This window comes from Poecile atricapillus, chromosome Z (assembly GCF_030490865.1).
Source record: "Poecile atricapillus isolate bPoeAtr1 chromosome Z, bPoeAtr1.hap1, whole genome shotgun sequence".
In the NCBI taxonomy this organism is placed as follows: Eukaryota; Metazoa; Chordata; class Aves; order Passeriformes; family Paridae; genus Poecile; species Poecile atricapillus.
This window is the reverse complement of record NC_081289.1, coordinates 25,314,220-25,451,739: the sequence shown is the minus strand read 5'-3', so window position 1 is coordinate 25,451,739 and position 137,520 is coordinate 25,314,220. Positions and strand designations below refer to the sequence as shown.

The 137,520-nt window shown below is 48.5% G+C and overlaps 10 protein-coding genes and 1 long non-coding RNA gene across 19 annotated transcripts in view; 8 read left to right on the top strand and 3 right to left on the bottom strand.

Annotated features, from left to right (window-relative positions):
• Positions 1–11,022, bottom strand: part of LOC131572772 (cytohesin-4-like) — a 16,620-nt gene extending 5,598 nt beyond the window's left edge. The window contains exons 1-5 of the mRNA XM_058826100.1: positions 10,908–11,022; positions 5,437–5,519; positions 3,029–3,133; positions 2,707–2,769; positions 206–324 (exon numbers count right to left, since the gene is read on the bottom strand). Coding sequence (XP_058682083.1) covers positions 206–324; positions 2,707–2,769; positions 3,029–3,133; positions 5,437–5,519; positions 10,908–10,926 — 389 coding nt within the window. The 5' untranslated portion in view covers positions 10,927–11,022. The remainder of the gene's footprint in view (positions 1–205; positions 325–2,706; positions 2,770–3,028; positions 3,134–5,436; positions 5,520–10,907) is intronic.
• An 11,972-nt stretch (positions 11,023–22,994) lies between these two features.
• On the top strand, positions 22,995–32,080 carry LOC131573686 (ras-related C3 botulinum toxin substrate 2). The gene is made up of 7 exons (XM_058827884.1): positions 22,995–23,296; positions 26,243–26,314; positions 27,494–27,611; positions 29,163–29,225; positions 29,909–30,068; positions 30,945–31,079; positions 31,824–32,080. The coding sequence occupies exons 1-6, from the start codon at positions 23,262–23,264 to the stop codon at positions 31,073–31,075; spliced, it is 579 nt and encodes a 192-aa protein (XP_058683867.1). The 5' UTR covers positions 22,995–23,261; the 3' UTR covers positions 31,076–31,079; positions 31,824–32,080.
• Positions 32,081–34,407: 2,327 nt separating this feature from the next.
• Positions 34,408–38,885, top strand: LOC131572805 (somatostatin receptor type 3-like). Its single transcript, XM_058826172.1, has 2 exons — positions 34,408–34,643; positions 37,320–38,885. The coding sequence occupies exon 2, from the start codon at positions 37,380–37,382 to the stop codon at positions 38,583–38,585; it is 1,206 nt and encodes a 401-aa protein (XP_058682155.1). The 5' UTR covers positions 34,408–34,643; positions 37,320–37,379; the 3' UTR covers positions 38,586–38,885.
• Positions 38,886–47,146: 8,261 nt separating this feature from the next.
• Positions 47,147–53,965, top strand: LOC131572881 (complement C1q tumor necrosis factor-related protein 6-like). Of its 2 annotated transcripts, none has more exons than XM_058826302.1 (3): positions 47,147–47,319; positions 51,191–51,428; positions 52,956–53,965. In XM_058826302.1, the coding sequence occupies exons 2-3, from the start codon at positions 51,197–51,199 to the stop codon at positions 53,501–53,503; spliced, it is 780 nt and encodes a 259-aa protein (XP_058682285.1). In that variant the 5' UTR covers positions 47,147–47,319; positions 51,191–51,196; the 3' UTR covers positions 53,504–53,965. The 2 variants fall into 2 exon arrangements, with proteins under 2 accessions (XP_058682285.1, XP_058682286.1); XM_058826303.1 differs by lacking the exon at positions 47,147–47,319 and adding an exon at positions 50,205–50,305.
• A 15,672-nt stretch (positions 53,966–69,637) lies between these two features.
• LOC131573825 (interleukin-2 receptor subunit beta-like) lies at positions 69,638–80,409 on the top strand. Its single transcript, XM_058828101.1, has 9 exons — positions 69,638–69,719; positions 70,047–70,177; positions 71,656–71,760; positions 72,937–73,048; positions 73,585–73,733; positions 74,160–74,337; positions 76,144–76,240; positions 78,075–78,159; positions 79,499–80,409. Exons 1-9 carry the CDS (start codon positions 69,638–69,640, stop codon positions 80,324–80,326), a joined length of 1,767 nt encoding a protein of 588 aa, XP_058684084.1. The 3' UTR covers positions 80,327–80,409.
• Positions 80,410–86,218: 5,809 nt separating this feature from the next.
• Positions 86,219–104,744, top strand: LOC131573548 (transmembrane protease serine 6-like). 5 transcript variants are annotated; one of them, XM_058827612.1, is made up of 18 exons: positions 86,219–86,314; positions 88,513–88,667; positions 88,823–88,965; positions 89,145–89,212; positions 90,428–90,612; positions 93,419–93,460; positions 94,292–94,496; positions 94,819–94,955; positions 95,165–95,277; positions 95,750–95,859; positions 96,918–97,060; positions 97,986–98,084; positions 100,025–100,138; positions 100,441–100,557; positions 101,261–101,429; positions 101,823–102,094; positions 102,777–102,913; positions 103,603–104,744. In XM_058827612.1, exons 2-18 carry the CDS (start codon positions 88,520–88,522, stop codon positions 103,759–103,761), a joined length of 2,361 nt encoding a protein of 786 aa, XP_058683595.1. In that variant the 5' UTR covers positions 86,219–86,314; positions 88,513–88,519; the 3' UTR covers positions 103,762–104,744. The 5 variants fall into 5 exon arrangements, with proteins under 5 accessions (XP_058683595.1, XP_058683593.1, XP_058683594.1 ...); XM_058827610.1 differs by having other exon boundaries at positions 86,238–86,383; XM_058827611.1 differs by having other exon boundaries at positions 86,261–86,402.
• Positions 104,745–105,755: 1,011 nt separating this feature from the next.
• On the bottom strand, positions 105,756–112,380 carry LOC131592865 (BTB/POZ domain-containing protein KCTD17-like). 2 transcript variants are annotated; one of them, XM_058864708.1, is made up of 7 exons: positions 112,174–112,380; positions 111,439–111,547; positions 109,620–109,711; positions 108,613–108,708; positions 108,113–108,238; positions 107,258–107,399; positions 105,756–105,876 (listed from the first exon to the last, which is right to left on the bottom strand). In XM_058864708.1, the coding sequence occupies exons 1-6, from the start codon at positions 112,378–112,380 to the stop codon at positions 107,307–107,309; spliced, it is 723 nt and encodes a 240-aa protein (XP_058720691.1). In that variant the 3' UTR covers positions 105,756–105,876; positions 107,258–107,306. The 2 variants fall into 2 exon arrangements, with proteins under 2 accessions (XP_058720691.1, XP_058720690.1); XM_058864707.1 differs by lacking the exon at positions 105,756–105,876 and adding an exon at positions 106,945–107,081.
• A 6,116-nt stretch (positions 112,381–118,496) lies between these two features.
• On the bottom strand, positions 118,497–123,192 carry LOC131592863 (3-mercaptopyruvate sulfurtransferase-like). 3 transcript variants are annotated; one of them, XM_058864704.1, is made up of 5 exons: positions 123,086–123,192; positions 122,589–122,667; positions 122,110–122,183; positions 120,108–120,760; positions 118,497–119,506 (listed from the first exon to the last, which is right to left on the bottom strand). In XM_058864704.1, the coding sequence occupies exons 3-5, from the start codon at positions 122,148–122,150 to the stop codon at positions 119,208–119,210; spliced, it is 993 nt and encodes a 330-aa protein (XP_058720687.1). In that variant the 5' UTR covers positions 122,151–122,183; positions 122,589–122,667; positions 123,086–123,192; the 3' UTR covers positions 118,497–119,207. The 3 variants fall into 3 exon arrangements, with proteins under 3 accessions (XP_058720687.1, XP_058720688.1, XP_058720685.1); XM_058864705.1 differs by having other exon boundaries at positions 122,938–123,140; XM_058864702.1 differs by lacking the exons at positions 122,110–122,183; positions 122,589–122,667; positions 123,086–123,192 and adding an exon at positions 121,198–121,281.
• On the top strand, positions 121,331–130,047 carry LOC131592864 (thiosulfate sulfurtransferase-like). The gene is made up of 2 exons (XM_058864706.1): positions 121,331–121,980; positions 129,563–130,047. The coding sequence occupies exons 1-2, from the start codon at positions 121,395–121,397 to the stop codon at positions 129,859–129,861; spliced, it is 885 nt and encodes a 294-aa protein (XP_058720689.1). The 5' UTR covers positions 121,331–121,394; the 3' UTR covers positions 129,862–130,047.
• On the top strand, positions 123,350–129,555 carry LOC131592867 (uncharacterized). The gene is made up of 3 exons (XR_009280721.1): positions 123,350–124,852; positions 125,137–125,204; positions 127,458–129,555. It is a non-coding gene; the product is annotated as an uncharacterized LOC131592867 (long non-coding RNA).
• A 133-nt stretch (positions 130,048–130,180) lies between the features above and the next one.
• Positions 130,181–137,163, top strand: LOC131592866 (testis-expressed protein 33-like). Its single transcript, XM_058864709.1, has 4 exons — positions 130,181–130,854; positions 132,507–132,654; positions 133,894–134,004; positions 134,214–137,163. Exons 1-4 carry the CDS (start codon positions 130,723–130,725, stop codon positions 134,303–134,305), a joined length of 483 nt encoding a protein of 160 aa, XP_058720692.1. The 5' UTR covers positions 130,181–130,722; the 3' UTR covers positions 134,306–137,163.
• The last annotated feature ends 357 nt before the right edge of the window (positions 137,164–137,520 follow it).

Sequence of the window (137,520 nt, the reverse complement as noted above, 5' to 3'; positions counted from 1 at the left end):
GTATATGTATGATCCCATACAGCCAGCCTTAGTCACACTCCAAAGACCCTCCCAGGGCTGTCGTGCCCACTCAGCCCGCTGTGGTTGGAGATATGTTCAGTCTTGGCACCTGGATGAGGTCTGCCACAGGTCATGCAAAATGGATAGTTCAGAGGGGCCAGGCAGGACAGGGCACCAAGGGGTCTCCTCCTGCTGGGTTACTCACCTCCCACCCAGGTAATCCCCAATGGCTGTCTTGTTCAGGCCTTCACCCTTGTGGAGGAAGCTGGCGATCTCCTGCAGGTCTGAGGACAATACCTGTTGCTCGATCAGGTACTGGATCCCCTGGGAAGGAGAAGCAAGACAGGGAAGTAGAACAGCCCTGTGGTCTAATGAGAAAGTAGAATCCCAACACTCTGATATCAGCCTTCCTTAGCTTTGATGGACTTGCTCCTTTGTTGTTCCCCAGCCCCTTTACGGGAGACCACAGCCATGGTCTCATCTTTATTCAATCCCTCTCCATCCACTATGGGTTGTCAGTCCCATTCTCATTTCATTCCTAGATTTGGATAAATGTTTCACTTGGATGGAAACTCAAACAAACAAAATAGGGCAATGTAGATTTAGAGTCCAAAAAGGAAAAGTCAAAATAATAAATTTTAATATTTTCAATCAAAATGTCTTGGTGTTCTGTTCCTAAATGTCTTTTTTATTTTTCCTAAATTAACTTAACTTAAAAGAAAAATTGTTTGTTTAAAAGGAGGCATAATAAAAAAAATGTACTCAGACAAAAATATGGGCTTGAGAGAACTTGAAGCAATTTTTTTCTAGATTTTTCTTCTATGCCACAGGACAGAGAAGTCTGCAATCTTTTCAGCTCCATCCCCCCTACACAATAAGGATGGAATATGCTTTTAAAGGAATATAGAGGTTGTGAGTTGGGTTGTGCAAAGAGTCAATATCCTATTTTAGAGAGAATTTAATGATTTTTAAAGCCAGAGAAAAAGCTGAGGCTTTTTTCAAAAGATTCTTGACAATATCTAACGATGCTGCAGTTCTCCAGACCATATGCAATTCTCCCTGCAATATCCAATAACGGAATGAAAATTGTTTTAGATCCATCAAAATGTTCGACTTCAATATAATTATTTCATTTTCCCTTGTAATATATATGAAACTATTTTTAAAATGCCCCAAAGAAAAAGCAGTCTTAAAAGAAGAAATCAAAATTTTGGTGAGATTTTTTCCACTCTATTTTACCTTCTTTTTCCCCAGATGGATTTTCAGTGAGATCAATTTAATTTTGAAAAGCATTGCAGTGATGATGGGGCCATATTTTCCAGAAGAAAATATTTCTCCCCAAAGGTTTTTATCAGCCAGATTCCTAACGCTTACTTCCCCTAGCCTCAGGAGCTTTCCATGGGATCTTGGAGATAGAACTCATTTATAAGTATCAGCATTGCATGGATGGAGTGCAACCTTAGAAAGGTGAGGCAGCAAAAATAAGAGGGTGCAAGAAGTTTCCTTGCATTGCAGTGCCTCCTACTCTATGGCATGCAGCAGGAGGGAGGCAATAATCAGAGATCTGCATTATATGGGCACACAGTATATAACATTTTGACCAGTCTGATTGGCACTGAACTCCTAAAGCTAAACTGCTTTAGGGTTTTCCTAAAGGGTTCGGTATTCCTGCACAGCATGGCAGAGAGAGATGCCTCAGGGGCTTCAAAGCAAGGTCAGACAGAAAGGCAAAATAAAACCACCTCTCACACAGGCTGTAAGTACTGATATCACTGCTCTGAGACAGCTCCCACTGGCAGAGGGATATCCAGGGGACTGGCAAACACTCCAGCTGGGGTGTGGACACTGGGGAGGGCATCTTGATGCTCTCAGTGGGGCACAGAGGAGGCATGAAAAGCTGTCATGTAGAGCTGCAGCCACCTGATGATATGTTAGCTGTGGTGGAGAGCTGATGATCAGCTATCGTTTGATCACAGCTTTGTGGTTTTCCTTGAAGAGCTCGAAAAAGTGTTCTGCCAGAGAGGAGGAAGGAAGAGGGAACTGTCTCTCTCACATCTTCTCTACTTCATCGCAATGGTTTTAGAGCTTTCTGCAGAAAGAGATGGTTTAAACCATCAAAATGGTTTAGAGCTTTCTGCTTTCTGCAGAGGGCTCAAGGCTATGGAATCTTGACACCACTGGTCAGAGCCCCAGAAATTGGGAAAGCTGTGTTTACTCCACAGTTCAACCAAAAATGTTTCCAAAATGACAGAGGTATTTTGTTCTTTTCTGTTCAGAATGAGCCAAGGAACCTGACACACTCTCAAAACTTCTCACCTTCCTTTTAGTTCATCCTCCTCTATCACACTATAGCAAGCTCCCAGCCTCTCACAGTCAAGAAGGGCTGTGCTGAAGGAAATTTGGCTCTCATGGCATGCTGGCAGTGTTAAACCATCCTCGTTTTACTTCTCTTAGGTTTGGGTTGAACTGTATGGCATGACCTCTAAGCCCATGATGGGGGGAAGCAACACAGCTTGATCATATCAGAAGACCTCAGTCAGGGGCAGGCTGGAGGCTGCTCCCAACAGGGGCCTCAGCGAGGCAGGAACCCATCCCCACAGTCCCCTGCCATGGTTCTTTTGACATCAGTGGCTGCAACTGGAACAGCAGCCAGCAGAGGCTCTTCCTCCCACCTTTATCCTCATAGGTGAAATGAACAGATCCTACCTTTTCAGGATCCATGTTGAATTTCTTCCGGCCCAGGGACAGAACTTTATCCCTCTGTGACAGCTTGCTGCAAACACAAAAAAGAAGGAAAAGTCAAACTTAGAATAAAGGACCACATCATTTCACTCACAAGGTGAGCTATCTCAAGGACAGGTGCCTGACTATCAAGAAATAATGAGAAATAAGAGGATAGAAGGGCATTTCCCTGCCCATTTCCCTCCTGGCCTCATTTCCCTGTCCTTGTTGTGAACAGAGTGCCATCAGTGCTTGTTTCCTCAACTTAAAAAGAGAGACTTTGTAAGCAAAGGAATATTCATTCCACTTGCCTGGTCTGCTCTCCGGGATTGTTGTCTGCCTCTTGCTTCTCCTCTGCTTGTTGGAAACACTCAATCTCTGCAAACACCTCTGCAATCTCCTCCTTCAGCTTCTGCAAAAGAAGTATCAGGAAGATGATGGCAAATGGAGGGAAAACCAGCAGACACTGTAAGGAAGCATAAGAGCATGTCTTACTTCTTCCCTCAGTCATAGGAAAAGGACAGGTCAGGTGGTCATGCCACCAAGGATGCCTGTGAAATGGGCACTGCTCTGGAATGACCCTGCTGGAGTCCAGATGAAAACAACTGGAAAGAGGGAAAGAAGGATGTTCTCATGCCTATTGTCAATCAGTGTGGCGAGTGTCAGAGACCTCACCCCACTGTTGATTTCAGTTCCTCAAACAATGTCAGATGCAAGAATCCTTCCATTGTGCCCATTCCTCTTGAGCTTTTATTTTGCATAGCCCTGCTACACATCCAGGAAAGGAGAAGTGGAACTGGTAACTGTGACATCAATATGAGCCCACAATGTGGCTGTATTGTGAAACACAAAAATTTTACTGTACCTGCCATTTAAATACCATAACTCTTCAGGTAGAGAAAAAAAAAAAAAAAAAAAAAAAGAGAGGAGGAGTAAAGGTAAAGTAGTTACTGCCAGATTTTAAAAAATCAATTGTGGAATTCACTTTCCTTTAGTCCCATGACAGACCATGGCTGCCTTGGCTGGATGTTCTGTGTTACCATGGAAATGAAGGTATCTGTATCTCCTTGCTTCCATCCTGCAGTTATGTTCCACCTCAAAGCCAAAGTGCATCACAACTGTCTTCCAGGAATCACCCAAATTCTTCCCCATACCAACCAGAACAGGCAGAAGGCTTATTTTATGACACATCCTTTTTCATCAAGGAATGAGGATGTGGATGGAGCATGTAATCAGATAGAGAAATTGAATTTCTGCAATACTCCATAATTTAAAAGAGTTTCTGGGTTTCAGTTTTACTCTGGCCACCTTCTGTTGTGCTTCATTGGTCCCCAGAGCTGTGAGTGCTCTTACTAAGTTTTAGGTGTTGCACAAATGTAACAGAGCCACGATCTCAGCTCATTACTTTCAAATTATTATCAATTTTGTTATTTTATTTACTGCTCTCTTTTAACAGTGTTTCTTGCAAGCCAAGACTCATCCTCTCTTCTCCCTGCCCCCCCTTTCCCCAGATACATCCCCAAGTGTGTTTAAGGTACTGATAGATACGTTCTGAAAAAAATCCCCTGGGTAAAATGTCTCTTGTTCCATGGCACTCTTTTCACCTAAACTCACTCCACTGGACACTGTATACCCCATTGCTTAATGGCTTTAGGTCTTAAAACATGGGGTTGTGCAGTCTAGCAACCTTTCTCTGTCCATAGTGGGCAAAAAATTGTAGTATTCCTGTTCAAGTACCCTGCTCCTACAGTGCCCATCGCCTGTTCTGGAAACTGAAGAGAGACAAACCGCGCACAAGCAAATCCCAGGCACACACATTCATAATCTGTTTTGCAAGGGGGGACAAGAGACCATTCTGGTTTGCAGCAGAGAGAGGAGGTCTGGAAGCCTAAGAAGTAATTTGTAGATTGGCTTAATCCTTTACTCTATGCCAGGAAATATTGCAGCTATTCCCTAGGCATCTGGACAGCTTCATGTTGTGGAAAAATCAGTCCAAGCCCAATGATTCAGTGCTATAAGCTCTCTCAAATGGGAAACCACATTTCATGGTGGAGGCAGAACGGAATAAAAGGGCACTGCACCATGCAGGACTGTGACGCAGTCTTAGTGACTGATTTTGAATCTGTTATTTTCAGACATTTTAGGAGCTACTGGAGAAATGGTTGAGTCTGCTAAAAGGAAAGAAGAAAAGCAAGTTCAGCCACAGAAACTTGTGTGGAAGGTTCTGCCATGAGACCTCTTAGAAGAGACAGGATCCTTCATGCATGTTAGAGGTCCACACAGCAAACAAAAGTTTGATAAACACAGAGGGGTGCTGCAGGTAACTAGGACTGATAATGCCATTAGCAGGTAATCAGTAATTATAAAGAATCATAAATGCTGAGCCAGATGCCTGCCAGCACAACTTAGTGAAGGCATTTCTTTAATCCTAAATATATGCAATCCCAGCTCAACATTGCTCATAATCTGACCAGCCTTTTTCAAATATCCCATTAGGGCAGCTGATGGCTCCTGCAGCTGAGAGTACCACAGGCTGGATGTACCCTGGTAGCAAACAGGCCAGGGCAGCCTGAAGTTTAAAACTGAAGTTGGATCATGACAGAGAAGATGTCTCCAGTGCAAGAGCACTTCTGCATGGCCTGGACTGTTATGCGAAGATGCTCCTTGGTGAATCAGATTTGAGAAGGCAGGCACAAGGGTCAGGATGCTCCTTACCTTAATGTCATCCAAAAGCTCCTGCTTGTGCTTCCTGATTGTCTCTATTTCAGCCTCTTCAGCCCCACTCAAGCCAGTTGATTCTGAAAGAATAAAGATTCCTGTGAAAACTCTACCGCAGCCAACATATAATGGAAAAAGCTGCCCAACCTCTCAGCACTTAACTTCTCCTAGGGTCATGCCACAACAACTCTGATTTCTGTGTTTCAGCATCTCTGCTCCCTGCTGTTGCAACCACTGCACCTCACCTTTGCCTTGCAAATGGTTCTCAGTCCAGAGTGCGCAGCACAGACCATACCCCCTCTCCTTGCAGCCAGAGGCTCTGCACAGCCCTCTCAGCTGACCCTGCAGACACCCACTGCCTATTCAGCCAATTCTGCTCACCCTGAGCACGGTGAAGAGGTCTCATTAAATGCTCTCTGGTGGTTGGTATGTCAGTCATCCTTAGGTACTGAAAATCTATGACCTAAATACTTCATCTACATGCAAACCTTCCAATAAAACCACTGGCTTCATGAATTGATCGGCCACAGCTAGAGTCAGAAATGGCTTCAGAGAGAAAGCCGAGATTTTTCAAGTAGGAGGGCAGGATCTGGGGGATGAAAGCCTTGCTGAAAAATGTCTTTGGGCGGCTGTTGTTCTGTGAACAGCAGAAAACGCAGAAATTATGAGTAAGCTTCCTTGTAATGTACAGGAACTTAAACAAATAGCAGCAAAGCCAAGGCAACCACAATATGATTCATAAAAGACAAAAAAAAAATTGGGGTGACAGTGCTGCTGCTAAATATAATCCAGGAGAAACATAGCCTCTTCAGGAAGGAGAAGGAAAAGGCTGCAGCCCTAGAGAGGAGACAAAGCAGAAGGTGAGGCCCCAAGAAAAAAAGCAGAGCTTGCAGAAGGCTGAGAGCACTGGTGAACTTGCAGGCAGGGTCCTTGCTGCACCTAAACACTGCAAGATAAATCTTCCCAGGAAGCCAGGTCAATTCACTGGATGCCCTGCTCCACTGTTTCATAAGACAAAATTTCCTGGGCCTCCTGTCTTCCCAGAAAAAGGGGAAGTAGCACCAGTTGCGTTGGAAATTCTCTTGGTGTGGATCTCACATGAAAAACAACTGCTATAAATATGAGTGGAAGAAAAAAAGGGAAGGAAGCAGCCGTGACAGACAGAAGGAAAAGCGACAAGGGCAATCATCTTAGTATGCTTCTTTCCTGTCATGGCCACAACAGCTCAGAAAGACCTGCCTTCCCCCCATCCTCCTGGCTGGTTGGGTTTCCATCTGCTAAGTATTCTCCTGTTACTTTTCTCAGGCTGCAGCCTCTCTCCTGCCACTCTTCCTGATGGTTTCAAGCACTGCATTCCCTGGGGAGAGGCTGCTGAGTCTGTGGGAGTAAAGCACGAGGAGCCAGCATGAAGCCAGGCTGGGAAGGACCCACGTGCCCTCCCAGCCTCACAAGCAGCCCTTGTGAAGAGCACCAAGAAGCTGACTGATGGATGAAGCCAGTCAAGAGGGAAGGAAAAAGGCATCCAAAAGCTTGCAACAGCCAGATCTGTAGGTGAGGGGAAAACCAAAGCAGGCAGGAAGGCTAGCAAACAAAAACACAAACAAATGAAAAGTAACCACAAAGAAAACCAATCGAAAACATGCAGTGGCTCTGGTACTTGTTAGGTGTGTTGCTGACTTCCCTTTGAATGTCAGCCCTGTGTCTCTGAGCAGTGCCCGTGCCCTTTAGCTTAATTTATGTATCCTGCAGTTGTGGTGTCTGCAGGAGATCAGGCTGGCCTCTCAGTCTCTCCAGCTGTATCTCTCTCACTCCTGTCGGGGCTTGTAATTGTGGAATCACTGAGGTGACTCCTTGACAAATTACAACTAAGACCTTCTGCCCTGTATTTCTTTCCACAAAAGAGGACAACCCTGAGGAGCCTTGCCTTCCCCTGCCCCATCAGCAAACTCTGTGGTGTGGCTGGTTGCTTTGCTTCAGTTGTTCTGTGTCTACTAAAGCATCTCAAAAAGTCATGAGGCTCCCAGAGGACACCATCTCACCCACACGACCCCCAACAAGGCTGTAAACAACACAGTCCCCCTTCCTCCTGAACATCTGAATACCCCAACTCCCAACTCCCACCTGCCCAGTTTGTCAGAATAAGAAAAGTGTGGGAAGGATTGTGTGTGTGGGGAGGGCAGGGGAGAAGAAGAATGAGTCATGGAGAAGGGGAAGGAATCAAGGGTTAAAAAAGTAGGAAAGGGTGACACAGTTTGGAAAAAAATGGATGGATCAAACTTTTAGAGCAATTTAGACTGAGCTGCAGAGAGGGTCTTTGTCAGGTTTCCTATACAGCTTAAGTATTTGGTAGCTTTAGAAAATGGTCCATGCCTTGTCAAAGTCCTCAGTACCACCTGAGTTCTACTTCCCTCCAGGACTAGGTCAGCACACAGATGAAGCATAGCCCTGGTCAGGGTTCTCTGCACAGGGGAAATTTCACCCTGAAGAAGAACACACCACAAAACCACCTGCAGGCTTCAGAAGGATGCTGTCAGCCCAACCAACACTGAAGTTTTCCCATTCAGACACATAAAAAACAGCTTGTATCCTCTACAGAGAGGGCACTGGGCTGTTGTTTGGAATTTATTTTCTGGGAACAAATGTTGAAAAGAAAGTGCATCAGCATCACATCTGTGGGTCTTACACCTGCTCCTGAGGTTGTTTCCCCCTCTCAGTGCAGACCCAGATAAAAAGACTTGCCAGTTCCTCATGAACTGACCAGGATTGTATTTTCAGTGCTGTCACTCAAAAAAGGACACAGACTTCAATTCCAGTTGTGGTGGCTTATGCCTTCAGCCTCTCCATCCAGAGGGCAGGTTGGAATTGCCCAAACATCTGGGTACTTGTGTGGCCAGCAGAGAGTTCTGTGTTTTCTGATTTCACTTCCCATTGCAAAGGCTGCGCTGAACCACCCAGGTGTAAGGCTTTCAGTCCCATGGAAAATTATAGGAATAGGGAGGTGGCTTTTGAAGCACACAGGTAAGTGGGAAGTGACCACCCAGGAGAGCTGGAAGGATGAACTGCAGAAGCAGCAGGGGAGGGTTATGAAGAATGATTGCATCTGTGCCATTGCTGCAGAGCGGTGTGTTACACACCCACGGCAGGACAGCAAAGGTTCATCAGGCCCATCTGCAAGGCAATGGAGGGCTTTCAGTGTCACTGCTAACGGGTTGGGGCACCTCCACCCACGGCAGCACAAAGGCAGAGCAGCCTGATGGGCAGCTTCTCTGGTAGAAAAAATTCACCCGAGATTCCTTTTCTTTTTTAATATGGCTGTTGTGTCATCTCCAGTACAGACCACACCTCCACAGCCAGGTACCAGTCTAGCAGCAGGGAGATGACAGAAAGCCTGCCAGTCCTCAATTCCCTCCAGTCATGTGTGTTTCCCTCCTGCAGCCACTCCACAGTTCTCTGCCAGCTGGTGTCAGAAGAAATTCAACATAAATCCCAACAGGTTTGATTTGCATGTTTCAGCTAAGAGGGGGTGGGAAAGCTGGGAAGAAGAATTTATGTTGTCCCACGTGGGAACACCCATCCTTCAGGATAGCTTCCCGTGGCTTTTGACTACAGCTCCTACCCCACACACCCCGGCACAGAATACCACAGTGTGCTCTCCCGTGTTTCATACATCCATCTCAAGGGCTTGGCACACCAGCTCTGTGGCCTCACTCAGACAATCCTGAGAGGGTTCTGAAGGAAGCTGGAAGAGGACACACACTGCAGGGAGAGCAGCCTCCCCAAGGCATCAAGCCTTACTTGCAAACAGATGTGTACAAAGCGGGACCATCATGTCACCAGGTTGGAGGGGCACCATAGAAGGTGTACACGCCTCACCTCTGACCTTCAGGACAATCGTGCCACAACTGAGCAATTCCAAATGCATTCAGTACTCTGCAGCTCACTGGAAAACTGTTTCTGGTGGCAACTCTCCAGGGAGTTCAGCACCAAACTAACCCACTTTCTCACCCAGCTGTGAAATGACAGGATGGGATTGAGCAAAATCATGGGTCAGAGCCAGCACATCTCTCCAGGCATTGCCTGTCTCCAGGTTCTGCCTCTACCAGAATGGTGCCTGAATAGGATCTCACTGTGCTACTGCAGTGTGTATACTTCCTTGAAAGTATGTTTGCTTGAATGTGTAACTTTCAAGACATAATTAACTCAGTAACACATAACTTGAGTGAATGACTGTGTCAGACCTCCAGTTAGGAGACCCTCAGTTTCTGTCGAAGGTACACCCCAAAATTAATAGCAAAATACGATGTATTCCTCCTCCTGCCCAGTCTGTCCTGCAGAAGCTTTGTCCACAGTTGCTTTCAGGTAGTGAGGGGTGGGTGATCAAAAGAGACCCATTTTCACCAACATTCAACACCAGTCAGCTGCTGGCAAGAACTCAGCTCCTACAGGTACCACCAATTTCCCTGGCCAGCGAGGCTGCTATGTGATTTGAGCACGCCTTTTCCTTGGCTACACACCTCAGAGCTAAAAAGTGCACAACAGTTGTTGAAACTGGGCTTTTTGCTTTCACTCTGTGCTCCATATCCTATACATAAAACTCTGAGGGGACAGAGGCAGAATGAGAAGAGACATTGCAAGGTGATCCTCTTCCTTCCTTTGTTCAGCCTGTTCCCACTCAGCTCTCCCTCTTTGCTGGCTATGCACACACACTCAGAGCTTCCTCAGCCAGAAGCTGGAAATGATCAGTCTGGTGGTGTGCCTTTCCATGCTGAATCCCAACCACTTTATCCAACACCTGCTAAAGCGGGAAATAAAACCTAAGATCTCTCTCTCAGTTCCTCAGATGTGGTTTATTTCCCCTCACCCACATCTGTCCACTGAGATTATGTCAGAGCCAGGCAGGCCCACCTGTAGATCACCTGGAGCTTCTAGAACCCTAACACAGCAGTTCACCTCTAACAGGGCCATAAGCAAGGGAGGCCCCAGCACCAAAAGCCGTGCAAGGGCGTCACAATGGGATACCCAACCGCACGAGAGGCTCCGCAAAACCAGCTCCTGGGATCTGTAGGGAAACACCACGGAGCAGCTGGCCAGAGCTGCAGGAAGAGCAGCCAACGCCTACGAGTGCTCACCGCAGGTGTCACACACACCATGGATGCTGAGGAGTCAGCTCCCAGCTCAGCCCAGCACCGCTGGAATCAGAGCGGACACACTCTCAGCACAGAGGCCATTCAAACCCCCGGGGAAATTTCTCCCGGTGGGAAAGGAGAGCAAGTAAAAAGAAACCCATGCCTAATGCTGAACACTGACAAGCAATTAACTGGACCATCAGGGATCTTCCAACATGTCATTCCTCCAGCCAGCAGCAGCAGCACCCGCTCTGGCTGCTGGGACTTCATGGTGTGCTCTGCTCCATCAAACTGAGTGCACGGCCCTCACCCCAAAAAAGGCACACGGTGGTTGAGGCTTACCAGCAGGACAAAGGTCCATCCTGAAGAGCACGATATATTTTCAACACCAGTGGTTTTCCTCCTTGTATTCGGCTCGTTCAGATGCTTCACAGAACTGAAACAATTTGGAGCCGGCTAACAAGACCGCAGCAGCTTTTTGGGGCGGGTTTCCCTGCGACTCCTCCTTCCTCTCATCATCCTCTGCCCACCCCGATCGCATGTCACAAGCTTGCAGCAGTGCAGGAAACTCTGCATGTTTCGATGACTTAACAGGGGCTCATTGGCTACTTCTGAAATGCAAATGCACAAATGCATTTCCATTCCCAGCAGCTCTTTGGGAATCTCTATTTGAGGAAACTAAAATTAGTGGTGAGAGGCTTTTGTCTGAGATACTCAGAGGAGAGAGGAGGGGGAAAAGGAAGTTCTTGATTCAGAAAACCCATCTGATTGGGGAAGTGGTTTCATGTTAAAGGGAAGATTCTTAAGTGTTAAATCTGCAGCAGGTTGGGGTGGGGGCAGGGCATGAACACTCCAGAATTGGAGGATGGTCGATGGAGGGGAGAATAAAGTCATCAGACTCTTCTGCCTCGCTGGCTGCTCAGTGTCACTTTAAGTCTTGCTCCTCCTCCGACCCCCACAAACTTTTTCTTCTGGAACCTTGTAAGGATAGAGTGAACTAGGAAGAAATGCAGTCCTCTCTCAGGTTTAGCAATATTTCTGTTGGTGAGAGAGCTGGCATTAGCAGGGCTTTTGAAGGCACTTGTGCTGCTCTGTTCTCCTGTAAGGCACAAAGGTGCTGTTTCTCCTCCCAGCCCTCCACACAGCTCCAGGAGGCCGTACACATCCCCTTAAGTTGTTTTTTGGTTGCTGTGTGATTTATGTGGTAGAACTGTGTTGTAGGCAATGTGGGAAAAAAATCCCCATGCAGGAGAGGTCCATGTTAGAGACATAAGAAGTGATGATTGAATAAATAGCTCGAGGTGAAATTCAGAACAGGTGTAATGCCCAAGTGCTCTTGTCTCCTCTGGCAGGATTGAAGCAGTAGAGGGTTGGCCCCTTTCCATCCATGAACACTTTCCTCTGAAGCCCTCTCCATCCTCAGCTCCCCAGCCTGCTGCTGTACTGAGGGCAGGCCTTGAGCAGCACAGCAAAACAGGGCCAGACTTCTGTTTACCATCTCTCCCTGAGACAGCAAGGTAGAGTTTCCAGGAGCATTGTTCACATAGAAAAATAAGAAAAGACCTTGTGGCTTGTTATGCAGTCGGAGCTTGCATCTGTGTAGCCTCACCACCACATAGAAGAGGGTCCTGTGAGACTGAAGGTCCTTGACTCACTAGGAAGGGATGAGCTATTACCTTCCCATGTTCCCATTAACTGAGTCTGGTCTGAAATCCTCTGGAGAGAATAACTGGTCCTTTAGAAGGCTTGATGTGAAAGGTAGGACCTGCCTGAACACTCTGGCTAGGGTCCCTTGCTCTAGGGCCATTCAGCCTCACCAGCAGAGACACAGATTGCCCTCCCTTCCCCCCAGTCTCTTGTGTTTGCTCCAACCTGTGGTTATGCTGTAAGTTCAGTGCTGTTATTGGAGAGGGCAAGAGCTCAGATGAACCTCAGGGAAGAGAAGGAAGGAAGGGAAGGAAGGGAAAGAAGGGAAGGAAGGGAAGGAAGGGAAGGAAGGGAAGGAAGGGAAGGAAGGGAAGGAAGGGAAGGAAGGGAAGGAAGGGAAGGAAGGGAAGGAAGGGAAGGAAGGGAAGGAAGGGAAGGAAGGGAAGGAAGGGAAGGAAGGGAAGGAAGGGAAGGAAGGGAAGGAAGGGAAGGAAGGGAAGGAAGGAAGGAAGGAAGGAAGGAAGGAAGGAAGGAAGGAAGGAAGGAAGGAAGGAAGGAAGGAAGGAAGGAAGGAAGGAAGGAAGGAAGGAAGGAAGGAAGGAAGGAAGGAAGGAAGGAAGGAAGGAAGGAAGGAAGGAAGGAAGGAAGGAAGGGATTTGTAGGGTGGGAAAGGCCTGGATCGGCTCCCGCTGTGACTTTTGAGGTTTTAGTGAATTAAAGCAACAAATTGTCCATTTGAGTGAAACCCAGCCTGCAAATCCCAGTCCCGGGGGATCCCGAGCCAAAATCCCAGCGGCAGAAAAATCAATTTTTCTTCGAGCAAATCCAACGAATTCTGGAGCTTTTCCCCTCCCCTTGGCAAAACCCTTTTCTCCCTGCTTTTATTTGGTTTCTTTTTTTGTGGCTCAGCTGTTCCCAATCTCTTTTCTGAGGGGTTGGGATGAGGAGATTGGGCCGGGATTTAGGGAGAGAGGGACGTGCTCCCTGCCAGGTTTTTTCTGGGAAAAAAAACCTGGAATTCAAAGGTAAAATCTGGTATTTTGATAATGAAAGCGCAGCCCTTTTCCAGAGAATTCCTCCGGCCTAATTGGATCTGCTTTCCCTGTTGCCGTGCGCTCTTTGTTTGGTTATTTATGGAAAACATCTGTCCGAGGCCTGGTGGCTCCCTGAGCTGGGAATTCAGGGAAAATCTTGGGAATTTTCTTGGGGAAAAACATCCAAATCCCGGGCACCCTCTGGGGGGGACAGGAGCCCCCAGCAGGGCAGGGAAAAACCCCAATTCTGTGGGAAAAAGATGGAATTTTCTGGGCTGGAAAAGAAATTTTCCTCCCCCCCGAGCGGTGCTGGGATAAAGGCAGGGATGGATTTTCCAGGTGAAAAACGGGATCGGTCCCAGCACTGCCTCAGCTGTGATTAATCTGGGTAATTAATCCAATTAATGAATTAGTTCATCCCGGGGGTGGGACACGGGGGAGGCTGAGCTCTTCCAGGCCGGTGGCGTCATGGCTTTGGAGGTTTCCATCCTCTCCCGCAGATTTCATGGATCTGGGGAAGTTTTTCCTCCCTTTTCCCACTCCCGGGCTGGAGCTGAGGGAATTGGAGCCGAATTCCAGAGGGAATCTCCCGATTCCTGGGATCCGGCCCCAGCTGCGGGCACAGCCCAGCTGCAAATCCTGGGATTTGCGGGCTGGGAAAGGGCCGGGATCCCTGGAATTCCCAGGATTTGGGGTTCAGCGGTGGCAGCTGGAAATCAGCTGGATCCTACCTGGAGCAATCCCGGGAATTCCTCCTCCCTGCGCCTGGCACAGCCCGAGATCCCAAACCCCGCTGGCTTTTCGGGGAATTTTTGGAAGTCCAAAGAAGCCATGTCCAAATGCTGGGAGGAATTTCAATGGATTTTCCCCATTTCACTGGGAATTTCTCTGGATTTCCCGTTTCACTGGGAATTTCACTGATTTCCCCCATTTCAGAGGGAATTTCAATGGATTTCTCCCCGGTTGCAGCAGGAATCTCTTCCCCTCCCCTATCCCGTTCCATCCTCCCTTTCCCTCTGTCCCAGGGTCCCCAATTCCCTTTTCCTATCTCCTCTCCCCATTTTCCCGGGATCCTGATGGCATTCCCGGGGCTGTATCCATGCCTTTGTGCTCAGGCCGAGCTTCCCGAGCTGGCGCCGCTGGGAACAGCAGCTCCAAGGGCTTTGGCAGCATCCAATTTGGGATGAGAACCCCAAATTCTGGGACTGGAACCCCAAAAATTTGGGCCGAGAACCCCAAAAATTTGGGATGAGAAGGGTTAGGTTAGGAACCCCAAAAATTTGGGCCTGGAACCCCAAAAATTTGGCTCAAACCCCCCCAAAAAACTACAGAGTCTAGGACCCCGAAACCCCGAATCTAGAACCCCAACTTCTGAGCCCAGAACCCCGAAACCCGAGTCGAGAAACCCGAAACCTGAGTCTGGAACCTCAAAATGCTGTGTCTGGAACCCCAGAACTCCGAGTCTAGAAGCAAAAAACCTGAGTTTGTAACCTCGAAAATTCTGTGTCTAAAAGCCCAAAAATATGGGATGAGGAGGGTGAGGGTAGGAACCCAAAACTTTGGGCCTGGAACCCCCCAAAATTGGGATGAGAACCCCAAAAATTTGCAATGAGAAGGGTTCGGGTAGGATGCCCAAAAATTTGGGATGAGAAACCCAAAAATTTGGGATGAGAAGGGTGAGGGTAGGAACCCCAAAAATTTGGGCCTAGAACTCCAAAGAATTGGGCCTGGAACCACAAAAAATTAAGATAAAAACCCCAAAAATTTGGGCTTGGAACCCCAAAAAATTTGGGATGAGAAGGGTTAGGGTAGGAACCCTAAAATTTAGGCCTGGAACCCCAAAAATTTGGGCCGAGAAAACCAAAAATTTGGGCCGAGAACCCCAAAAATTTGGGCCGAGAACCCTAAAAATTTGGGATGAGAACCCCAAAAATTTGGGCCTGGAACCCCAAGAAATTGGGATGAGAAACCCAAAAATTTGGGATGCCTGGAACCAACAAAATTTAAGATAAAAACACCAAAAATTTAAGTTAGGAACCCCAAAAAATTTGGCCTGGACTCCCCCCCCCAAAACTACAGAGTCTAGAACCCAAACACCGAGTCTGGAACCCGAACCTAGAACCCCGAAACCTGAACCTAGAACCCCAAGTTCCGAGTCTAGAACCCCAAAGTTCTGAACCTAGAACCCCAAGTCCCGAGTCTAGAACCCGAACCTAGAACCCCAAAACCCGAGTCTAGAACACTAGAACCCGAACCTAGAACCCCAAGTTCCGAGTCTAGAACCCGAACCTAGAACCCCAAAACCCGAGTCTAGAACCATAGAACCCTAGAACCTAGAACCCCAAGTTCCGAGTCTAGAACCCGAACCTAGAACCCCAAAACCCGAGTCTAGAACCCTAGAACCCGAACCTAGAACCCCAAGTTCCGAGTCTAGAACCCGAACCTAGAACCCCAAAACCCGAGTCTAGAACCCGAACCTAGAACCCCAAAACCCGAGTCTAGAACCCTAGAACCCGAACCTAGAACCCCAAGTTCCGAGTCTAGAACCCGAACCTAGAACCCCAAAACCCGAGTCTAGAACCCTAGAACCCGAACCTAGAACCCCAAGTTCCGAGTCTAGAACCCGAACCTAGAACCCCAAAACCCGAGTCTAGAACCCGAACCTAGAACCCCAAAACCCGAGTCTAGAACCCTAGAACCCGAACCTAGAACCCCAAGTTCCGAGTCTAGAACCCGAACCTAGAACCCCAAGTTCCGAGTCTAGAACCCGAACCTAGAACCCCAAACCCCGAGTCTAGAACCCTAGAACCCGAACCTAGAACCCAAAACCCGAGTCTAGAACCCTAGAACCCTAGAACCTAGAACCCCAAGTTCCGAGTCTAGAACCCGAACCTAGAACCCCAAAACCCGAGTCTAGAACCCTAGAACCCGAACCTAGAACCCCAGGTTCCGAGTCTAGAACCCGAACCTAGAACCCCAAAACCCGAGTCTAGAACCCGAACCTAGAACCCCAAGTTCCGAGTCTAGAACCCGAACCTAGAACCCCAAAACCCGAGTCTAGAACCCTAGAACCCGAACCTAGAACCCCAGGTTCCGAGTCTAGAACCCGAACCTAGAACCCCAAAACCCGAGTCTAGAACCCTAGAACCCCAAAACCCCAAGTTCCGAGTCTAGAACCAGAACCTAGAACCCCAAAACCCGAGTCTAGAACCCTAGAACCCGAACCTAGAACCCCAAAACCCGAGTCTAGAACCCTCGACCCCGAACCTAGAACCCTAAGTTCTGAGTCTAGAACCCGAACCTAGAACCCAAAACCCGAGTCTAGAACCCCAAGTCCCGAGTCTAGAAACCCGAACCTAGAACCCCAAGTTCCTAGTCTAGAACCCCAAAATCCGAGTCTAGAACCCTAGAACCCGAACCTAGAACCCCAAGTTCCGAGTCTAGAACCCTAGACCCCGAACCTAGAACCCTAAGTTCTGATTCTAGAACTCGAACCTAGAACCCCAAGTTCCGAGTCTAGAACCCCAAGTCCCGAGTCTAGTAACCCGAACCTAGAACCCAAAGTTCTGAGTCTAGAACCCTAAAGTTCTGAGTCTAGAACCCCAAAGTTCTGAGTTTGGAACCCCAAAACCCGAGTCTAGAACACGAACCTAGAACCCTAAGTTCTGAGTCTAGAACCCCAAAACCCAAGTCTAGAACCCCGAGTTCTGTGTCTAGAACCCCGGAACCCCCGAGTCTGAAACCCCAAAACCTGAGAATGGAACCTCGAAAATTCTGAGTCTGGAACCTCAAAATGCTGTGTCTGGAACCTCAGAACTCTGAGTCTAGAACCAAAAAACTGTGAATGTAACCTCGAAAATTCTGCATGTAAAAGCCCAAAAATTTGGGATGAGGAGGGTGAGGGTAGGAACCCAAAAAATTGGACCTGGAACCCCAAAAAATTGGGATGAGAACCCCAAAAAATTTGGGATGAGAAGGGTTAGGGTAAGAACCCCAAAAATTTTTGATGCAAACCCCAAAAAATTGGACCTGTCAAAAAATTGGGATGAGAACCCCATAAAATTTGGGATGAGAAACCCAAAAATTTGGGTCTGGAACCCAAAAAATTGGGATGAGAACACCAAAAATTTGGGATGAGGAGGGTTAGGGTAGGAACTGAAAACTTTGGGCCTGGAACACCAAACATTTGGGATGAGAAGGGTTAGGGTAGGAATCCCAAAAATTTGGGCCTGGAACCCCAAAAAATCTGGGATGAGAACAGCAAAAATTTGGGCCGGGCTGAGAACCCCAAAAATTTGGATGAGAACAGCAAAAATGTGGGCCTGGAACCCCAAAAATCTGGGATGAGAACACCAAAAATTTGGACCTAGAACCCCCAAAATTTGGGCCTGGAACCCCAAAAATTTGGATGAGAACACCAAAAATTTGGGCCTTGAACCCCAAAAATTTGGGATGAGAACCCCAAAAAATTTGGGATGAGAACCCCAAAAATTTGGATGCGAACTCCAAAAATTTGGGCCTGGAACCCAAAAATTTGGGATGAGAAGGGTTAGGGTAGGAACCCCAAAAATTTTGGGCCTGGAACCTCTAAACAGAGTCTAGAACCCCAAAAAGCAGGGAAGGAAGGAAGGAAGGGAAGGAAGGAAGGAAGGGAAGGAAGGGAAGGAAGGGAAGGAAGGGAGGGAGGAAGGGAGGAAGGGAGGAAGGGAGGAAGGGAGGAAGGGAGGAAGGGAGGAAGGGAGGAAGGGAGGAAGGAAGGAAGGAAGGAAGGAAGGAAGGAAGGAAGGAAGGAAGGAAGGAAGGAAGGAAGGAAGGAAGGAAGGAAGGAAGGAAGGAAGGAAGGAAGGAAGGAAGGAAGGAAGGAAGGAAGGAAGGAAGGAAGGAAGGAAGGAAGGAAGGAAGGAAGGAAGGAAGGAAGGAAGGAAGGAAGGAAGGAAGGAAGGAAGGAAGGAAGGAAGGAAGGAAGGGAGGGAGGGAGGAGGGAGGAGGGAGGGAGGGAGGGAGGGAGGGAGGGAGGGAGGGAGGGAGGGAGGAAGGAAGGAAGGAAGGAAGGGAGGGAGGGAGGGAGGGAAGGGAGGAAGGACAAGAACAAATGAAAATTAATTACACCCTTGGAATATTGGAACATCAAATGTATCCTAGGGGAAATAAGGTTTAAATGCTGTTTTTACAGCACAGTGTGGTCAGGGTTGCCCATAGCACATGGTTCACAGCATGTGGGTTCTCCCACAGGTGCTGTCAGGAAGGCCAGTGTGTGCAATGAGGGCATCCAGGCTGGTCCGCTCTTCTCACCTCATCAAGCATGAGCAGATTAGGCAGATCCATCCATACTCCAGGCATTACTCCCTGTGCCTCCTGTGCCAGGGGCCAGTTTTTCTCCCCAGATGCTCCCTGACTGCACACAAAAACTTAAATTTGAGCTGGAAATATCCGTTGTTCTGGAGGTCATGATGGAAAAATATCAAACCAACAACATGTGTGCACTTTTCTGCTGCTTGGTACGGGCTTAAAATAATTGCGTAAATAAAAAGGACATATAAATATTTTCTACTGCTTTCAAGGGGATAAAGGCAGGGACAAAGTGTCATGTATTTCTCTGTACTGAACATATCAACTGTATTCCCACAAGTCTCCACAGAGCGACAAAGTACAGGTCTGTTCAAATTCAATAGCCCTTCAGGAGCTTAGGCTGCCATTCAGTTTGGGCTTAGGGACTGGAGTCTATTTTAAAGGTGAAAGACAGTGATTATAAAAGGCAATAGGCAAGAATGAAACCCTCTTATAAAGATTACAGAAGGGTCACTTGGAGTCTGATAAACTTGAATGAAGAGCCAGAGGGATATTTTTTGTTAGACTTGAAAGTGCAGCAAGACTGAAGCTTTATGCCTCTGAAATAAAATGGCAGAAGGGAAGCACCAGATTTTACTTTGGTAGTTCAGGAAACATTAGTCTTGTAAAACAGAGTAGCTATAGATTTTCTTAGTACTCTAAACAGCTTTTTTCACTTCCCTGGTGCAGCCTTCCTAGAAGACATCATCGCTTATGAGTAAAGATATGTATTAGATCTGTATTTACGAAACACAGTGTATCTAACATCTGATAATGTATCAAGAGTGCTAGCAGGGAGGGGAATCAAGTCATGCAGCTGGCACTCAAGCTTGAATTTACACATATAATCTCTAGTCCATTTTACCTTTCTTCTACAACAGGCAGGTGAGAAATGTTGTTCAACTGTCTAAGCACCTTGTGGGAAAGAATGCACAGTCAGATATTGATCTGTATTTATTGCCATTAAAGTGGCACACTGGTATCAGCAAGATGTGGGTTGTCACTGGCTGAGAGTAAAATGTCTCTGGGAATGGAAACCCACATCAGCATCACTGGGGACCTGCAGAAGTACAGAGACACAGATAAGGCCAAGCCACAAAAACCCGGTATGATTTAGTGTCTGTGAAGAATTTCTTGACTGAGGGAAGTGCAAGTATGAAACAACCATCACAGAGAACTTGAAGCCCAAAGTTCCATCCTCTTCTGTTTACCCAGATCCATAAGGAAAAAGATGAGGAGGAGGAGTAGGTGAACATCTTTCAGTGCTCCAGGTAGGAAGATGGCAGCGGCCCTGCTGTTTTAGCCCAAAGTGGAAAGGCTGAGAGCAGTCACACTCTGAAGACAGAGAAGCCCCCATGACATGAAGTCAGGAATGGACCACGTGCCCCTGATTTCAGTAGGGCTGGTCTCCAGAACAGCCTATGAGTAAGACAGGTGCAAGACTAAGTAGGCATCTTTTGCAAGATGAGTTGCTTATGATGGATGTAAATTCAGGTAGCTTGTCTTCAGTGAGGCTGGATTGGAAACTTCACTTTTTCTAAGCTTTTGTTTGATAGACCAGATTTAGGCTGGAGAAGAGAGCCCCATCAGAAAACAGACCCTGAATGAAACAACTCCACAGCCTCTCTAAGAAGGACTGCAGAACATCATTGCCCACTTCAGCTATGAGCTGAGCTCTTGAGTCAGGACAGGCTTTTCAAGCACCTGTGGCAGTCTGAGAAACTGCAGCAGTGGAGGGGGGAGGGGAACAGCAACGGGGAGGAGTGGGAATTTTGGAAAAGAGAAGCAGCAAAGCAAGAACTAAAAGCAGGAGACAGATGGTATGAAGCTGTGTCAAAGGGAAGTGGGAAGGTGCAAAAGGGGAATATAGGAAGTGGGGACAGTTTGCAGCCCAGTCAGGCTGAAGCAAATTAATGTTTACCCTGGTAGGCACCCAATTCACAGAGAAAAGTTCTCGTGGCCACTTAGGACTGCCTGAGAGAGAGGCCACATCAAAAAATCCAGGGTGATGAGAAGGCATGCTGTGACCATGTCCTGTGTGTGCCAAGAAATGAGCCCTGTGCTGCCTCCATGAAAGAATTCTCCCTGCTATTCTGTCTGTGCTGAAGGATAAGCCTCCTGCTCAGCTCCTGCCCTCCTGTACAGGGCTGTGATGTGCAAGCATCACTTCTGAAAGAGTCCACTGACTTTCATTATACTTGAGGGGGCAGAACACCACAGAAAGAGAGGGAGGGATAGGTGGTCCTCACTGCTTTGGATCCTGGTGGGGGAAATGCAGTATCATGCATTTCATCCCTGCTCTGCAGTCTCACATGGGTGCCATGCAAACCTGGGTGGCTCTGAGGTGACCCAGCTCAGGACCCTGAAAGCCTCCCAGAACAAAAGTGTCTCACTGAGTGATTAATTCCCATTAGCATCTCCCTCAAACTCAGCAATGGGAACAAGAAACCCCAGATGTGTGCCCTGCTGCACATGCTGAAGGAAACTCATGTCAAGAGCACCTCTTGGTGGTGTGAGAGGACATCAGAGCAGCAGCAACACATTTGTATATGCTCAGTCCAGGGTTATGGGCCTATTTCCTGCAGGTTCCTTCCTTTTCCTGCAGCATGTACAAATGAAAGGTTTTAATGCAGCAGGTGCCAGCTGTTCTTAGAGTGATTATTGTATGTATTATTTGAGTGTAATGTCCCATTATTAAATAATCCCATTTAATCCCATTTAAATGTGATGGAAGGAAACATTCTGAAAGCTTTTATGTAGATCCCTGTTTTCCCTGCACAGAGGCACTGGTGAAGGAAATGTTTATAGATTCACAGCACAGACTTCTGACTGGACAAGAACTGACTGTCCATTGCAGTTGCAGGGAATTATCTTCCAAGAGTAATTTGCCCAGAAATGGGCTCTTGCCAGGACTTCATAGCTCATTGCTGGACATGTAGATTTACAGTGTCTTTGACATGGGAGCCACCTCTATGTGGGTTCTCCACAACAATCCCTCTTCCCTGACCAATTAAACTGGTCTTCTCCGGTCCCTTCCACACTGCCAGTCCCACAGGCCCATATGCCAGACTACCAGGACAAAAGCAAACACTGGTGTTCAGGTGTTCAGCAGGTCGGTGTCCCTTGTTCATCCTTGCCACGAGGTCCTAGAATGGTTTTTGTCTTTCCACCAGTAGCATTCTCTAGAGCCTGATACACCTACTTCTGAGTTCATATATTCTGTGTCTGCCTGTCCTTTCCAGCTCCCCTCTGTAAAAGCCTTTGTCCCTCTCTCATGTCCCTCTCTGACCTGTATTCCTGTGCCCATTCCTGCTCTCACTTGCAGAGGTCTCAGTGGGTTTCCTTCCTCCCCTTTCCCTACCACCCACAGAGGGAACACCTCGTACAGCTGGTCACTTTGTGCTTCTGAAATAGCGGCAAGACTTGGAAACATTCCATAGTTGAAGGTTTCTGGGCTGTAGCTTGTGCTGAGTGACAGCTGGGAGCGCTCTCCTCCAGAGCAGGTCAGTCCCAACAGCCTCCTGTGGCTGCAGCAGCACAAAGGTCATCAGCCTTTGGAGAAACACTTTACTCAGAGTTCCCTCCTTCAGGAACATCCCAGCTGCAAACCTGCTGTTCTTGCTCCAATTGGCCTGCTGGCAAAGCCTGGAAATTTTTAATTAATTCTGTGCCACCATATCCCATCTTCTGTAAAAACCGTCTCCTGCCCATCCACTCATGAGTTCAGGCTGGAGCACACAGATGTGCACACATGCACTCTTTTCAAGGCTTAACATTGCATGGGAGGAGAAGGAAGGAAGAGGCAGATCCTCATTTCAATAATGGAAAGAAAGGAATAGAGCTTCCCGGGATCATTCTGCTCGTGTATCTTCTTTCTTAGGGTAATTGCTTTCTTCTTCTTGACGCTTAGCTCTAAAAGTCTTCTTTTCTGAGGACAATGAGGACTGCCTGAGAGAGTTGGAGTCGTTCATTTTGAAGAAGAGAATGATGTACCAGTAGTCTGGGCAGGTGAGGAAGTGCAGCAACACATTATCCACACAGGAGAGGAGGAACAGAGCAGCCATTGGGTCGCAGCTGCTCCCTGGAGGCTGCATGAACTCCCTTGTTCAGCCTTCGCTGAATTGAAGTATTGAAGAGAAGAAGAAGCTCCTTGTGATACTTCATCCTTGAGACTTAGGGGCACTGGGAAGACCTGAAAAACCTTCATTACCCCTCATCACCCCAGTACTCCCACTTCAGATGACCTTCCCAACACCTCCGCAAAGCTTCGATGATAAAGGAGCGTGGAGAAAACCCACCCTTCCGAAACATTCTCACCCCCTTCTAACCCGTGTTCAGCTTCCCTGGAAAAGCAGTTTGGCGCCCCCCGCCGTTCGTTGGGATGAGGTGGGAAGGGAGTGGGTGAGACACGAAGGGAGAACAAGAAATATTACAGCAGTCATCACCCCGACCGAGAAGTCACGCCTGCTCCGCCTTCAGCCAGCGGCCTCTGCCACGGAGCTGCGGCTGCGGTGGAGGGGCGGAGGGACCCGAGGGTGATCGCCGGGTGAAGAAGTTCCTTCTTCCACTTCCTCCCTCCTTGCAACCTGCTGTTCTGATACTCACATTTGCCCATCCTTCCCTGCTGTTCGCCTTGGCCTGACTTCCCTTTGCCTCGGGCACCGTCGTCCGCCACGGGTCCAGAGCCATGCAAGCCATCAAGTGTGTGGTGGTGGGAGATGGGTACGTACCCTACGGGATTGCTGCGGGTGTGGGGCAGGACAGGCTGTGGCCAGGGCCACGGGAAAGGTGGGTGCTTGGTGAAACCTCCCCTGCTTTCCTGCTGATCTCCTGCAGGCTTGCTGCTGCTGCAGACCTGCTCGCTCCTCTCTCCCTGGGACAAGGGACGTTCCTCTGGGGGAGCGTCAAGAAGTGGGCATTTCGCAGGGCATCTGCATGGAAATGGTGATCGTGCATCTGCATTCCCATCTGCATCCATGGGAAACAGAGCAGCTCTGTCCCATGCGCAGGAGATGACAGTGTTCCTGCCAGATTCAGCCTGGAGGCAGGAGTTAGATTTAAAACCCATGAGGTGCAAGTGCTCTCCTGCAGGTGAATGGCTCCTTGAAAGCCGTGTGCTCACTGGGAAGGACTGGGAGAGGGCATGGCACTGGCAAGGTGTCTGTCAGGATCTCTGTGTTCAGCTTTTCTCAGCTGGTCAGCTTTGTACTGGGGTGTGGTGGGGACTGCTGGCAAGGGGCCTCTGTGGCACACGGAGAAGAAGCTCTTTCCACTGGGATAGGCACAAGTATAGGACACTTTGGGAGTGGGAGCTAACCAAACCTTACCTTCACAACATGGTGGCTTCTCTGCCGATGTCCCCTGATGCCTGGAAATGGCCTGATTCAAGCCATCAATGGGTTAAGCAGTCATCACTGCCTGGGGCAGGAAGGATACAGTGGACAGAGTCTTCTTGCCCTGTGTGATGAGTAAATGCAAGGGAGGGAAGGAGGAGAGTCTGTGCTTGGAACGGAATAGCTTAATTCCTTTCCACCTAGAAGCTGGCCAGACTTATCTGGGGTAGCTCTAAGGTAGCAGATGAAGAGACATTTAGAGCAGTGCTGCTCCCCACAGTCACTTCCTCCTTTAGACCTCGCCTGGGAAAGAAGATGTCTGCACACATAACCGTACATGTCAGACATGTTCTCAGGGGCCAGGGGAGCAGGGAAGAGGAAAAACAGAGCCCCAAATAAAAACTGTAACCTCTAAGAAAGGTCCCCTGAAGGCTTTAAGCTGTAGCTGTATGAACAACTCCACTGGGCATTTATCTGTTACCCAGTTCCCCACCCCCCAGTTTGCCCTTCACACACAGCACCAACTCTGTAGCCTTCCCTCAAGGCAGCAGCCCCCTCACACCATGGTAAACCCCACATGTCCTGTGTTACTGACAGGTAAGGCTTTATAAAGCCTTGCCTGTTGCTGACAGTCCTGCTCTCAGCCCCTAGGACCTCAATTCCTTTTAAATGTATTCAGTCTCATCACTTTGCTTCTCTGTGCACTGCACACTCTGTACACCTCTCACCATCTTGCAACACAGCCCCCATTGCTCTGAGCTCTTGGTTCACCAGCCCTCACCTCCCTCCCAGCCATGCCAACGATGTCACCCTCTTGGCTCAACCCTAACAACCACAGGACCTTCTCCTATCACTCAGCTCACGTGTTGTCCCACTGCTGTTCGCCCCCCATATGCCCTCCAGCACACATCACTGACCTCTTAACATGCCCTGGCTTCAGTCACAGGAGCCTGCAAGTGCCTAACTAACCTCATTTCTGTGCTGTAACCTTCACCACTTCTCTGACCCTTTTGCACAGCTCTCTGTTCAACCACACCAATTCAGAACCTCCCCCTTTTCCATGATCGATCCACTCGCTGGCCCAAGGATCTCCTGAGGCATTTCCTGCAGAGCTTCACCTCCCTCAGTAACTCCGTGATAAGAAGGAAAGAAGGCACCTGGGGAAAGAGCAGGGATTGAGAGAGGAGGATCTAAGAGTGGGGGCTGACAGGAGGAAGAAACAAATGTCAGAGCATGCTGAAAAGCTCAGTTTCCTCCTCAGCTGCCCCACAGTCCAGCGACAGAGGCAAGTGCCTTGAGACCAGGGTGTCTGTGAAGGGCACACAAAAAGGCAGAGCTGCAGCCCTGTGGCAGGGTTCTTTGCAGGTACAGCTGAGATGGTCTGATAATCCCCAGTATCAGAATTCCAGCCTTTGCCCAGGAAACCTCTCGCTCCTCCTGGGCTGTGCTAGTTGAAGCAGGTTGCTGTCACCACCTCCATTTCCTCTGTTCTGTAACTGAAACATCGCCAAGCTTTCCCAGGCCACACAAACCTGAGAAACTGCATCCCAGCAGGGGAAAGATTTTTCTCTCCAACACCTGTCCTGGCTGTTTTATTTTCTTCCAATTTCTCTGCTCTTCTTTCCCTCACCACAGACTTCAGCCTGCCCACACCACCTCCTTCCCCCACATGATAGCCTTATTGCTGTTTATCCCACCAATGCTCCAGCCCAGTCTGGACTGTGCTGCTACCTTGCATTCCTGCTGCTACAGGCTATGGGGGAGGCTGAGGAAAAAGGAAGCACAAGCTTCTAGCTCAGAAACACCACCAGCAGCCTCCATTTGCCATGGATCTTTCTGGCTCTTTACAGCTCTCCATGCAAGTGTTGCTGCAGCTTACTGTAGATGGGAAAGACTGAGTAAATCAAGAGAAGTTGCTACCAGTCTCTGGCCACAGGTCCTGAAGAGCAGGCAGGAGTGGCTGTACTTGAGTGCTGAAGCTGTCATGGCAGCTTTGTCATAGCTGTGAGCCCACAGCACTCTGCATCATGCACTGCAAAATGGGTTCCCACCTCCACCTCAGAGTGGATGTGTTTTAGCTGAGTGATCTCTGTACTAGACCGTAAAAACAAGCCTTTGCGCTCAAAGACAACAAACGTTTCTGGGCAACATCCTGTCTTTCTTCCTGCCATGTTTCTTACCCATGGTTGTGCAGTCTGGTCCTGTGGATGTGTTTCTGCTTCCAGGGGTCTCCAGATAGGGCTGGGTTAGAGGTGTGGAAGGATTGCCCCATCTCACCCTAACAAGCCTGCCTGCACTGCCATGAATTCCTTCTATTGTTTTCTTCCTCTTCCAGGGCTGTGGGAAAAACCTGTCTCCTTATCAGCTATACCACCAATGCCTTCCCAGGAGAATACATCCCCACTGTGTGAGTAATGCATGAACAGGTCCTGGAGTGGGTGGGAGGCATGAAAAGCAGGATGTGAGGGGGCACAGTGACCCCTTGTTGTGCACTCCATGGGTCACAATCTCCATGCCAAGCAGAGGAAAACCAATGAAGGTGTCTCTAACTTTGGATCTGTCACCTTCCACATGAAGCAACCTTATAAAACCCTGGTATAAATGGGATATTTGGGAGAGTCCAGCCGACTCAAAGTCTATCTGCTGGCTAAATGTACAAGTAGCAGAGGGGATCCTGCTGGCCAAAACAAACAAGCACTAGGCTACAACAACTGGGTCACACCCCAGAGAAGGCAGGTGGGTGGACGTGGGACCCCACTTCCTTCCCTGTCCAAAGCACTTGCTGTCATTGGAGCAGTCATGGATTCTGCATGGAGCAGAGTCATAGAATTGGTTGGAAAAGACCTCTGAGATCCATCCACTACCTAGCACTGCCAAGCCCACTGTTAAATCATATCCCTTCTAATGTGCAGATGCCATTAACACATTCAAAAGGCCTTTGTGTTGGCTCCTTCCTATCAATGGTCTCCCTTAACCTGGGAAAAAAAGCACCAAAAGGGAAAGGAAATAAAATTTTCTAGGGTGAGGGTGGGAACTTTTCTGTTGCCTTATTATCCTTTTTCTTCTACCAAGACTTTACTCCTAAGCATGCAATCCTGACAGTTGTTCTAAAATATTTCAAGCTGGGTTGTCAAAGAGTAACGGGACACATTGTTCCCAGTTCCAGCAGGGCTGTTGAGGAGTGCAGCAAACTACAGAGACATAGATTCTTCTTCACTGCTAAGAATAAAACTAGGTTTTGGAACATAGGAGAAAGGCAGGGGCTTGGCTCTAGAGCAGATACAGCTGTGGGAAGGATACTGGGGAGAAAAATGGGAAAAGAAAACGGTTTGTGAGCCTGCGTGCAAGGTATCAAAGGTGTAGCTGCAGCCAGGCACCTGTCCAGGACAGCTTGGTGATGGGGAGGAGGTTGATGAGTGAGAATTCCATGAGGTGGAGGTTCACAGGAAACCAGCATCACCCAGGTGAGCTGAGAAGAGGAATCATCACCCTTTGCTCCTGGGTGCACCTAGTGAGCCTCACCTACACCACAGGAAGGGCTCCCTCTTCTCCTGTTTGAGCCATGGCCTATGTCTCTGAATTTCAGGTTTGATAACTATTCTGCCAACGTGATGGTTGACAGCAAGCCTGTAAATCTGGGGCTGTGGGATACTGCTGGACAAGAGGATTACGACAGGCTGAGGCCGCTCTCTTACCCGCAGACGGTGGGTCACACTCCATATCCTCCCTCCCTCCCTCCCTCCCTCCCTCCCTCCCTCCCTCCCTCCCTCCCTCCCTCCCTCCCTCCCTCCCTCCCTCCCTCCCTCCCTCCCTCCCTCCCTCCCTCCCTCCCTCCCTCCCTCCCTCCCTCCCTCCCTCCCTCCCTCCCCTACATCTCCATCCCTCACTGCAAAACTCAGCATGTGCCATGAAACAGTGACTCTGCCCTTTTCTGAGACTATCTCTGTTGATATTCAACTGACTTGAAACCCAAAAGTTGAAAGATATCTTCAGGTATTTTTGAGCCTTTATCTAAACTCCCATAACTGGTATAACTGAGCTAGAAAATGAGACATTCAAAGACACTCTTGAGCCCAGATGACACTGACTTTGTGTGGGGCAGATGCCTTACACAGTCCTGTAAAAAACCTTCCCTTTGTAAAGTTAAGGTGGTTAATGGAATTTAAGAGCTGAGGCAGGAGTTTGTCACATTTCTGTGACCCCACTCTTCTGACTTCTGCCTTTTAAAAGAGATGTGATTTGTGGGCATGTGTTTGATCTGCTGGTGCCTCTAGCAGAAAAAATGGGTGCCTCAGATACTGTGTTCACCAGCTTTTCACCACACTGACTGAGTGATTTCAGGGTTTAAGTATCACCTTCTCTGGAGAATGTTGTTTCAAGCAGTCTTTTGGCAAGCTCAGAAAGACCTTGCTGCATCAGACATTAGTCTGAAGGTTGCCATTGCAATCAAAGGAATTGATTAGAAATTGTTTGGGCTGGGTTCAGCCACCTAAAAATCAGACACCTGGTATAAGGTGTTTTTGCCTGCAGTCAGTGCAAAGAGGTCTCTTTCTCAACAACATGCTTGCATCCACTCTGGGACATATCTCAATAGGTGGAGGAATGTTTCTCCAAGGTTTTTGTCTCTGATGGTTACAGAAATATGGAAATGGATAGGCTGGGTGTGGTACCACTGCTCCAACTAGGTGAAGCTGGATGAAATAAATATAACCTTAATGAGCTTGTATGGTTTTGGTTTTGTTTGGTTTGCTCTGGTTTTAAAGGAAGTCTGAATTCTACCATGCCCAGGAGAGTCGCTTACCTGGAGAGCCAAAAAACTGCCTCCTCTGAGTCCTGTGTGTATACTTCTTAGGCTGAAACTAAGTCTGTCTCAACTGTAGGCAGAATTGCTTTGGCCTGAAAGCTCTCTGGTGTTCCATGAGAAATGAGCAGGAAGCTGCCAGGCCGTTTCCCATGAGGATGAGTGTGCCAACCACAAAAACCCCATCCTCAGAGCTGACCGTTTGGCTCCTCTGATAACGGTGGCTATGGTTACAGTGACTCAGGGGAGCAGACATCCTTCTCTCCACTAGAGGAAAGAAGCAGCAGTCAGGACTTTTATATTGTAGAGAGAGCTTTCCCAAGCACAACTCTGCTGCAGAGGGAGGGTGCTGCCCACACAGACCTTCTTTCCCCTCCCTTCCCCTCCCCTTCCTGCTTCATCATGCCATCCCATGCTCCCATCCTAACTCTGCACCATGGTTGTATGCCTACAGGATGTCTTCCTGATCTGCTTCTCCCTTGTCAGCCCAGCATCTTACGAGAATGTCCGTGCTAAGGTGAGGCCGTATCCTGGTCCACCAGGGGAGGAGGGGTGGTGTTGGTGGTGGTCTTGCAAGAACAGTGGCTGTGGGTGGAGACTACCTCTGGGACATCTAGTTTCAAGATGTCATATCTCTTTTCTGTTAGTCAGAAACCTCCTTCAGACGCCTTTTCTCGTTCATTTCAAAGGGGGCCAACTCTACTGATGGGCTAGTGTTCATCCTGCTGGGCTGTTGTGCTGTCAGGTCACAGACATGTATCCTGATGGCATCTTTAAGCCAAGACTGTCAAAGCACAGACACACAGACACAGACTGGTCCATTGGGTATAAGAAGCAGGTACCCACAGCTTTTAGATGGGACGTGAGGGAAGAAGGGAGAGATTGGTGAACAGGAGAACAAGAGTATGTCTCTCCTGCCATGTTAAGGTTCTTCCCTGGGTGTGAGGAGGGTCAAAGGAAGAGAGCAGCTTGTGTTTTTTTGTGTAACAAAATTTGAGCTCCCTGTCAGGGATTTTGCCTGAGGACCCAGCAACAGGAGCTAGCCTGGGCCAAGCTGTAGTGCCCAACAATGGATGTGAGAAAAGACAGGTTGTTAGCTACTTTGCTGACATTTTTTCAGGAGTGCCTCTTTGTTTCGTCATGTGCATGCCCACACGTGTGACCTCTTCTCACATCTTTGGCATTTTTCTCCATTGTTAGTGGTTCCCTGAGGTGAGGCACCACTGCCCAAGCACTCCCATCATCCTCGTGGGCACAAAGCTGGATCTCCGTGATGACAAGGACACCATTGAGAAGCTGAAGGAGAAGAAGCTATCCCCCATAACGTATCCTCAGGGTCTTGCTCTGGCCAAGGAAATAGGTATGTGCTTGGGAATCATCTTGGACCTACTGAAAGGAGAAAGGCAGAAGAAAAGGGCTTCACTTCAATTTAAAGAGGTTTTTATAGTGGTATCTCACAGTGGTATCTCTGAGGGACACAAGGAGACACATCCATGGGACAAAATGCACTACAGGAGACTCAGGAAGGAGATCTGCTTCTTGAGGAAGACTCAACGCCTCAGCCGTCAGTTTTCTGACTCTCTCTGGCCACCATCTTCCACATACACACACAGCTACACACTTTTACACTCTCCCCCCCTTTACTCTGCTTATCCTGTCTGGGACAATATTTTTTCTGTGCAAGCCACAGCCGCACTGTGGGCAGAGGCCACTCCTCCATATCCGGAGAGAGGCAAAGGAGAGGCTTTTAACCTCTCTCAGAAAGAGTTGCAACTGCAGTTTCCTGTCCCTGCCTGTGTCTGCTGGGGCTTATACGTGCAATCCCAGGTATGGGTGTCTCAACCCACCATCCAGCTCTTCTCGGATGTGGCACACAGAACGAGAGAGAGTGAGAAACTTGAGGGAGTTTTCAAGGAGTTCAGCAGAGAGAGAGAGTGTCTGGCCAGGATGACATGGTCAGACACGCAACGGCTCTGTTCTGGCTACATGGGTAGCCAATAGACAAACCCAGGTCTAGTGCATCTAGCAAGCTTTGCCCTGAAGTCAAGACTGTCTGAGTGAGTGAAATGTGTCCTGACAACATGTAATGTCTTTGATCACCTGAGATGTGTTTATTCAGCTTGGGCAAGAGCCAGGTGCTGTGCTTTCTAGCATAAGGAGCAGAAACCTGGGTATCCCCACTGCCTGCCCCCACCTCCCTTCCTCCCCATTGCAACACCTGCTTTCCTCCCCACAGACTCTGTGAAATACCTCGAGTGCTCGGCTTTGACACAGCGCGGCCTCAAGACGGTGTTTGACGAGGCCATCCGAGCAGTGCTGTGCCCACAGCCCACCCGGACCAAGAAACGGGCATGCAGCCTCCTCTAAGCAAGTAAGTCTGACAGGGATCCCCAGGAGTGGCATCAGTGGTGCTTTCCTGGCCCAGAGTGGGCCACTCTGTTCCTGGTGAGGCTATGGAATGCTGTCACCTTCAAAGAGAGAGAGGGAGACAGCCAATCCTGCTTGGGGAAAGGACAGGACGTGGGATGATGCACCCAGGATCAACTTTCCCCTCCTTTCTGCTTCACTGTGGGCAAGTTTGTTCCCATCTCTTGATGTAGGGCAGCCTAGGATTTTCCACATGTGCCCTCACAGAGAAGAACTGTCAGCTTCTGTCACAGAGGGAACTACATCCAGGCTGCTCTGGGGATGACCTGCTCTGAAACCTATGAAGCCACAGCCTTTGCCTATAGAAAAAAAAAAAAATAGGAAAAGAAAACCCTGTTCCTTATTCATGGCAATTGCCAGTGACCCTACCTCTTACCAAGCTCACCTGAAGGGTTTTTTTGTGTTGTTCCTTGGCCAGTGGCAGCTTCTCCTGTCAGACTCCTTTACTCCTCATATTGTCTCTACCTGCCTCCACTTCTGTACAAGGCAGCAGAGGGAGGAGAGAGGCTTCCGGACAAGAGTCAAAGCTGGTCAGAGCTAAACCCACCACAATGATGAAAGAGAAAAGTGAGAGCCTGCTAGTTTGGACCCTCTGTTTTCATACACCCACCTTCACCAGAGCAGAGGGAGGGAGAATAGGAAAATAGCTGAGCTGGTATTATGAGGTCTGTCGTGTTTTTGGCTATAGATCCCGGACTCATCCTGATGCCAGGAGCTCCCCAGCACACAGGAGAGTGACGGCTCCAGCAGCCTGGAGCTCATTGGGGCGGTCATTGCTTTTTACTTCTGCGAATTTGAAAGACTGCTGTGGGTCTGTAGCGCCGGTTTGTCTGTTCACACAACGTCCCTGCTCTCGCCTCACCCGCCCACCTGCCCCTTCCCTTCCTTGCGGGCCCCTGGGGTTACAATGTAGAGAATGAGACCAAATAAACTGTACAGTCTTGTCGTGTCCGTGATGTGTTGCACCTCAGGGGGACACAGCCCTACAGCCGTGAGCAATGGGACAGCTGGGCTGGAGTCCCCTCCCTGCTGCGCCACTCCTTCAGCAGCGACAACCCAGGCAGCGCCACACGAAGCCTGGTGAGCCCCAGTTGCTGTAGTTTGATGAGACCAGGCCTGGTTCATCCTCCAAGCTGCTAAGTTCTCAGCTGAGCCCTAAGTTCTCAGCTGAAAAATTGTCTCCCCTCTGTGCCACACAGAGGATGGGATGCAGGTTTTGGGAGGGGACACCTGAACGCAGACCTCTTTCTGTAGGGACTGCCCTTGCAGGTTGCTGGGAACATCTTTTCACCAAAACATTGCTGCATTAATCCTTCTAAGCTCTGGCACTCTCACATTGCCAGACACAGGCAGAGTGAGAATAAGAAGGGGGAGGGCAGGGAAAAAAATTAAAGAGGGAGGAATGAGTCACCAGCCCAGACAAATTGCCTCCAAGACACTAAAATTAAGCTGAGGAGAGTGGTCCCAGTGGTACTATGGATCTGGCAGCTGTGAGCACCTGCTTTCCTGATGCATTGCAGGGACTTGAGCGTAAGTGTTACAGGGTGGCTGCTATTGCCACTACTTGCAGGAGAGAGGAGGGCTCAGGGTGTGATGATTGACACTGCAAAATCCTGCAGTCCTAGGAGGGCACAGAGAAACTATGGAGTTGAGCCAGATTACTGCTCCCTGATGCAGCAACACTTCTGAGCTTCAAAGGCTGCTTCCTGCACTGAGGAGGTGCATTGGTGATGCCAAGTACAACCAGACACAGTGAAGCTCCCGAGGTACCCTGCTGCCAGGGAAATTTCTGCAATTTCAATTCATGGTCAGGTATGAATAAGGCAGTTAATTCAGTGATGTGGCACATTACCTACTGAAAAAGTTCACAGCAACCCTGGCAGGCACCCTGTGGCAGGGTGTTCTGCAAATATCTGCACTGCACGTGGGCTGCTGGATGAATTGCCTAGGCCCATCCAAAGGTAATGTAAATGATGTCAATGTAACTCTAGAAGAGTAAAAATGAAGCCTCTGGTATGGGCATATCCCTGTGAAAGGGCAAGGGACACAAAGTACTTGAAAATGGGGTCTGACCTCTCTTAAGCATCTTAAGCATGACTCAATGCAATATATTCCCAGTGGTTGATTACTTCTCTCCAGTTTTCAAGCCCTGGCTTTTACTTTTTCAGTCTGCCCCATCCCCTATCAAGTACAGCAATGCATAAGATGTGTGTGAAACAAAATTAATGTATCAGCCTACCTGTGGAGGTGCACAGGCTGAACTCTCATCCCAACACAATTTAAGCAGTTTGGATAGCCCCGCACTGGAGAATGGGACACAACTCAGAGCACTGAGGAAGTGAGCTGGAGACCTGGAATTTGTGATCCTATGACTGTGCTTATGCTAACAAGTCCTGTAAGGGTTAGCAGGGCTATGTAGAGCTGTGCAGTTACATGGCTCTGTTTCCTCTAACAAAGGAGCCTGGGGGCTCTTGCAGGATGCTACCAGGGTGCCTGCCCTGGTGAAGAAAACCTCTGGGTGCTACCCATGCCAATCCTTCCCCAATGAGGACTCCTCTCTCTTCTGTGTCTCCAGACAGCATTGTGGCCAAGTTCTAGCCTAAAGAGGCCTGACAGCTTTGAAGTCCTCTAGTGCCTTCATCAGCTCTCCTTTCAGCAGCACTGGCTGCACATAAAGTTGCCCAAGTAGGTTTGGATTTTAGACCCAGGCTAGGAGAGCCGAGCCAAGTCGCCCCTCCTGCAAGCCACTCTCTCACCAAATAGCTGCTGTCTGCATCTCTCTCTTCTTCCTCTTTTCCCTCTGCTGTCTTCAGCTTCTTTTATCTCACTCCTCATTCCTTCATCCTCCCCTCTTCTGCTCTCCCCTTATCCCTCTGCCCATCTCCTTGCGCCTCCCTCTCCCGCTTCTATTCTCCAACCCGGTATCTCCCCCCGCTCATCTTTGTTCTCCTGCCCTGCCGTCCATCCCCTCCATCCCCTCCTTCTCCTGCCGGTGTTTCCGTGCGTGGCGCCCATTTGCTGCCGGCACCCGTCCGCCGGTACCGGCGCTCCGCATCCCGAGCCCCGCCGATGGTGGGGGCTGCGCGGGGGAGGCACCCGCGGGCGTGGGGCTGAGGGGCCGCGCATCCCCCCGCCCTCCCCCGGGCCCCTTCCCACGCCAGGCACGGCGGGGGCGATGGGCAAGTCCGGCTAGCAGGACTCGCACCGCCGGCAGCGCTCGGCGGGGCTCGCTCCCTCCGGGAGCGCTTCGCTCTGCCGCGTTTAGAAAAGGGGAAGGGGAAAAGCATGACACGGATTCTCCCGGGGAAGCGGAGGAAAATGTGCATCCCGACGACATGTAAGTACCCGGCGGCTCTGCCCGCTCTTCCCAGATGTCTCCCGCGGGCATGAGTCCATGCAGAAGTTAAGTCTGCAGTTCCAGAGAAGAAAACCTGCCGACCACCCCCCGCTGCCGACCCTCCAACTCTGCCAGTCCAGCCTGGTCCTTACGAGAGAGCTCAAGCCGGAGGTGAGACGGGAGAGTCCTGAGCTGGAGCAGGGCCGCGGGAAAACAGGGGGGACAGGAGGGGAGGGGGCCAAGAGGGGGTGGTGCAGGTTATTTGGTTGTGTTGTCCCTCCCAGCTGCTGTCCATGGTTTGTTACCAGGACTAGGCTCAGCTTTCAGCATCCACCTCCTCCTCTCATTCAATGCAGAAATATGCATATATTTATATTTTTTCCCCTAAGGAAAGAAGTAGTGCCAATTTCCCATCTCTTCCTATCTCTCTGCCTTCTTCCTGCTCTCCAGCTGCATGAACCAGGCATATTCTGGTAGCACCTGTTAGAGGATCCCAAGCCTCTTGCAACAGGTGCTGTCTGCATCAGGAACAGATCCAAGTGGATGCCAACACACTATCGGTCTGAGGCCAGGGATCCTCACCAACTCCTACCTATGCATGTGCTGCCAAAGCAACCAGGAGAGTCGATCCGAAATAGATGGAGCACTGGTGCCCACTGTTTTTTCTGCCAAACCAGCCAAAATGTGCGACATGGCACTTGAGCTGGTACATGGCACTTGACAAAGTTAGAATGGCAGCAACAGATCACACCTGCTTAAAGATCAAGTTTCTCCCCTGCAGCTGCCTGAGCAGGAAAATCAGTTTATAGGAAATCCATGCTTTTAGTTGCACACTTTAGCATTTTTGATGGGGCTTCTGAAGCTACCCTGAAGCTGGATTTACTGAATTGCTAAACAACAGTCTGAGCAACTGGCTTTGAGGTCTGGACCCCAGACACTTCTCCAAATGCTTTGCAGCTCTACCAGGAGTATCTCCATCCATATTTGGTATTTGTAAGGCTCCAAATGTTTGGCTTTTTTCTTCTTTAAATTCCTTTGTATGCAGGAGGAACATCCAAATGGATTCCTATCTATGTCTTCATCTTATAGAGGATCATCCTTTTATGAACATATCATTCTGGCTTCTGCCACCGTTTGTAGGGATCTTCATCCCTAGAATGGCCAATGTCCTCCTCTTTTCTCCTACAAGTTATTTGTGTCACTAGAACAGAATTGGAAAAAATATCAGAAGAAACATCCTTGAACTTAGAATTTCAAGTCACTTCCTACTCTGCCTATTCATTGCAGCCACTTGTGATGTGTGGAACCACCCAGTGCTGCAGGACCCCATGAGATGGGCTTCTGTCAGGACAGTGTGTCACAGCCCAAGGCACCTGAAAATTAGGAAAATCTAAGCAATCCCAGTCTGTCAAAGCTGAGATGCTCTAAAGCAGGAAACATTTATACAGTAGCCTGTAGAAATGGCCTTAAGATGTAGTTGTTCAACTGTTTTTATGGGGCCTATGAGATGAGATTCCTTCAGCATAAAATTTGATACATCTATGGGGTCTGTTTGGCTCACCCGTGTGATGTCCAAGGAGTCCACGTAAAGCTCAGGTCTCCCCTGGGTTTCCAGAACTTGGAATGGTGCCTACAAAACAAACAAACAAACAAACAAACAAACAAACAAACAAACAAACAACAAAAACCCAACCAAACAAAAAAACCCCAAACACTGTAATATTAGACATTAGTGAAGAAAGGTTTGATGCTACAGAAAATCACATCCATGAGAAAAGTCTCTGGAGTGTCTCTGGCCTCCCGAAAATAGTTAAGGTTGGGAGTCCTTTCCTTTGACATCCTCAGTTTTAATTTCAATAGAAAAGGAATTTCAGAGGCCAAAGAGATTTTTTGAGGTGTGAAAAATGTCCCCATTCACTTCCACCAAATCATCTTCCCTTCCAAGGACCTAATTCAAGGGGATGACCCTGTCAGTCCACACTTCCAGAAAATTTTTTCAGATATGGAGTAATCCTGAAAGAAACACAAATCTCCCCTGCATTAGGTTTTCCAGGGTGTCTCTGGTCCACAGTACTTGCTGGGCTCTGTGTTTCACATATGGAGCCCTGACAAAAGGCACGTCCTTCCCTTAACTGTCCCTTCTCTCCCTGCAGCTCCTCACCCAGTGTCAGCAGGAGCTGGTGGTGAATGGAGAGCTTGTTTGCTCAAGGCTGTCTCTGAGTGAGCCGAGTGCTGTTTCCATGCCAAACCCTGACATGACGAGCAATTGGGCTCCTCAGCTAAGGAAGGCAGCTGCTGAGCTAAGCCTCTCTGCTTGGATTGAACGTGCTTTTCCTTCTGCTGTGGGGAGAAGGAAAACAATAACCTGGCCAGTCCAAAAAGAGCTTCAGCAAGCAGGAGACTAAATACTCAGAGAATAGGAAAGTCAGAGCTGGAAAGGCACTTTATCACTGGATGCTTTTCCCTCTTTTGTTTGTAAAGCACCTGCCACTCATAAATGAGAACCAGGCCCCTGGGGACCATGTCCTCAGCATCGGATTCTTAGCAGAAAATGAAAACTTTCCCTCTCCTTATGCTAGTCTGTTGTTCTTTCCCCAGAGGATCTTTCACTAGAGAAGAGGCCCACATTGAGCCATGTCCCTGTTTGTCCCTCCATGTCCACTGTGCCTTGCAGGACTAGATGAGTTTGATATGGTCCTAGACCTTCCAGCATCTGCCAGCATCCACAAACTCCCCTTGATTTCCTGTGCCTGCCCATACCTAAGACACAGTTAATGTGGTGATTTTACCTGTGACTTGTTCAGCTGTCATGTCCCCAGTATCAATGTTTTTTTCTCCTCCCCTCAGCTCCAGATTGCTAACTGATCCTGCAAGGACACTGTCCCCACCCTCTTCCCTGCCTCTGCTATGGACACTTCTGCTTTTAGCCTCCCCACGCCGGCAGTGTTGGAGGAGGGGAATGCCTCCAGTAGCTGGGCAGGCTTCACTACCCCCAACAGCTCCTCCACCGTCAGCCCTGGTGTAGTTGTCAGCGGTGTCCTCATCCCTGTGGTCTACCTCATTGTCTGTGTGGTGGGGCTGGCTGGGAATTCCCTGGTCATTTATGTGGTCCTGCGGCACTCCGTGAGCGAGTCGGTGACCAACGTGTACATCTTGAACCTGGCCCTGGCCGATGAGCTCTTCATGCTGGGCCTGCCCTTCCTGGCTGCACAAAACGCCCTGTCCTACTGGCCATTTGGTTCTTTCATGTGCCGGCTGGTGATGGCCGTGGACGCCATCAACCAGTTCACCAGCATCTTCTGCCTGACGGTGATGAGCGTTGACCGCTACCTGGCTGTGGTCCACCCAGGGAAGTCCTCCAAATGGAGGACAGCACGGGTGGCCAAGGCCGTGAGTGTAACCGTGTGGGTGCTGTCTTCCATAGTGGTGCTGCCCGTGGTTGTCTTCTCAGATGTCCCTTTAGGGATGAGTACATGCCACATCCAGTGGCCAGAGCCTGCCTCGGTGTGGAGAGCTGGCTTCATCGTCTACACTGCTACCCTGGGCTTCTTTGGACCACTCTTGGTGATTTGCCTCTGCTATCTCCTGATTGTTGTGAAGGTTCGCTCCTCTGGCAGGCGGGTGAGGGCTCTGTCCTCCAAGCACAAGCTTTCAGAGCGCAGGGTGACCCGCATGGTGGTGACTGTGGTGGCTGTCTTCGTCCTCTGCTGGCTTCCCTTCTATGTCCTCAACATAATCAATGTTGTCTGCCCGCTGCCAGAGGAGCCATCCCTCTTTGGAGTCTACTTCCTCGTGGTGGTGCTGCCATATGCCAACAGCTGCGCCAATCCCATCATCTATGGCTTCCTCTCCTACCGCTTCAAGCAGGGCTTCCGCAGGGCCATCTTCAGGCCGTCCCGCCGAGTCCAGAGCCAGGAGGTGCCAGCATGCTCCCCAGAGAAGATTGACGACGAAAGGGAAGAGGGTGAGATCAGCAAGATCACCCAAAATGGAAATGAGAGGCAGGAGCGCCCTCTAAGCAGTGGAGAAGGAAAAAGCAATGAGCAAAAACCACTCCCTGAGGAGCCTGTGGGATGTGAAAAGAGCAACAAGTTGCATGTCAGTTATTTATGATGAAAGGGGTGGTGCAGGGGAAAGAGACATCGGGACATGGGATCCCCTTCACCTTCTCTGCTTTCAAAGGCAATGGGAGACATCGATACAAGGGAATAATAAAGTCCAAGAGTATGCTTAAAAATTAATAGGGCTCCATGATCTTGTGGAAGAAGCAAGGCATTGTTCTTGGCTTTGGAAGAGACACCTGAGGTTTGTGTGGTACCAGTGTTACCAGAAATTGGTAAAAATAAAACCTCCTTAACACTAATGTAGCATTAAGAAGCAAGCATTCTTTATCTGGCTGGATGCACGAGTGAATATCCCCTTCCAAATATCATGCATGCTGAGTACAGAAAAAGCTCCCATTTATATACTATATTTTACATACATGCTCATGGATTTTCCCAGAATAAACATACATATGATATTAATTTCCCCAAAATCACTGATGTGTTTTCCCTCTCCTTTACACATTTGTTCTTCTGTCCTGGGAGTCTCGTGGTAGTGGTTGATGACCCCAAAGTCAAACCTGAACTCCTGGTGAATTGGTAAAAGTTGGCACAACTGGGCTGGTTGTTTTGAGTTCTTCTTCCTACAGAATAAACATTGTGCAGTTCCATAGGCCAGTGGCTTTTGAAGAATAAGCATCGTATTCACCACCAGGAGCAAACCAGGCAACACCAGGTAAAGAGCAGACTGCATTTAGGGAAAGCTGAAGAGGTGATGGGCACTGAGGGTACAGAGAGAGCAAGGTCAGCCCTAGAGCCATGACCTACCCTTAGATGACCCAGCTTTGGAGGGCATAGGCTGCCATCTCATGGTGGCACCTCAAGGAAGTCCCCAGATGGAGTAAATGCCATATGTAGGCAGCCTAGTGCCTTGACTACCCTCCTTATAAACATGAGAAGTGGTTTACCTTAAAAGATGAACAGGAAGGAGAAATGTCTGCAGCAAAGACATCCCAGCCAGTTGCATGCATGGCTGGCCCCTCTCTAGTTCTTCAAAAAGTCTGGGGGACAGGTTTCCTCCCTGTTTTAGTCATGGCTGGAGACCACTGACTGCTCAGAACCTCCTCCTTCTTTTCAGAGCTCTTACAGACTCTGGGCAGGATGCCAAGACTTATCTGAGATAAAAAAAACAGAATAATTTTTTCTGCACCTCGCATTCCTCAGGGTTCTCCTGGTGCCTCTGTGCCCTGGTAGGAGGTGCAACAAGGGTAGAGAAGAAGGCAATGAGACATGAGCTGGAGGCAGCATTTCTTTTCTTCTCCTTAAGCTTTACTGTAAATAAAGAAAAAGCCTTTGTACTTGGAAGGCCAGGTGGGCAAAACCATTCTACACGTTTAGGGGAGGGGGGTGCTATGGATTTGGCACTCCTGAGAGTATACAATGTCTTTGAGTTGAGTCAATCTCTGTATGGAGTCATGTTTGGCTGATACAAGAGATGAAGACGTCTCTCAGTTCAGGATGCGGGCAGGAAGCAGACAGAGGTCAGCAGATCTCCAGCGTGTGAGAGCTGTGCTTGTGAAGAGTCTGTGCAATACTAGGAACCAGTTTATCCTCTGGGAAGTGGTAGAGTATTTTGGCTCAGGATGGTCAAAAAATGATGCGTCTGCATGTGCACAAAGGTAGTTTTGCCAGAAAAGTAGGCAAAACTTTGTTCCCTGGACTGTACATGTATGGGGATGGATGAAGAGGATCAGAGACTGAGGAGTCAGGGGTGGTGGAAGGCTGGTGCCAGTCCTGGGCACTGACACTCATCTTCTGGGTCTGTGCACATGTGTACAGGGGCACCTAGAGGGGTATGCATACATAAACACAGATGAGGGAGTGTGTTTATGTAATTGCAGGATGTTTAAGTGCGGATGTGAATGCTTGGACAAGAGTTGGAGAGAGAGTGTGCTGCTGTGGAGTTGGACTTGCTCCTGCACACTGGTTGTTGGAGAGAAGTTGTGCATGGGCCCATCTGCGTGTGCAGGCTAGAGGAGCAGTGCCGTACAAGGGTGGGTGGGATGAAGGTCTCCCTCTCCACTTCAGATTCATTCCGGCAGGTCTGCTAAAATGTCTGTCCCCACACTTCTAACTTCTCCATGAATGGCATTGCTAAGCTACAGCCACCGAAATGGCCCTCATACTGCAGCCCTTTGGGCAGTGTTCTCCACAAACAATTTTGAGAAATGGGAAGGAGGGACCCACCAGAAGGACACATGCCTCCCTGAGGTCAGGAGATGTTGCAGGAGGTGACCTGGGGAGGGCTAGGATTCCGGGAGCTAGCTGGGTAATGGAAAGATGTCTCATGGGTCACTTGAGAGAAGGTAAGAGAAGGGAAGGGGTGGCATGGGGTAGGGTGTGCTGGGACAGAAGCCAAAAGCCTTGAGCTGGGAAGCAGAACAAGATGCAGCAGCTGAGGATCGTGGGAACAGAACCACTTTATGAGGAAGCAAGAGTCAAGGTCACACAAAGGCAATGTGAGAAGATGTGAAGGCCTGGCAGGCATCAGAACTGCAGTGCAGGGCACCCAGCTTTGGAAAAGGACTGTCACAGGGCCTCAGGTGAACAGATACCTCCTAGCCAGGTTAGAGAGCAGAGGAAAGGTGGGCAGGCACAACCAGCCAAAACACCTGCAGCTGTGCTCTCAGCCACTGGTACTGCCATCACCTCCATGACAAAGATTGTCCCCTGAAATCCTACATCCTCATGTTTCCTCTTTAAGCCTGGGATGCTGGATCCAAGCTGTCCATGCCTGCAGGCTCAGCCTCAGGAGCTGAGCTGCCTGCCAGACCATGCAGGAACTGCTCAGCTGCCCTTACAGCGCTCCCCTGAGCAGGGACAGTCAGACACCCAGGAGTGCAGGCTCAGCTCACGGGGAAAAGAAAGAGCTTGGTAGCCAGTTTCTATCTTCTGCTATGTCTTTACATCTTTTTCTCCTTCAATCCATGCTTCCCACAGTGTGGGCCCCAGTCAGAAAAAATCAGCCAAACTATTCATTGGGCGTGGGATACAGTTTGCTGGACTAAAAAAAGCCTCTCTTTTAGTTTCTTGGGGAGCTCCCGCAACATCCACAGGATGAAACACAACCAAGAAGTCCTGGCAGAGTAAGGATGGACTGCCAAAGCTTCTGCCTCTATAAGGGGCAACAAGTGGTAGAAAGATTAAAAGGGCTGGCTACCAAATGATCAGATAGATGGACAACACAGCACTTCAAACTCCGGTCTGTGTTGCTTCTCTTGCAGGGAAGAGCAGAGCCAGGTGAATGCTGGACTCCCCCAGGCAAAGCAATCCCTGCAGGGCAGAGCAGAAATTGTATTATCTGAGGAGCTTGTAGCACTGCTTGTGCTTGATGACCAGGCACTGAAGAAGGACCTCGCAGGGAGCAGCTCGGGTGGGTGGGGGGGCAGATGTAGGATGGGTTTCCTTATCCATGGAGCAGCAGCCCAGCTGCCGTAGGGGAGATGGGGGGAGCTTCCCAGCTGCCAACACACTTAACAGAGACAGTCTCCTTCACCACCAAACTGAGCTGAGACTTCATTTCACACGCCTTTGCAGCTCCATCTGCTGCAAATCACCATTCAAGAAACTCCGTCGACTGGTTGGCTTCTTAAAATACCAACATTCCTTAAGAGCCCAAGCACTGCAATGCCAGCACCAAGCAATAGTGCCAAGGAGACATCATTTTGACACATGGAATCTGAGCTCCCACCAAGGCAGCTCTGCAGAGCAGCCTGCTGGGGCAAACAAAATGTGTTCCAGGGAGATCTGCAGGGAAAAAAAATAAATATGGAGATTTTCGATTAAATAGGGGTTTAAAAGAAAAGAGACACAAGCATCACATTTTTCTGTCTTGTGTTTTCTTCACCCCCCTAGGCTGTATCCTGTTTTGCAGTGACAAATTGGGGAAATAAAAAATGAAGATGAACAGAAAATAAGACTGGGGGAGGGGAAGGAAAAGGTATTTCTTGTTCAAAATTCATCAGGAGAAAACAAATGCCACAAAATTCTTCAGACTATCACCACTGATTTAAAGGCTGTTTTTCATAGGAACAGGCATTTGGAATGATGGTCAGGAGGTCACTGCCTCATGACCCCTTCTCTTTCCTCAGCACTGTCTTCCTGTTGGTGAATCCCCAGAGTTTTCTGTGGTAATGGCATTAATCTGACTGCCCTTGTGTTCCCTCTCCTTAACGATGGTGTGGTTGACTCTGGGCAACCCAGAAGCCACGGGGACCATGTGCAGTGGCTAAATGAAAGTCTGGATGTGTTCAGGGGGGATTTGCTCCAGTCAGATATGGAAAAGAGTTTTTCTGTTCTGTGTGCAGAGACACAGAGATAAGGACTCCATCAAGCCCTGTGCTGCACAAAAGGTTTCATTCTTGTCACGTAGTGATCATAGCTGCAAGACTAGAAAGGGCTGCAATGATTTCAGCAGCATTGTGCAATCCTCTTCCCAGCAAATGTATAATTACAGATGGGGTGATAGAAACACAGGGAACCCATTCTGTCAGAGAGCTCGTACTCACACCAGGTCTCTGCACAAGAGCAGACAGAGAGGCATTTGTATGTGCTGTATGTGCATGCAGGCAAATGAGTGTTTATTGCATGACTGCATGTGTGTGTGTGTGTGTGTGCGTGTGTGTGTGTGTGTGCCACTGGGTGGATGTGTGTAAACACACAGACATCCATGCCACACACGGATTCAAGCAGATATATGTGTGCCTGACAGCATATGGGGCCACCCACACAGGTGCCCACACACCCACACCTGCGTGCCCCAGACCCCAGCCAAAGTATGGGCGCCAAGAACGCGGCACATTCACCTCGATGTGAACACACAGGCTCAGGCTGGGAGAGGGCATCTACGCCTTGCCAAGGACCCTCCACACGCACCCACCCACCAAACCCAACCACACAGCGGTGGTCTGGGGCAGCTGCAGACCTATTCAGCGTGACCTTTCTGCTCTGCAGTGGATCTTCAGGAGGAAAACTGGAAGGGCAGTGAATGGTGATGGCAGAGGGGCTCCAGTGTGGAGAACCCAGGGTGTGTTTCCAGGATGTTGCCAACACAGCCCACACATAATGTCATTTGAAGCTGTGTTAGGGAGCCGCTGTGCTTGTCATCAGCAGGGAATCACAGCAGCTCAGCTCAGGCAACAACAAAACTGTCCAGGCCATGTTCTGCTTTCTGCTGTTATACAGGGGGTGTGTGGAGGGGACAAGAAGCATTGTTGTAATGGAGTAGCCTCCAGAGAAAAGAGACAGGGGAATACAAGAAAGGGAAACACCTTTAAAAAGAAGATGCTCCTAGCTCTCTCCTGAGGATCCAACAGAGAAGTGAAATGCTTTATCTGCTCGAACGAGTGGAAAATATGCAAATATTTGCTCATGAAAAATTGCTGTTCTTTGCCTTCCCAAGCATAAACTGTGCAAACGCCACACACCACGCAGCCGGCTCACGCAGATCTCACACTCGGCACGTCATGCACAAACAGACACACGCGCATACCCAGTGCGTCAATGCAGCCGGGCTGGGACACGTGCCGGGGCTGCAGCACAGCAGCCTTCTCTACGTGACAAGCAGGGCCGCGGGGCACGGCACTACGGATGTCTCCGCTGGCAAACTGTGCCTGGGCGGGCAGTGCCCCGCCGCGGCTCCCCGCCGTGCTCGGGAGCCGGAGCGGCTGCGAAGCTGCGGGCGGAAGGGACGCGAGAACCCGTCCCGATCCTGCCTCGCTCTCGGGCAGGCGGGACACCTCCGGGGGACACGCAGCGGGGCGGGAGGGACAGGGCGGGGCGGCGCTGAGCGGCGCGGGGGATGCGGGGATGCGGGAGATGCGGGCATGTGTGGGATGCGGGAGATGCGGGGATGTGTGGGATGCGGGGGAAGTAGGGATGCGGGAGATGCGGGGATGAGGGGATGCGGGAGATGCAGGGGATGCAGGGATGCGGGGGATTCGGGGATGCGGGAGATGCGGGGATGTGCGGGATGCGCAGCACATGCTGCAGAGGGGAGCGGGCAGCGGCCGGCAGGTGCGGCACCGCGGGGAACCCGGCCAGGCTCCTGCCCGTCTCACCGGGCTTAGGACTGTGCTGCCAAGCGGCAGTGGAGCCTCTCCGTGCCAACCCTCCTCGTGTCAGACATCCAGAGGGACCTGTGCAGGTGTGAGAGGTGTGCACTCGCAGCGCAGAGACACGGATGTGTCCTGGGCTGCATCAAAAGAAACGTGGCCAGCAGGTCGAGGAGGTGATCCTGCCCCTCTGGTGAGACTCCATCTGGAGTGCTGCATCCAGGTCTGGGACCCCCAATACATGAATGACATGGACTTGTTGGAGCAGGTCCAAGATGACAGTGATGAAGATAATCAGAGGGCTGGAGTATCTGTCCTGTGAAGAGAAGCTGAGAGAATTGGGGTTGCTAGCCTGGAGAAGGCTCCACTGAGATCTTATAGTCCCTTCCAGTACCTAGCAGGAGACTACAGGAAAGCTGGAGAGGGACTTGTCACAAGGGCATATAGTGATAGGACAAAGGGAAAAGGCTTTAAAATGAAGGAGGTCAGGGTTAGATTAGATATTAGGAAGAAATTGTTCACTGTGAGGGTGGTGAGGCACTGGCACAGGTTGCCCAAAGACACTGTGGTTGCCCCATCCCTGGCAGCATTCAAGGCCAGGCTTTGAGCAACCTCATCTACTGGAACATGTCCCTGCTTATGGCAGGGGGCTTGGAATTACATGATCTTGAAAGTCCTTTCCAACCCAAACCACCCTGTGATTCTATAATTCTGTCATGTCAGTCTGGTTCCCTTAGTAGAAAGCACCCCACACAGATCCAAGAGTTTGTGAGCTCTTAAACACCATCTTCCTTGCCCATCCACCTGTCCACTCATGCCCTGCCAGCCCATCCCCCTTCCACAAAGTGCTTGTTTCTTTGGTGAGAAAGCTCATGGGTATCTCTGAAGAAAGTTTTCTCACCCAAACCACTGTGCACCTTTCTCAGCACTCCTTCTGAGAGCTGATATGCCCTGAGTAGTGATCTACTGTTGATAAGTGATACGGGCAGGTCTAGGGGTGTGCATAGGAGAGGACGACAAAAGAGTAAAATTTTCTGGGTCTTCACAGGAGTGGATGGGAGGAGGGGGCCGTCAGGGGCATGCAGATACAGAGAAGCAGAAGGCAGCAGGCTTGCCCAAAGGTTATTTTTAAGAACTGGTTCAAACAGGCTACGGTGTCACCTGGAATCTCCCACCCAGCCAAGCTGCTGGATCTAGATGTTCACATGGCAGAAAACTCTTTCTGGTTGCAGTAGGGATAGTCCTTGTAGTCATATGACAGATTTTGGGGTGGATACCAATGCAGTTCCTTGGTCTCATAGGCAGGGTCACAAGGCGAGGGTAAGAGATGGGACACTCAAGTTGGAAAAGCTGCTGATGGGGAGAGGGGCAGCCTGGGTGATGCTGTGAGGCATCTCCAGCTGGTACAGCTTGTCAGCCAGTGTCTGGTACCCTCCCTGCTCAGCTGTGTCACACAGGGACTGGCTGTGGGGGCACTGGAAAGTAGGAGACAAGCTCGCACTTTCACACTCACTATTGGAGACTGCCAACAACAGCTTTGCTCAAGCAGTGAGTGCAGGTGAAGGGCTCTTCCAGCTGCTCCTCAGCCACGTGGCATTTCAGCAATGCACAGCAAGGGAAAAAAAAAAAAAAAAAAAAAAAAGCAGAGACTTTGCCAGGCCTTGATCTCTGTGTGAGACAGGCCAGGCCGCCAAGCAGCACACAGCAGAAATCCCTTCTGGCAGAAGTGCCTTCAAACTCAGCAGCAGCCTGCATAAAGCCAGGGAACGTGTTGTTTCTGCTTGGTCTAGGCCACACATGGGCAGAAGTCTAAAGAGAAATGTAGCCACGCAGCTGGCATCTAATAGGTCTGCTGGTCCTTCGAGACGTAGAAAGCATTCTAAGCCAGTAACTTTGTACCATGCTGGTGCTCTTGAGTAACAGGAGCTGGCTGTTGCACAAGCCCTGTGCACAGACGTGGAGTCCACAGGCTGTAAAAGATTCATCTAACCACAGAATCACAGACTAGTTTGGGCTTGAAGGGACCTTTAAAGGTCACCTACTCTTCCCAGCCTCTTCTGCTGCCTGGCCAGAGATGATCAGTGATCCTGGTACAGCAGAGTGACAGCTGCTGTTACAGGATAACCTGAGGGCACCACAACTTACTGAAGCAAAAATCTGCATTACCACCTTTCCATGTCTCAGGTGTACCCTCCTCCCCACTTACAGGCACTATGGAAGGGCCAGGCAAAGGTACCCAGGAGCAGCCAGGCTGTGATGGAGAGGAGACAAGTGCAGAGCAGTGCTGCTCATCCCTTCCCAGCTCTTGAAACACATGTGAGCTCTCTCTCCAAGGGTAGTAACAGCAGTAGCCAAAAGCCTGAACTTTGCTTCCAGAAGGAATCAGCTGTTGAGCTGAGCAAATTGTGATGCCGTGCAGGGTGGGTGGAAGAAGGGAGGGAGGAAGGGAGGGAAGAAGGGAGAGAGGGAGGGAGAGCCAAGCCTGACACGGGCCGGAGCAGGAGGGGAGGCACTCACAAAGGCCTTGGAGGCAGGATGGAAAAGACAGTAATTACATAAGAGCACTTGGCGAGCATCTGGCTGGAGTCAGCTGGGCCCTGCCGGCCCTCCCTCCCGCGCTGCTAACCAGGAGCAGCTGAGGATACAGGATACAGATAACTCAGCGTGGGACCCCTGCAGAGGGGAGCGGAGGTAAGAGGTGCTCCGCTTCCCCTCCCAGCTTGTGATGCCCTTGAAGATTAGGGACAGAGGAGTGGGGAGCACGGGGAAGGAAAGGCAGCTGTGGTGGAGGAGGAGAAGCAGTCAGGAAGGGGAAGAGAAGGGGCTCTGCCTCTTGGTGAAAATGATACCTTAGCTCTGGAGGTTTGGTGAGGGAGGAGCTGTGAGGGCTGATTGTTTATGTTTGTGTGTGTGTGTGTGTGTGTGTGTGTGTGCGCAACAGGACAGATGATTTACATGTGTCACAGGGGAGCTGAGCTGTACACAGGGGCTACAGAGAAGAGAGAACATCAATTTCCTTCTCCATACCTCTGGTAGGGAGGGGTAATAGTATGGATGCAGCCACTGAGGTAGAGACAGTCTTTGTCCCCCTACTTTGTCAGTGTTGGGGTGGGTATAGGAAAAGAGAGGAAATGGAGGAGGAGGAGGAAACAGCTGCTTTTGAGCAGGGATAGTTGCAGTATGATCTGGACAGTGCTTCCCTGGGCTGCCTCCAAGGCAAAGTGTGTGATGAGGGAGAGCGAAGATCGTTGGGCACACAAGGTGCCCTCAGGCTTGAACTGCATTTTAAAATATGGCTGGCACAGGTTTACTGGATAAAATTCTCAAAATCTCCTGCAAATGTGGCTGCCCTGGCAAAATATTTCTGGTACACACTGTTCCCTTCAGGGAGCAGGGCAATATCACCCTAACAAATGGCATAAACTTCTGCCCAGCTGGGCAATGCCACCAGAGCACATCTTTGTTTTCTGGCTCTTGGCATGTCCCTATTCAGCCCAGATGAGACATTAAATATAAAGTCCTGCTTCCTCCCCACTGTGAGCTGTTCTTGCAGTCAGATGAGGCACAGGCAAAGGCCCCAGCTGATGAGGTCCCCTGTGAAGAACATCTGCTTGGCTGTGAGCAGCTCAGGAGTGCAGATGGAAATGAGGACAATGGCCTCCCTCCTACCTGTTTCCCTTGGAAGGGTGGAAGAGGCCAGGAAAAAGGCCAAGAACTGCAAAAGTGGGTAGTGTCATGTTTGGAAATAAGCCAGGCAGGAAAACCTGAGAGAGGCACTGCAGGAGCTTTTTTGGGACAGAGAAGAGCTTTGTCTTCAGTATCAGTCTCTAAGTTTTCATGCACCCCAGAAAATTTACTTGCCTCTAATAGTACTGTCAGCTGCCAAAATTCCCACCAGCAGCAGCCAGGAGTAGACAACATGACTGATCACAAAAGCCCTCTTCTGTCAGCTGCTAAGGCTCCATTAGCAAGAAGTATTGCCCTAACCTTCCCCCCCTGCTCTTAAAAGGGGAAACTGAGGCACAGATGAACGTGGGCAACTTGCAGTGGACTTCATTGCACATCAGTGCTGGAGCCCTTTGAGGAGCTCATGCACTCAGCAGTGAATTTCTCTGTCCTCTTCCTGCCCCAGCTGGAAGGCATGTTCACTCCATGTTCATTGAGCTCCAGGCTGACAGGCAGCCTGAGAATATCTCCAGGCCTCCCAGCCCCCATTCCTCCCTTCCCCCCACAGCTCACAGTACATATTTTCCCAGAGTTTTCCGCTTGCTTCTCCAGTGGTTCTGGGGTCCTGCCAAACTCCAGCCACTCTCTGGGAAGCGGGGCCTCCCATTCCTAAACCAAACAAATGGGAGAAGGGAAACAGGGAAAGAAAAAAGTCCCAGCACACACAGACACGCTCAAAACCTTATTCCCCTCAGAAACCTTGGAGCCTTCTGCAGCTCCTACTGGAAATTACAGGAGGCACACCGCTGACTTGGCATTTCTGACTCCTGCAGAGCAGAGAAGTTGTCCATCCTTCCTTCTGCCTCCCAAAGATCCATATGTGCACACACCCCCACATACCCAGGGTATAAATACCCAGGTCAGTTTTGATTCAGGGTAGAATCTTCTAATCCTCTTCCCAACAGACTCCACAGTGTGAGAAAAATCTCCCATCTCTTGCACCCTGCGTTCTTCTCCCCCCCAAATGCCCTTCATTCCAATGTTCTGGTGCAGCCACATTGTGCATACCCCAAAGGCACAAGCTTGTCAGCTTGGCGCCAAGCTGGGGACAATGGTCAGAGCCAGGGTTTGTTTCCAGATCCCCAGTTTTGCTGGCAGGCAGCTCCCAGCAGCCAGGCTCTGCTTCAGACCAGGCACACCCCTCCCATCCAAAATGCTCGGCCTGGGACCTAAACAGGGGACATGACCAGGGGATGACACGTGCTGAAGCACAAGGCTTGGGGCTCTGCCCAGGCAGAGGGGATGACCAGAGAGGGAAAAAAACTGATGCCTCTCCCAGTTGGCAGCTGCTCCTGCTAGAAATATCATGCCTGGGGCAGGAGGCCACAGTGACGTGCAGGAAAAACAATGCAGGAGAGAATGAAAGATGAAGTTTGGGGACTATGAGTGGGTCAGGCACAGCTGGGGAGAGAGTGTGGCCAAGTGAAGGACTCAAGCATGGGACAAGGGACTGTCCCATGTGCCAAGGACTGAGGGCAGATTCCTGTAGCATCCTGCCTGAAGGAAAGTCTGTCTCTTGCACCAATGCACCTTACCTTGTCCATGCTGAGATGCCAAGGGTGGCACACTGCCCCGCTGCTGTCCACCCCTTGCACAGGGCACAGTCTGTGCTGCCTGCAATTTTTCCTGGCTGGAAGTGAAAAGGCAGAGAATAAAACCAAAACGAACAACACGTACAAGGAAAAGGCACTTCCTAGGAAAGAGTTAAAAAGACGCTGAAACCCAAGCCGGTTTAGGATGGAGAGCACCCAAAGCCAGGGAGGGAGAAGGAGGGAGAGGAGAGGGGAGGGAGCCGGTCCAAGCCTAGCTTGCGCACCCAGCCAGCGCTGAGCAGTGCCTGTGCCAAGAGCCGGCTTCCTTAAAGCCATGGGCCCAGGGGCCTGCCCTGCAGGCAGAGGGGAGCCGGCGAGCAGGGGCTGGGAAGCGAGGAGGGGAGCCTTGGGCCCCGGAGGTGAGCAGCTGTGCTGTGCTGGGGGGCAGGCAGCAGGATGGGGGGCACAGGCTGCGAGAGGGGCTTTCTCGGCTGCTCGGCGTGTCTGTCTTTCGTAAGCAAAGCTTCTCCGCAAGCTGCAGAGCTTCACATCCTTCACCGTCGGCAGCGAAGCAGCTCCCCTCGGGTCTGCCCAAAGGCTGAGCTGGGGAGCTGGGAGTGCCCCTGGGGGGTGCTGGGGTTTGCCTGAGAGCCCACTGGGCATGGGTGGGAGGGGACCGAGCCGGCGGGACGGGTGGGATTTGGTGGGGGAACGGAGGGGGCTGAAGTTAAGTTCCCAGCCCACAGGAGAAGAGGCATCTCTGCTGAGAGATGTGGGCCAGGCTCCATCTGGGACATGGGGATTTTGGGGTTAGATTCCTATAAAGAGTTGATATGCAGTGATAGGAGGGCTGGGGACATTTTTTACAGTGCTTCTCACAGATTGAGCAGCCTACCAGAGCATGCTTTTGCTAAAGAACTGTTGAGGCTGAACTCAATGACCCTAGAGGTCTTTTTCAGTCTTAACAAATCTATGATTCTGTCTCCTTCCTCTATCCCAGCCTGGGGACTGAATATTCTAGTGGCTTTAATGGTTTGCCTAGTCAGCATCAAGCCTTCTCCCAGGGCCAGCACCGAGTCTCCACTGGCCTGGGCACAAGGGCGTGGGGCACCCTCTTGGGCCATGCGGTTGCTGCTCAGATTGCAGCCTTGAACAAGCATGTAAGCTCCCTCCACAGGACAATGCCATTTCATCCCACCCCTGGCTCCAGCCACAGAAAGATGTTTTATCGTGATCTCTGTTCCATCCCTTATGTTCTCCCCCTTCCTATACCTCACTCTTGGCACTTCCTCATATCTTCCCAGGTCACCATGGACATAACCTACCTGCGCACATCCCTGACCTTCCTTTTTCTCCCTCTTGTTGTGTTTGGGGCACCCGCTGATGAACCCAACCTCACAGAACCAGGCCCTGGTGCTTGCAAGCGCTGTTGTGACTCACTGGACTCTTCCACAGATACCCCACCAGTCCCTCCCAGCCACCACCACTTTCCCTACCCAGTGCCAGAGGTCCGTCCCTATATCAACATCACCATTCTGAAGGGTAAGTCTTTGCCCCGGATGCCAAGACCAGCTCAGGGACTGATGGCATTGCAGTGGAGGTGACAGCTGGATTGCTGGCATGCTGGTTGTGCCATCCTGGAGGATAAGTGACCACACTCCCTGTGCCCAGGGTTTAGATGTTTTGTGCTGTGATGAAGAGTAGCCTGGAGGGATGGAAGTCAGTGAGTACCTCTGCTGTGATCTCTGTGTCTCAGGATGCTGCCTGCTGCTAACTCTTCCTCCTTGCTAGCACAGGAGTGGCACTGACAGCCTCTTGCCAAGCTGGGAGGACACATTCCTTGTCTCAGATTCACTGTAGTGCCTGAGGGAAGGAACAGTCCTTATCATCTGCAGAATAAGCACGTTTTGAGAGCATTGGCACCCAGGTTGTGGGGAAACCTCCATCTCTGTGGGTCATATTTGGGAGAGGGAGGAGGACAAAGGGAAGCAGCAGTTATTTGCGAGCACCTCCAGGTTCAACTGGAGCTCATTCCACCCTGCAGTGGCTGGCTTGGCTAACGGGAAAGAGTTCCCTATTTTAGATCAGCTCCTCCCTTCAGGACTCCCCTTTTAGCCTTTGCTGTGGGCAAAAGCCTGTTCCCAGCTGGATGCTGCCACACACTTCTTGTAGCTCTGTGGTTTGTCTGGGTTAACTCAGCGGATGCTCTGCCTGAAAGAAGCTGCAGTCCATCAAAGCTCAGAAGGGCAGATAGAGGCCTAGACTAGAGTGGGGTGTCACAGGGGGACCTTCAATACCATGCAGTGGATGGAGAGGAGGAAAAGAACAAGATACAGATTTTGAATGCTGTCACTGGAGGCTGCTCTGAGTCCCATTTCTTCTCTGTATACAGAAAGTACATTCTGGTGCCGGTCTCTCTCTGTATTGATGCCTGCCCAAGTGTGTGATGGACAGTGCACACAGCCCAGGTTAGAACTGCAGTATTAATTAGACAAGATGCTCAAAGCATCCCAGTGTTGTGAAAGTACCATCCCTCTAAGTTGCAGTGCTCCCTCTGCCCAGTCCAGCTTGGATCTTTTCCCTCTGACCCACCCTATTGTCCCTCCCTAATCATATTGCCCCACGGGTGTCAGCAGTTCTTCCCCTTCCCCAGCCTACAGCAAGGCCGGTGTGCATCCTGTGTGGATAATTGGGTCACAGGAGATGTGTGTGGGAGGGCCAGGCTGCACTGGAGGGAAAGGAATGTGGGAGACGAAGAAGAGGTCAAGTGGTACTTTGGATTGCTGGGCTCCCTCTGAGGCTGAAGTCTCCTAGGGAGAGGTCCTGGTGCGTCCAGCAGAGCCGTATCATTTGGTGAGCAGGGGATTCATTGGGGAAGAGACTCCAGTCACTCCCAGAGCTCTGCTAGCTCCTTTCCCATGAGGAGCAGAGGTATTGAGACCCTCAAAGTGTTCCTTCGGGCATTGCCCCATTTGTGTGCAATCCTCTGCCTCCTCATTAGGCCTTCTCACCACCACTTCCACATCTTCTGGAATCACACTGAGTTGTGTCCTCTGCTTCCTCCTGCAGGAGAGAAAGGAGATCGGGGAGAGCCTGGGATGCCAGGGAAATGGGGCAAAGAAGGACCACGAGGCGAGCGGGGCGCCCAGGGCCAGAAAGGCAGTAAAGGACAGATGGGCACAGCGGGAGACCCCTGCAAGCATCAGTACGCTGCATTCTCTGTCGGTCGCAAGAAAGCGCTGCACAGCAGCGAGGGCTTCCAGGTCTTGATCTTTGACACTGTCTTTGTCAACCTCTACAGCCACTTCGACATGTTCAATGGCAAGTTCTACTGCTCGGTGGGTGGACTTTACTATTTCAGCCTCAATGTCCACACCTGGAACTTCAAGGAGACCTACATGCACATCATGCACAACGAAGAAGAGGCGGTCATCCTGTATGCCCAACCCAGTGACCGCAGCATCATGCAGAGCCAGAGCCTCATGCTGGAGCTCCAGGAAAATGATGAGATCTGGGTGAGGCTCTACAAGCGGGAGCGGGAGAATGCCATTTACAGTGATGATGTTGATGTGTACATCACCTTCAGCGGGTACTTGGTCAAGCCCAGCATTGAATAACTGCCTCTCATCTTCCTTGGGGCCTCTTAGGCCTTTTCCTTTTTCCTCTCTCTCTCTCTCTTTCTGTCTCAATCTTTCTCTCTCTTTACTGCCCGTAACCACTGCAAATCACTTGGAAATGGGCCTGTCAAATCTCAGGCACTGAGTGTGAAACTTGTCATGCTGGCTCCCACCTCACGTTCTCTTGTAGCCAGGCCTGTATCTGTCCACTTTCCATCATGGCACTACCACCTCTTGCCCCTCACCTCATAACCCCACCTTAGGTTATTGGCTTCTTCTCAATCCGCCAGCAAGCTCCCTCTGGCATTTAGGCTTCTAGAGCAAGAGGAAAGCTAAAATGCTGCTCCCGGGCCTGTGTCTCTCTTTGGGGCTTCATACATAAAGGTCTCCTGTGGAAAGGACTAGAAAGTCCCCACTGCCAAGGTACATCCTGGCTCCTCTCCATCCTAACTAGACATACCAATTTTGCAGCCTCAAACAATGTCACCTCTGGTATCTGGATTCTGGAGAGGGGACTGGGATCTGATGGTCTCCTGTAGCACAAGGAAGATGTAGAAGCACTGAGAGAGGATATTGTCTTTCCAAAAAGGGAGCTGTTGGCCTTCTAAACTGGCTTTCCATGGACACCCTTCTTTGTCACAGAGTCCAGGCTGATTGTCAAACCTAGACCTGGTGGGATTTTCCTCCTCTGTTCCAGCTCTAGCTCTTCAAAGAGATGAAGGGCCAGACACCTGGCCAGACCCTTCATGGGCATCTGCCCATGATTTAGTAGAGGCAACCATTCTGTTCCCACTAGTGATCACCAGTACAGAATGAGAGAGAGAGAGAGAAAACCTTGAAGCCCCCCTCCCCTCCCACACCTCCCCTGGGGTGCTACTCAGTCTTGGCTCAACAGCTATGGGAAGCTAGTCCAGAGAGCAAACCCAAATCTGCTCTCCTTTGGCTGAGGTGCCATTTCATTGTCCTCCTGAAGGTGGTTCTCCCACACTGGTGTTGAAGGACCACTGTTTCAGGGCCTGAGCTCGAGGCTGTAGGGGCAATTGCAGTTCAGTCAATTCCAAACCTGAGCAGGCTGTCACTTCTTTGCCTCTGTGGTGGAACAGAGATAGAAGTGAGACCACAGCACCTTGCCCAAGGGTTAAAAGCTTCCCTGCCGTATGCTCCATGCCCTTTTCTGGCAATCTCATCAGAGTAACTGAGAAAAGCATGTGGCTAAAACAAACCCTCGCTCTTTTTGTCAGGTTGGAGATGTCGCAGTGAGAAAGGAATGCCAGTGGTAGGGTTTTCTAGTACTATTTATATTGGTCTCACCCTGCTCCCACTCACATCCCTCTGGAGGGGATGCTGCAGTCCTGGGGGGAGCAGGTGAGGCTGGCTCAGCACTTTAGGAAACCTACTTCCACATGTCATGATGCTCCCACAAACAGCAGTGCCAAGACTTGTCTCTTTTTTGAGTCTCAGGGCAGGAGAAGCAGGAGAAATGCAAGTATTTCTCCTCTGCTCATCACTGATCATGAAATCTTCAGACTTAACCGGGTTCTGCTGTCTCAAGATTAGCCACAGTCTCTGCCTATAGCACCTGGGACTGCCAGGGCTCTTCCAGACGAGATGTACATCATTATACAAGATTAGGTTTGGTACACACAGCCCAGGATAGTATAGGAACAGGGACCAAGGCTAAATACTAAAACTGACCTTGAAAAAATGGCAGGGCATTTTCTCTCTTATCCTCTTTACTTACTCTCCATGCTTTTTTAGGGAAGCTGTACAGACTGTAGTAAGTCTTAGGAAATTTGCTCTGGATCCTCTCCACCACTGTCAATGAGGCAATGGGTGGAAAAAACAAAGTTTCACTAAGGCGAGGCTGATTTTTTCACAGGGAAACATGTGATGAAGGGATCATGGAAACTAAAGGGGACTGTGAGTTTCTTCCTCTCCCTTAGCAGGTGCAGTGTGTGGAATTGCTCAGAGACAGGATTTCAGATAGCAGAGGAAGCAGAAAGGTGCAGGTGATGCTCAGGACCGAATCCCTTTCTCTCTTTCCCAACAGGCTGCAAACCCAGATATAATCTATTTACAGTGTATAGTGCCCCATGCCTCCCTGAAGAGAAGCAAGCCTCTCTAACACTGAATATCTCCATAAGCAAGCTTCCTTCTTTCTCCTTTCCTATTTGGTGATTGAATGTTGGTGACAGGTCTCCTGTGCTACCCATGAGCAGCCAGAGGGTGCCTGATGCACGTGAGAGGAGGGCAGGGGGACCAAAGGGTGTGTTTAACAGGCTTCTGGTGCTAAACAAGATGGCATTCCCTTGGTGCTAAATCAGATTTCAGGAGTATTGGGTGCTTTCTGGAAAGTGTAGTAGGCTGAGTTGTGACGTACTCTGGAATTAATGGTGCTTTATGTAACAAAACCAAACAAACTCCAAGAACTTTTGTATATATATATTTTTTCAGTGGTATTAAACTTTTTTTCCTTGGTTGTTTTGCACTTAAATCTGTTTTTCTCTCCCAACCTGTTCCTTCTAGCTCTGGTTATTGCTGAATCATGTGATGGAAAAGACACTGACCTGTAATTGACAGGTACAAAGTCTAACTCAGCTCTGAAACTTCCCTGGGTAATCCTGGGCAATCTTGTGTCTGTTTCCTTTGCAAAGAACCATTACCTTAAAAAATTTACTGCTTGAACACTTCTAATTGTGACAACCCTTTTGCTGGAAAAGCTTGCAGCAAATTCAATTTTTTGTAATCTTTTTTTGATTTTTTACAAAGATTTTTGTAATCTTTGTAAATCTTTGATTTTTTACAAAGATTTTTGTAATCTTTGTAAGATTTTTTTTTGTAATCTTTGGAGATTACAAAAAAAATCCCAGGACAATACAATGGGTTGTAGGAGTAGGCTTCAAATTGAAGAAGGCTGGGTTAATGTCAGAGTTCTCTTAAGGGAGATCAGATCCCTTGATCTTATGAAATTTTTAGCACATTCTTCTATCAAGTACTTGGTAAGCACAAGTGTTTTCTGTTTTCCCTATGATATTTCTCTTTTCCCTGCCAAGATCTGAAGGCCAGGAAATACAGTGTAGGAGGGATAGTAAACTGTTGACTGGACACTTGTGCTTCCTAATATTGGATTGAGTGGGAGTTCCAGAGTTAAGCTGGACATGCATATTTGGAATGCATGTGTGTGATGAGAAAGGCCTGAGAGTCAGGTCAGAGGTGCAAAGACAAGTGGTAATTGCTCATGAAGTGGAGGGAGAAGGGAAAACATCAGCAGGGACTGGTGACTTGTAAGCTTGAGTGAAAGATCTAGAAGGAGTAGAATCCTAATGACAGGGACATGCCTTTTGGGGTCTCAGTCCAAGTCAAAGAGGTACATGGGGTATTGTTTATCATCTTTGGACTGAGAGGATTCCTGCTGAGGTAGAAGGATAGGCAAAAAAACAAGATGAGGTGCCCATATAGGACCTTCTGTTTTGAGTTTAATTTGCCTTCACATAGTTTCTCCTGTGGTTTGATGTGTACCAGACACTTCATTTGGCAAAGCGTGGAATACATAATCATACACATCCCTACAGGCCTCTTTGGTCCTGTGTCAGGCCCAGGGCAGGGGCTATATATATCTTAGTAAATACAATACTCTGTCAGGTCAGAGCCCAGCCTTCTTCTCATTTTTTATTTACTTCAGAGGAAGCAGATAAAAATGTGTCCTGAGGAAGTGTAGCAGTTGTGTTTGTGCATGTTCCTGCTCCTTGAGGTGAGATGCTGGCAGATTGGAAGTGACTTTGTCACACTTACAAAAGGTGAGGAAAGGAGGGAGAGAGAGGGGGAGGGAGGAGGGGGGACTGGAAATGTGTGTCCAGATCTTCAAGGAAAGTTCTCTATGATTTAACCTTTCAGCCTGCCACCTGAAATCTCCTCAGAGGGCTCAGATGCACGGTGACAGGCAGGGTTTGTAGCTGGTGCCACCCATCAGCCGTGGATGCCTGACCTGTAGGCTCAGCTCAGGCAAGGTGGACTCTGCAATGCTTTGAAGGAACAAGGTCTAGAATGGGTCAGATGAGCCCTGCTGCCCTGCCAGTGAGTGCACTCGTGCCTGGAAGGCCGTGAGATCATTCATTCATTCATTCATTCATTCATTCATTCATTCATCCATCCATCCATCCATCCATTCATTCACCCACCCACCAACCCCAGGTCTGTAGTTTATTCCATGCAATGGAGCTGCCCTGTGGAACGTCATTCAGGGGTTGGTGACAGCCAGTATCTCTCTCCTGGGCAAAGCAGGTGTGCAGCTACAGCACTACCCCTGGAGCTGTGCCTATATTTCCCCCTGAAAGAGTGGTCCAAACTCTGCTGCAAAGGGTTCTGTGGACATGTCTGAAGTTTGTTCAAGGCATCTGTCACAGGGCTGTTCCTGAGATCTGCCTTCCTGCAGGTCCCTGCTCTTGCAGGTATGAAAGGGAGGGAGTGGGAGGGAGGATGTGAAGGGCAGGACATGGTGCTGTCTCTGGGAAAGGAAGCAAGTGCCAGGGACAAGTCAGGAGAAGCTGAAGGCCCTGCAATAGCTCCTTGCTCTGTTATAGCTGTGGGAAAGGGGAAGAGAGAAGCAGGGCAAGAAAAGTATGAAGGAGACCTTTGAGCCTGCAGGTGGGCACAGGTGGATGTGCCTGTACCCAAAACACCAGCGAGAGCAGGGACACAAGAAAGCAGGACCTGGCTCCACATCCCCTCAGAGCCTTTGTCACAGGAGGGGCAGTCACAGGAATTGTCTCTGGCCTTGCCTCAGCTGCCAGCTGTGGTGCAAATCTGCCCCACACCAGTGCACTATTCAGTGGCTGCCACGCTGTACTGTAGCAGGTTTCTCCTCTGCTGCAGCCTGCTGTCCTTCCTCCTCTCCCCAACCACCCAGACAACCTGCTTCACTCACACCTCAGCCTTGTTTGTCTCCCAGAGTCCAGAGAGGGAGAGGGGGTGATGCAACACCCCCACCAGCATTGCCCAGTGCCACAAGCAGAGCTGCACCTCCCTCCATCCCTGATTGCAGCCAGCAGTGGATTCAGATCTCCTTTTTCTCAGCTTCCCCTTGCTGGCTGGGAGCTGCCATAGGATTTGAAGAGCTGGATGTGGACCCTGCTCATGGCTATGTGGGTGCTGGGACACAGCTGTATTTGAGGACAATTGTTCCACTGCCTAGTGTGGTGTGTGGCCCTTCTCTGACCACAGTGGCAAAGCAGGCGCTTGCCCAGTCACGCCAGGCTTCAGAGGCCAGCTCAGTGCTGTCACACTCTGCTGTGACACCCACACACCTATACCCACACACACCAACCTCACATGGACATCTCTCGCTTTCCTGCCAACAGAAATAGTTGCCCTTTGTGAGCCTGGCTCGCTCTGAAGATTCTATCAGGAGGTGGGCAGAGGCTGCTGAGGCTCCAGGCCTCTTTGGTACAGGCACAGCTCCCTCATCTAATGAAATACCTTCTCCTTCACACACGAGCTCTCTGTGATCTCCTGCCTTGCAGTTATACCACAGGGAGGGCCAGGGCAGAAGGTTTAAATCAAAGGCTTCTGACAGTTTCTCATTCCACAGACCACCCAGTCTCTCCAGTTTGTGTCACTTAACTCACAAATTACCTGCGAATTATTGCAAAACTTCACACTTTTCCCAGTCTCTGTTTGCAACAGTTAAAATGGGTCAGAGCAGGATGTAGAGCTCTCAGCTTGGAGAAGCTAAGGAGTAGGGAACCCCCCATCTACCTGGGAAGGTTGTAAATAGAGCCCTGGGAGAGTGGGAGGCAGGAGTCTGTGCTCTTTCTTCGCTCGTTTTAACACACTTGCCCCTGTTGCCAGTGCAGGTGAGGACGGAGGAGTGCAGAGGTGCCTCCACTGATGGTGTGACCTGCAGTGCACCTCTGAGGGGGCAGATGTGCCCACGCCTCACAGGTGCTACTGAGGGCTGATGCAATGCTGCAAAGTAGACAGAGGAAAAAATGGTCCACAGAGGACAAGGAGGACAATAGGTCTCTTGTCTAACTGACCCACATCCTGCAGGCATCATTTTCACTGCTCTGATCCCCTGCTCTGAAGCCCTGACCACCTTCCAGGTGTTTGACAGGACAACGCCCTAGAGCAAGTGTCTTCCATGGGGTGCCTGATGGTCACTGCATTCTGTTTGCCCCACACATGCCTTTCTGGGTTTGTGGCATTCTCACATTCACCCCTATAGACTCTTTTTTCCCCCCATGTGTCCTCAATTCTTCCCCTGAAGTAGTGGCATGGGGAAGATCACTAGAAAAGACATTCCAGGCAATGAAGCCCTGTCACCTGCAGCCACAATCAGCAATTCAGCAGATCTTTAGGGCCAAGGGTCCACAGGATTACTCTTCCACACACAATCCAAAACACCTCCCAAGCCCTTGCTTTGCCCCAACTCCCACTTTTCTCTGAGCAGGTGGCATTGTTTTAGTCTAAGGGAATTATGCAGGCTTTTACAGCTGTACCACATGATTTTAAACTTTTTTTAAAAAAATTCTGTTTGTTCATTATATGGCAGATACTGAAGCACTCCCCTGACCCTCAGACAGGCTTCCTTCTCCTCCCTCATCCCCAATCCTGCCAGCCATGGAGGCAGAACGTCTGAGCATTCAGTTCAGTGGGTAGACCAGGGAAAGACAATGGTGAGTTGGCTCAGCCCAAGACTCTCTTGTCCTGCAGGATGGCAACCTGAGGAAATGGAAAGAGGATGAATGCATAACCTTTTCTTTGGTGCAGGTCTTTTTTTTGTTGTTGTTTTTTCACTCCCACCTCCTCCTTTACATTCCTTTGCCAGTCCCGGTCACCATTTCAAAGCGCTGTTCAGAGAGCTCTCGGAGTGCAAAGTGCAGGGGGAGCAGGGGGAGGGCAGGTGAGGACAGAGAAGGGCGAGAGGAAAAGGTCAGTGACGCAAGCCCAAAGCGATGGCTCTCAGCTGAGCTGCTGTTTGTCCGCGGTGCGCTATTTCTACTCGGCAACAATTCACACATCTGGGGACCACAACTCCTTCCACCGCCCACGCTCTTCCCTCCCCAACCTCGGGCTGAGGCAGGGGAGGGGGAAGGAGGGAGAGATGCTGCACCAGCCTGCCAACATCATTTCCAAGACCAAAAGGATGAAAACCCTGAGCAGTCCTTTTCATCAGCCACCTTCCCCCTGAACGCTGAGCATCTCTGAAGAAGGAACCTGCTGCCTGCAAAGAGGGTGGGGAAAGTAGCAAGAAAAGGGGGGGGGGGGTCTTTTGTGGTGCACTGAAGGTCAGCACTGGAGAAATGTAGTGACGCTCTTTGAAACATAAAAGCAACAGTACATGTTTCCTATTAGAATTAAAGCCTCACCTAAGTAGACAGTGGCTCAGAGAAGGGGCCCTGGTGCCCGTGGACACGTGCTGTCCTTGGCCTGTTTCCAGGGTAAGCATTCAAGTGGAGCCAAGTGCTTGATGCCCCCCGTGCTCCCCACTGGGCCTGAACTGTGCTCCGTGTGTGTGTGTTTGTGTGCACGAATGTGTGCTCAGGTGCAAGCACAGGGCAGTGCCCCCACGGACCTTCCCTGCAGCCTGCTCCAGCCCTGGGGCACAGCACCCGCCTAAAATAGCCCTCCCAGCCCCATGCAATTGCTCTTTGCAACTGCAGGGAGAGGGGGGGTGAAATTATGAACTGCTTCAATGCTCTGTGCCCTTTCCTGCCTCCCATGTGGGAGCTACCAGAGCAACAGGGAATGGTGATATGCAAAATGACATTTCCTCCCTGCCCGTGTGTGTCAGTCAGGGAGAGAAGAGGAAGAAAGTGTGACCCTGTGTGTCTTTCTCTCAATGAACTAAGTCCCATTTTCCCTGAGACTTATACATCCCATTTCCCAAGCAGGGGCACAGCCTGTGGAGCGGATGAGGTGAGCTGCAGCTTGGGCTTTGCGTTATGGCAACAAACTTGATAGGTATCACATGGACAGGGCTCTCTGTTGCATCTCTCAAGGAGCATCTACAGGTTCCCCAGAGACCACAGTGAGGAAATAGCAGTGTCCACAGTGCTTGTTTTTCCTCCAAGTGGTGATCTCGCAATGTTCACAAGACTCTTGTCAGTAGTCTCCACTAACATGCAGCCTTGCATTCCCATAGCCACAGAATAGTCTTTTTGATTGTGTGCAGCCTCATCAAGCCCCAGAGCCGCTCTGCTACAGGCAGTTCACCTCAGAGGAGGGCTCCATAGGAGGAAAACCCTCGGGGGAGCAATCTCAGAGCTGAAACCCTGCAGAAGTGTGCTCTCAGGAGGGCTGGGGAGCTCTTTGTTCTGAGCTGTTTCACAAGGTAGTGGTACATCCCTTGAGGGAGTGAAGTCAAGTCCTTGTGTCAGGTCGTCCACCTGAACACCACCCTTCCCTTCCATTCCCTACACCACTGTGGCCTTTCTCATCTGACCTTCTGCCTCCCAAGGTGGGGAGCAGCAATGTTAGAGGGAAGATGGGGGAGAGCTGAACCCAGGAAACCACAGAGCAGAGAGAAAATAGCTCTTCTGGCTGAGCCCAGGGGAGAAACAGGAATGCAGATCCTGAGCAGTGAGCTGTAAGGAGACAGGAAGCTGCCTCCAAACAAGTAATTTCTGTTCAGGCATTTTAATGACATGAAAGTTAATAACTGCTGCAGTCACAAATCAGTAACCCCTGGAAGGGCTTAAGGGGGAGTAGGGGGTTGGCCCTTGGATAAACATGACATCACCAACCATATTTTAAAACAAAATCAACAATCCAATTAACTCCCTTTCTAGAAGCTGCTCAGGCAAAGAGATGAAGAAAACAGCAGCAAGGAGAGCTCTGAGCAGAATGGGGGTGGTGGCTGTAATGATTTTTTTTCCTCTAGAGAAGAAAGGGAAATGTGATTAAACTGGAAGCAAGCCTTGATAATCAAAATACCTGAGGGTTTATTCTCAAGAATCTCCTTACAGTATTGTGTCTTGTCTTCAAGCAATTTTGAATGTACAATAAATCCCTAAATTCTTCTCAATTTATTAGGTCTAGAAGCTGTCATTTCTTCATATTAGGCTTGCCAAGTATTTGTACCCTCTAACTTTAAATAGAGAGAGATGTAACACATTGACAGGCTGAAAAACAGAGCAGGGCTTTATCTCTCCAAGACTGCCCAGGTAATAAGGTAATGATTTCCCTCAAGGACAAGAGCAGCCACTGATGCTGAATAGCAAATCAGCCAGCATTCAGCTCATTGCCTTGCTTGGGCACAGAGTTGGTGTAAGGCTGTTCTCTGAGTCCAGTGCTGCCTTCCTGTAGAACATATCACTTGCACAGGCATTCCATCTTCAATACAGGTCTGTGAGCAAGTTCTGTAGGCATGCATCTTCAGTATTCAATGCCAGGAGAACCCCCAGGGACTTGCAGAGCCATGTTTAAATACTGTAAATCAATAATGGCCCTACAGACCTGAGCAGTGGACACCTGGGTGTGATGCAAGACCCAGAGCCTGCTCTATGAATGTGTTTTTGAAGAAGAGGGGGAGGTCCTTTATGTCCCTTTCTCTGCTGTGGAAATTGAGACTCAGAGAGGATGTGAGATCTGTGCACGCACACTGACTGTCCCATGGGTACTTACCTTCCTTCCAGTTCCCACTGCTGAGTTTTCCATCGCAGTGTGCCAGAATAAGGCCCTCTGCATACACAGGCACCATGATGAAGCTGACAGAGATCACTTGCCACACTGCTGCACCTTAAATGCCTGCTGGGCCTCAGACACCATGTTCACAGGCTCAGACAAGGGTGTAGGCAGTGACCTTCCTTCATGTTGCTGGGCCAGGCCCAGGGTGATGGCTCAGGTCTTCCTTGAGGGTCTCTAGGGAAGGACTCTGGGTCTGAACAGCCGTTGTGGCACCACGAGCACTCATCAGGGAGACAGGCATCCACTCCTTGGAGCTCTCTCAGAGCTTGACTCTGCTGCTGGGCTCCAGCCCCTCCAGCCAATGTCCTGACACTGTCTAGTTCAACCCAAACATAATGGGGAGCCAGGGCTCAAGTCCCAAGCAGGGCCATCTCATGACTGTCCCATGCCTCTCCTCATGAGATCATTGCAGTGTGTTCACAGCCAGGCAGGCTAAGAGTGAAACTGCTTGACAGTAGCATGCTCTCCCTCCCACCCTTTTTCCCCCCACTTCTCTGAGGCTGTGACCATCACTGTCAAGGAGTGAAAGTGAACACCTCCTCCATCACCTCCCACCTCTGGCCTCTGACTTACCTCAAGGGAAAGTGCCTGTGAATGCCTCAGCCTCTTGCCACTTGTGTCCATGTTCTTCTATAGCCTACAGGGCTAGGGAATCCCTACTTCTGAACTTTGTGTATTCATGTGTATATTTGATGTCCACTGCCTTTATCAGGCATGTCTGTCAGGACACTCTGTAGGGCAGAATTTGGAAGGAAAGAAATGCAGGAATATCATCTGCTCTATAGGTAGGCTTAGTACTTGCTGCCCAGCATTGTTACTCCATTGTGGTACCGAATTCCAGGTCTTAAACTCCTTTGCTTTTATGCTTCTCCATTTAAACACAGAGATTAACTTGAGGGCAATGTTTAGCCTGTAGCAGCAATATCTCTAGGAATGATGGAGCAGCAGGGAAAAAACCTCTCTCACATTAGCCCAAGTTTGCTGTTTTGATACAAAGTAAAGCCTTTTATAGGCTTGTAATGTGAACAAATTCAATAAAGACCTCGCTTATACACAGAGCAGTGGTTTCCCACAAGGCCATTTTTACAGACATTTTTCGGAGTAGAACCACAGTTTAAGGGGAAAATAACTGCACATGTTTTGAGAAGCGCACGCATACGAATGGCAGGAAATTCAATGCAAAGGTTATAGTTAAAACAACATTATTTGGAAAGTACCAGAAATAACCTGCAGAGCTTCTAGAGACCTTCACAGTGTATCCTGTCAGGAAGCGAACTTTAGTGGCCATCGGGGCATCTCTGCCCTCATCCCTGCACCTCCTGCTGGTTCTGTGCCCTTTCCACAGCTCCACTCCAGAGGGCCGTGGGGACAGGACACCGAGATGGATCTGCTGAGCCCTCCACTGAGCTCACCCTGGTGAGCTGGGCAGTTTGCAAGGCACCTCAGTTAGCCTGGCGCTCTGGTCCCACTGAGAGCCAGCAAAGGGAAGGGATGCCCCCAGCCTAACGAATGTGATGAGCTGATGATTCATGGGGTAGTTTGATACCACACAATACTTTCGCCCTTCAACACTTCTTCTCTGTGTCTGTTCCCCTGGTCACCTTTGCCATTTTGCAGACTCTCAGTGGACATGCAACTGAAAATGAGCAGTTTCAGCACCACTCCCCTTCTCTGATGAAAGCAGTGTGAGGGGGAAAAGTCTTGTGCATAAGTACATACCTCAGACTTGAGTATTTTAAAAACTTATGCTGCCCCTGAAACCAATCTGGACCAAGCAACACCTTTAACCAAACCTCCACATCACACTTGTACATGCCACTTAAACACTGAACAGCACTGACTGCAGTTTACCCATCTCAGCAACCATTATGGGGACAGGAAGGTAAAGACAAGAACACCTTGCATGTGTTGCTGACAATGTGGTTTTTTTTGGCTTCTCACATTACAAATGGCACCATTCCTAACAATATCAGTGTGAAGGAGATAAAAAGTGCCACATTCTCAGTAGCACAACATCTTGGGCAATCAAGTTCAAAAACGGTGCTGACAGCAAGCAAAATTTACATGTGCCAGGTGGCGTCTGGACATAATACCATTATCATGTTTCTGAAGGAAACCCTCACTTATTTATGCCACAGTTGTTGCTTCAATGCATTTTAAACTGGGTTTCCAAGGAAAATATGCTGAGGAATTGAGGTTTGGTTGTCTGTAGCTGATCCATCGGATCATTCCTCCTCCCCTCACAGTTTTGGAAAAGTCAGTCAATTCCAATTGCTCTTGACAAAGAGGCATATCCCGTATTGAGCAAGAGTATCTTGATAGAGGATTGCTGGTTTTCCATTGGGACCTTCCATGGAAAAGTCTTCAATGTGACATCAGTCCTTACTAGCTGGCACAAAATCTGCACAAGAATCTATCATAGAGAAACAGATCTAGAAAAGAACAGACTCCAGAGGGGCAGCTGATCACACAAATCCTTGTTTCCAGCTGCATCAGCCACCCATCTCCTATAGGGACTGACTGCATGTTAAGTTTTCCTCTTCCACTATTTCAGGTACCATAGTGCACAGTCAACCTGATAAGATTTTGATGCATTAAAAAAAACCCAAACTGAATCAGTGGAGTTTTTTTTCCTTGATAAGCTGAACAGTAAAAAAACCTGTTCTTTGTGTACTTGCTTTCCCAAAGTGACCTCTGGTCTTAAGGAAGGTGTAGGTTTCTCTAGCTTGAAGGACAAACAGCAAAAATTCTGGTTAACATGAATGTTCTATTGCAGCTGCAGTGCTGGTGATTACAAGAACTTACAGAGAATTTCACTGCTTCAGCTGAGAATTTCTGTGCCAGAGTAAGCTGCATTAATTTTCAGAATTCCTGGGAAAGGTGGTCTGTGGCCTGATGATCCATGCCATTACATTTCCATCCTGATGGGAGCCTCCAAAGTGCAACATACACAGCCAGCAGTTAGCAGAGCAGGAGGGCTCACAGCTCGTCCTCTCCCCTGCTCCTTTTCGACAGAGGCTGGCTGGTTTTGATTTCCTGCCTGTCCTCCCCAGGCCTGGCCATGACAAGAGTTTTCAGATGCATTCAAATGACAGCTTTGGAGACTCCTGGTCCTTGTTGTGTGTGGTGAAGAAAGTGGTGCTGCACTCCACTACTGCTGGTTAAGCGAGTGCTTGGTTCTGCATCAACAGCAATGCTTTCCCAGAAATGGCCATGAGGATTGCAGCCCTCTGCAAAACGGCTCTGCCTTCAAACTACTGTTTCGCTCCAACACTACTTCTTTTTGAGGTCTAGTGTCTTCTGAGATCCAGTCTCTGGGCTGGGCTTCCTGTGACTAAGAACCCATCCTCCTCCTACACCTTTTTTCCACTACCCGAATCCAAGATCCCTTTGTTGTTAAACTAGGTCCCATCCTCCAGGTTCATAGAGTCCTCAAACAGAAACTGCTTGTGATTAGCCTCTTGCAACTTTTGGTCAGCAAAACCTTCTTGCCAAACCTGAGCTTGGGCCTTGAGCTGCTCAAGGAGAGAGGGATGAGGAGCACTGAGTGTGGTGACCACTGTACATGTAAGAGGAGACTTTCATCATCTGGCCTCACACCAGTGGCCATCATTGTGCAGCCCACACCAGGCAAGAAACGTGATGTGCTGTGCTTCAGAGAGTTCTATTTCTGTATGGAAAAGAGAGAGGGGTGTGAGGACATGTTTGCAGGTCTATCTGTGAACCAGGCAACCATCAGGCTATGGATTTGCATTTGTACATCTGCTTTGGCTTGGGATGTGGAGGCAAAGAAAGGGGATATCAGTCTGCAAAGGTGAGGGTGCAGGAAGCTTTGGAAGAAGTGGAAATATTTTTTGTATCTTTGTCTGGCCTGTTGAATGGACAAGCCATGCTAAACAGAGACTGCAGCTACTGCAGGGCAGTATTGCCTGGCTGGACTAGCTGCAAGGCTCAGGTCAGAGGGGCTGGTTCTTCCTTTTGTGGAGTGAATGGGTTGTTTGGCTGGGTAGGGAGGCAGTGGGATGGGTGTTCTTGTGGTGTCACACCATCTTCAAGTGTGAGGGTGTGCCTCAAACTGGTTCACACTCAGCATTGACCTGTTTTCACTCCCACTGTGACCCAGCAGGGATCCTCTAAAACCAGGGCAATGATGATGTTCATTCAGGTGTTGCTCTGTCGCACTGTATTAGGAACAGCGAAAGCGGCGACACAGACTCTCCTCCTTTAGTTGCAAAAGAGAGCACTTTTAATTCTTGCAGATCTTCTTTTATAGACAGTTCCCAGAAGGCCCAAAAAGGTAAAGCTTCCATTGGTCATCAAACTAACACATCACCATCACTGGACAATTAGGAACAACACCACTTGACCATTTCTTGCAAGTAAAGAACAAGGAGACAACACCTGCAAAGGTTGTTTTCCTTCTCTAAGGACTGTATTCCTCCCTATGATTTCCCAGGCCAGAGTGAGAGAGTCGTGTACTTGACCTTCCCACAGGCTCAAGCTAGTGCCTGAAGCCTGAAAATCTCTTTTTTGACCACTGTCAGTTCCCACATTGCTCAGGTCAGCAATTCCAGCTATTTTTCACAAAATGGTCCATGGTATTTCTGCTGTAGACACACTCCTGTCCCCAAGTTTCAAAGTGATCTGTAAACTTGTGCAGACCCTGAGAGCAAAATGAGTGATCCATTTGGGTATCTAAAAGAGGAAGCTATGGGTCTTGCCATTATCCCAAGAGGTCATTTTTGCTCTCTCTTTTGCCTCCCAGCAATGGTTTGAAACTGATCCCAGAATGTCTGAGCAGTGCTAACACCTGACCCCTCTAGCCCGGTTTCTGCACTTACTGCTTTATCAGCAGGAAGTAAAATGTGGTTTGGTTTTGTTTTTTTTTTTTTAATTCTTGTCCTTACTAGCCTTTTTGATACTTCAGGGCCTTGTCTCAGTCTGACAAGGCAAGCAAGCAGCAGCTTCCTGTGCACAGGTGAGATGAAGAAGACAGAGAGAGACCATGCATAGATTACAGAAACAGCTTTGGAGCAGAACTGCTGGGCTGTAGGCACTTCTTCTCTTGTGGACATGCACTGAGCCAGGATATCTGCCTTCATCACTCTCCCTTTTCCCCTCACCCTTCCCCTCACTGTTTGACATTCAGCACCTGCTGCCATCCAACCTCACGACCCCAGGGACTCCATCTGGACCGCTCGGTGCCCGGAGCTGGAAGGTAAAGGGGAAAATGCCAGCTCTCTCCCACATGGGGGTGGCTGATCTGAAAGCATCTTAGAAGGAGTTTCAATCTGACAAACTTCATCTCGCCGTTGGGAAGGGCTGAGAACATATTTATCTCTCTGTCTCTCCACAACCAAGCTGCCTGCTTTCTCTCTCTCTCCCCCCTGTCTGCTATTGTGTTGTCATCATGTTTTTCTTCCTCTGAACCTAATCTTTTATCACAATGGGAATTGGCATGCCAGCCCTTTATAAACCCTCTCTTCCCACTCCTCTGGCAGTCCCAGCAAGGTCCAGTGTTTTCCTGTTTTCCTCAGGTCTGCCTGAGCCCCAGGGTTGGTGAGAGGAGAGGGTGATTCCTTCTCCCGTGGGCAAAGGCAGATCTCAAGGTCCGGGTGTCCGGGTGGATGGGGAGGGAGAGAGGCTTGGATGAGAAGACTGTAAGGCCAACCTGTCTAATATGGAACACAACTTTGTACAAGCTTCGTAAGACAAGGAGGCTCCCTGGGTGCCTGGGCTGGACGAGGGCTGCTGCTGAGTTTCCTAATTACAAAGCCCAAATTTTCTGATACGCCTAAAATCATGACTCCTTCTAAGGCAGGGCAAGGGTCTACTTGGAGGGGATCTTGCATAGTTCATGCACTAATATGTAATATATTTTGATATGGAAAAGCCTTGACTTTCTAGAACCTGGTAAACACTTTCTTCTCCTGATTCCCTCACCTGTCCCAAACATGCTATTCAAAACCTGCCTCCTAAGCCATGAACTGTGCAACCAACTCCTGTCAGTTGCATCCAGGGACCCTCTTACTCAGCAAGCACCTAGTTATTTCAGCCCTAGGGTTTACCAAAAAAAGCTCTTCAAAGCACAAGCTGTGCGCAGCCGAGGCAGCACTCTCTACCTGAGTCAGCAGGCAGCCTGAGACAAGGCGCGCGGACCGCTGTGTGCTCAGGCGTTTTCAGAAGACATGATTCCTGCAAACAGCCTCTGTGCTGCCCTGTGAACAGCATCACTGCTGGGCAAAGCACCCAAGGCAAGTGAGGTGCTGAGGGAAAAGTGCAGGCTCCGGAGTGAAAGGGATATGAGTTCCTGAACCAAGAAGACTGGCGCTGCATCCTAGGACGGTGGATGCTTCCTGTGAAATGACTTCTCGACATCTTCCTAAGTCCCATTGCTGAGCTGTGTTGTGGGGGTGTCTTCTCTCTATCAGTGTGTCACCAGTACTGATGAAGCCCTCATTGCTACTCCTGTCTCACCTCTGCCTGTTCAGCCTCATGCCTCCCTCGTGGGCATCAGACTCGGCACAAGGTAAGAAGCTACTCTTTTCACCTGTGCCAGCTGGGTGAGCAGGGAGGGGAGTCAGCCAGGGCAGTGTGTGCGCTACGGTGTGCTGCTGTGCAGTGTTTGTGTTGTAACATACAGCCAGAAGAGTTTGCAGAATTAAAGGTCTCTGATGAGCACCTCAGCCTCCAAGGATTCAGAGAAATGAGCAGAGCTGCCTTTCTTACTTGGGGTTGTCCAGCAGAGGAGTCACTCAGTAGTTTGGGATGGGGCAGCATTGTCCGGGGTGATGATTAATGCCAAGCATCGTTGCTAATTAAGCCACATTGCTGTCCATCTCTTCTCTGCTGGCAGGTGCCTCCAGCCTCACTTGTTGGTATGACTCACGGGCGGCTCTCTTCTGCGACTGGGACCCAGGCAGGGACCTGACTGAAGCACCATGCCAGCTGGAGATTTTATCAAAGAAAGGCTTTTGTGACAGGTGGGTGGCTGGAGAGACTGAGGAAAAACAATGCCACAGAAATGTAGGCTTCCCCTTCCCAGGCTAGGTGTAGTGGAGTCACAGAGCTGAGGTGTTCTGTCTTGAACTCTGTCTCCATCTCCATGTGGGCTGAGATGCTGGTAGCCACTGTTCAGTGTTTGCTGTCTGACAGTCCCAAACTGTCAAGCACAACCTGTCTTCCAGCTCTGTGGCTCCATCTGACCTTCACTTTTCAAAAATTCCCTCTTCCTTGGCAGACTGAAAGGCATTTTCAGTGGAAAATGAGGATGTATAGAGATGAGGCTGGAGAAGGGTGGAATTTAAGTTATACAGAAGCCATTTGGCAATTGACAGGATGAGCTGAGATGTTGCACGCTGAGTAACAACAAACAGAAAAGTACTGTCCCCCTTCTCTCCCCTGGCTCTTTCATCTGTTCCAGTTCATGATGTTTTGCTCTCCCATGTGCCTCCCAGCAGAGGGGAGGTGTTTGGCCTGTACTGAAATGGGGGCTGGCTGAGTCTCTGTCATCTCCTAAGAGGACATCTGCAGCCAAGAGGCTTACCTGCCCACCCCAGGACTGATCTGGGTGCCTGTCATAAGGAGAGGATCAGTGTGATTCTGTTCTTGGCTGGGTTACTTGTCACAGTCATAGAGACACCTCCAATTGGGTTGGATTGACAAATATATCTTGGGGCGGGTGCATGGACCTAGAAAGCTAAAACATTCATGTTGCTCCATGGGTGTGAATCAGAGACTGTGGCTGGAATTGGGGCTGGATGTGGAACTGTGCCATCCTTTGACTGGGGCTCTAGTAAGAAAACCCTCCCCACTGTCAGCGAGTCCCAGGCCTGATCTGACCTTAGAGCTGGAGCGGGCACCTCAGTCAGACACTGCCCCAGCTGCGACCCCACAGATGTTCTCCATGCTTCCACACGCCATGCCATAGCTCAGCTGGGGCTCTCCAGCCACACTTGTCAGAGCAGGAGAGAGGCTGTGCACGGGGTAGTGCTGCCACTTGTGATGTACTGTCCTGGCTGACTGAGATGTGACCTGGCTCAGAGGGTACATGTCCCTTGAGTGTCTGAGATCCTACAGGACTGCCAGTGTCTGGAAGAAGACCTGTAAATCCTAGAGGAGCTGAAACAGGCACTTGTCTCCCAGGGCCAAGTTGCTGTAGGTAAGTTTGGGCTCTGTATGCCCTCTGACATCAACAGGAAGCGGAGAACATAGGAAGAGGGTTTTGTGAAATCATTGAAACTGGAAATCTGCTGTTATCTTTGCCCTGAAATAACTGGGGTCTGTTGACTTATGTGCCAGCACATAAAATTTGTCCGAGTGATACAATGGGAAGAGAAAGTAGGATTAAATCAATGCTGTAACTTGTTCAGCAAATACAGTAGGATGTAAAATGCTTTGAAAGCCCTTTAATGTTACATAATATTTGACTAACTACAAAACTGTAACTTCCCAGCTTCCTGGAGTTAAATCCCTCACCTGAAAAATGCAAGAAGTACTGCAAATTATTCAAGACAGAGCATATGACAGGACTGAGGAGATGCATCAAAACCTTCAACCAAAATGCTAATGTGAGTAATTCATCTGGGATGTCCTGGCTAATGACAAAGTGGAAAGGATTTATGTATGCATTTTGGGTGTATAAGCAGTGTAACACCCAGGGGTAGTACAAAAAGCCCAAACCTAATCCCTGACTCCAGACCTGGGATTTGGTTTGGCGTTGTGTGCTGTTGATATACATGCCTCCTGTGGGTTCCCCTGCAGGAGGGATTGGCTTCATTGTGAGCTGGACCATGCTGTCCAGCCACATGCAGAAGAGCTGCAGGACAGACAGATCACATGAAGTGTCCCATGTCTCAATCACCTGTTTGGCCCTAATCCCTTCCTCTGAGGAGGGTTGGGCATCACCACCAGCTCTGAGGCCACTTCTTGATCTCATTTTCCTGGAAAATATCAATATCATTTTTCGGATCATTAGCTACTGTGAAGTGTGGTTAGATGTGTCTAATACAAGATGCAACAGCAACACATCACTGGAGCTAATGGTGATGCAAATCTTCTAACTATTATTCTTTATTTAAATCAGTCTTATTTTAGATACATTAGGTACTTCCTTCAGTCACATGCAGAGTCACTGCCATCCCCATGTTTTCAGAAAACACCCACCCAAATTTGAGCTAATATTTTTATTGGTAAAGTCACAACCAGTTCAAATGACAGACTTTCATACATTTGCATATCATGTGCAAAGACAAATTGCAGGGTTGGTATATAGCTCCAAAATCTTTCCTTTCTAATCAAGCTAATTTCTCTGTTGCTTATTCAGTACTGTGTGATGTATGTGGCCCTTCAGTATCACTGCGTTTCAAGTGTCATGTTTAATAGTAATGCAGTTTCAGTCTTACCAGGGAACATAAAATGTTCTGGTAAAAATAAAATTTCTCTATAAATGTCACTCATAAAGAGCAACTTCCTTTCTTGCTTAGTCAGCACAGACTGGAATCCCAAGAAACAAATATATCACAATGTTTTGTGCCCTTCTTGCCAATAACAAAAGGAAAATCCAACCACTTGAAATATAAATTTTTGGTTCCTCACTCGCCACTGAGATTTATGCCCTTCTTCCACAAATACCTTCCATATTTATTGTCAAGTATGCCTAATCATCTTAAGTATAGGCAATGCTTAGAAATTTGAATGCTTATTCATGAGCTTTCATTGATACTAATGGTTAACTTTTCTTGCAGAATCAGTGCTTCACCATTTCAGACCGTCTTAATTTGTCTGTAAATTGCCACACTGCAGAGAATAAAACCAAAATACCTGCACAAATAAAAAACTTCAATCCATTTGCAAATAGTGAGTACTCATCTGCCTTCTGGTGCCTGGAGTTTCCCCATGTGAGGATAGCTATTTTTCCTTCCTCATCCCCTCCTATGCAACACCCACAGCTGATTTTAGGCCTTTGTCTTTTGCTTGTCCCCTGCTACAATGAGCACAATGTTGACTCCTGCCACTTGCTCCTCTGTCATGCAGTGTCATGCCAGCCACGTCCTGTCCTCTCCCATATCTGGCTTCAAACAGGTAATGGTAGCTCAGCTGTCCCCAAGAAAAATGTGTGCTGCAAGAAGGATGGAAAGTCTTGCTGCTCTTCCTCTGCCCCCCTCCAGTTATCTGCTTCCACACTTCTTTAAGACAGCTTTGGCATGTTTCAGTCTTTGCTGAAAGGATTCAGCTCACTAATCCAGAAGAAAAACATATGCTTGGGACATTGTTTTGCTGGCTGTAGGAGTTTACCTGTCTCAAGGAGATGTCCTGCTGCTGAGGGGCTTGATGTGCAGTCCTGTTATGGACAGAGTATGGGGATATCAGCCCAGCTTCTTCTCTCTTTCCAGTAAAGCTGAGGCCTCCAGAAAACCTTCAGCTGGTTAACATAACTGAAAACACCTCCAACCTAACATGGAGCCTGACTATTTCCTCTCACTATTTGGATGGGATGCGGGAGTACCAAGTGCGGTACCGACACGTGAGTCAGTCCTGGGAGGTGAGTACAGAGGGGGAAACCAGGACATGCTACCAATCCTGGATGAATCCTGGTCTTGTTTAAGTCTCCCAAGATGTGATCCTGGGCCTCCTCTCAGGATGTGACCAGTTTTGGTGAAGCTGGAGAGAGGATGACAGCCCCACTCCTTTATCTGTGTCACCTGCTTCCAGTGTTTGGTGATGACAAGGAGGCAGATGGGGATCCTATTTTACTTAGTGCTGTCACAAAAAAATTAAGACAGTTCCAGGACAGACCTGAAAGGGATGAGAAAAGCAAAGCCAAAGAAGAATTTTCCTTCAGGGTGAACAAGCCATGCACAAAGTGTAACAACTTGAGAGAGGTCTTCTCTGAGGGCCTTGGAGAAGATGGGTTTGTGAGGCTGTAAACCAGGGTGTTAATGATGTTATAAATTTGCCCTACTCCCAGGAGGCTGTAAACTTGCCCATTGAACAGGACCAGATGTGGACAAATTTTGAGAGACTCTCACCCAACTCGAAATATGAGGCAGCTGTCCGTGCAAGGCCAAGTGCCAGAAGCAACTACAAAGGCGTGTGGAGTGACTGGAGCAAGCCAGTCCTGTGGAGGACACACGCTGACCGTAAGGGTAAGTCAGGTAGTCTGACGTGGAGGGGGAAACAGGGACTCAGGACAAACAAGGTAGAATGGCCAAAAGAGTGAGAAGCTGAAGGAAGATGTGTAGGGAGAACTGTGTTCACCTAAGAGTAATAGAAAGGTTGAACACTCTCCCTCCTGATCAGTTAGGTGAGATACCTCAGCATCACAGCTTAAGGGTAAAGACCCCCTGGCCCCAGCAAAGCCTCTCTAACTTCCAGAAACCAGGCAAAATCCACGAGGTATAAATCAGGGACTGCTTCCCCAGAGCAGTAAGGCCAGATGTCTAACCAGCAGAAGCAGTGGCCAGGATTGGCATTTTCCCAGATCCTAATGTTACCTGGGGTTATTCTCCCAGCTTCCTAAAATGGCCCAGTTGAGTGGGGAGGTATTGATCAGTGAAATGCAGTGAAACAGCTCTCAGCCCAGCTGAGCTGAAGAACACCCAAGCCTGGGAAGCAAAGTCTCATGGAAACTGGTAGAGAATTACTGACTTCAATGCATGATAAAAACCTTTTGAAAAAGGTCTGCTGAGATTTGCATCAGTCACTGTAGGAACTTCCAGCCTTGGAAGATAGTGCCCTTCAGTGCGTCGGTGGCTGTGGCCCCTGTCATTCTTTTTCCAAAAAATGGGCAAGTAGAGGTTATTCTTTCTCATGTTGCCCCCATCCTGCCTCTGGTCAACCCCTCCCTGTTGTTCCTGGTGTTGGTATAAACAGAGGAGCTATGTTTAGAAAGGGCACTGTGTTGCTGTGGTGATCAAATTTTGACAGTGTGTGATGTCAGTGAATAGGATACAGCCGCAACCAGTTGTCATAGCAACCAAGACCCAAAGATAACCAGGGTACCAGAGGCAGAGGAAACAAAGTGATATGAGTAGCATCTCAAGGACAGGGAAAGAAAGAATGTGCTAAAAATGTCTCCTCCGTCTTTTATTTTTCTCTGTTCTCTCCTAACTGCTCGAGAGATTCTCTGCATGACCAGACCAAGGGACACGAGGGATGGGAGGAGATGAGGGGCAGGCAGAGGAAACAGGCACCAGAATAGCAAGACCAAGAGAAGGTGCACTGGGGAGATATGTGTGAAAGAGAGAGATTAAGGAATATTTGAGATGATGCCAAACAAGCCTGAGGAGTGCTAGCGGCCCCAGCAATGTGGGAGCCCAGTCTCTTTGTCCTAACCCTACAATCCAAGTACTAAATATGCTGTAAAGCTGTAACCTTCCTAGCCTCCTAATGCTTCCCTACACCTCTCCAAAGAAAGAAGCCAATTCCTTGATCCCTAACCTTCTCTTGCCTTCTCACAGACCTGTGAAACACAAGTTCCTCTCCCCCACTGACAATTAGTGCTGTTTCAAGCCTCCAACCCCACTTTAGCTGGTTTTAGGAGTCCCTGCTTTCCTTGGCAATGAAACAGACAGGATTGTGGACACTTCAACCAGCAGCCTGTGCTACCTCATCTGTGGCAACCCCTAGCTGTGGTGCTGTTATGACCAGGGAGCTCAAGCTGTTCAGCACTAATTATCTGTTAAGAAATGCTTAGACTCTGAAACCCATATCAGCTCAAAGGCATCCTGCACAGATGTGAGCAGAACTCCCATATACTCTGACCTGTATATTATAATTCTCGATAATTATAATACAGATAATTCAAGATAATATTATAATGTTATATGAAATTATAACAAAGGCCCACTTTGATCACTTTGAACAGCCATGAAAGGGCTGCAGCTTCTACCTACAGAATCCCAGAGTCCTGGTTAGATTTTAACAGCCATTTCTTCATTCTCATCTTGCAGGAACATCCCAGCCAGTCCTGCCAGTTCTGATAGTGAGCACTTTTGTCTTCGTGATCATTGGGACTGCCTTCCTCATTAACTTACGGACCCTGAAATGGTAATTGAGAATTAAGTTTGCATCTCTGTTCCTCTGCTATATCTTGTGTGTATTCTCAAAACTCAGATTATTTTTCACCTGGTGTTACTCAGGATAGAGATGGCTTTAAGTCAAGCAGTTTATGGTTTATAGCCCAACCTTCTGAGACTGATATTTGCCTGTGGAGAAATAACACTACCCAAGATGATGTGGTTTCACCAGCACTGTCGTATTGTGCATGCTCCTGTGACCTAGTGCCATGCCCTGGTGCTATGGCCTGGCTATATTTAAAGCAGCTGTCTCAGCACATCTGTTGCCCAGGGGTTAGAGTGGTGTTTCCTGGCAGGGATGCATCAAAATTGCCTCTCCAAAAGCAGGTCATTGGGTTGAGAACTCTCCCTGAAGCGAGGACCAAAGAAGCCTGGTTACCACTACCTTCTCATTTAAACATTCCAGCAAGAGCTCAGGCAAGGTGAGGTGACATTGGGCCTGCAGGCAAAACTCTTGAGTGAGGAGTACAATTCTTGTTCTTTCTGGTCTGCGCAGTCCTCACACACTGAAAAAACCTATATGATGCTTCAGGACCTCTTTGCCAGTGTTTTTACCAGACACTGCTTTTATTAAAGACTGAAAGTGTCTCACAAGGTTACTCAACACAACAATATGAGCAGTGACCTCTCAGCTTGGCATGGTTAGAAGCAGTAACAGGTTTTCTCATCTCAGGTCAGAGATAAAGAAGCAGGGTGCTGATGTTCCTGGCAGGGAGCAGGGACAAACATTCTCAGGGATGAATTTGTAGAAGCTGGATGGTTTCTCTGTAAGGAAAGACAGAGAAGCATGCTGAAGGAAGATGGACACTGAGAAAGTCATTGGTCACTATTTTACCCTGAGTCATAACAAAAAGTTGAGGAACTGCTAGATGGACAGCACAGAGGGAGTTAAAAAGGTTTCTTTTCTCCACAAAGTATAATTAACCTAGGGGAATTGAGTGCAAAATAATGCTGAGGTAAGATGCAAGGGAGGATTAGACATGCATGAATAAAAATATCATCTGCAATGATGTAAGGTAGTTTATATGCAAGAGCTAGCAAGTTCTGATGCTTCAGAGAGTACACCGATTGCCTCCAGAGGTCAGGAGGGTTTTTCCTTAGAACATCCTACAGCAAAGCTTCATCAAAGGGATGACAAGATGATACAAACACTCTGAGAAACTGAGGAGCAGATTAGATCACTTCATGCTGCCTCAGGATGACAACACACTGGTTCCAGGGAAGGAGAGGCCTCTGGACAATGCAAGGCATACTCACTCAGATGGCTTGCACGGCCCGTGTGTCCCAGCTATGCCATTCAGCATCCTGCCAGGAGGGCAGAGAGCTGTGGCAGAGCTTTCCCAGTGATGGCCCTGCTCAGGCCACATGGTCCTGAGTCATTGTGGTGGCAGCAAAACAAGGAAGGGGCAGCTCACAGCAGCAGGAGCTTGGAAACAAGGGAGGCTTGCTCAGCTTGTCACCAGGACAGGGGCTGAAGGGGGCGGGTGGAGAGGTTAAGGTGACCAGGCAAGGCAGGGAAGAAACCACTAAAACCAGGGGTTGTCCTCCCCCAGGGAAAAGGCTGAGGAAAATGTGTTTTCCAGTGCCAGGTTTATCTGTCTCATCTCTGTACATCTTGTGGCTCAGCTAGTGCCTCTCAGACCACTCAAGGGCAAAGGACAGCCCTCAGGCTCGACCTTATTTTACCTCTCTGCCATGCCTGGGCTTTAGCTGTGAATTGCAGTGCACTCTTTCACCCCCACCACAGTGACAGTGATCAGGATCAGGCCCTGCTTCATTTGTTCTTCTCATTCTCCTTCCTCAAGGTTTAAGAAGATCCTGAAGATTCACATCCCAGACCCTGAGAAGTTTTTTCCCCCACTTGTTTCTGTTCACGGAGGTGACATTCAGGTATGGGACTGCAGATGGAACCATAGGGGAGAGAAATGAGGGAAAGGAGCCTCCAGCTGCACATGTCCAGGACAGATAGACCTACATGTGCACACATGATATATGTGCTTGTAGCACCAGCTGCTGGGTTCTCTGCTTAAATTCTATTTTCTGACCTTCTAAAACCTGACTCTCAGCTGAGGCATCTCTAATTACGGAATGGAGAAATGGCAAGCCACACAAAACACAGCACTCAGCTCCCATGATCGGCAGCCTGAGAGACAACAAGGGGCCTGCAGGAGGGAGCTTGGCCTCTCAAGATCCCCTTCCCTCCCAGTTCAGTGCCTCCCTACCTGCCCAGCTCTTCCCCAGATTTCCTGCTGTGAGCTTCTCCTCTGCTCCTGATGTGAATTGCCATCACACTGGATAGCACTTAGCTATTCTTTGCATTTTTGTCTGTTTCCCTTCTTTTCCCACTCCACTATTCCCTTTTCCCTAAGCTCTCCGTGAGTATGGGCAGCTGCAAGGAGACAATTACCATTCTGTGCAGCATTAAAGGGAGCATCAGATGCAGGACGTGGGAGGCGATCCCAAGGGGCATCTTGCTATAAGAAGGATGGAAACAAACTGCAGAGGGTTCAGAAACAGCTAAGCTTTGGGAAAGCCAAGATGTAAAAAGGCTTTAGAAAGCTTAAACTACAGGGAAAGAGTTCAGGGTAGGGGGACGGGGTTGTGCAGCAGGCACTCAAGACACTTGATCAGTGCAGAAAGACCTTGAAAAATTTGCTTTACAAGCCATAAAGGCAATGGATTTGGGTGTCATCAAAACCAGTTTATTTTTAAGGATAATGATGCACTGCAGGATGTTGGTTATGATGAATGTGAAAATTAGGCACAAGGGGCCTGGAAGAGCACTTTAGACAAGAAATCTGCATATGGCCATGTGGATTATTAGAAGCTTGTTCAGCACCAAGTAATAGACTCCATGAGATGCACCTCAATACTGTTTTTCATGCTTTGCTTCATCTTGTGGTCTTGTAAGGGTTTTTCCTACCTTTTTTATTCCCTTTGTTTCACTTTAATCCTCCATCTTAAATTCGCTGCTTCAGAAATCTCAAAACATAGGCTGACAAGATCCACTCTTAATTTTAAAATGACAGAATGACATTCTCTCTCTGAAAACCCTGCAGATGAGACATCATGAATGGGAATTTCCCTCCCGACCACCTCTGGTAACCCTTGCTTGGACAGAGAAGGTCACTAGATTACTGTGGCCAGTCAGTAGAAGAAATCTTTGGTTCTTCTCTTAGTGCTGTACTTTGGTAGTCACAGTCTCTCTCTCATGTTTCTTCCCCACCAGAAATGGCTCTCCTCCCCATTCTCCACATCTTCCTACTCTGTGAACAGTGCAACCCCAGAGATCTCCATGCTCGAGGTGATGCAGAAGAATGACCAGGAATCCCAGTTTCTACTTTCCAAGGGAGCCCTGACTCCTGATCCTCCCACAGAAACCAGTGTGCACTCTGGATCCAGCTGCTTCACCAACCAAGGCTACTTCTTCTTCCACCTTTCCAACTCCTTTGAGATCGAGCCCTGTCAGGTCTACTTCACCTATGAGCCTTTCACCCAGGAGGGCAGTGGCAGCAAGGCTGGTGAGTGTTACCAGGCTCTCCCCTCCCCAGACCTCTGCACACTGGCAGAGGACATGAATGTGTTGCCCAGCAACTTCTTTCACTGCATCGAGGCAACCCCAGGCTTCCAAAAGAGCTCCTTGGTGGAAGAGACAGCAGGTGAAGCCCAGCAGGCCATGGCTGTTCCGGAGGCTCTCCAGTCGAGTGAAAGCACCTCAACAACATCTGTTCTGGGACAGGATGAGAAGGTGATGGACAAAGCAGTTTCACAACCTGCTGAGGCCGTGTGCCAGCTGGACACGGACTTTCCTGACCAGCTGGACCTGCAGGACAGCGGTGCTGTCAGTGTGATGGAGGGGAGTGGGAAGGGAGGCCCTCCAACTGACCCCTGCACACCAGCACCTAGTGCTGCCTCTTCCTTCTCCCAGCCTCCACTGCTAAGACAAAGACAGGATGAGGATCCATGCAAAACAGCCTTCTCTAGCCAGGTCCCAAACACTGGTGCCTACCTTTCTCTGAGGGACCTCCAAGGCCAGTACAGCCATTGCTCTGTCTAGGATCTGCATGGAGGAGACCCACAAGGAGACCCACAGATGGGAAAGGCCACCTCTGCAGGGAAGGCTGGATGGACAGTTTCTCTCCTCAGGACATGAATGTAACTTCAGCATCAATCCCATTGGGACTGCTCACAAATGAAGCTGGAGAACACAGACCAACAAGTACTTACCTTCATAACCAAATCTGGTTTTCTGTTAATACTTGCACAGAAACTCCTCACATTTCTCAAGTGGCATTCCAAACCTTGCCAGCTCATTTTTCCCTTCCCAGCTCCCAGTAGGAGACTGTGCCAGCACTTCCATGCTTTGCATTTTGGTGTAAAACAGCACTCAGCTTTGAGGCTGAGCAGGGATGTGATCTGTTTGCCTCATACAGGCCTAAAACCCCCTAATGGGATGGAGAAATGCCTGAAGATGTGGAGATGAGATTTTGTACAGGGGACAATAGCACTGCCAGTCAGTGCTGGGGTTGATGATGAAATGGATGAAGACATCTCCTCCTGATTGACCAAGGGTGTTTTTTTTCTATGATGTCCCCACTTTAGGTTTTAATCAGAGATTACATTCTAAACTATTCAGTCCAGCTTTAGACTTTAGAGTCTAGACCTTAGAGTCTCTAAGGTCGGCTCAGAGCCAGAGTTGCATCAGCTGTCTAAGCAGTGCAGTGTAAAAAACAAAATCCCCATTATTGGGTTAAATATACTGGGGAAATCCCCTCCCTCTCTTTCCTCCAGCTCTGATGGTGGCAGTAAAAAGAACTCACACAGTTTCCCATTCTTGCTACAATATTTTTCATGAAATCGAAAGCCTTTCTGCCCTGCTGGCAAACTACAGTTATTTGACTATGATAAGCTGATTGCAGAATAGTTCATCCCACATCCTGTATAAGTGGAAAACATCACAGCAGTGCTGCCCATTCCTTCCACTGCTCAAGGGAAACAATTGCCTAATTAGCAGCAAAGATGTGGTGAATGAGCCCAGAAAACTAACCCACAAATCAGCACCTTTACTGAAAAGAAAACCTCAATCCACTTGCAAAGAATGGGGATAGCACAGACTTCATTTTTATTCTTCCTCTACATGCCCTGATCTGGATAAAGAAAAAGCCACAGAAGAAAAGTGGTAAGGCAAAGGAAGATGCCTGCATTCACCATTTGTACCATCTGTCCATTTTCTTGCCATATTTCTGGACTTTTCAGCAGTGGGAAAATACCAGCCATGTGCTAAGAGTTCTTCATATCTTGTAAAAACTCTTCTAAGAGAATTTATACCAAAAAGCTCAAAGATACTGAACTTGTTAATGCTTCTGTCACGGCTGTGTCAACTAGAACTAATTCTTTCCTGTCTCTGTCTGTCCAAGCATTGAGATTCCTGCTCCTACACTGTTACCTGACCTTGCAGTAGGCATCCTGAATGTCATCATGAGTCCCAGGTGCAGGGTCACCCACTGGCTTGGATTTCACCTCAAAAGAGCTGCTCAAAGGAGTTGAGCCTACCTGTAGCTGGGAGGGCTTCGGAACTATTCCTCTCCTCTCATCAGTTCCTTCACCATCTGTCTCAAGCCATGGACTGCTCCATTGTACCCAGGAGAAAACAGGAGATAAGGAAGATAAGATAAGGAAGCACAAGGCTTTCCTAGCTGTTTCCTGTACTTTGAGAATCTTCCCAGATGGACTTTGAAAAGACACATTGGCTCCCTTGCCTCTGATAGGCAGTTTGCTATCTTACATGGACCAAGGATCCAAGCTGCACTGTCCCCATGTAGACTTTCTTAAGTTTTGCTATTAAGGTTGGAAAAGACCTTCAAGATTATCTAGTCCAAATTTTGACTAAATACTACCATGCCCACTAAACTATATTGCAAAGTGCCACATCTACTTGTTTTCTGAACACTTCCAAAGATGGTGACTCCACCACTTCCCCAGGGAGCCTATTCCAATTAGAGCCTATTAGCCACTCTTTCAGTGAATATACTTTTCCTGATATCCAACTTGAACTTCCCCTGGTGCAATTTGAAGTAATTTCTTCTTGATCTATTCTACTTGTTATCTGGAAGAAGAGATTGACCTCCACCTTGTCACAACTTCCTCCCAGAGAGTTGTAGAGAGTAATAACGTTACTCCTGAGCCTTCTTTTCTCCAGGCTAAACACCCCCAGCTCCCTCAGCTGCTCCTCCCAGGACTTGTTCTCCAGACCCTTCACCGTCTCTATTGCCCTTCTCTGGGCACCCTCCAGCACCTCAATGTCCTTCTTGTATTGAGCATCCCGAAACTGAATACAGGATTTGAGGTATGGCCTCACCAGCGCTGCACACAGGGGGATGATCCCTTTCCCGGCCCTCCTGGCCACACTGTTCCTAATACAAGTCAGGGTATTATTTGCCCTCTTGGCCACCTGGGCACACCTGGCTCACGTTCAGTCACTGTCAACCAGCACCCCCAGGTTCTTTCCTGCTGGGCAGTTTTCAGTCACTCTTCCCCAGTCTGCAGCACAACACGGTGCTGTTGTGACCCTGCTGCCTGCTGTTGCGACCCTGCTGCCAACAGGACCAAGCACCTTGTTGAACATCTTACCACTGGCCTTGGGTCATCAATCCAACCTGTCCAGACTCCTCTGCAGAGCCTTCCTACCCTGCAGCAGACTGACACTTCTGCCCAGCTTGGTGTCATCTGCAAACTGACTAAAGGGGAGCCCTTCATCCCCTCATCTAGATTATCAACAGATATTAAACAGACCTGGCCTTGTGACACACCACTGGTGACGGGCTGCCAACTGGATTTAGCTCAAACCACTGCAACTCTTTGGGCTTGGCTATCCAGCCAGTGTTTTACCTGGCAAAGAGTACACACATCCACGCCATGGGCTGCCGGTTTCTCCAGGACAATGCTGTAGTAGATAGTGTTAAAGGTTTTACTAAAGATTAAGTAGGCAACATCCACATCCTTTCCCTCATCCACTAAGTGGTCACCCTCTCATAGAAGGAGATCAGGCTGGTCAAGCAGAACCAACCTTTCCTAAACCCATGCTGGCTGGGCTTGATCCCTTTGTTGCTCTGCACCTGCCATGTGATGGCACTCAAGGTGACTTGTGCCATGACCTTTTGTGGCACCATGGTCAGGCTGACAGGGCTGTAGTTCCCCAGATATTCCTTCCAGCCCTTTTTGGAGATGGGTGTCACACTGGTGTGAAAAGCGAGATTCCCTTTTCTTTATAGATTATAAAAAAATTTAATATAAACAAAAAGACAATTAGGAGAAAAAGGAAATAAAGCAAAGGGTTAAAACGACTGGGTGCCCCTGGCACGTAGCCAGGAACACACCTGATATCTTTGGAACATTATTTTTATCCCCTCCTGCTGTGAGGGTTTAATGCATATTCAAACTTTTCTAAGAAGCATTTTCCACGGTTATGCCCTGAACCCGCCTCTTCAGAGAATGCTCTGTATGGTTTTTATTTTTGCTGATCATCATTTTATTTGAATTTGATTTCCTTTCTTTGCAAGTGGTCAGTGCTGATAACAGTCTGAGCCCCCTGTCCTGCCCTGGTGACAGCTGGGCTTCACATCCTTCTGCTGCTAACAGCCTGGTCCTGGCTGCTGATAACAGCCTGGTCTCCGTTGTTCTTCCGCTGATAACAGCTTGGGCCTCACTGTCTTTGCCCTCTGGGGTTTCCATGCTTTGTACCACGAAATTCCTTTAAGCTTAAAACTTGTTAGCAAGAGAAAAAGTACATACATAGCCAAAAAGTATTTAACATATAATATTCATCCTAATACTTGCGAAAGCCAATACCACAATACGGATTTATAACACTGGCTAACCTCCAGTCACCTGGGACCTCCCTGGCTAGCCAGGACTGCTGGTAAATGATGGAGAGTAGCTTGGCAAGCTCTTCCTCCAGTTTTATCAGTGTTCTTGGGTGGATCCCATCCAGCCCCACAGACTTGGGAGTGTCCAAATGACACAGCTGGTCATTAACTACTTCCTCCTGGATTATGGGGGGTTTATTTTGCTCCCTGTCTTTGTCTTCCAGCTCAGGGGTCTGGGTACCCTGGGGACATCTGGTCTTTCTGTCAGAGACTGAGGCAAAGAAGGCATTAAGTAGCTCAGCCTCATTCTTGTTGCCAATATTCCCCTGCCAAGTCAAATAAAGGATGGAGATTCTCCTTGATCCTCTTTTTTGTTATTAATATTTTTGTTAATTTTGATGGTGGTGGCTGGATTGAGTTCTAGCTGGGCTTTCTCCTCTCTAATTTTCTCTCTGCATGACTAAACTATGTATCTGTACTCTTACTGGGTACATCTTGCTGCTGAACACAAAAAAAAAAACCAGGTTTGCTTCTTTGTAAATAAACAAAATATTAAGTAATATACAGTGTTTTTCTGTCCTTTGGGGTGAGGAGAAATGATTAACAGCTTTTCTAAATAGGGAACTAGGTAAAGTTTTGCTCCAACTAATATACCTTTAGCTCTCCTTCCTACTACCTGCCCCAAGGGACTCCAACACATATAAAAGAAAGCAGAGTTAGAGGTGATCCTGTTGCAAGATCCTGAGGACTGTCCTGCTGGCTCAGTATTTTTCCACCCCCCCCCTTTTTGTGAAAATGTTGACAGCTTTGGAGCTGGCAAGCTGTTAGCACTGCTTTCGCAGCCATGCTGGGTGTGAATTTGTGACACACTGCGGCAGGAAGTGCTCAGCGTCAGATCTGGCGATAACCGGACCTTTCTTCCAGGAAGACGAGATCATGTGGTCCTGTATCTGAGTAACACAGGTTGTGAATGCCAGAGTCATAACACTCTCAGTGATTTGGGGACCTTTCGCTGCTGGGTTCCCAACAGCCCTTTGGAAATGTCACATGGGGAGCAGTCAGTCCGCTCTCAAGCCCATGAGAACACGGCGTGTGGTTCGCAAACCCACAGAAACACGCTACGACTGTGTCCGTCAGTACCAGCGGCAAACCAAAGCTGAAAAACAGCACTATGTGGAAAATATCGGTGTGGAAAATATCAAGCTAACAGCCACAGGCACGAGTCCTCTCTTTATCTTAAGCCTAGAGACAGCAAAGATAGCTGTCACATCTCTCATCTCCTTTCCAAGATACCTTGTTCATAAATAGATATCACTCTCAGCCTCCTCCCACATCTCTTCCTCTTTTTTTTTTTACGGTGGAGAAACAGAAAGCAAGGGTACTTGCAGTAAAATATTCCTCTGAAGTCAGATCTGATCAAGGGTTTGGGTCCTTGGTTTATTCAAAAGCCTGTGGTGATAGATGTGGTATGCTTGCTTAGATAGATCAGATTGAGCTTCTGCATTTTTTGTTCTGCTGAAAACACCAGAGAATGAAAATTCTTCTTTTCAGGAAAATTTAAATAAAAAAAGTAATGTCTTTGTCACTGAGAAGTACCTTTAGATGGGTTCTGACCCACTGTGGCAAGCCCCTCATACTGTAAACTCAGGAAAGCTACATATGAGCCTAAAGATGCAGCTTCTCCCTCATTATCTGTGGAAATTCTGGTTCAAAGTAACTTTTAAAAGTGAAATCAGGTCTCAAATCTCTTGAGCAGTTCTGAAAGCATTCCCAGTAAAACACTACAGATTTCTATCTACATTTAATGTTTATCTACTAGAATCCACCATGAGGCAACTACAGCAATGGCTTTGGTCTTCATGCAGTCCCAGACTGAACCTGGTCTAGTGGCAGAGATGAAAAATATCTATCCCTGCCCAGCTGCCAAAATGAGCCCAAGTGAGCCCTGGCCCAAATGAGCTCAACCCCAGGTGGATGTCACTGGCTGGAGCTCAGCCCTGGGTCAGGAGTCACCCATTTATTGACAGAATAACTCTGTTTACTCTGCTCTAGCTGTCTCTGCTTTCTGTGAAAAACAAAGGGGCACATACAGACGCGCAGGACTGTTAGCAGAAGGTCGTGTGGGAGAAGTAGCAGAGGAGGACCAGGGGCTGGAAGAAAAGCAGATGCTGCAGGGAGGTGTGAGTGGCGGTGCAGCAGAGTGTGGAGAGCCCAGTGTCAGGAGACTGGGCAGCGAGAAGCGCAAGAAGGCAAGAGGGGGTCTCTGAGGTTGACGCTGAGTGGCACTGTGCTTTGCTTTCATCTGCATGAACGCTCTGGTAACCAGACGGGCTCTCTACTGCTGTCTTCCCTCCTTCCAGCCATCTACCCCTGCCAGCCAGCATCTGCTCCATCCCTGTGCTGGGGAGCACACACCAATGGGACCAAGGGGTGGCTAAGAAATACAGCAGTTGCTCAGCAACTCCCTGTCCCCCAGGAGAACAGCGTAAGCGATCTGCACCAGTCTCCTGGACTGCTCTTCTCTGCACAGCTAGAGGTGCTCCTACCTTGACTTTTCTCTGGACTTCCCCTGCTCAGCCTGCAGATCTTCTCCTGCTTTAAGCCTCCAAACCCTCCATTTCAGAAAAGAAAAAAAGCCATTGTGCAGGGTGCGCTGACCCACTGCAGCAGGATGGTGCAGGACAAAGGCCAAGCTGAAGGGACATGGCACCAGGATATTGATCACTGAGGAGACCTTGAGCTGGGTAAATAGATGTCCTGCTTCCTGCCCCACTCCCTGCAGGTGTGAGTTGGGGTGTGGGCCAGGTCTCACAGGCAGCAGCAGGCTTTAGAGGTAGGTCTGCAAGCTCTGGGGGAAACCCCAGTGCCTGCCATCAAATCTACTAACAAAGAGGCTCTTCTGCTGTTTCCTGCCCTCTCTCCCCTGCCCATCCATCTGTGGCTGTGTGCTTATGCCTGCTGCTTCTGAAGGGATGCTATGGTAGCAGAGAAGTTCCCTTGCTCTCCTGGGCTACCCAACTTGGCTCCCTGGGGAGGAGATCCTTCCCAGGGGTTGCTGAGAAAGGTGCCCCAAAAGGAGCAAGGGAGGGCAGCCTGTGCTGGGCCTGTTTGTACTGCCTGCCTCTCTGCAAAGGTGTGTTAGAGCAAGTGGATGTGTGACTGCTTGTCCGAGTGTGGGTGTTCACCAGGCTGGCTTTAATGTTCTGGAGTGAGTTACCTGGTGCTTACGTTCTGCAAATGTAACGTTGCAAGGCAGCCTGGAGGGCTTGGGGCTCCATAACTGGGGGGAGCAGGCTGAAAAGCCCACTCACCCTTATCAAGTGATGCTCAGTGGCATCCACACGGGCTAAAATGTGCATGAGGCCAGCCACCTCTTCCCTCAGCTGTAGCAAGTCCCTCCCATGCACTCCTCTCCCCATATTCACATGCACCACTGGGAACAAAGATGACTCATGGACACACAGACAGGACCACAAGCGTTCCACAAGACCTCCGTGTTTTCCTGTGCAGATGCATTCACATGCCTTTGCTCTCCAACTGCAGAAACACAGAAAAACTTTCAGGACAGGCATGTACTACCATGGTGGCAGAGGAAAGGAGGAGGAAAGTTGGTGACAAACCAGCGTTAATGTGGCTCTCTTGAGTGACGGTATTTCTTACCCTCAGAGCGTGGGGCTGACAGAAGGGAAGCAGTCAGGAAAAGCAAAAGAAGCAGCTTTGGGGAAGACAAGGGGCAAAGGAAGACAGAACGTGTCTCCTGGCACAGGCAGGTGGTGGTGAAGGACTGAACACTACTCAGGTGCTCTCTTCTCATTAGCTCAGCTATCGAGACAGTGCCAGCATTGGCTTTGCCTGGGAACACACGGCCTGGTGGGAATGGCAATGTTTGCTTACTTTTAGGGATCAAGATAAAAATGGCACAGCAGGCAAAGTGTAACTTCAGGTTCCCAGGCAGTGGCTGCTTTGCGCAACTTCTGCTCACATTTCAGGTCACTGATTTTCTTCTGCATTGATCTAGATCAATAAAATACCAGCTTTAAAACAATTCCCAGCCTGGGAGGACAACACTTTTGTATTCAGAGAAATCAATTTTTGTACTAATTTGCAGTTTTGACAGAAGCAAACCCAGGGAATGCCTTTGAAAACCAAGGGATTTCCAGGAGATGTAGACAAAACAGTGTCCTAGAAGCCTGTCTCCCACTAATTTAGCAGTTTTATCCACATTTGCTTTGAGCAAACCCTTTGATGATTTGCACAGCAATCTCTTGGGGCCATAGATCTTGGGAGAGAGGAAGACAGATTTGGTATAACACCTTCAGAGAAGGTGTAAAGGGAAACAGAAAAACCAACCTGACCCTGGCATGCTGTGTCACCATAGGAGCCTGATGGAGGCCGAGGAACAGGAGGAAGACTCCAGCTCCCTCTCAAATGACAAATCAGAGACTAACTCACGCCGCTGTCTCCGCTATGTGCCCCTTGGGATAGCCTTTCTTGTGCTGGCTGGAGCTGCTGCAGCAACCTGGTATTTCCTAGGTAAAAATTCACATGTTTTCCCCCCCAGCAGGAGGTGGGTAGACAAAGCAATGCCCAGCCCAAAGCACATTAGTGACTCTGGGTGGTCTTTAGACATTCATACACAGGGGTAACCCCCTCTTTCCTACATGTTGCTAAGTGTCTTCTCTTGACAGACTACAGACCATGGCACCTGGAGCCATCCATCCTGCAGTTTTACTGTGGCAGCCTCCAGGTCCTCAACCGCCAGTACTCCCCGGACCTTGGGCAGGTGGAGTCCAGAGCCTTCTGGGTGGAGTCAGCTAAGCTCCAGAACATGGTGAGGGCAGTTCCATGAACAGAGCCAGCCCTGAGGCTGCTCAGGGAGTAGAATGAGGAAGGGGTCAGACACCCCCATGCAAGGGCAGGCTTGGTGGCCCTGCGCAGCAAGAGGGATGAAAGATCAGATCAGCCACCACAACATTGCACTGTAATTATCAGACAATGTTCTCGTTGCAGCTGAAGGAACTGATTCGTGCCACAGAGCTGGGTCGGTACTACAACTCGAGCACGGTGTATGCCTTTGGGTGAGTAGCACCTGCAGCATATTTGCTTGCTCCTGTGTAAAGTTTCCAGTAAATTGTACTCTGGTTTCACTGAAATCTGCCCATGACAAACTTCTGCAGTCCCTGCCATGACCTCCAGACTAGGCTGGACAGTCCAGATTCAGAATGGTTCCAGCATAACAGAGCTGGGGATATTTTGATGTTTCTGTTGATCCCAGGTCATGATGAAAAGCCAAAACTGAGAAATTTTTCAGAGGGGCAAAAGTTCAAGAGAGTAAAAAAAAAAAAATCATTGGGAAGAGATAAAAAAAAATTGTCTTGGCATTGTCAGTAGAAACTAAGCAGCTGGAAATAAATTTTTCTAATTCAAGAAAGCAATTTTATGGCCTGACTCTAGGCACCAGAAGGGAGAGGCCAGAATGCACCATGGAAAAATTATTCCCGCCAAGAAGCCTGGACCACCTGGGAACAGGATAACAGTGGAATGGGACAGATGTGGGACTACAGCTTTGCAGGTCTTAACAGTAGAACAGGATAGCAGAAATAATTTCCATACTGATGGTCATTTGCTTCTGATTTTTTTTCCTATGGAAAACCACACCCCAAATTTGTCCTTCATCTAAGGAACATTCCAACTTGGATGTAACTCCATTTTCAATGGGGGAAAGAAATGTTTCTCTTGCACATCTTCCTCTAGCCTTTTACTGAACAATGATATATTTCAGCATCTCCTTGCCCTCTCCCAGCCAGTTTTCTCTAGCAGCTGGTTGAACAGAACTTTCCCAGGCACAGCCTCCTGCAGCTTTAATGGGTTGTGGTAAGGTACCTGGTCATAAATCATCCACTTGTCACCACTGGGAGATGAGACTGGGCTTCTCTTTTCAACCCCTGGTCAGTAGTACCCAAAGGTCATTTCTACTTGAAATGAGACTACTCATTAGACTAGTCTTGATTAATTATCACATTAATTTGAGCTCATATGGTCATCACTAGAGCAGATGGCATGGAAAGGCTTCTTCCCACAAAGCACGGAGCACTGACTCACACCATGGCTATTGCAACTCTCCTGCCTCACTCAGAGAGGTTCCTCTGGGTCACAGCAGCAGAGCTGGAAAATCTACACAGATATGTCTGATTTGTGGAAAAATAGTGGGGAGGGTAATTCTCCAAGGTTTGTCTCTCCAGCAATTCTGGAGATGAAGAGCAAGAATATTTTACATGCTATTTCTCTGTTAGGGAGGGAGCTCTGACCTTCTTCTTCTGGTTCACCCTGCAAATCCCTGAGAGTCAGCAGAAGGAGGCAACTGCTGAGAGGGTAAACACAGTGCTCCACCAAGAGCTCTCCACCAGCTTCAACAGCTCAGGCAGCCTGTCCTACCAGACAGAGTACAGGATCAACCCCGACTCTCTGGTTCTCCTGGGTAAGTACCAGCTGCTCAGCTGTGGCCCAAGTAGTCAGAAATGCTCCATGATGTAGAAGGTTAGGAAAAAAGGCCAGGAGTCTATTGAAGGAGACAGAGGAAACCTGAAGAGGATGAGGAAAATAGTAAGGATCAGGAAATACAATTATGCAGATTTTTTCCCTGATAGAGAAGAACTGAAGTTTGATTTAAAAAAAAATTTAAAAATCCTTCCTTTGAAGAATTAAAATTATTGGAGATATACCTGACCACAATCAGATAAGTGATTCTTTTTTCACCCATCTGCTTTGGCTTCTGTAGAGCAAGATCTTAGACATGACTTAGATCAGCTCAGCTTGAAAATACCAAGCACTTAGGTTTCCTACTTTCCTTTGGGAGATTATTCCAGACTATTTGATAGAGAGAAAAAAAGCAACATATCTGAGTCACCACTAAGTCTTCCTCTGAGACAAAGCATCATTGTCACTTCGGTTCCTGACATGATTTTAAGGATTATTTATTGTTGCTCACAGTGAAGGTCACAGCCTGTTTAAAAAGCCACCCATACAAAACTGCTCTAAAGTAGGTGTTAGGTAAGGGACTAGGGACATATATATAGTCAATGCATACAGGTCCAGTGGAATTTATGTTCGATCCTTGTAATGAGGCTTAACTTGTCAGCCTAGTCTGATCCCCCTTACAGAGTCCCAAATCTCACAGGTGTTAAAATACACTCTGTTTCTTCCCTCCTCCTGGGACTCCTATTTCCAAGTTTCTTTTTCCCATGAGATGTTACATCTCCAAGTTGTTTGCTTTTTCTTTTTCCCTAGGCATGCTATCTTGCATTATTCTAAGATGAAGCTTCTTTAATTATATCCTACCCATACTTTCTTTAACTTTTACCCCCACATCCCAGTTGTTTTGTGGGTCATTTTTTGATGCCTGTAAAGAAAATTCAATTTCCTCTAAATTATTTTCACTCCCTCATCCAGACCATAATTGTAAGGTCTTAGTCAGAAGCTGTATTAGCATCTCATCAAGACATCTCCTCCCACAGTTACCATTAGTTCCTTACTTCTACTTATGATTTGCTTCCAGAATGCCAGACCCTACGCTCAGCCAATTTAAATGAACTTTGTTAAGAAAGATATCACAAGGAAATGTGCTAAATCCTTCCAAGTCCGCCCATCTAGCATTTTCCTTTTATTTGTTCACTTCATAATGCAACTCATAAACAAATAAAAATGATGGTGCCATAATTTTAGCTGTTCCCAGTTCCCTCTTATTTGCTTTGCATCTGTTTCACTGTTCTATTCATTTCAGCAGACCACACTTCTTTCTATTTTGGGCTTAAAACACCAGTTGTAGTTTATCCAGATCCTTCTGCTTTCCCTAGGTCTTTTCCTCTCCAGTCAGAAGTACAGTCTGATAACTGAGACAAAAGCCAGAAATTACTTATACTGCTGAGCCAGGGTGACCGCCAGCCAGTGACTTAACCTCTGGTTTCATTTGCCCCGTACAGAGTGGAAAAACAGCCAGCTAATAGCAGGTTATTAGCACTTCATTGCTTCCTCACAGACTCTTGCTGGCCTGCTCAGCTCTAAATTTCACTCTGCCTTGAGACACAGAGCTGCAAGCCATTGCCTAGTGCAGGAACCTCTCCAACATCTCCAGTGCTTTATTTGTACTAACAGCCACACTCACCCCAGTACACTGGCTTCCCCCTTCCCCAAAAATCTTTCGGGACTTCCTGTTCCCTACAGAAACTCTGTTTTATTACCTTCAGATAAAAGAGTACTTACTACCAGCTCTGCACAGACTACTCTCTATAGCACATGAGCGTGCCTAGGAGCCTGCCTCATGCCTGCAGGATACTATTTTCCACAACAACTGTGTTTGCTATGACAAAACCACTCATCTGTCCCCACAGATTTGCTTAGAAGCTACAGAAGACCAAAGCCCTGACCTAGGCAAGCCCCCAACAACAACCCTCACTCCCAGCTGACCTCACAGTGCCTTTTATTTTGGCAATTATTCCCAGTAGCACCTGATCTCTGGCTGATTCTGATTCAGCTGGGAGGCTGGAGAAAAGCCCAGCTCTCTTAAAGTGTTATCCACCCTGTGACTGTTTTGCACAAATCTGTAGCCCCTGCTGGTCACTTTCTCTGCAGCTCCCTCCTCTAAAGGTGGACTCTGTAAGGATGTTGAGTAGCTCATCACAGAGTGGTCATCAAGAGACAACTCCTTCTCCACCCTCAGTGACTCCCATATTTTTGATTGGACATTTTTTGTGGTGGGACAGCAGATGACGAAGGCTCTGGGAAGTGGGGTTGTGCCCTGAGATGAGGCTGGCAGAGGAGGGAGATGACTGCCTGAAGCAATGCCCAGCCCTCCTGGGAAGGGGAAGAGGTCCCAGAACAGCAGACCAAAATGGGCAAGGAAAAAAGGCAGAGAAGTCCCTGATGGGCTGGAAAGCAAGAATTAGGACTGTTGGATTTGAGTCAGGGGCAGACAAATATCCCAGAGAGATGGGTTGGGGAAGGCATGACTGAAACAGGTCCCTGAGAGCAGACAGAGAGGTACCTGAAGGATGCCCCACGCTGATGTTTTGAGCTAGTTACATAAGTGTCCTGGAGTCCATTCAAAAGTTTTCTCCCAAATTTACTATTTTAAACTACACATTTTTTTACAAATATTTACAAATTTAAACTAAGTCAATAAGGAAGGAAAGGAGTCCTCACCTACCGTGCTAGGTTATCAGATTATCTTTTTTTATCCAGTTTATATTTTTGTTTATCTTCTTTTATATATATTTTCTTTCTAACAGAATCCAGTGTGAAAGACATAGTAGTGCTGAAATCCACTCTGGGTAGGCTACCTTCTCCTTTCCTTTTGAGTTCATGACTTTATGGGAGGAATTCTCACAGGGGACAGAAAATTTGTTGGCCTCCTGGAGCTGTAAATCCTGGGAAGGGGAGAGTAGGAGCAAGGGAGCACCAGTGCTGCTGCTTGGTCAGATCCGAACTACATGACAACTATGTACTGGATGGCTCTAGGCAGAGATGTCAGCTGCCAGGGGCAATGCAGCCACATTAGACTTGTCCTGGTCCTAATGAGAACTGTGAAATAGCTGGGTGTACTGGTACCAGTGCAGATGCAATGCTGCTGAGTGGGGTGGGGGTTTCCTGCATGGCTCTGCAGTGGATGTGGCTCATTTAGGAGTCTGTTGTCTTGGCAATGTTTGAAGATGCTTTTACTGATTTCAGGCAGTGTTGTAAGTTCTCTGTCTGGCAGCTTGCATTAGATGTGCTATTAGAAGCTCATCTTTAAAGTGATATTTACTCAAAAATCCTGGTGTGAAAGTCTTCTGAAACCTGGAATTCAGATGAGGGAGATCTAAAGCCAGGAAGAGTATGGGGCTGAGAGGAGAAAGAGGTGAAAAAGTAAATAAAGCCAGTGGAAGATAACTGTGCTGTGCTGATATTTAAAGCCTGAGGTAGTATTAGGTTAACCAAGTAAGAGGGGACAGTTCTTAGAGAAACTGGGGCAATGGTACAAAAGGATCAGTGCCACCACAACATACGTAAAAGTAAACCGAGATCACTGGGATGAGTCAACCTTACCCTAAAAAAGGGCTTACACTGATGTACCAAGTGACAATCCCATATCTTAATTTCTCTTACAACCACGTCTATTTCAGGTTGCTACAGGTACAGCTATGTCCAGGACGATGACATCCTTAGGCTGGAGGGCCCTGACTACCTGGCCTCCAGTTGTCTTTGGCACGTCCATGGCCTCAAGGGCTACATGATCAAGCTACGCCTGGAGTGGACTCTGCCTGACTGCAGGGACCGCCTGGCAATGTATGACGCAGCTGGGCCCCTGGAGAAACACCTCATCACCTCGTAGGTAGCTCCTGAGCAGGGAGGACACGGTGGGGAAGACAGGCAGGATGGCACAACACTCCACAGCAGGGGAAGGTGTCAGATGACACCAGAGGAGGTTCTGCTTGATGTACAACCTGCCTGCATCAGCTGAAGTCACTGATGTGGGATATCTCGCACTACTGTGCTGCAGGGGCTGTCGCTCTTGGCCCTTTGTTTGGTTCAGTTAGTGCCTTACAATTGCTGTGTGTGCATCACACAGATATCCATTGTCTTTCTCATTCTCCTCTTTCATTTGTTTGTTGCTTGCCTCACTCCTATACTTTCATCTCTTTCCCCTGAGGATCTATGGCTGCAGCCGGCAGGAGCCCATCGTGGAAGTCCTTTCATCTGGCCCTGTCATGTCCATTGTGTGGAAGAAAGCCATGTACAGCTACTATGACCCCTTCATCCTCTCAGCCCAGGCAGTGCCCCTCAAAGGTGAGGAAGGCTGGAGGAGAGTGGCTATAGTTACAGGGAGAAGACGGGTTTTCTCCTACAGCATCACAGCTCCTAGAGATCCTGCATCCCTGTTAGGGGCAGAATTCATTCTGAATTGCAAGGGTGGCCAGTAAAAGGCAGGTTACATGGCCTCCCCGGGCTGAGGCTGAGCTGACAGAGAGCAGGGCTTTGAACATCTGTATTTACAGCTTGTGAGGTGAACATAACTCTGCGGGAGAGCCTGGAGCTGCAGGGGAAGATCAGCACGCCACACTACCCCAGCTACTACTCGCCCAACACGCAGTGCACCTGGCACATGATGGTAAGAGCCAGCTCCCACAAGAGCATCCACCCTGTCCCCAAAACACAGGCAGCACTCCGCACATTGCAGGGGGTACAGCCAGGGCTCTCAGTCAGATCACCATGAGATGCAAAGGTGACAGCCTGCCCAGCCTCCACATCAGGTGTGTTTCTGAGGGGGAAGAACTCTAATATTGCATACCAGCACAGAGATGCCGTAGTTGAGGAGGAATCCGAAATCTGATCTCCAGAGGAGTTCTTCAAAACAGAACCAGATTTATAGGAATTGATAAGAACTGCCAGGCTTTGACACCACCAGCAGAGCCACACAGGGCTGTGGCATGGCTCCAGTTTAGAGGGTGCTTCTTTCTGACCTGCAATGTGGCCGAACATGTCTGGCCTTCACATTTGCTCTGCTCATTTCTGATCTATAGAGTGTGCTGTAACACTCCTAGGAGCCATCTGCCCTCTACTCCGCATCCCCTTGTCTGCAGGTCCCATCCCTCGACTATGGGGTCACCCTCTGGTTCGATGCCTACGCACTCAGCAGACAGAAGCACGACCTGCCCTGTACCCAAGGCCAATGGATAATTCAGAACAGAAGGTGTGTGGCGGGGTCCTGGTTTCTGTCTCTCACTTCCCACCTGGGATAAAACTGGGATTAAACCTCTGCAGTGCTCTGCTCACTTCAGCCACCATATGTGAGGAAGAAGAGCCATACTCTGTGGCCACTCTTTGTGCTGGTGTCTCCTGCTTTTCTGCCCATCTTATTCTCTTTCTCCCCAGTGAACACATTTCTCACAGATTTGCTTTGAGCTACCAACCTGCTTTCTCTCTCTTGCTGTTTGCATCAGGCTTCTTAGTTTTCTCCTGTGTGTGTAACCTTGGTGTCCTCCCACGTCTCCAGTGTTTGCAAATCTGCCTGTCACCACCTCTGCAATATTATCTCTGTGTGCCATTGCCTTGAATCCACCTCCGTACAGATCTTCCCCTTAGCTCCATATCCTCCTGCTTTGACTGCAGCCACTTTCCCAGCAGGACTTCCCAGAATTAGCACCTGTATGTTGCTGGGGCTACTTCTCACCACTGCCTCAGTGTGAAGGATGGAGACCTGTTGTACTCCCATCTCCTCAGAACAGGCTCTGAGATAGTTGGACCTACAGCTTTTGCTTTTCCTCTCACTTAGTGCAAAATTGCCTGTTTCCCTCCAAAACCTCCCCCAGCCCACCTCATTAGTGCCTTCTCCATGATTCCTGTAGAGGTAACTTGTCTTCCTACGAAGGATCTGATCCAGACATTATGTTACCCTGGCTTTGGATTTCCACTTTTTCTCTCCCTGCCTTCCTCTCTTAAGCTGTCAGTGCCACAATTTCTACAACATGGCTTCTTCGGGAAGATGATGAAGGAGAATCTTCTTTCACTGTAAGAACTGAACTGCATTGCACGGCCTGATCTCAGTGCTGGCCAGAAAGTGGGAAATGTCCAAAGATAGGAGGGTCCCTCTGGACTCTGTATCTCATGCATACTGAAGGCATTTTGTATTCCTGATTTGCCTGCAGCACCCCATTTGTGTGACCCCTTTCCCACCCCAGCCCCACTGAGCCCCCTTGCCCTGTCTCCTGCCTCCCTGTCCAATCCACCTCACCTGTGTTTGCCCCTCAGGTTGTGTGGCCTGCGGACCCTACAAGCCTACGCTGAGAGGATCCCAGTCACATCTGCTGACATCAGCATCACCTTCACCTCACAGATCTCCTTAACCGGTCCTGGTGTACAGGCAGCTTACAGCCTGTACAAGCAATCTGACCGTAAGCTCAAGTTCTTCCCTGCTCCTTAGTGGGGGGACCAGCAGCCCCTCTGCACTTGGTTTGTGCTGGGAGAAACACAAGGCATGGCCTGGGAGCCCTAGCTGCCATTCACCCTTCAGGAAGATTCTCGCAAATCAGTGATGCACCAGTGATGCCCCTAAAAGAGGAGGCAATTATGTGCAAAGCTGCTCCTGCACATCTGGCCCTGCCTCTTGTGGCCAGAGCCTCCATGCAACAAAACCCAAGGGCATAAAATTGCCTAAAACCTTACCCTCATGGCAGCATCACAAACTGGCCTTGGGAATTCAATGAGAAAGCACCTTGGCTTGATGCAACACTTGTTTTGATTACAAGATCTCTTAGAGAGAGCTGTTTCCTGCTCACCTTGGAATCCGTGCAAACAAGAGATAAATAAAACTGCACACAAATACACACATATGCAAATGCCGCCCACAGTCTGTCTTTCCAAGGTTTCACTGTCTCCCTCCTAAAGGGTGCCAGTAATGCACACCAGTCCCTGAATATGTGCACTTGTCAACGTGTCTAACAAAAACCCCTTCAAGGTCCTACGTAAGTTTTGGCAACAACTCCAAAGAGCCTGTTTCAGCTTTCCCATGGTGTTCAGGAAACATGAAACAGCAGTGATCCCGATGTATGGAGTGCCAGATAGGTGTTGTCCTGGATAATGCCCCTTGGTACAATGCAGGGAAAGCCTCTTTCCCCGGTGCATAGCCTGGCTCCATATACCTGTGTTAAGAGCAGAAGACATGGCAGATTTTGGGGGGTGCAGTGGGTGCTGCCAGCACACTGCAGCAGCGCTCATGTGGTCAGGAGAGTGTGCAGTTCCACCTTTTCAAGCCATGGTGCTCTGCTGCCCGGAGGTTTCCAGTCATTTGGAACTAATTACTCTCTTTTGGTTTCACAGCCTGTCCTGGGGAGTTCCTGTGTTTGGTGAACGGTTTGTGTGTCCCAGCCTGTGACGGGATCAAAGATTGCCCCAATGGGCTGGATGAGAGAAACTGTGGTGAGTGATTTCTTCTCCCCACTGGTCCCTGGTCTCAGCAAGACATAGGCCCTCACTCCTCTGAAGGTAGGGAGAGATGGAGAGGACTTGGTTGGCCAAGGCACAGCCTTGTTCCTCAACTTCAGAAGCTTAAACCTCTGTGTCTTTTGAAGTCTCATCCCACTGCTGTAGGGCTTCAGCCTGCTCTGGAAAGAGCAGTAATGCTTCTGGCACCTGTCACAGCACAGCCTTCCTGGGACAGTCCCCTAGTAGCTAAAAGCACCAAGAGTTCCAGGCAGCCTGAAAGAAACCCCCTACCAAGCTGCCCCCACCTTGCCCTGTTTTCCTCCCACCCAGGGTCTGCAACCAGCCTCAGCCCTGGCCTACAGCCCTCTCTGCTGTAACACCACTCGGCATCCCCCTCCCTGCTCTCACTTCCCCAAGCCCACCCGCTGCCCTTCTCTCTCCTCTTCCCCCCAGGCCATTTGTACACTTCATCTGTACAGATCCTCACTCATGCATTTTGCCCCAGTTTGGGAGCATCAAAGTCCATGATCAGCCTCAATCGGTTCTTCATGCCAAAAGCAGTTAGTGCTGATGCAGGCTCCACCCTTACCATCTCAGAACCCCTGCAGAGCCCCATTCTCATAGGAACAACAATTCAGGATTAGACATGACACCTAATTCATCTATCCTCTCATCTCTGGTGTGATTTGGGTCTCATCATATTGCTGCCACCACTAACTTTTCATTAGTTGTTTCCTACAGATGTTTTTTTAACACGTAAAGAGCCCTGAACCACTAGAGAGAGTGGCCAATTTTGAAAGATTCAGAGGAAGGTATAGGAAAAGTCTAAAGTCAAAGAAAGGAGGAATCTTTCTATGGAAAATTCAGTGCTAGAAATGTGAGAGCTCACATAAGACTGCCCAAGTTGGGTTTTGCTTTGTCTGTAGTGTTGCTGACAATGTCCTCTGTCCCATCATCCAGCTGTCTTACATCAGGGTTTGCATGCTTCCCTCCTGTAGACATGGACACATTTGAATCCTTATGAATATCTAATCCTTTCTTGAATCCCTGCATCTCCTTGGCCCCAGGGGTATCATGTCATTCAGTTCCACAGGCTGATACAGACCAAGACTGACAGAAAACCCCAAGCTTTCTCAGTGTTTTCCAACATTGCTTTACATTTGAAAAACAAGAGAAACATTATTATTTCCTTTCTTTCTTATACCCTTGCCACTTGTGTATCTCTGATTATTGTTGGTATGGAACAATCCCTGTCTTTAAAATCAAAGTTCAAGTTGCCTCAGACCTTCATGTGCCTTTAGTCATCTAGAAGTTTCTAGATGCTATTAATGGAGAAATTATAGTCACTGCAGTAGGAAAATGGTACACACAAACACAACAAGTTCCTGATATGAAAATCTGTGAACAGAAGTCAAACTCTTTGGTGGACAGGCAGCTTAGACCCATCTCCATCCTCCAGTGTCCACCAGAACTCATGGATATTGCAGAATCCTTTGTTGTTCAGACTCAGCAGCAAGGGGAAGTGCTGGTCTCTACGAAACAGTGACCCATGAGCTGGGGTTACATCAAGGCAGGCGGAACAGTGACCTCACCAGACAGAATGCAGTCCTACAAAACCCTAACAAGGCAAGCAGACCAGGACTGGTGGTGGTAAGTGAGGAGTCTTGGACCTCACAGCAAGTACATAGTGCTGAGGCGGGTCTGAGGAGGCCAAGACAAGAAAAGTTAAGTCAGCAACAGCAAAGTGTAAGACAGGATGCAGGCACACCTACAATGCAGGTGAGGAAAAAGCTGAACAGCTGCACTATACCAGAGTTGGTCTTAAGCACAGTCTATGAGGTGGGGGAAGAGGCTGTAGAGACTGCAGGACGTATGACCCTGTCCTCACACCTTGTCTTGCATGCCTGATTCCCATGAGCTTCCCTCCTGAGCAGTGTGCCCTGCAAAGTTCCAGTGCCATGAGGACAGCACTTGCATCGAGTTCAGCAGGGTCTGCAACCAGAAGCTGGACTGTGTCAACGGGAGTGATGAAGAACACTGCAGTGGAGGTAGGGAGGAGACAGTGCTGGGATGACAAATGCCCACCCATGTGCTTGAACCAAGGCTGTCTGTTGAGTGCTTTCCACGTGTGACATACGGGCACCATCTGGGAGCTGACTTGCCCAGCCTCCTCACAATGTTTGTGAGTTGTTTGTTTGTTCAGGAAATTCCCTGTCATCATGGAATGATAAGGGGAACTTATGGAGTTCCCCTAAGCTCTCTGCTGCCCTTTCTCCTCATTTAAAGGGCTTCCAGCTGTATCTACAACCAGCTGCCCTCTCTCAGCTTTGGCTTTCCTTCCTTTTTGCAGGGGTCCCCTGCGGTCCTTTCACCTACCGCTGTGAAGATGGGACCTGTGTGAAGAAACCCAACCCCCTGTGTGACACCACTGCAGACTGCAAGGACCTGTCTGATGAGAATCACTGTGGTGAGGAAACAATCAGCCACACATCAGCCAGGCAGGTTCAGGATGACACGTAGCTGCAAGTTGCCCCGTTTTCTCCCACCAACCAGAATAAGCACCCACCCTCCCTTGTTCCACCACCTTCTCCCCACCTCAGTCCCACAGTACCAGTGGCCCTGCTCCATCCTGCAGTGGCAGGGACAGCAACAACTAGCCAGCTCTGTGCTGAGTGTGAGCAGGCACTTGCTCTTTGGACAGCTGCTCCCTGCCTCCTTCAGGCAGAGGCATCAGGCCAGACAGACATGTCTCACAGGCCAGGTTCAACCCACAGGCTGCCTGTTTGACCACTCTGTCAGCTTATGTGCCTTTGCACAAGGCTCCAGCCAGGAAAATCACCCATGTCTGCATGGCCACTGGCAGGGAGAGAGTTTATGTTTTGATTTCCCTACTTGTTTTTTTTTTTTTTCTGGAGCCTCAGTAGGTACTGAAAGTCACAGCAGTTAGCACAGTCAGCATGTTGCCCCAAAAGCATCCCCAAGCTGCAGCTGAAGGTGAGGAATGCTGAAAGGGAGTGCTCACTAGACCTGTCCTGGGCAGTACATAAAGCCTAGGTAAGACAAGAAATTAGAGGTCTAACTCTTCAGTCAACTAAGGAGGAAAGGAAGGGCAGGCACGGTCTATCATGTTCCCTTTCTTCCCTGAAGTACCTGCTGTGTCTTCTCCTCAGACTGTGGAATGCAAGCCCCTCTCAGCAGGATTGTGGGTGGTATGAATTCTGTGGAAGGGGAATGGCCATGGCAGGCCAGCCTGCAAGTTCGGGGCCGCCACATTTGTGGGGGAACACTCATTGCTGACCGCTGGGTGGTCTCAGCTGCGCACTGCTTCCAGGATGAGAGGTAAATGGAGAGGGGAGGTGCTGGATAGAAAGATTAGCATTGATTTCCATGTCATCCATGACTGGAGGCTTCTCTGACTGATGAAAATGTCATGGGGCAGCTGCACCCCTCCTCTGGCACCTCAGCCGTGTTTGGAACTGAAGAAAGGAGTATGGATACATGCAGTATTATCTGGGGGTTTGTGCAGGGGAAAAGGGGCAATCCTGGGATTCACAGAGCAGCTTTGAGGAGGCAATGATAGCAGAAGATGCTGCACAGCTCCACCTTTGTTTTGGCTCCGTGTTGTCCCCACACTGTCAGAACGATTGGGATGTCAGCATGTGCTAGGATGGGTGTAGCATTGCCGGCAAGGCGTGCCCTTTGGGTCCCATGCTCCTCTGCTGCATCCTACAGGCTGGCCTCCCCCTCCATCTGGACCGTGTACTTGGGCAAATACTTGCAAAATGCCACCGGCCATACAGAGGTGTCCTTCAAGGTTATCCATCTCTTCCTCCACCCTTATTACGAGGAGGACAGCCATGATTATGATGTGGCCCTGCTCCAGCTGGATCATCCGGTGATCATCTCGCCCTTAATCCAGCCCATCTGCTTGCCTGCTCCTTCTCACATCTTTGAGCCCGGCCTTCATTGCTGGATCACTGGCTGGGGAGCCCTGAAGGAAGGTGGTAGGTTCAAGGTCTCTTGGTAGCCTACTGCAGCAGTGCTGAGGCAGAAACACAGAGTCAGATGTGTCATAGGCAGAACAGACTTCTATTCATGCCAATTCCATCCATTCTCCTTCACTCCTTCTGATTTTGGGTAATAGGTTGACCAAAGTTACTTGTCAAGTGCCCTGAAACCTCATGTGGAGAGGCAGGCATGGCAGTGTGGTTATCTGTATCGGGACAGCGTGTGTTTCTTCATCCAAAGACTAGAACAGCCCTTCAGGTCAGCTTAGTGCCTTCACCCACTCACAGACTTGTTCAAGCTGCTTCCTAATTGGAAACACTCAGCAGACTATACAGAACTGGACACTCCTGGTTTGTACTCTTAGACACAAGAGCTTAACATCTATTTCAGTGAGAAACAAACCCAAAACTCTGACAACCCAGAGGTTTTCCCAGAGCAGAATACTCCTTGTCCCAAAAGCTGAAGTGCCCACAACATATCCCTGTAGGGAAAGGAATGAAGGCGAATTTTATGCCTTCCAAGCAGAAAAAGTGCTCTGATGAAAGTCAGAGACTGTAATGCCAGTGGAGAGCAGAACAGAAATTCCAATGGCAGGTTTCAGCATGCAGTGAGGTAGGCATGGGGTAGGGGAAGTTCCACCATAGCTCACCTGTGCTCTTTTGGTGCTCTGCTTTTCAGGGCACATCAGCAATGTTCTGCAGAAGGTGGACGTGCAGCTCATCCAGCAGAACATCTGCAGCGAGGCTTATCACTACATGATTACACCCAGGATGCTGTGTGCTGGGTACTACCAGGGAAAGAAGGATGCCTGCCAGGTGAAAGAGGAGTTGTGGGATCAGGGTTGACTACCAGAGGTGGAATGTATCCCAAGTCTCACAAATGCAACCCACAGCCTGAAATGAGGGGGGAAAGACCATATAAGGTCACTTTCCCAACACTTCCTCTAAGTGGCCAACAGCTCTAATGACCACTTCTTCCCAGCATCCTTGCCTTAGACAGGATCCAAATACAGTTAAATTATCCTTTTCTCATTTCAGCCCATTCTCCACTCTACCTCCTACTTTCAAGTCAGGTGACTACATCAGTCTCTTACACCCTCAGCCTCTTTAGCACCTGTCATACACAGTAACCTGTCTCTTCTTCCACTGCTATCAATCTCAAGGAATTCCTCTCTGCCATCCCTCATGGGAACCATTGGAATTATTAAATTCCAGCAAGCTTCCTTGCTTGCCACATATTTGAAAATGCCATATGGACCAGGAGGAATCAGTAGAGTAATCAGCTTTTTGGGACCTGGCTGAGGGGGAGGAATTTGCATGATGAAGAAATAACTGAGTCAGATGTTTGCACTGGAGACTGTTTTTGACATCTGCCTAAGGTACAAGGAATGTTGCAGATGTCCCAGGCATGAGCTGAGGGGATCCAGGAGTCTGTATACAGAGAGGCTCAAAGCAACAGAAGCTGGTGGACCACCATTACTTTATTTTACTTTTATTTTTTCTAGGGTGATTCTGGAGGTCCACTGGCCTGCAAAGAACACAGTGGCAGATGGTTTCTGGCTGGTCTGGTCAGCTGGGGAATGGGATGTGCACGTGCAAATCACTATGGAGTATACACCAGGATCACTCAAGTGCTGGGCTGGATGAACCAAACCATGAGCTGAGAAAAGTGCATCTCTCTATCTCTGTACATCATCTGATGTATCCCCATCACACCTACACTCACATGGTACTCATTCCTGATCTTGCTCACTTGCCTCTCAGAGAGAGTGTGGGATGTTGTCAGACCCAGGATGCTCTTCTGAACAGGGTAAAAAAGGCTGCTGCAGGGATTGTAGAGAAAAGCAGACAGACCCTCTTCCCCATTAGTGCTTCCCAGGGAGCATCCCAAGGGGTTTTTTGGCCATCCATCCAAAAGCGGGGAGAAGAGAGGCAGGTGAGGGAGTTGGGGGGCAATGACATGAAACACAGCAATAGTCCCAAGCTGATGGTTTCTGAGAAGAGGAATAAGGGGAGTTGAACTTTCCATGAACCATGTGATTCAGCCACAGTCTTATGCTGGAACATTTGCTGAAAGAAAATGTGACTGATGTAGTTAGAGATTCCAGTAACTGTGAAATCAATCTGCCTCCCTCTTCCTTCCTGCTGCTTATCCTTCATCCCCCTTCCCCTCCCATCACTCCTCCTCTTCCATCTCCCTAATTGCTTCTTTTCTTAGCTGGCGTGTGCTGTTCAGTGTGCTGTTCAGCTCAGCCAGGCAACTCTTCACGTCTCACTGACTCCCAGGCATGAGTCCAGCATCGCACCCCCAAGCACGTGTCCTGCCTCCCTGCTGGAGCAGCACCCAGCCTCCACTGCTGCACTTCCCCCAGTAAAAATGCTGGAGCAGACTCCCATCCCCTTCCCTCAGCCCTTCTAAATACCTGTAACATCAGGGTGTCTCAAGCTCTTCCATCTCCTATCTCTATCAAGTAATCCAGGAGGTGAAGGAGAAGGCTTCAGGGCACAGGGCTTAAACTGCAACTGCTGTGGTTTGGTTTTTTAACTAAAGATATACAGTGTGTATGTGTGTGTGTGTGTGTGTGTGTGTGTTTGTGTGTGTAATAATGGGCACTCTCTGGAATCAGAAATAAAATTAATTTGAGGATTTTTTTGGCTCTTGTTTGCCTCACCCTGCTAAAAACTATCTTGAGGTTTTTATGTTTTTGACCAAACTCCAGTCCTGACACTGGCAAATGGCAAGAGTTTCCACAACCCTGCCCACTCCCCCCCCCCGCTCCCAGATGTCCCTGGAGTCAACACATTCACTAGACAGGTGGTCCTCACTAATTGTTATGATTTAGGACTGCAAACCTGCTCTGTAGCCCAGCTGCCTGCAGTGGGGATGCAGCACAGACACAGTGGGAAGCACCTCCAGCCCCCAGAAGACAGGCACAGAACAAGCAGATTCTGGTGGCTCCAGGTGATGAATCCAAACTCCTTTTCTCCAACTCCCACCCCCTTACAGCAGGAATGAATTTTTACCACTTGAAATGAGAAGCAGCAAGGAGGAACAGACTGTGAATTTTATTCAGGAGTCTTCAGACACAGCAGTGAAGCAAATGCCCCGCTCCCCAAAACTGGGATCTGCTTGGTGGTGGCTGACACAACATTAGGTACCAGCATGTTCCTGGTACCCAGGCAGCACACCATTCTCCTTCTCACACTGCTGGCACAGAGCTGCTTTGGGGGACAGGGAGGGAAGCACCAAGGAATGTGATACCCAGCACAGGGACACCTCCGAGTGATACAGGAGGCCCAGAAAAGGACGGTGGCTCTGCATTTGTCCCCAGCCCACAAGCCCACACTAGTTGCCTGCAACAGTGAAAGGGCAAGGGCTGGTCCTTCCACAGCTGCCACCACCTCGGTCCCCATCTGCATCCAGCGTGCTCGGGAAGGGACCGCAGGCTGCAGTGGCTGATCGCTGATGTCCCCACCAGGGGCCACTGTGACATTAAGGAAAGCCAGACTGCCAGGCATAGGAGGGGGCCGTGGGCTCCCGCTCCTACAGCAGCTCAGGGGCTCCATGGAGCATCTGCCCTCCTCCAGGGCTGGAAGCTCAAGCCTCCGAGGTGAATTGGTAAAAAAAAAATGGTTGCATGTCAAGGGTGTAGAGGGCTGGGGGTGTCACTATGGGACAAGGGGCTGCCATACATTGCAGTACAAAAATAAAGATATAAACAAGAAATGAAAAGGCTGGAGTGTTCAGATCACATCCTCAGATCTCTGGCTTGTAACAGCTAGAGAAGGAGAGAGAAAGAGAAACACAATCAGTGGTAGGAAAAAAAAGCAACTGAGCATGGAGGGGAGAGTGAGAAACAGAAAAAGGTAAATGACAGAGGAAACACAAACATAAGAAAAAGAAAATAAATGAGGGTGGGAAAACAGAACAGAAGGAAGAAAAACTCCATGTGATTAACATACACTGACTCTTGAGATAATAACACTCAGGTCCCACAGCCATAGACAAGGTGGCTTTCAAACAGAGGGAGAGAGAAATGTCAGCCAGCTAACAAGTGCCCTCCATCAGGACTGGTGGAGATTGACACTGAACACCTCCAGTTTAACAAGAGCCTCACAGTTTTGCAGTATGGAGAGGAATCCTCCTTCTAACGCTTTCCACACCGAGCCCCACGCATGCCGGCCAGCCAGCCTGCCTAAGCAGGAGGCAGAGCGGAGAGGCTCATTTTGCACACAGCTGTGTGAACATCTGCAGTGGGGACCAGCTGCTTCTGCTCTGCCTTTGCCACCTTTCCCACTGCACTCTCACCTTGGCAGAGCCAGTGGGGGAAAAGCCCAAGGAAGTGAGAGCAGGAAAGGAAAAATAACAGGCTGCCTTGTGCAAACTGCCCGGGCTGGCAGGCAAAGGAGCTGCGGACAGCAGCCTGGAGAAGCGATCTGGCATGCGTGTCACGCAGACACGTGGCAAAAGTCCACCCCTTCCCCTAACCACCCTTGCCTGCTTTGCATTCATTTCCACCCCTCTCCCAGCTGCACTCCCCTTTCTGCTGCCAGAGCCTCTGGTCCACAGCCATAGGATCTGCTTGGCAGGTAAAGGCATGCATAGGATGAGAATATGTAAAGCCACCTTAGGGATGAGTCAACCTCACACCTCCCTCCTTCCCCTCCCCAAGCTCTACAAACCACGGCCATACCCACAAGAGGGAAGTGAGTCACTCATGCAGAGCTCAGGCTGGCAGGAGCTGGGAGTGCAGACAGGTAACATACCTGCAGAGGAGGAAAAGTGAGGAGCAGAGAGAGACAGGGCCCTGGGCAGAGACCACTCTGAGCCCTGGGAGACAAAGAGAGCAGAGGGAAGGATGCTGGAGGCTGGCGAGTGGGGCAATGTGGGAGGTAGATGACAGTGCTGGGATGGACACGGAAGGGAGCAGGAGGGAGGGTCCGCAGGAAGAGAGTTTAGCACAATCCCGAATAGATGGACAGTCTGCAAATAAAAATAAAACCGCAGATAAACCAAACAGTTCAAAATACAAAGCAGCAGCCATGGTAACAGCTCTCCCCTATCAGCTTTATCTCCAGAGAGACTAACTCCTGGAGAGGACATCCCCCACACCCCACACCTGTTCTAGTCCTTCCCTGATGCTAGCTGTGAGCTCTCACCAGAAAGGTGGACGAGTCTATGTCTGGGGGGTTATTTTTATCATTTTCCTCAGGGATTTGCTGCACCTTTCTCCTCTGCTTCTGCTTCTGCCTCTGCCTCCTCCTCCACCTCCTGCTCTTCCTCCTCCAGGTCCTCTGTGTTCTGTAGCCCAGCATGTGGGACAAAAGGAAGAAAGAGTGGAGATACTTGCAAGATGAGCCATGGCAGTTCTTTCTGACACACAACGGAACAAAGCAATTGTCATAACACCAGAATAAAAAGGGACCATGGCCAAGACAATTCTAGGTCAGGGAACAGAGAGGCTTGTTTTCCTCTGGAGCATCACATCAGGGTACCTAACCCACTTACCAAGTGCTGTGACCCCACTGCCCAACAACTGCCGTCAGTTGCTAGTGCTCCTTCCTGCATCCTGGGTGTCTAAAGGATGTCATGCACTACTAAATGTTTCTGTCCTTCCCTCAAAAGGGGAGCAGGAGATATCTGCCCCTCAGGCTGAGACTCAGAAAAAGGAAAAAGAATGCTGCAAAACCTTCAGGGAAATAATGCCCTCTAGGCAGTGACACACACAGAATGGGCATGAGGAGGCATGAGGGGGATGTTAGAGTAGCATGAGAGGTGCCAGGGTGACTTGCTAAAGCCATTTGCCAGACACAGCCACACACCACCCCTCCAACACACACACCCCTCCTTTTGGGCAACGGGTGTAATGCCATGGTGCTGAACACCAGGACTGGCCCCTGTATTTCACCACTGAAATGCCCCACTGTCGCAAGGGAGAGAGAAAAGAGAGAAGGAGCAAAGAGCAAAGGATCTCATAGGCAATGGGAGCAGGGCCATAGCAAAGTTAATCTCACCTTGGCTTTGTGGCTGGGCTCAGAACTCAGGCCATTGGGGGAGTTGTACAACTCCTTGGAGACCACACAGAGGAATTCTGTCTGATCCTCATTCCCATAATTATAGGATGAGCCAATGTTCACAAGCTAGAAAAGATGAGAGCAAGAATCACAAGTATATATTCCTGAAAACACCCATTCCACCTGGGGAGCAAGGCAGAAAGCCCACCATGCAGCACTGAGTCCAACCCATAATCCCAGTGGAGAGACCTCATGACTAAGCCAAGGTGACAACACAGAGAACCAGGAAATAAGTTATACAGGAGACGAAACAGACTGGCCTCACACAGTATCCTCTAAACCTCTAGAAAGGGGCAAGAAAGAGCCAGTGTGATGGCTGAATCAATGACTTACCCAGTATTCTCAGAGCAGGAAGGAGCCTTGCCTGGAAACTGTATGGTATTCATGATCTTTTCCCCAAAAGACAGCTCCTTCCCCCCCCTGCTCTGCCTTATCCATACCTGCTCAAAGCGCCATCCATCTGACATAGTGGAAACCATCTGAGTGAGCTCCTCTTCCTGGCACTGCAGCACACGGTAGACATGCTTAGGAGGCACCTGAGAGCAAAATTGCAGAGCACACTGACAACCATCGCATGCTAAAAGCTGTTCCCCTGCTGCAGAATGAAGTGGTAATACCCCTCCTTGACAGACCTGCCCTCTTCCCCATGTCTCAGGTGAAAAGGGAATGGAAACCACAGTCCAGCTTTCTCCTGTGCTGTCATTGGAGGCAAGAACAGTATCTCTTCTGGAGAGCAGGGACTAAGTTGAGTGCTTCCTGCATTGTCCCCAGAAGATACTGCCCACTTTTGATGGGGAGTTTGCAGTTGTCATTACAAAATCATTTTTGCAAACACAACAAATGCTGATGGGGCTTTGCAGCACAAAGTGACTGTGCTGTCAGAGGCTTATAACGTGAGGCAGACAAGATGAAAAGTGATATAGTAGACAATCCTCTCTGAAAAAAGATTTTCAAAGGTTGCTGGCCGAGACAGGGTATGATTGTGCCACAGGATTGATTCCTTGCCTGCATTTAACTCTTTTACAGCCATCCCTTCACCTTTTCCCTCCAGATTTCTTTACAGGTATTACCATGCTCTTCATTGTGATTACACTCCCAGGACTCCCCACACCAGTCCTCCTCTCCATGACACCTTTGCTCTCCTCACAAACATTCCTCTTCCAGAGCAACCAGCTGCCTTCTTCCAAAAGTTAGAGGAGCTCACTTAGTTTCAGGGGCTACATCCAGCATTACTTCTGGGATGCAAAGCAAGCCTGCAATTTGTTTATGGTAACTAAATTGGTGGTAGCTTGTCCCCTGCAAGATTTTGCTGCATAAGGATTAGCACATTATCTCTAATTAGTTGCTTCCTTCCATTCCTTGCTGCTTCCCTCAAGTCTTCTCTCAGTCTAGACTTATCTCTCTCCCGTTTTACACACCCTGCTTTCCCCACTCTATTTTGCCATACCTGTGTCACTGTGTAGTCCTTCTCCTCCATTCGATCCTTGATTATTCGGATCAAAGGACCAATGTTATAGAACTCAGCTTCTTCAAGGATCCCTGAGAAAGACAGAAGGAAGGACCACAAAGACAGAAAGCTAGCAGCCCATCTTTATTTTTCAACTTGCAAAAGATCAATTCTAAGCTTCACAAGGTCCATAGGAAGAAATTATATTACTGCCTTACTTTTGAACAGGTTTGAAACTCTTACTGCAGAAAATTGAAACTTGGCTCTCTGCATCTTACTTCTAATGCACACCCCAACTTCCTTATGCTGCCTGCTACTACAGAAACAGGCACTGCCAGTGAAGTCTTGTGCTGAGGACTGCTAATACCTTTCCCAGATACCTGGCCAAGGAGAACAGCTGTAAGCTCCAGTCTCTCTTAATGACCACTTGTTATCACCTTGCTCTCTTAGCAAGACTCTCTTATTAAGGCAGAGAACCACAACTTATGGTTCTGACAAGTCACCAAAAGACCCTAGAAAAGCCTAACTTACCTCCTGGGCCACTTGGAGTTGCAGCCCCATATGACTTTATATGATCTTTGGCTCCCTTCCCTGTGCTTCAACTCAAAGCAGGTAAACAAAAATGTTTTTGGTTTTTTTCTCCATGGTGCCTGCATCTAGCACCTCTCCTGAGACTCAACTGTTTGCTAACAGGCCTTCAGGAAAACGGAGGTGGTTCCCAGAGGGTCAGTGAGGGAAAGGTGGCTGGGAGCCAACACTCACATGTCCCCAGGGCAATACAAAGAAAATATAGATGGGGAGATTGATCCTTTACTACCTGACACACTCAGACCTCCTCTGTGTCTCTCATTCTGCTATGAATTGTCTAATGGGTTAGTTTTATGCCAGTCTGAATGTTTGCAGCAGGGAAAAAAAAAAGGCAATGCAAATGAACTGGACTCCTGTTTATGTCTCAGATTTGTTATTAAAACCTGTGGATGAACTCTGTATGACCTCAGGATTACAAGAAATGTCAAGTAGGAAACACCTCAAAATTGTGTTTATTACAATCCTATACCATTAGTTTGGTATATTTTTGGAATTATAACTGATAAGACTATTCTGAAGAAAAATTTCCTTCCTTTAGGTAAAAATGTGTAAGAAAGGCAAGAAGACTAATGACCATGCAGAAACTGTGCTTGGCGAGAGCTGTGCAGCACAGCCTGTATTTCAAATTGGCTCCTTATTAGATCCTAACATCCAAAAAATAACAAGGCACTGTGGGCTGCTGGCTAGTAACACTGTGATGTCACCAAGTCATCCTGTTGGACCCACTGTCAACCTCAAATGAAGGATTGGTTTCTCTGACTTGCTCCACTGGAATTTCTGTAGTCCACAACCCATGAGAGCACAGGCAGCATACAGTGCATATCACTGATTAATGATGGTCTTTATTACAATCAGTAGAAGACATGAGCTCGGTTTTGTTTGGTCTACTGGGCTTTCATTCCTAATTAGAAACAGACATTAATAGAAAACTCAGTCTCAGAGCCTGGTTGAAAGTAGATCAGGAACAAGTAAAAAATGGCTTATTAAGGCTCTGAGATCTTGCCTACCTCTGCCTTGGTGACATCTCTGCTGGACAACACCTGCAAGGACACCTTCCTCACCTACTCCAAACCCCTTTAGTAAAGGAGACATTGTCATGCTTTGCAGGGATAGCTCTCTGAAATCCCCCCACAATAACATCCAAAAGGAGAACAAAAGACAACAAGGTTGACCACAAGCCCTATTTTTCCTGACTGTGGTATGTGGGATTTTTCTGAGCTCCACAACTCACCCTCTTCAGCCATATCTTTATCAAGGACCAGCTTCCCATGACGGAGGAAATTCAGAATCGGTCCAAAGTAAGTGGGGTCTCGATCTATTAGATATGCACCAGTTTCATCCTAGCAACAGAGAGAGATCACAAGGAGAAAAAACCCAAGCAAAACTTTTAACCAGCCCTCAAATGCCCTAGAATACAAGAAAATACAAACCTAAGCAAAAATATCCACTATTTCTGAGATTCTTTGGAAACCATGGGTCCCTGAGAGTCCCTAGCCAAGTCAGTCCACCTTGGATTTTAACTCCTGTATTGGTCTGCTCAGCATGCCCGCCTCAGTATGAATCAATCCAGATGAAAAAGCCCAAAAAATAGGCCTCAGTCTCTCTGTGCAACTGTGCATCCAGGCCTGGTGTGAGAGAGCAGCGATCCCCTTACAGGGACAAGGCTGAGTCAGGCAGACACAGCTGGGAAGTAGACCCAGGGTGTGGGGTGGGTGACAAAGAGGAAGGAGAGCAGGAGCAGAGGGGAGATGGCCTCTCCTTTCCCCGGCTCGGGAAGGCAGGTGCCAGGCTACTACAAGGTGGAATCTGGCATGGGGAAATCCTTCCCGGGAGAGGGGGGATAAAGAGCAGGCGCTTCTCACTCAGTTGCTCCTGCAGCTGCCGGGGTCTGGCTCCATCCCTGCGTCCCTCCAGCCCTCCCCATGCTCGGTGGGGCACGGTGCGGGAGGCAACCCAGCTGCCTTACCCGGTCCGACTGCAGCTCCTCGCCCTGGCACAAGCGACACAGGAAAGATTTCTGCTCCCGACACAGGGTCTGCCTGGTGGTGAGGAAGACGGTGCCCCCCACATTGAGCCTCACCCACTTGGCCTGGGTGCCAGCGGGTGGCGGGATGTCCCAGGTACAGCGTAGCCCCACGGCGCCCTGCATCTCCTCCCTGCCCTCCATCCTCATCCTCACCCCCACCTCCCCCACGGCGTGCAGGGACTGCCGCAGGTGCTGCCTGTCGGAGAATGCCGGGATCTGTAGTTTATCTGCCTCTCCCTCCGCAGCAGCCGTGTTTCCTGGGGGCTAGATCTTCCCTGTGACTACCGAGGGAGTCCTGAGAAGAGGAAGGTTGCTCGGTGCTGGAGGCTATCACTGAGGCTATTGAGCTGGGCAAAATCACAGCTCCACAGCGCTGACACTCCCTGGCTTTTCCTCTGTTCCCGTTTTCACAGACCATGGGCCGGTCAGCACTCCGGAGGTGCAGGGTGTTATGCAAAACTCGTCGGCATTTATTTCCACAGACATCCTCTCTGGCTCATTAAAAGCTTCTGGGAACTGTAGTTTCGCGGGGACACGCACAAAAGGGTGATGGGAACTGTAGTTTCCCCAGCTTGCTGTTCCTGCAATGAGGATGCTCTAAAGAAGGGGACTGCACCACATGAGACCCCAGCCCTGCGGCTGGTACTCTGCCTGCTTCCAGTCCCGGGTCTTGTCTGCAAGCTTCCTCGGAGGCAGGAAGCACAACCTGCTCCCTGGCACTCGGCAGATTAAGCCCCTCAGCGCTGTACTTCACAGCATTCCCTTCAGGACATCCATTACCTCAGGCTCACCGCTCAGTGCCGCAGCAGTTGCCATACTTTCTTGCAGCAAAATATGCAGACGGTTGCCTTCCTGCTAACATATGTAGGGACAGTTCTGGGAACTATAGTCTGGATCCACATGAAGTGCTGGCAGGAGGCAGGAATAATTTTTCTTCCAGCTCAGAGGAGTTGCTGACTTAGCAAAGTCCCCCCTCCCTGTGCTGCTCTACCAGCGCAAACCCCCCACATCCTTCCCCTGGGCTCCTGCCATCCCTGTTTGTGTCTGGGCAACAGAGTTCAGACTAACTCAGCTCTGTGTGGAGCTTTACCTCTGCCCCAGGCACGTATCACCTGCTGCGGCTGATGTTGTGGAATCTAGTCCTGCCCCTGCCACTCGCTCCTGCCAGGCCGAGCCTCAGTGCTCAGCAGTTCATGCCCCAGGGGACTCTGTTCAAACAAATTCCTTGGCACGGACAGAACCTGAACAAGCTCTCTCCAACAGAGAAGCTCTGCTTTTCCCACTCCCACCTAAGCACAGCTGTGCAGCTTGAGCACATTAAGAATGAAAAGCTGGTGTTTCACCCCATTGTGGCTCAAAAACCTTCCTCCACCTAAGCAACTTCCTGGCTCTTCCTTGACAGGGCAACGCAGCACCGCAGACACACAACACTTTCTTGCATTTAGATCTTAGTGCCTTTTGAGGTGGGGGGGTTACTGAGTGAAGACGCTGGCTAAAGAGAAACATTACGTTTTACTCCTACATTCCTTTTCTCCTTGTCCTTCCTTCTTTGACTTGCAAATCACTCCCTTCTATCACTAAAGAAGAAGGCAGCACTGCCCTTCCCCCAAATCGCCCAGGATTTCCTTTCACAAAGATTGCACGTGTACTTTGCTCATTCTGTGGAGGAGTGCCAAGGGGAGGAGAGGAAAAGAGGGTAACACGGAAGAGGTTTCAAGATTGTCTGACCTTCAGCTAAGTACAGGAACAATTCAGCTGCTCCAGAGTGTAAGTTTAAATAATTTTGAACCAGCACTAGAGTGACCATTAACAGAGCATGAAAAGATATTTTTGTCTACCTATTTGGAGCGGGCTCTGGCCAAAATTACTGCTCAGCCCTGGGACCAGTCTCCAGTGAGCAGTAACATGCATCAAAGATGCTCAGGCTAACAGTGACCCAGGCTGAAGCATCACACAGCACAGCACAGCTCTGGGCTGTCAGACTGCTGTCCTCTGAATTCTGGCTCTGAGTCAAACCACAGCAAATTGGAGACCTCTGCCCTGCACTCTGGTGTGTGAGGACTGCAGGACCCCGTCTGTACTGGCTGCAGCTCCAGCACAGACAGAACTGGGGTGAGGACTGTGGCTCTCCGATATGAATGCAGCAGTTGGGTGATAGCCTACAGCCCCTTTTCTCCCCCTCCAAGAAATCTGCCCTGCCTTCAATTTTTTCCCTTTTACCAAGAGATCACACTCTCCTTTTCTTCCTCTCACAGCCCCTCAACCTCTTTCTCCTTTTTAGGGTCCACCTCTTATTTTCAGCACCTTCTTTTCCAACCTCCCCTCCCCCATGACAATGCTACCCACAAGTCCAGGATGGTCTGTATCCAAGGCATACTTTCTTCCATCAAACCAATCTCCACTTGTGACTGGAACCTCAAGTCTTGCTCACCCCAGGGCCATGGGGTGAAAAGTTAATTGCTAAATCTAAAGAGGTATATTGTGAGTAAGGAAACACATCAAGGGACATCTCTTCAACACTAGAGCCTTTTTTTCTGCAATGTACAGCAAAAAATTCATTGAAAATGCACGAGGCCAGGGATTTCCCCACAGTATGTGAAAATTCTCTTTAGGAAGAAGCCAGTGTGGGGTGAGTTGCCAACTGAAATGTTCTGATGAGTTGGTGGCATGGGCTAAAAACAGACTTGATTGCACACTATAACCAGATGCAGTGGTGAGATGCAATTAATGTGCCCTTGTTAAGGTCCCCTAAAATCAAGCAATAGGTCACAGGAGAGGTAAGTTTAAACAGTTTATGGTGTTTGGTCAAAAATTGGACTCGAGATGTCAGTTCTTTCCTAACCTTAATGTTTTATGGTTCTATGACTTGTTCCTCCTGCCTTTATGATAACTGTATATAAAACACATGCACAGCAACGGAGAGGAGAGCAAGCAAGAGCTTACACGGGGCTATACGATAGTGTAAGACTGTACAGCCTTGCAAAGTCCCCAGTGAAATCATGGGGACCATTGCACAGATGGACTGAGCAGGAAAAACTTGACAGCCACTGGATACTGGGCTGAACAAGAGCTGAGGAGAACAGAGCAGGGGTAAACTGGGAGTGTCCTGGTTCAGCAGTCAGGTCTGCAATGCAATCCTGCAGAAGGCTACACACACTGCAGTGCTCTGCAGCTTGGTATGTGGAATGTGATGCATCTCTGGCATTGTAGAGGTGAACTTATTGAACTGTTGTGTTGTGGAACAGCAGTGGGAGCAGAGGTCACCATGTGTTGGCACAGTGTCACCACTCTGACAGGCTGGGAACACATATTGGGGATTACATGGCAGGAGGCACCAGAGAAGAAACCAGGATGAACAAGTTGGCATGTCCATGTAGGATCAGTGCCACTCTTTTTTTCTTCAGGAGGTGGAGCGGGGAAGACAAGTGATGCTCTGACATTTTGCCAGTAAACCAACAGTCAATTTGGCAAATAAAATTCCCTACACTGGACTTGGGGGTGGACACAGTTGAACAACAGAGTCCAGCTTGACTGCCAGCTGAACCAGGCATATTGGAGAGTGAAGGGAAAGGCCCCATGGCATACAGGCAAGCTAATCTTCCTCCAGTTCCTTGTGCTGCATGAGGTCTGTGAGCAATGTACCTGCATTCAAAGCAGTGTGCAAAGCCTGTGTGTGGATGTGCATCACACAGCACCTTTGATGGAAGACTGCTGGGAGAAGGAAACAGAATTGTTGTGTAGCACCTGGTTGTAAGCTGGGATCAGGAGAGATGGGAGGAATATGAAATGTCCCTGCAGGCAACACAAATTACCACAGCTCATGTAGTACTGAGGCCAGTGGTGCTGGTAGAAGAAGGGCTGCTTTAGCATTTAGAAAAATTTGCAGAGGAACAAAAAGTTTGCTGGGAAATGAAGCATGAAATAGTGCAACCTGACTGCTAGGGAGCAGTATGGAAGGAAGAGGAAGGCAGGTTACAAAGAAGACAAGTGAAGAACAGGGGACCATGGGATTACTTTTGACTAGACCAGACTCTTCCACAGAATCCAAACCTCCTTCAAGACAAAAGTGCAGATAGTAAAATATAAATAAACCAATAAAGAGTTTATATGCTGGCCTGGGATTCTCAAATTTATATAGAGAGCTGTAAAAACTCTAGTCTCTCAGTTTAGTCACGTGTCAATGTAACCTTCCTCCTACATCAGGGCTGTTATTTAGGCTACCTTTTTTGGCTACCATGAGCCCTATTCCACCAAAGATATGCTATTCCCAATTCCCTGTGGCAAATTTTCCACAGGACAGTAATGAACATTAGTGATTTGCTTTATATCCACTTCTCCCCAGCTTTAGGTTCCTATAGGAAACCCACCCACTGAGTCAGGGACATAAAGATCTGCAGAACATTTATAGTCCTGGTGTAAGTCCCCTCAGCTGTTCCATATGTCCAGTAGCATCTGTTATAGCTCAAAATAGGCTTTTGCAGTCTCCAGGCTTTGAAAACATTGTCTCTACCATCACAACGTTCTCAGTGCTTTGCCTGCATTACCAGAACAGATCTCAACTAAAAGGAGGGGGAACTTCAGAAGACACTCTTGGATAGATTTTTGATACATAAGAGGGAATACCCCAGAAAAACAAAGTATCTTGCTGTGGGAAAGAAGATCTCAGTTTCTCCTCTGTGGAGAAATCAAGGCAAAGTTAAGCATCTGGGAAAAGATTTGCCAAAAGCTGGGAAGAATCACTGAGATTTTGTAGCGGAAAATTCAGCCCGAGAAGGGCAGTTGAGTACTGCCAAGCTTGGCATAAATACCAGAGAGGGGGAAGGGCCCTGCTAGATGTCATCGAGCCACAGGGGTGAAATGTAGAGCAAGGGGAGACAGAAGATTTCCACTTAATTTGCAATCTCCAGGTGGATGGCTGAGCTTTGCTGCAGACATCCCTGCAACACACAGAACAGAGAAAAGCATCTCAGCCTCAAGAGGAAGCAGAGAGATTCCCACGGACCCCAAGGACTGCTGGGTCAGTGGCAAAAGAGAAACACAGTGCTTAAGATGCATCAGAAATATCCTGGAAGTACCCACAAAAGCCAGCTCCCTGTGTCTACTGCAAATAAAACTGAAATAATATGTCAATTTTCCTAATAACTAAATTTTCCTGGAGAAGCAGAACAGGCAGAGCACTCATCTGGCCACATAAACACAAAATCAGCTTCTCTCTGTACTGAAGGGTCACTTGTTTCAGACTCCTGTGCATGCTATATACTCAGCACTTGCTGCAATGCCAGCCTCAAGTCCTTGAAGAGCTGGGTTGCCAGTCTGGATGCAAGCAGAGAAATTGCAGGCTGTCAGTCACTGGGTGGTCAGACCATATGTGTGAGGGGGGAGGACAGAGGAAGAAATAAACTGGACAGTGAAACTCCAGCTGCCCAGGAGGTGAGCAGAAACAGAGCTTGCATGCATGGAAGCCAAGGCCAAGAAGAAGCAGCCAAAATGGTAAGAGGAAATACAAAGAATAAACACTCAGCAATAGGGTGGAATCCAGTCCTTTCAGTCAAATCTGTGACAATAAGCATCCACTGTATTCCCTGGAAAGGGCAACCCCATCACCCATAGATGTTTACAGGCACCTGTTGCTGCAAACCCAAGAGAAGAAACTGTCTCATTAACTTCTAAGTTACCAGTAGGCCAGAAGAGATGCAGATTCGTTTTCATTTTTTTACTGCGGGAGGTATCTGTGGGGTTTTTTTTGTTTAGTTTTGGGCATTTTTTGTAGAGGAGAAAATCCCAGAGAGAACAAATTCTTGAACATTATCAGGGATACCCGGTGTATTTTCAACTTTTAGAAATAAAATAAAAAGGTCTTGGGCAAAAATAGGTGCCAGTGTGGGCTATTCGTCTGTAAGTCTCAGTTCTGCTAAGTTTTTAAGGGAAGGTTACATGGTAAGAACAATAATATCCATGCAGTCCATTTTCCACTATGTAAGCTGACATCCACTGTTTCGAGAACAGAGCTGTAACTGACAACTGTGGACTTCAAGGCAAAAAAGCAAATGGACAAGGATCAAAAGCAGCAAGATGGTACAGAGACCCAAGAGAGAGGCATGCCATTGTCTTTCCTGGGTCAAAGAGCTTGTTGAGGATAAGAGGTGTGGTTCTACTCAAAGAGAGAAGGAAATATCTCATTTGAATCTCACTGTGGATTCACAAAGTGATTCCATAAAAACAGAATTCCTGAAAAGGATTCACCCAAGCAACATTCACGGAAGTTCCATTCAGCAGAACAACCTTGAAACATGTTTATTTACATTGTTTAAATCCCAGAATATTTTCTTTTTCTCAAAGGGGATTTTGGATCATGGGGCTACAAGGCTGCCTAAGTACACACTGTAGATAGAGCCCAAGTATGAGAAGAAATACAAATCAAGTCTCTAGCCTAAGCGCCAACCTGAATGCCGTATTTGCTCCTTTAACAGCCATCTCTTTCCACAAAGTTTTGCACGCAAAATGGCCATAATGTGCATGGGTGGGACAGCAGCAGAGAGCAGGATTATGAGGCACATTTATATAAAAGTGTGACCACCTCAGTGAATATGAATGAACGTGACTGAATGTTTTGAGTCAGGAGCTTGGCTTAACTCAGTTCCCTATGCTGGCAGCAGCACTCTCTGCCATCCATCTGATATGGTGAAATGGTCACAGAATCACAGAATGGCTGAGGTTGGAAGTGACTTTGGGAGGACATCTGCTCTACCCTGTCTGCTCAAGTGGGGTCCCCTAGAGCTGGCTGCCCAAAACCGCTGTCATCTTCATCCTCCTAAGCAGCGGCAGGGTAAGGACAAAGTACCGAAGCACCATGTGCACATGATTGTTATCCAATGCCTTCATCGCAAGACACTTAACCAGGAATGCTAAACCCATCTTTTCCAAATCCTGTTTCAAGGCAAGCTACGTGCACAGCTGGGAAACAATGCAGCTTATTACACTGTTTTCCCCTTTCCCTCAGAAATAATATTTTCAGGCTGTGCCCGCATGTACCATTCCACCCAGGCCCCGTCGTACACTGCGACATCTGGCTTGCCGCAGAGGTAGGCCCCCAGAGCCACGTGGCAGGCGGTGACTCCAGAGCCGCAAGTGGCTACCACCGGCTTTAGGAGGTCCACCTTCTTCTCCTGGAACAGAGTGCGGATCTGCTCAGGGGTCTTCTCTAAGCCAGACTCTGTGAGGAAATCAGTGAAGGGGATACTTGTCGACCCAGGGACATGACCAGGCTCAATTCCTAGAGAAAAAACAATACAAACAGGAATTAACCTCTATTGTCTGGGACAAGTCTATTCCAAAGCCTCTTCTGTTTCACTGAGAGGAGTATTTATTGCTTAGTGTATTTTGTTAAAACAAGTACATTTACACTTTGCTTTACTAGATTACTGATAACTCAGGAAGGATGGCTCTATGTGTAACCTTCATGTTATCACATGGACACAACCCTGCCAAGTTCCATTTTTGCCCCTAGCTCCCTCCACATCTTTCTCTCCATCAGAGCAACCCACACTGACGAAGAACCTCCACAGGTCGTTCTGAGGGGAAGAGTAGCACCAGTACTTGAAGAGACAAATGAAGATCTTTGAGGTGTATGGAAAGCTAGTTCCTCACCCCAGCCCCTCATGAGGAAAAAAAGACACATGGTTTCCCCACTGCTGAATTTTCAGAGTAGCACTTGCTAGTCAAGGGGAAAGGAGGACAGATGGACACACTGCCTGAAATCTCATCCCATAATAGACAGCCATTATTTCCCAGCATTACCTCTACAGGAGTCAAAGTGATGGACACCTTAAATTAAGCCCCTCTTTATAATGCCACTGTCTCAGAAGGCACATTACCATCTCGGGGCTCTGGCTCTACTCCCCGGAACCGTCCTGCAGCACGGGCATCCACTAGTTGGAAGCGATGGGAATCCAAGTTATCTAAGACATCCTCATATGTTTTCACCAGGGACTTGTCCAAGGTGGCATGGAACTCAGATGGAGCTACTTGGGTTTTCCCAGAGCTAAGTGCATTCCCCTCTCGCTGCCAGTTCTTCAGGCCACCATCCAGAAGGGAGACAGCTTCGTGTCCAAAGACACGGAACATCCACCATACCCGGGGTGCTGAGAAGAGACCTTGGTCGCTGCCATCATACACCACAACATGGGAATCATTCCCCACACCCAGCTTCCCCACATACTCGGCAAAGTCATTAGCCTTGGGCAGCATGTGATCGTAAGGCGAGGTTCGATCACTGCACTGGTCAATGTCAAAGAAAACCGCACCAGGGATGTGGCGCTCCTCAAACTCTCGCTTTGGATCACGCTTCATCTTCGGCAAATACCAGGATGCATCCACGATTCTTAAGGCCAGGCCAGCTTGCTGGGACTTGATGGCTTCTGAAAGCCATTTTGCAGACACCAGAGCTCGGTAGAGGAGTTGTTGCGACATCGCTCCCGAGTCCTGGCTGAGATTAGCCGATTTCTGTATTCTGCCTGAGTCCACCTGACTGCAAAAGGTAGAGAGCCACAAATTAGAGGGCAGCCTTTCAAAAAGCAGCTGAGCAAAGATGCATTTTGAGACCCGTGTCTGCACTGAGGTGCTGGCTAAGCCTACAATGAGGGGCTTGAAATGCTCCAGCCCCGAAAGTAGTTTCCCAAAGCTCATCCCAAACAATGCCCCGAGCGGGATAGCCACGGCGGTCCTGCTCTGCGCCCGGCCCCACGCAGCTCCTCTGGCCCCATCCAGGGACCCCAGCCAGCACTGACAGCAGCCGCAGCGGAGCGGGGCAGCCCCAAGGACCAGGCGCTCAGCGGTGAGGCACGGCCCCTCGCCTCTGCCCGTCCCGAGCACACCTGCAGCCGGGGCCTTACAGGGCCCCGCCGCCGCCCGCTGCGAGCCCCCCCGGCCCGGCGGGGCCGCGATTCCCGCCGCTTCGCCCCGTACCTCCGTGCTGGGCCTCGCTGCCCGCCAGCCACGGCCGCCGCCGGAGGGCGGGAGCGCTCCCAGCGGGCCGGGCCCGGCCGTGCGGCCGCCTCCGTGCCGCCCCTCGGGCCGCGCCTCCCGCCGCCATTTCGCGTGCGTCGGGCTCTGTGCGTGAGGGGAGCGCGGCCCGGCGGCGGCACCGCCACCGGTCCCCCGAGATGGCGCGGCAGGGCCTCAGCCGGGCGCTGGTCACGGCCTCCTGGCTGGCGGAGGCGGTGCGGGCCGGGCGGGTGGGCGCCGGGCTGCGGGTGCTGGACGCCTCCTGGTACCCCCCCAAGGAGCGAAACGCCCGGCAGGAGTTCAAGGAGAGGCACATCCCGGGGGCGTCGTTCTTCGACATCGAGGAGTGCCGGGACAAGTCCTCCCCCTACGACTTCATGCTGCCCAGCGAGTCCCACTTCGCCGACTACGTGGGCGGGCTGGGGGTCAGCAATGACACCCACGTGGTGGTGTACGACGGGGACGAGGTGGGCACCTTCTACGCCCCCCGCGCCTGGTGGATGTTCCGGGCCTTTGGGCACAAGGAGGTCTCTGTGCTGAATGGTGGCTTGAAGAATTGGTTGAAGGAGGGGCACCCCGTCACGGCGGAGGTCACCCAGCCCACCCCGGCTGTCTTTAAGGCCAGGCTGAACCGGGCCCTGGTGAAGACTTTTGAGGAGATGATACAGAACGTGTCGTCCCTAAAGTTCCAGGTGGTGGATTCCCGCCCCGAGGGCCGGTTTCGGGGGACCGAGCTGGACCAAGGTAATGGAAGTGGGACTGGCACCTGCCCCAGAACGGGATGAATGTCAATGCTAGACTGGGAGTAACAACTCCTGGCAGCCATCAAACAGATTTTCCTAAAGCACAGGCATGCCTCAGCCCGACTCATACCTTAAGGGATCCGCAGTTGCACGTTCAGATCCCAGTGCCATCGCTGAATGCTTTTGTTGCAGTTGGCTCTAAAGCTACAAGAGGAAATAGCAGAAAAGGGATGCAGTCATTTGGTTCCAGGATCTCCCATCCCACACGCTGCAGAAGTTTATCAAAATGCAAACATGGGAGGTGAAAGCTCCCAGGGGTTTGTTCAGGGTCCTATCTGAAACCAGCCAGCAGACACATACAAACTATCAGTATTCATACAGGCACCTCTCACCATAATGAGTGCACTAGCAAAAGCCAAGGTTTTAGGTAATACAGTAACCCAAGGGACATTATCCGCTCTGAATCCCAGCAAACAGAGAATTTGCTTGAGCTGATCTTTGTTCTTTTGCTTATGTAAGAAAAGTCTGAAGCTTTTAACAAATATATGGGGTGTCAGCCTCTCACTTTTAGGTGCCCTAAGTTACAGGAACCAAAACTGATTTTGTTACCTCGATGAAAGACTGGACACACAAGCAGCAGGGTTGGGAGAAGTCCTGTTTAGTGGGGACAGCAGGTACAGCAATGTGCCTGGAATGAAACTGAAGTTAGTTAAAGGAGGCCCTTGCTGTGTAATTTAAGCCTTGGTATATCCCAGAATAACCTCCCCTCTGAAAGAGTGTAAAGGAAACTTTCCTGACTGACCATTTAGGAGGCACTCTGGCAGTCACACTCCCACTCCCAGAGACTTTAACTGCTGGGACCAAAGCCCCTTCTCAGCAGGCGGCTCCACTGAACTGATGGGTGCCCCACTTGACTTCGTACACACCCTGCACACACGCTCAGACCAGATATTCTTACCGTCTTGAGCCTGGGTTTTCCTTAGCAGAGCCTCAAAAGTTTGGTTCCTTAAAGCAATTTATTAACAGCACAATAACACAAAAACAGCTTGAGCTTGTGCCTCCGAGGCACACTGAAAGGAAGCAAAGGAAACACTGAACTTTTATACCTTCCCAATCTGTGTGTGACAAAGTCCTGGTTCTTCCTGCTGAGTCCTCGGCTCCTGCTGCGTCTCAGTGTCCGGTCACCTGGCTGTGCCACAGGTCCTGTGCCCTCTGTTGTGCAAAGGGTCAGTGCCAGTTCTTGGCCTCTTGCCTGGGGCTCTCACAGCCCAGAGCCCAACCTGCATCTGACACTGCAGCTGCACTCCGAGCTACCTGCACTGAATGCGTTCCTCAACAAGGGAATCACAGAAATGGTTAGAAGAGAAAGAGTTTCTAGAAGAAAGCACAGAAAAGCTCAGCAGCAGCTGTTGGCTCTGAGCAGAGCCCACACTGCTGGAATGTGCAGTGGGTTTCTGTGGTCTCCAGGCTGTGTTGGCCCACAGGGCTTTCCTGGCTGTTCACATATGCGTGTGCTGCTGTACAGCCAGTTAGTGTGATAACATGTCCTGAAGTACATTCCTGCATCCAAACTTAAGGAGCATTTGGTTGTAAATGACAGTATTTACAGGTGGGTGGCCCAGGTGTCTACAAAGACAATGTGGCAGGTGGGAAAGGTAATGGAAGTGATGGAGGAGACTGTGGCAGGGGAAGGGAAAAGTTAGGCTTATCACTCATTCTATTTCTTCTCCTACCATAGCCATCAAAGTGAAGGTTGAATTTTAACCTCAAGATGTGACTAAAATGCTCCTTGCTGGGAGCTGGTGGATTTTGCATTCTTTCCCAAGGTGAGAGCTGTCACCAGATGACAAATACCACAGCCCCAACAGCATCTTCAAAACAGATTTTTCCTTTGAAATGCGTCAGCATGGAACAGCTTATTTGTGGTGGTCCAGTTTTGCTTCCCACAGCAGATCCAGCAGGATAAGCACTCCAGCTGCAGCTGCTCATTCCACAGGAGCTTGACAGCTCTATGAACCAAGCCAGCCACAGCAGCACATCAGCCAGCAGTGGGTAAAAGACAGTGCTTACACCTAAAAGAGCAATTTGAAATCAATGCTGATTAATTGCAGGGGTCATCCAATCAGGGAGGATGCAATTTAGAGAAGACTAATGGTCTTGGGGTTAAGGAACTTGCTGCCTTCTCAGGTGATTTCAGTTTAATTATTGCTTCAGTTCTCGACTTCCTAATTAAGTCAATTAATCTCTCCTGTTCTGTGAACTTCATCTCTAGAAGAGGCTAATTGCAGCTGACTCTTTTGCCTTTTTAGTTTTTCAGTTCTTTGTGGTAAGAATTAATTGTTCCTGTTTTATTTTTATCCTTGCTGGGATGTAGACCTCTGTACCGGTTAAGATAAGCCATAATATAGGACTAATTTTTATTTGCTGGGAGACATTCACCAAAGTTGCCAGAGTGGAGAAAAATGGACATCTCTATAGGCCAGGTCTCACAGGTCTTAAATTCGGTTATTGCTTTAGATGAAAAACTTGGATGTTCATGCAGAGTGTTCAGCATAAGCCTGACAGATGTGCAGCCCTGACCTATACACCAGGTAGTTCAAGGTGTCCCTGCACAGTGCTGTGTTCCTGGAGGAGCTAGCTGTCCAGGGCTGATTATAAAAGTAATTACATTATGGTTGCCAGTGCTGACCCTCTCTGACTGTCAGGCACTGAAAACTGATGGACAAGAATTACAGTCAACCAAATGCATACAGAAAAGTTGTGAATTTCTGAATTCTTTTGCAGATATCTGAGAAAAGAGGCAAAAGTTGCCAGGCAAGAAATCTATCATCTAAAAAAGAGCAAACCCAAAATTGTTTGATGAACTTTTACAGGTATTTTTCTTCTCATTCTCAGCCCTAAAGTAGTCCTTGTCTCCCTTCTGCATATAGAACTCTTCAGATTTTGCCCATTTTCCCAGCTTTCCATCCTGCCTTCCCCAAAAACAAAGCTTTTGCTCACCTTGAATGTTCAGTGGGAATGAGAATAAAATGTACATTTTTCTTCCCTGTCTACTCCTAGAGGATTCTGCAGTTGGGAGTGGACTGTCTTTACTTTGCTCATAATTGGGGACAGCAGTGGAGGGTGAGAGACTATCAAAGTCTGTTTCAACCCACAGAAACCTACGAGGACTTTCAGGGAGCTGGCCAGGAGCAAGCCTAAAGTGTTCCTTCCAGTGTGTTCACGGTAGGTTAGACAAGATCAGTAATTGTCCTTTCTAAGACATACCATTTGAATGGGAGAGAGAGATAAACAAGGAGGCAACAGAGGAGGCATTTGGAAAAGAACTATCTGCAGCCAGCACACTCCAAAGCCACAGGGAGTTAAATATGGGCAGAGCAAATCTTTTATCTTTTTGACATTAAGAAATTCCATCTGGAGCTTTCAGCACAAAGGGAAGGCTGGAGAAGAGGGGCTATGGTCTTAGATAAACAGCCAACAAAAAGAACAATATGTAAGCAGAGAATCTAACAGATGGGGAAAAGGGGATTAAGTAGTGAAGAAGATAACATATTACGGCTTATAAATTGTGAGGAAGGATTGTGAGACACCAAGATGAGTGAGACTTGGCAAAAGGAATTAAATAACAAAAACTTTTGGAACAGAGTGAGCAAAAGAGAAGGAGGGAAAGAATAAATAAGGTTGCTGTGCAGTTAGCAGGCATTTCAGGTGGAAGGTTATTTGTGTGTGGTCTCAGCATTATACTGAGCCCTGAGTCTGTGCTACCATGTTTTCTTCTCTCCTAAGGATAACTCTGCGGAGCAGGGAGAGGGCTAACCAAAAGATATCCTCATGCTCAGATCAGTGGGGCAGATGATCTCAATCCCAAATATGTATCAAAAATCAGTCATGTGACATTGCAACTTAATGAGGCAAGAATTTGATAAACTTATTCAAAGCATGTTTCTGTGGGACAGAAACAATTGTAAACTTCATATTTAGAATAGGGGGTACAGCACAACCTACCTGTTGTTCTCCTAACATGGATAAACTAGGAGGCTTTCAAAAAACTCTTCAAGAAAAAATATTTTAAACAACGACAAAATTGAGTAAAACATGTTGGTAGACTTGCACTGTAGCCAAGAGCTTTATTTCCTTACCAATTGAATTGGTTGGCCAGGTAAGAGAAATGGGGATGTGTGTGTCTAATCTTTTCTTCCAGCCATTGGAAACACCTGCAAGGTAGAGTTGTGCCATTTGGACTTCATTAATGCTTTGGGAATAACATTAGAGGGACATTAATTAGCTCAATATGAGGAGAGGGCAAATAGCACACATATTGTTAGATTAAAAAAATTGACTGAAAAGGAGATAAGTGAGATAAGAAGATAAGAACAGCCTGAAAGAAGATCTGTGGGGCTGGAAGTTTCCAGCATGGTCCCATCGTTAAGCTTCCATGTTTTGTTTCGTATTTTCCTGTGTCATCGAGGCATTGAAAATAGGGAGTTGTTACTGAAATGTGCTGCTGGCACAGCCATGGGAAGGTCTGAATGATCACATGGGGAGTATTATGTGATGTGACACCTGCAGAGACATCAGGGAAGTATAACGCTATGGAGAGCAAACCGGAATGCTTAGTAACCCAAAACACTGAACTGCTTGTGTTTCTCCTACAAGCTGATGAGCCACATTTGGAAGCAATGGAAGAGGATAAGACTTGGATTAATTAGTTGGGTACAGGAACATCACATGTGATTTAGCTTTGCAACAGCCTTGGCAACTCCTGGTAGGAGATGCCACTTCTTTATCCAGAAGCCTGCTAGGCACCTAGAGCTGTTTCTAGGGTGGCCAAGGCAGAGAAAAGGGTATCTAATGGGCTCTTATGCGGTTTAGGCTAAGGATGTGAGGTTGTTGGGTTTGCAATCAGTCTGTTGGAGCAATAGCAGACAGACAGAAAAACTATTTCAGTCATAGTGCAGTGTTAGCTCAAGGATAAATTGTGTATGGACTGATTGTGATGATCTGAACACTGGAAATTAATATTCCTCCTCACATGAGCCAGGAGTTGCTTCAGTGGGAGGTTTCATGACAGGAATCCAAACTGTTTCTCACATGGATGCTTTTTTGAAAGGCAGTTTATGAAATGATTACTGAAGTAGCTGGGGCCCAAGCTCTGTAGTCCTAGGGTTCCTTCCTGGAGTTTCTGACAGTGACTGCATCAATCTGGCATGGAGTATTCTCTGTTTCATATGGGACGGGAGCAGATGTATCCTCTTCTGTGTTCAGATTCCAGCTGCATCCAGTCTTGCCTTCCAGTCCTGTGTTTCTCTGCTCTTGACCTAGCAGAGAGAGATTATAAAGCTTCCTCAGCCACTTGAGAGCACTTCTTAGGCAGTCCAAGGGATTGTGGTTATGCAGTTTCAGCTCTTTCTCTCAGCTGAACACCCACATATGTGAATAAATGCAGTTTCTACAGAATTCTCCATCTTTCACCCACAGAGTGCAAGCACCGGTCTCTGACTCCAACAGACTTTTGAATCTCTGGAGCAAGAAAGTCTCCCTTGTAGATCAAAGTCAAAACTGCTCAAAAATGATTGTTTTTTCACATCTCCTCAGCTCCGACCTGAAGAGTTGTTTAAGGGTGGTGAGTTGTCAGTCTCAAATAAGAGAGGGGTACAGACCTATTTTAAGGTGTGTGAACAGTCTAGAGAAGTGATAATGATCATGGTGCCTGGGACACCTGGGAAGTGAATCAATTGCCCAGCAAGGTTCTTTGAGCAAGAGTTCCCTTCTAGTTCATACTCCAGGACTTCCTGATCTCAGTACATTACCCAGTGCCCTAGGATGACTCATAGAGTTGTCTGTATTGGGGTGATCACCAGTACTGCAGCAGAACCTTGCAGAAATCGTTTGCTGAGTGGATCCTTTCCTATTTACTCCATGAGAAAGTGGTAGCCTAAGCCAGGCATGTAAGAGGCTCCAGTAAGCAGCTTTGCAGTCTGAGAACTGTATACAAGGTTTTCTCAATTTTTGCTTCATTTTTTATTTCCTCTCTCTCGTACAGACTGTATTGCTGAGTGAGTTTTGCAGTTCTCTATAGAAGTGATGAACTGTTGTCTTCTGGAACTGGAAAAAATGTGATAAAAGCATCAGTCCAAAATGCTGCCTCTTATTTTCTCTTTTCCTTTTTAAATGTTAGTCACTGCAGAAGTCAGCAGTTTTTCTACCAGCTTCTCTCAGTAATGCTAAACATTTCTGATGGATGCATGAGGTGACTCCTAGACAACTGTGCTGTATTTCTAATGCACTCGGGGAGGATGAATCAAGACACAAAGAGGGTCTATCTGGAACAGGAAGAGAACTTGTGAAGCTGACTCAGGGCAGCATTGATTGTCTTTAGGCTCTGTCCAGCAGAGCAAAAATTCCCATCAGTTCTGTGCCAAAGCTGTTTTCCCCTTATATCTCACCATGTCATGTTACCACTCTGCATAGTGATGAAACTGCAGTGTCATTATGTGTGATGTCAGTCTCTGTGTAGGTATAGTTTAATAATTTGACTGTAACAAAGTCAAATGATTCAACTGCCCCATCTCTTCCATCTCCCCCATCTCCCAAGACGAGTTATCCCAATGATTTGGGCTAATGGAAAGCTGCCAATGAAACAGATTACTATTATGTGATTTTTTTCAGATTTGCCTCATTAGAAGTTCAAACCTAGCAAGGAATCATTCCCTAAAACATATTTTCAGTGTAATACGTAATGGTTTTGGCTCCAATGAGGTTTGATCCAAAGCCTCTCAAAATTATTGGAAAAGCTTCCATAATAATGGAAGCCTTAAGAATCTGAATTTGAAGGGTGTGATGCCAACCTTGTCCGTCGTATTTTTATATCTGCTACTCTCTGAAGACCTTGTTTTGACATTCAGCTTTGATCTTGCCTGAAGTGGTCAGCTACACCAGCAGAAAAACAGAACCTTTTCTGATTTCATCCATGGAGTAAATAAGAGGTGATAAAAAGTATAAATTCTGACTTCTCTGACCCCATTACCCCTGAGGATAGCTGCCTCAGCAGTCATGTGGATGACTTTAAGGTTTCTCTATGATTTCTTATTTATTTTTCTGAAATATGATTTTAAGGTGATGCAGAAATAAACTGTGAACAGATAAAAACTTTCACAAATTCCACATACATTCCCTGCTTCTGAAAACTGTGTCACTACGCACTGCTGGCATACCTGGGGGAGACTGGAAATGCATTGCTTTACTCCTCTTATCACAGGTGTCGTTAATGCCTTTGTAAAGGCATTTTCTGTGGAGGCTCTTTGATTCTTGTTATGTCTACGCTTCTTCAGATCTCAGTGCTTTCAGTGAGGAAATAGTTTGCTAAATATTTTGTAAGTTTTGACTTCAGCAAAATTGAATAATATTTTTCCTCTTCTTAGCCCAATACCACTTTGCATCTTCATCATCAAGTGGAACAAATGAGTCTTTTGGAGGGAGTGAGAGTATCTGCAGTGATGTCTCTAATGTCTCTTGTGGGTGTCTTTCATCACCTATGTTAATGTGTCCTTGCTTATGTTTCCTTTTCTGGTTCCCTCTCGCAGGGTTGGAATCTGGCCACATCCCTGGTGCTGTGAACATACCCTTCCACTCATTCCTATCAGAAACAGGGCATGAGAAGAGTATTGAGGAGATCCAGGAAATATTCCGTGCAAAGAAAGTGGATCTCTCGAAGCCGCTGACGGCCACGTGCCGCAAGGGCGTCACGGCGTGTCAGATTGCCTTGGCAGCCTTCCTGTGTGGCAAGCGCGACGTGGCCGTGTACGACGGCTCCTGGTCCGAGTGGTTCCACCGAGCCCCACCACACTACAAAGTCTCCGAGTTGAAGCGCAGCAAGGCCTAGAGGGAAAGCTCTGCCTGGGGTAACATGGTCTAGCAGCTGTCTCCAGCCCAGGGTAAAGCAAAAGGGAGGAGGTGGAAGTAAAGAGAAAATCAGTTGATTCAGATTTTGACAATTTTTTTAAGAATTATCATCAGGTTTCAGTTGAACTTTTGATTTTTGACAGTTAATAAAATCTTAGATGATGCATCTGTGAGTATTTCTAATTCTCCTCTGTTACCTGCAACCTGCTTGTGTTGGGTGGGAAAAGCAGCTCTGCTGCATGAGAGTTGCACTCTGTGCCTGAAGACATGCAGAAATTCCAGTGGCCTGATGAAAGATCAGGAGCAGAATGAATGCCGAGTCCAGTGCTAAAATACAGCGCTGGGTACTGGACATGGGAGGGCCAAGCTGTGGTTCTGTCATTGATTCTATGGAAGACTTCTTGCCAGCCCACCATCTTCCCATTTAGAATGTGGAAAATGGGAGTACCTTCCATATGGCAGCTGGGCCCAACCCACAGGGAGGTGTGTTGCTTCCCTGAGGTTCAGATAAGGGACACTGAAATGTATCAACTGGTATGGCCCAGTGATTATTATACTCTACTGGTGTTCCAGATAGGCAGCAACAAGGTCCCAACAAGAAGGCTGAGGTCAGAAAGCTCATGTGAAACATTTGGAGCTGCTAAAAGATCCATTTCTGCTAAAATACCGTCCTGTTGACTATCATGACTGTGTTAGGAAAGCCTCCCAGAAATCCTGTATGTGTGATGAGAAGTTTCAGGCACAGGTATTTAATGAGACATGAGCCTTTTACTCTGCTCTTTGTGTGTTTTTCCAATCAGCGAGGATAACCCTTCTCCACACTGTGTGAATTCCATTTCCCATGGAGCTGGAGCCCACAGCTCATAGATGGAGGGAGCATTGTTCCCTAGCAACCATCTCTACTCTTGAGCCTTCACCCAGGACCTGCCTGCTTGTACAAACCACCAGTCACCACACAGGGATCATGGACCAGGTGAGAGAGGTAGTTACAGAAGAGGTTTTGCCTCTTGGTAAATCACAGATATTGGCATTTTTAAATTATTTTATTTTTAAATAATTTAGAAAATAAAGGAGAGAGAAATGTCACTTCCACATCCATGGGACTCCTCGGGTTTGGAAAGTCACTGAAACCTCCTCACACTTTAGAGACCCAGTCAAATGTGGAAGGCCTATGAGACCACTCTTGGCCACATCTGGTGGCTGGTGAGATTGGCCAGTTCCCCCACCTGTCTATGGAAGTTTTCTGCTTAGGGAGAACAGCTTCCTTTTTCCTCAAAGGCTGCATGTCAGAAAAAAGTGTTAGGCTATGCTAAACATCTTTCAGAAAGAAAGATCATGTTTAATCCTTCTTAGCTCTTTGATCAAGATCTTTTCTGACTGGTTGCCTATTGTCCCTCACAGAATTAGTTTAGCAAAGCAATAAGTAAACATACTCCTGTGGTTCCTGTTATCCAGGAGGATGGTAAAATGGCCTTAAAGTCCTTCTTGCCTCAAGGTGTGGTATTCTCTGAGCAGTGCTTTGACTTCGGGGTCAGATCTAAAATGAAAAACGACAATCACATGCAGTTGCAGTGTTTTTATAATAACAGTGACAACATCATCATTGTTTGTTCTACAAACTAGAAATTAGGAACAGTCACAGGCTTTGGTGTCATTTTTGTCCAGGAGGAACTGGGGAAATTATTGATGAAAGGGATTTGGGAAATGAGCACATTGCCTCATTACACAGAAATTCTGCTTTGTTGGAAGAAATGGGAGAGGAGGAATTTCTACATCAGCAGACTGGAAAGTTCTTCCTACTGAATATAGTAATAATAACAAACAGACATGGGTTTTTTTAAGTAGGAGGTGGGAGTTAGCACAGCAGTTTATTTAGCAGCAGCTTCCTGCACTTTGATCATGTGTAAGTGTACGGCTCTTCTTTAAAAATAAAGAAGAGTGAGAGGGAAAAGAAGCAGATCATTCCCTGTGAGGTTTTTTTGTGGGAGAGGCTCTGCAGAGCATGCAGCACTGACTCCTGGAGTCTGGCTGATACAATAGCTTCAGCTTCAGGATCCCAATACTTTGTAAGACTTGGTGCTGCAAAGATCTGTCACAGCGTAAAACCCAATCTGCTGCTGATTTAAGGCAACCCTAGTGGAGCACTAGGCTTCCTACCCGATGGGCTGGCGCCTTCATTCCCAGAACTGCCTCAAGAGCAGAAGGTAAGCCCTGTGTCATGTTCTGAGCTAATCTGACGAGTCCAAACATGCATTCCTACCCAATCCAGATCCCATTTGTCCTGCTGCTAGTGCCAGCAGGCTCACAATTACAGTCTTCCACCACTATGGGGCAGGGCTTCGGTTTTGTCACAGCCTTGGATGGGCTAAACCTACCAAGCCCCCCTGGGATGGGGACGTGACAGAGGGTTACACAGACATTCCCTCTGCAGGAAAACCACTTCTCGTCCTAGTTGTCCCATGCAAATGCAATGCCTACAGAAGCCGCTAAGGGAGACTCAAGGACAGTGCCAGGTCCCAGGGATTAGTCATAGCTCAAAGAGCTGTGCAGGGGTGGAAATGCCAGGAGTTTGCTGCACTTTGGGAATGTGGATTCACAGCGTTTCCCTGTTGTTTGTATTCCCAGAAATGCCAAGCTCAGGACAACGCAGCATTAGAAACAGGACAGAAAGGACTCAACGACTGTACTGAAATGACAAAAAACTACTTGACCTGGGCATCTCTTTCAGATTACCAACAGCTGAGTTACAACTTCAACATTAATATCTTCCAAGGTGAGGGGGGACACCACCTACCCCTGACCTTCAAAGCTGGTTCCATCTATGCTTTGCCGGGGCTCAGGCAGCCACATTGCTCTGGGTAAAGATCTGACCATACATAATACTTTCCCCTCTTATTCCTTCTATTCAAGGTCACTGCTTTTCCAGGCTGTGATACCTAAGGAACTGGAATCTAGATACTCACATTTTATGTATCTTATCCCTTTCTTTTCTTTCACTTTTTTTTTCCCCCCCAGTGTGAAAAGTGAATGTGAATCATAATCCTTGTTGTCCCGTCCAGAGTTGTCCAAATGGACACCATTTACAATTTAATGTTCCCTTTCATCTCCAGTTGCTAGTTACCTCCCATTCCAGGGCCAACATAATTTCTCTTCCAGACTTCTAGACATGTGGAGCTCTGAAATATCTTTCCCAAACCTCTGTTTCCAAGGTTCCCCGGGATCCCTCCATCTAAGCAAATAATGGAAACTGAGCATTCATCCAAGAAACTCTGAGATAATTGTCCATGGTTCTTGTTTCTCGTTACCAGCATAAGGCAGATTCCTTTTCTTTATACAGTATGTTCCATGACAAGACCTTGCTGGGTATTGAGGACTGCATTGTCCTGGGTTTGTGTGGTTACACAGAAAAGAAGGACGTCTTTCCTCAGGGAGCTCAAAATCATTATTGTCAAGACAAATATGTGATTAAAAGGAAGGTGAAGAGGAAAGGATTAGAGAAACACCACACCACCCCCCCCCCTCCCCGCCATGGTTAGAAGTAAAGAAAGGATAAAAAGAGAAGTCACATTTGGCAACTCTTTAAGTATTTTGGCAGAAAATAAGATCAAGAAGGCCTAGAGTAGTAAAATGGTTTTTGGGGTTTTGTGCAGTTGTGCTGCTAGTAGCAGCTAGGAAGCTACTCACATGGATGAGGAGATTCAACAGTAGGGTAAGTGGGCACTTGGCTGAGGAAAGGGCACTGAGATACAAATAAAGATGCCTTGCAGCACCCTCTGTGTGTATCTCATACTTGAGGATGAAAAGCAGATTAATTGGGAAACACAAGTAACCTCCTGGGTGGTGATGGTGAAGTTATTTTTCAGTGCCCAGGCTCAGACCTGATCAAAGGTACTGCAGTCAGAACATGCCTTTTCTTGAGCACTTGCAACTGCTGGCGTTGCTCCCCTGTTCAATTCCAGGACTGCAGTAGGATGATTTCTACATACAATTTCTTGTTTGCTGCTCCTTGCAGGTGGTCCACTGAAGAGCCAAAGCTTGATGAGAGATTCCTACACCCCTGATGTATTTCAGAAGGCAGTCATAGATCCCAGGCATTGGCATGGAAGGACAATTAATGAGCTGGGTATGACTTCTGACATTAAAAGTATATTGCTGAATTCCTGAGATGGGTGCTGCTTCTGCCAAGAACAAAGGATGGGTTTGAGCAGAGGCACAAGGGGACTAGAAACTGGCATTTTAATAAGAGAGAAGCTTTACAGCTAGAATAATCCTTGGGGTATGATAGCAGTAGGAGGGAAGCTGTAACTGAACTATGATTTCCATTCTTTACAGGGAGATGGTATGAGAAATATTTCCTAGATCTTAACGTGCAGAAAGCAATGAAGGAGAAACATGGGAGGCGTAAAAAAAAAAAAGATTCCTAGAAGATGAAGGTTGAAGATTGGAATGCATTCAACAATGAGTCTTTTCCTTCTACCATCTAATAAACCTGCCTGTGAAATCTGAACCCATTGCCTGCTAGCTGGCAACAACAGATTTGTTCCTGGTGCTTTCTCCCCTCTCTATTAAAGTGTCTCTGGGGAGAGCAGTGTGAAATAAGTCTGAACATGCAAACAAACAAAAAAAACCATCACTGTTGCTCACTGATACCGTGGGAAGGATTAGTGTGTGAGGCCTGTACCCTTGGAGAAGGATGTGGAGAGGTTCCCACATGGAAATTCACCTGCTCAGCATATAAGTTGGAGCAGGACCTGTGAGTGGTGTAAGAGGGCAGTGGTGGGTGTTTGTGAACAAATAATGTTTTCTGGAAGATTTATGACACTTTGACAGCTGCCCCAGCACTCCAGGGAGTACAGAGGATGCACTGGGAACCAACCAGGGTTGTCCCAGCAGCAGAAATGTGCAAAAGGAAATGGAAATCCACCTGAGAAGAGGAGGTATCAGGGTGTTTGTGAAAGCTCACGCTATTTACAGGCCAAGCTGGTGAAAATAAAACCAAAGAAACAACAGCTTATTCCACCTAAAGGGAACAGGAAAGCTGCAAGAAACCTCAGGACTCCTCCAATGCACAAATCACCCCACACCATGCATGTACCCTTACTGAAGCTCTCATAAGCCCCACTTGCCCCTGACAGCCCTTTCCCTAGCCCAGAGGTGACTCTCAGAGAGAAGCACATGCCTCCAGCATCCAGTCTGTACAACCTGGAGTTTGGGAGTGTGTCTGGGCAGTAAGTAAGGACCACCCAAGGCCTGAATGATGCAGGATTTGCAGGGTCTTTAGTGCTTCCTGATGTGTTTTTCTCACAAATTTAATGGTCTTTATTGCAGGACTGCCTTCCAGCTCCAAAGTGTAGCAATTTGGTGCAGCAATCACAAAGTAATTTCTGGGAATAGCAATGCCCTGTTCTTCCCTGTCTGGTCCTGAGCTCTCACCATTTTAGAAGATTGATGCTTTGCTCAATAATATGAACTGTTTTGGGACAGAATTAGGATCGTTACTTCACCATTGGCTGGTGATTAGATAACAGTATGCTGACTTTGTTAAAGTAGTGAAGGAGGTTAAAATTTAACTAATATGATAATCAAGTGATAATCATTTTCCACAACCAATAATTAACCGGATATTTCCAGGCAGATGTCCAAGTCTTTCAAATTAACTAGACTGGCCAAATTGCAGCTTGTAGAAGCCTCCCTATGGGTTTGCTTTGTACATCAGTACTGAGTGGCTGCTGTCTGAGCACACACCACTCTCGCCTCCCCTGAACAGCACAGCTCTGTAGGAACAGCCGGTTCTCTGTGTTGCATCCAGCACTGATGGCCAATATAACTCCAGGTACATAATGAGTCTTCTGAGACCACAGCAGGTCCTAATCCAGAAAACATGGAGCTGAACAGAAACCCACTGATGATGTTTGGCGTACTGGAAGCAGGCAGTTCAGGGCATAGTCAGCTAATAGGCAACACATAATGTGGGATGAATCCACAAATAGATGTACAAATTTGTTTCTACTAGACATTAAAAATGCTTATTAGCCATTAGAGATAGACACTAGGGCAAGCAGGCAGACTGCAGGATTATGGTTCAGCTGGAAGCAAATGCCCTTTTGCTATTCATGGAGGGCTCATTAAGAGAGTAGATCAGAAGAGAAATGCACTGAAAGGTCCTGTTGGTGCACCACTGGGCACAAAATGGGGTGTTTGCCTCTTGCAGTGAAATGAAGTCACTGTGTAGACCTTTTACAAATGAAAATATTTTATAAGCACTTAAATAGAATAAAATACTTGGTGTTGTATAATGCACTCAAATGCGTGACAGCTGTTTGATGACAAATGAACATACCTATGTCAATTCCCCTTCATCTTCTTTGCTTTGCCAAATGGTACAGCTCAGCCAGGAACAAACACTTTCAGACAGGTGACACATGAAAGCTGCAAAGATAACTGAGATTATAGCTTTCAGTGAAGCAGCACAGCTGCTGGGGACAATCAATACCTGAAGTCTCTGAGTGCTGAACAGACTAATTTAGCCACAACCTTGGCAAGGAGCATTTTCCTGTGTGGCACTTTGTGTTGTAGAGTGCTTTGGCTATCCAAACACATATATGGAAAGCCAGCCTTGGAATCTCCAGGTACCCTGTCATATGCAGTTAGACAAGAACAGAGCTGAAATAAATGCTCATGCTCCCTGCAGCTGAAATCTCCCTTCTATCCATTCTTTGGCTCTCAACAGTTCATTCCTTCTTGCTTGTTTTGTGCTGGTGTTGGCACTTCCCTGCCCACGCTCTGAACTGAGTCAAACTGATAAACCAGCAGAAAATCAATACAGAAGGAAAAACAAAACCAAACAAAAGTTAACAGGTTAACCAATTAAAATTCCTAAGCAAAGGACCTTGTTGCAGATAAGGCAATGAGTGATGGGATATGCAGATGTTAGGAAAGAGGAGTAGAAGGAAAATGGAGGTGGAAATGGCCTTTCACTGCCTTTTTTATGCAGCAAGAAATTAGTTTGCCTTCACTGTATTGTCTCACAGAGCTCAGTGCTTTGCAACACAGGTAGCCCGTATTTAAGTGATTTTACAGGGTCTGATCATTGGGTGGCAGCTCTGAGCCAGCGTTTTTATCTGACAAGTCAGAAATTGGAAAAAAGTGTATTCTTCTCTGGTTTAGCTACACCATTCACTGAAATTGCTATTTAAGAACTGTTTATGTCATCCCCAAACAGTCGGTTCACTCGAAATATAATCACACTACAAGGATTTGAAGTAGAAGAAACCAGTTTCACCCCAGCTTCTGCAGCGCTCTCCTCACAACTTTTTCTAACAGCATTGGCTACTTCCCAGTTCAGATTTATGCATCACTGCAGTTGAATCACAGGTCATTTTGCAGGACATCACATTTAATAAATATTTCCTATTGTCCAAACAATATTGTGTTTTTCTTCTCATTTAACCCTCTGACTCTGCCTATCTCATGCTAACCTGAATGATTCCAACCTTTGGTGTCTCCACTGTGAATGACTTTGAATGGCTTATATAAAGAGATGGTAACAACTGTAAGAACAGAAGACAGACACTGCAAAGATTCTTATTAGGATCTTTAGCCAACTATTCTATTCAATCCTTTGTGCTGTAAAGCTTGC

Bases quoted from the DNA above. Each gene is read 5' to 3' on its own strand.
- LOC131573686 (XM_058827884.1), top strand. From the start codon at position 23,262: ATGCAAGCCATCAAGTGTGTGGTGGTGGGAGATGG. The intron at 26,315-27,493 runs GTGAGTAATGCA...TCTGAATTTCAG, and splicing joins GGAGAATACATCCCCACTGT to GTTTGATAACTATTCTGCCA. The intron at 29,226-29,908 runs GTGAGGCCGTAT...CTCCATTGTTAG, and splicing joins ACGAGAATGTCCGTGCTAAG to TGGTTCCCTGAGGTGAGGCA.
- LOC131572805 (XM_058826172.1), top strand. From the start codon at position 37,380: ATGGACACTTCTGCTTTTAGCCTCCCCACGCCGGCAGTGTTGGAGGAG.
- LOC131572881 (XM_058826302.1), top strand. From the start codon at position 51,197: ATGGACATAACCTACCTGCGCACATCCCTGACCTTCCTTTTTCTCCCT. The intron at 51,429-52,955 runs GTAAGTCTTTGC...TTCCTCCTGCAG, and splicing joins CAACATCACCATTCTGAAGG to GAGAGAAAGGAGATCGGGGA.
- LOC131573825 (XM_058828101.1), top strand. From the start codon at position 69,638: ATGAAGCCCTCATTGCTACTCCTGTCTCACCTCTGCCTGTTCAGCCTC. The intron at 71,761-72,936 runs GTGAGTAATTCA...CTTTTCTTGCAG, and splicing joins CCTTCAACCAAAATGCTAAT to AATCAGTGCTTCACCATTTC. The intron at 74,338-76,143 runs GTAAGTCAGGTA...CTCATCTTGCAG, and splicing joins GACACACGCTGACCGTAAGG to GAACATCCCAGCCAGTCCTG.
- LOC131573548 (XM_058827612.1), top strand. From the start codon at position 88,520: ATGGAGGCCGAGGAACAGGAGGAAGACTCCAGCTCCCTCTCAAATGAC. The intron at 95,278-95,749 runs GTAAGAGCCAGC...CCTTGTCTGCAG, and splicing joins AGTGCACCTGGCACATGATG to GTCCCATCCCTCGACTATGG. The intron at 102,914-103,602 runs GTGAAAGAGGAG...TATTTTTTCTAG, and splicing joins GAAAGAAGGATGCCTGCCAG to GGTGATTCTGGAGGTCCACT.
- LOC131592865 (XM_058864708.1), bottom strand. From the start codon at position 112,380: ATGAGGATGGAGGGCAGGGAGGAGATGCAGGGCGCCGTGGGGCTACGC. The intron at 111,548-112,173 runs GTAAGGCAGCTG...CTCTGTTGCTAG, and splicing joins AGGAGCTGCAGTCGGACCGG to GATGAAACTGGTGCATATCT. The intron at 108,239-108,612 runs GTATGGATAAGG...CATCTTTTCTAG, and splicing joins ATGGATGGCGCTTTGAGCAG to CTTGTGAACATTGGCTCATC.
- LOC131592864 (XM_058864706.1), top strand. From the start codon at position 121,395: ATGGCGCGGCAGGGCCTCAGCCGGGCGCTGGTCACGGCCTCCTGGCTG. The intron at 121,981-129,562 runs GTAATGGAAGTG...TCCCTCTCGCAG, and splicing joins GGGGACCGAGCTGGACCAAG to GGTTGGAATCTGGCCACATC.
- LOC131592863 (XM_058864704.1), bottom strand. From the start codon at position 122,150: ATGGCACTGGGATCTGAACGTGCAACTGCGGATCCCTTAAG. The intron at 120,761-122,109 runs GTATGAGTCGGG...TACCTTTTGCAG, and splicing joins GCAACTGCGGATCCCTTAAG to TCAGGTGGACTCAGGCAGAA. The intron at 119,507-120,107 runs GTAATGTGCCTT...TTTTTTCTCTAG, and splicing joins AGAGCCAGAGCCCCGAGATG to GAATTGAGCCTGGTCATGTC.
- LOC131592866 (XM_058864709.1), top strand. From the start codon at position 130,723: ATGGAGCTGGAGCCCACAGCTCATAGATGGAGGGAGCATTGTTCCCTA. The intron at 130,855-132,506 runs GTGAGAGAGGTA...TTGTATTCCCAG, and splicing joins ACACAGGGATCATGGACCAG to AAATGCCAAGCTCAGGACAA. The intron at 134,005-134,213 runs GTATGACTTCTG...CATTCTTTACAG, and splicing joins AAGGACAATTAATGAGCTGG to GGAGATGGTATGAGAAATAT.